General features: G+C 40.6%; 1 protein-coding gene across 1 annotated transcript; it reads left to right on the forward strand.

Moving 5' to 3' along the window:
- Positions 1 to 6,606: 6,606 nt before the first annotated feature.
- Positions 6,607 to 121,082, forward strand: LOC131905584 (reelin). Its single transcript, XM_059256446.1, has 36 exons — positions 6,607 to 6,911; positions 7,565 to 7,726; positions 12,878 to 13,114; positions 31,900 to 32,092; positions 32,805 to 32,917; positions 38,813 to 38,950; positions 39,688 to 39,874; positions 45,688 to 45,893; positions 49,618 to 49,789; positions 50,225 to 50,425; positions 52,865 to 53,097; positions 57,923 to 58,080; positions 59,698 to 59,905; positions 60,913 to 60,989; positions 67,360 to 67,518; positions 67,714 to 67,902; positions 68,420 to 68,693; positions 71,006 to 71,146; positions 71,250 to 71,427; positions 74,696 to 74,780; positions 75,634 to 75,816; positions 77,284 to 77,455; positions 77,556 to 77,658; positions 79,407 to 79,636; positions 84,811 to 85,031; positions 87,001 to 87,148; positions 89,390 to 89,648; positions 90,480 to 90,729; positions 95,087 to 95,255; positions 105,017 to 105,157; positions 106,355 to 106,532; positions 108,449 to 108,642; positions 111,424 to 111,680; positions 115,423 to 115,577; positions 116,943 to 117,157; positions 120,851 to 121,082. Exons 1-36 carry the CDS (start codon positions 6,607 to 6,609, stop codon positions 121,080 to 121,082), a joined length of 6,723 nt encoding a protein of 2,240 aa, XP_059112429.1.
- The last annotated feature ends 1,271 nt before the right edge of the window (positions 121,083 to 122,353 follow it).

Genomic DNA, 122,353 nt, shown 5'->3' on the forward strand with positions numbered 1-122,353 from the left:
AGCACCATGTTTGAGTCTCATGGTTCGTGGCGGTGGCACAGTGAGGAAAGATTCCCTTCAGTCCTGCCCTGTGTGAACCTTTCCAAGAACAGGCTCTGGCCCCTGGCGTGTTCACAGGATAGGAAGAGGACCCACATGTCTCCCAGTAAGAACACCCTGCCATCTCTCCCATTTAACTATCAAACCCTAGAATTACATCAAGGAAATCTAGGGAAAATGTGGAGAATTGTGTCAAGGGAGATACATGGAGAAAAACATTAGCACAATGTCACAATTTTGTTGAGCACTTCAGAAATAATCCTGAAAATATTGACAAAATGGAAAATCCTAGGGTAGGCTATTTCTGTCTTATTTTTACTTCTCTATGTTGATGAAATAATGAAGTCAGGAGAGGATAATAATTGAGTATAATTTTACTGTCTTTGAAAGCCTTATGCTATTGATGATTTTGTTTCTATGAAGGCTCTTCAATCTATGATGTGGTATTGAGGCCCCAGGCAGCATCCAGACTAACTGCCTGTTCTGTCCCTCAGCACGTGGTGGTGGAAAGTGGAGCCCTCTGGACAACAGGGCAGGACAGTAGTGGTGGCTGTGGTGATTACAGCCACATGATGCAACACTTCCTGAACATGGCACAGCTACTCTTTTCTCTGAGAAAGGTCATCATTCCGCTTTACAGAATGGAGACAGTGAGGCTTAATCAGGATAAATCATTTACCCAAGGTTTTCCGGGCAAAGCTAGAATGTCAACCCATGATTAGCTGATACCTACAGCCAACACTTTTAACCAAACAGTGCACTATCTAATCACTTCTAAGTAGGCAGTTTCCTTCAGCAAGAGATTTTGTATTGCAACTCCTTAGATTTTTCTGCACATACTAATTGGGTACAGGGATTATGTGCTCCTGGGAGTTGAGGCCACAGCAAAGTTTATTTTAAAGTAAATTGTTGGAGTATTTTGATGTGACTATAGGACAGAAAAGAAAGTGATAATTTTTCATGCCGGAAACTGAGTATTGTAGACCCTTAGCCACTACTGCATCTCTGCTCCTAATTGGTTTTCTCCCATTATACTATTGGTTATTGATTATGCTCACTATAAAATTCTTATATCTTTATTTGTATTAAAGTCTTACTACCTCAGATGCAACCTTGTAGGCCTTTTCACTATGCAGATTATTAGACTTTGAGTCTATACTATCACATTGTCAGCCAATCCAGCATTTAGTGGGGAGACTATACATTATGGAGAAAGCTTTGCTCAACAACAGATTCTTTTTTGTTTGTTTGTTTTGGTTTTGGTTTTTGAGACAGGGTTTCTCTTGTAGTCTTGGTGTCTGTCCTGGATCTCACTCTGTAGACTAGCTGGCCTCGAACTCACAGAGATCTGCCTAGCTCTGCCTCCCGAGTGCTGGGATTAAAGGCGTGTGCCACCACCACCCAGCTCAACAATAGATTCTTAATGTTGTTCCATATTTCCAGGGAAGAAGAACTAATATTTAGAAATATATATAATGCTCATCCATGATATTGTATATTTTTTTCTCAGGTAAGAATAGAAATTATAGTTGTGGTCTCTCCACTTTGTGATGCATCAAATAGATCTTTTATTTCTCCCCGAAGGAGATACACATTACAGGACATCCAAAGCACAAGCACTAGCAATCTGTCTGTAATTGTTGGGGCAGAAGACATTGCAGTAAGGAATATAAATTACACAGTCCTGTTCCTGTGAGTACAAGCATTAAAATCTTCAAAGAATTATTTATGGAAATTAAAACAGATCCAGCATATTGTGACTAAGTGCTCACACTGCCTCCTGGCTCCCTGCATGTCACCTCGGATACACACAACAGGCCGTGTTTCATGGTCATTGCTTTCTAAAATTATATTGGTAATTATGTCACCACCTTTTACATGACTTCTTTCTCCCTATAGTTTATATAGGTCCATCGTGTCTCAAATTCTGTTCTGGCAGAGGACAATGCACTCGACATGGTTGCAAGTAAGCATTTAAAAATTATGTTTGATTGTTCCTTTATATATACACATTATGTATATATACATATATTGAGGACATGAGCCTTTAAATGTATTTAATATTCTTTTTTAGAATTTGCGTTATTCTTTAAAAACTAAAATCAGGTTACTCGATGTGGAATCACTCTGTGTGTGTGTGTGTGTGTGTGTGTGTGTGTGTGTGTGTGTGTGTGGTGTGTGTGTGTGTGTGTGGGTATGATGTATATGTAAGGTGTATGTGCATGTGTTGAGCAAGGGAGTATATGCAAAAGCAGGGGAAGATATAGAGTGTCCTCATTCTATTACTGTCTGTCTTATTCCTTTGAGACGGGGTCTCTCACTGAACCGAGGACTAGGCTAGCAGCCAGCGAGCCCCGGGGACCTTCTGTCTCTGCCTTCCACACCCCTGGATTGTAGTCACGCATGTGGCCACACCTGCTCCCTATATGTGCTCCAGCAATTGGACTCAGGACCTCATGCTTATACAACAGGCACGCTTACCCACCGGTCCATCTCCCCAATCCTCAAAATGAGATTTAAATGTAACAAGTACAATTTGGAAGTAAAGTTAATAAATTTATATTGGGCTAAGTTGTAAAAGCTGTAGTATCCCTCATGTAAATTTGTAACAAATCCAAATCCCTCATAGCTGGATTGTTAGCTTTTCTGTGCATTTTATAGAACAATGGTGCTGACTATGAAGTATGAAGTAATATACTAATAGGGTAATATCCAGTTGCCACCAGTGAGTTGTGTTATATTAATACCAAGAACAGATAGTCACATTTATTATGTCATTTCTGTATTAATATTTAATTCTAGATCTCTTGTAAATTCCTGAAGCCACAGGCCATCTTTGTCATAGAGATAAGTTCTCAACACCTCAAAAATAATTAATTGGGTAACTAATTAATGAATAGACAATTTACAAGAGAACTTTGAACCTGCATGTATAGAAATTATGAGACAATTGTAAACACTAGGATTAATGTGTCAGGTTAATTTCTAAAGCTGTATTTTATTGGATTCAATTAACAAAGAGATCACTCTGTACAATTAAATATTTTGTGAAGTATGTGAGGAATTGAAAAATTCTATTTATACTTTAAAACTAAATATGAACATCCAATGTTTTTATTGGAGGAGTCTTGTGTACACCCTGAGGTGTGTGAGTTTTCAACTCTGTGTATGTTTGCGTGCATGTGTGTAGAAGTCAGAGGACATATTGGGGTGTCATTCCTTAGGAACCATTCACCTTCATTTTCAAATCCAGGTGTCTCTCTCTCTCTCTCTCTCTCTCTCTCTCTCTCTCTCTCTCTCTCTCTCTCTATGTTTCTGTGTGTGTGTCTGTCTGTCACTCTGTGTCTCTGTCTCTCTAGTCTATGTGTATGTCTGTCTGTCTGTCTCTGTCTGTCTTTGTCTGTCTGACTCTGTCTCTCTGTGTCTGTCTGTCTGTGTGTGTTTGTCTCTCTCCGTCTCTGTCTCTCTCTGTCTCTCTCCCTCTTCCTCCCCCATCCTTGGGTTTGAGGCTTCCCAGCTAGGCTACACATGCAAGCCCCATGTGTATGGGGATCCTCCTGTCTCTGCCTCCCAAAGACTAGGATTTAAAATGAGCACCATGATGCCCAGTTTTTATGTGGGTGCTGGGACCACACTCAGGTTCTTGTGCTTGTGAAGTGCACGCTTTACCAAGGGAGCCATCTCTAACTTTTAAGATAAACTCCTGCCCCGAAGTTGCTCATTAACTCTTTGAAACACTAGCTGTTTTCCTCAAATTGCTCTTTTTTTCTGTTATCTATAACGAGGCCATCTTTTTTTAAATGCATTTCACGTGAAATTAACACAAGAGAAATTTAAATTGTAGGTCTATGCTTTTAGAAACTTTTTTACATCAAAAATTGTCAGGAATAAACATCTTCTCTTTCTAAAGTTTTACTGAGTAGTTTGACAATTGGAAAATTGCTTTTCTCCATATTCTGGTGATATTTTCCATAATAGTGATTACCTTAGTTCTTCTGTGGGTAGGCTAAATTTAACCATTGCCTCTTTTTCTATGAATATATGGTTTATTGAGTTAGAACAAAAATTACACAGAAAGAAATTTATATTCAATGTCACTTATTCTTTGGAAGCAAATCTTGAACTTGGAGCTTCCCCACTTAGCTCTAACCATCATTATCATTATTTTCTTCCCCACAACACTTTCTGGCTTGTGTTCACCTTGAGGCTGAATTTCTAAACTGAAGTTCACTTACCTAGTGAGTCCAACCCTGTTGCAGACCCTAGTGAGAAGGAACTGTGGGGACACCTCAGGAGTATTACCTGTGTGTCTCAACAGTGGGAGGTTTTTTCCTGACATACAGAGTGAACATGTGACCACGTTTGGAGGTAGGTAGATGAACCAATAGTGGTCATGTTAGGAGTCTGATAGTTTTCTGTCACTCCTAAGTTGCCAATGTGATTGTTGGATAGTAAAAAATCTGCTGTTTGTCTTTAAGCACAAATGGAGTCTCTGTTGGGATTCTGTCCCAATTAGACAATCTTTTCAAAAGTAGACTTTCAGAACTATGTTATGGGAAGAGACTCCAATGTGCTCTGCATCTAAATGGCCACCTTTCTCCCAATCTAGTTCGAAGAGAACATAGTTAAGATGCACAAAGGTGTATTTACCCTGAGATGCACTCTGCTAGACTTATTGGGAAACAAATTCCAGTTGCTTGCCATGGTAAATCACACTTACACTTCTTGTTCATCCAACTTAGCTGATGTTTTCTAGTCTCTTTGGAAATTGCTTGGTGACTCAGAGGATGAATGTATCCATGAAATAACATGTGTAGAAGCTGAGGCTCATTAACATGAGCAGTAGATAGGCATTTTCTGTCCTTCATTTTTCCCTAAAGCTGTTTGTGTTGCCAAGAAAACCGTTGAACTTCATGCTGTATTAGTTCTCAGCATTTTAGGGCTGAGCTTTTTTGTTACCTGACAAAAATTGTATACTTGCAGCACCAGAAAATACAATGTACATCAAATTTGGCTTTTTATTTCCACTTGATCTCACATTCCGTAGACCTCGTAGAAGGCCATTGTAGGCCTTGGTTTCAGAAACACTGCCAGAGAGCATTCTCTGAGTTGAGCCATAACATCTACAAATTAGGACACCACTGTGTGGGAAGGTTGTTTCAGATGTCAGGAAGTTTAAAGGCTTTAGTAAAAATGCACCTGCACCAAAGACACTGATTTCATTTTATAAGTCAAAATTATACTAAAGCTAACTAAAGTATAAAAAAGTTTCCTACATTCAAATAACAATTCAGCTATGATAAAGAAGTTTACTCATTGCTAATGGATGGAGAGGGTACAGCAGATGAGAGGGTCCCTGCAGGTGTCACACAAGGAAGCAAACCCCATAAAGAGATGAGAATGAAAACCCCGTGCAGATAGACTTTGTCAACCTGGATCAGACTTCAGGGAGTCTAATATCAGGGAATTCATTGTCAGCATCTTTAAAACACAGTACAATTTGGAAAAATGTTTCCAGGCAACAAACAATCCAATTTCAGGCGCACAATAATGGTTAAGGTGTGACTATGTAGAAACTCTTGTATAAAGTATGTGTGACCGTGAGGGTGGGTTCTGTAGCTAAAAGGCCTAAAATCTAGTGTGGTCTCTGACTGATAGCATAGAGGTCAGCAGGCCATAAAGTATGTGTGACATCTCCACTAAGGATGGGTAATGGTCTGGGGGGGAAGAGTCTGGGATAATCACTCTGGAAAATGTGGGTGAAGTGTGCCTCTATAGCAAAACGTGGGTGAGCAGATAGCAAGAAGGTCACCAGGTTGTTAACAAAATCCATCCCCCAACCCAGCCTTCTAGAAAACAGGTATTGTATCTCCTTCATTGAGAAGAGGCCCCTGTGTGTTTAACATTCCTGGTTTTCCTTGATGCTTCTCTGTGAGTGCAAGGACCTTTGTGCCCCCCAGCAGGCCACCTAACATAAACACAGCTCATTCTCACTGAGCAGTCAGGCATTGGAGAGACAAGTTGCACTTTCTTGAACCACTACTAAACTGGGAACCATTGAGAAGCAGCAGTTCTACTGAGGACTTGCATCTAGGTCAGAGGTGTGCGGTTTCCCTTTATAATGCCAGACTAGGTATGAGATGCTTAAGGAAATACTTGTTTTCAAAGCCTCAAAATATGTAAAATAATTCCTTTCATAATGTTGGAGGAAACTCATTCTAGATATTTTATAAGAAGTATTTTATGTTGTTTTATAAAGTTTATGAGCATTATGAATAAAATCATATGTGCTTACAAGGATTTTAAGTTGTCAATGTGTGCAGATTTGGGCTCATTTTAGATAAGTGCTAACATTGGTCAGAGGTAAATGCTGAATTGTTTTAATTGTAGCTTTTTACAATAGGGCCCTTCAGAGATTAAATTCTCCTAGAATATGTACAGTCAATTGGCCCCTATCAAATTTTCAGATTCAGTATTCTCAAAAGACCAGTGAGGCTCGTTTACCGTTCACTCAATCCCTGGTCTCTGGCTCCCAGACACACCAACAAGCTCAGGAATGTCCAAAGGATGGACTGTCAAACTCAACAGGCTCTGAAGGACCCACAGCTTAAGACTCACCTCCAGTTCATTTCTTTCAGGTGTGACCCAGGATTTTCTGGCCCAGCTTGTGAGATGGCATCCCAGACATTCCCGATGTTTATTTCTGAAAGCTTTGGCAGCTCCAGGCTTTCCTCTTACCATAACTTTTACTCTATCCGTGGTGCTGAAGTCAGCTTTGGTTGTGGTGTCTTAGCCAGTGGTAAGGCCCTGGTTTTCAACAAAGATGGGAGGCGGCAGCTAATCACATCCTTTCTGGACAGCTCACAGTCTCGGTGAGTGTGGGTGGGCTAGAATGTCTACAGAAAACATGTGGTTGAGTTTGGATTGATTTTCAGTTGTGCTTTTTTCTTTTACCAGGTGGATTTATCTTCTCATCTTTAAATAGGCTAGAAGGATGCTTAGTTTATTTAGAATTAATTTGCTCTAGTTTTTAATAAACTAGAAGATTCACCAGTGACTTTGAGCTACTAATGACTGACAGTTGTTTAAAAAATATGAGATGTTCACATCAAAACTGTGTTCTTAAGCCAAAGGCTGGTTAATTATTCATGTAGTTTATTTATTTGACAGCTTGCAGGGGCTGATTAGATTTACTCTACATTGTCCCTTCCCCCAACGCCTGATAAATAATGCAGAAAAGGAATGATTGGCATTTTAAGTGTGTGTACACAAGTACATAGTATACAAATAGGCAAGAACATGGATTTATTTTATGGATACATCTGTATATATAAAATACATACAAACCTCTTCACTTATTTTTACATCTCACAGTATAATCACTTATATTTTATAAATTAGTGACTATAAACCTACAGCTTTTGAGAAGTTCATTTAAATGTGTTTGAAATTCTTTGAAAACAAAACCTAAGTTTATCAATAAGAATGTTAATGTGCTGACTAATTATGAATGACTTCTGTCTAGGTTTCTCCAGTTCACACTGCGGCTGGGGAGCAGGTCTGTTCTGAGCACGTGCAGGGCACCTGACCAGCCTGGGGAAGGAGTTCTATTGCATTATTCTTATGACAATGGGATAACATGGAAACTTCTGGAGCACTATTCATATCTCAGCTATCATGAGCCCAGGTATGTCAGGATACATTGACAAAGATGGATAGTGTAGTATTTCCTTCCTGGGCTGTCACAATTCATTTTTACAATTTTGCAGATGACCAAATTGTATAAGACTGCATATTCTTCTGTTATAATGAACAATTGGTAAACCATATTTTTTAATCTATGTGTTCCAATGATTTTGATACTTCAAAGAAATGTGTTCTTATATTTTGAAATGTGCATCTGAGGAAACTACTTTGGTGTTTAGGAAAGAAATATGACCAGTACTGCTATGCTTAACTATAATGTAAGCTATTAAAAATAACTTTTATATGATACTTATTTACAATACTGTTAATATTTGATAACATTTTGTTATAATAAATTACACATAAACATTATGATAATTCATTAAATCTGATAACCAATGTGTTTTAAGTTTTTTACACAGTAAAATTAAGTAGTAAGCACAAGTAAATTTTTCTGGCATGTACTGAGTCCCCGCCAATGGCATGTATGATGATATAAATATTATCATTTCCTCCAGCCACTTTTATTTCCCTCTGCTTTTGTGTGTTTCATAGCTATATACACCTGAGAGGGTACCATCCTTCAGTCCTGACAGAATGGTACCCACAAATGTTTCAGAGATACTCCACCCTGCTAGAATACACATGAGCTTCGACATGAAAATCCTTTAGAAAGGACAAAGGGGGAGAAGGAAGGGAAGCCTCAAAATAAGGTGTCAGTGTGCATACCGTCAGAGGTGAGCCCTGTGTCTCACCCACAGTCATGGACAGAGAGCTCACACTGCTTCCTTTCCGGAAAGGACCTTTCTCCTGGGATATGAGGAGGCAGGCTTCGGTCCTCAGAGTTTGACCTGGCACCATGGACCGATAATACGTGCTACATGTTTTACAATTTTGCCAGGGGCCACTCCCAATTTTAATCATTTGCAAATAAGATGACACCTTTGTATATACAGTGAAGTAGTATGCAACAGAGACAATCACTCACTGTTTGTAACTGAAATGTTACACACTTTGACAAATTTTAAATGTCCCAGCTGTGTTGGATACTTTCTTCATACATGTAAAAATGTACAGCTAAACTCTCTTCATCCCTCAGAGATACACAAGTCCTATAGAAATGTCCCAGGGACTCTCCATAGTTAATATGAACCAATCAATTAAATAAGAAACAACATGATGAAATCATGAAGAAAACATTATCATCCGAAGTGAACTTGACCTAATGCCCAGCTTTTTTCAGACAAGGATGGACACCTTCAAAATTCAGTAATCAATCTATATAATGAAATTTCATTAATCTTTTTTGATACGAAAAATAATGACACATTCAATGTGCTACTGCAAAGGTGTGTTTAATTTTGCCCACCATTTGGCAGCAACCCCCTTCTTCTAAACAGAATCAAGGTGGCAACTGGTTTAGGGCCAGTTTAGGAATGGGTATAGTCTGAGAAACTGAGATCAGATGAAAGGTTTTCTTTTGCAGAAGAATGTACCAGTAAAACGCTCGTTTTCTACATATGAACATCTAACCGCAAGACTCCTTTTCCCCCTCTCTCTCCTTCACAAATATTAATAAAAGCTGACATGGCAGAAGTGGAATTTGATATATTCCAGGTGCTAAATTATATTCTTCATGATAAATAATACAAACCATGAAAATTTTTCATAAAATTAAATATATCTTGATGCCTTTAGCCATTTAGTCTGTTTTATTCAGTATAAATTGCTTCCTGTAAGGCGCTTTGAATTCTATATTATCTCTTAATGCCATAGTTGTTCAGAAATGAAAATGGGCCGTATGTTGATCTTCTAGCTGGCTCACCACTATTACTAAAGGAGTGTCTGTGATTCATTCAAAAATAAAGGAACTATCTGTTTATGTATAAAATCTGAAAGCTCATAATACATCTAATCTGAAATAATATCTTGTGAACTAATTGGTACTTTTATTAGTGTAAAATATTATAATTCTGTTAAACCTTAATTTTGTTTCACCTTTTTTCTTACTTACTTTTTTCTTAAAAAATCAAATCTTGGTCAATTTTTATGCCTTGATTATTTATTGTGTTTGATTCCTTATTTCAAGTTACCCAATTCTGTAATATATAATTATAATATATAATTATCAGACTTTAAAAAAATAATTTCATGGCCAGGCAGTGATAGTACATACGTTTAATCCTAGCTCTTGGGAGGCAGAGCTCTGAGTTTAGGGCCAGCCTGGTCTACAGAGGATAGCCAAAACTACACAGAGAAACCTTGTCTCAAAAAACAAATTCATGAAGGCTGGGGGAGGTGGCTCAGTGGATACAAGGTTGAATCCCCAAAACCCACATAAAAGCTGGTCAACTATGGCAGGTGAGTGCAGTTCCAGTGCTTGCAAGGCAAAGCTTGGATTGCCTGAGTCACACTGGCTAGCGAGACCAGCAGAACTCAACTCCAGGTTCAGCTAGAGACTGCCTCGACAAATAAAATGAGAACTGATCAATCAAGCAGGTCACCCAACATGAACTTCGGGCTTCCACACGCCTGTGCATTCATCTGCACACATATACAAACACACACACAGGCCAAAAAGAAAGAAAAATGATACAACACCACCCACATGAACAATTGAAGCAAAAGTTTAACTTAAGTCTCTGTATTCTCACTGAGTAATATTTTAATCCAAGTTTCCATAGCTATTCCAACCAGCTGCTCTAAGAGTCATTACATCGTTAAAATCCCTCAGCCTCTTGGCAGATGTGATGTGAAGTAGAAGACCAAGGATCAAGAACCAAGGTTTCCAGGTCTTCCAGCCATTTAGCTTCTGCTTAACCCCAAAAGGGCTGCTTGGCCTCCCTCTCCCTCTGTCAGTATTCACTGGGGATGTGCACCGTCACCATGTGTCAGCGACTGCTTTACATACTGACATGTAGATGAAAGATGGACAAAAAGGTTTCTAGCCCTGGCCATGATGTTTCTGTCCTAAAGTCGCATGTGCAGATGCTGAAACATGTAAGGCACATAAAGCAGCTTTCCCTCTGGTTGCGAGTAATCAGCCATTAGCTGACAGCACAGGACCCTGACCTGTGGTATTGTGGTCCCCAAAATATTGTGCATGCTAATAAACTTATCTGGGGTCAGAGACAGAACAGCCACAATATTAAACATAGAGGTTAGGCAGTGGTAGCATACGCCTTTAATCCTAGCATTCCAGAGGCAGAAATCCATGTGTTTAAGGATACAGCCAGGCATGGTGACTCACGCCTTTAATCCCAGAAAGCCAGCCTTTAATCCCAGGGAGTGATGGCAAAAACAGAAAGATATATAAGGTGTGGAGACCAGAAACTAGAAGCATTTGGCTGCTTAAGCATTCAAGCTTTTAGGTTTTGAGCAGCACAGTTCAGCTGAGAGCCATTTGGATATGAGGACACAGAGGCTTCCAGTCTGAGAAAACAAGATCAGCTGAGAAGTTGGCCAGGTGAGGTTAGCTGTGGCTTGTTCTGTCTCTCTGATCTTCCAGAATTCACACCAATACCTGGTCCAGGTTTGATCTTATTAATAAGAACTTTTAAGATTCCTGTTACACTGACCCAAGAGTCTAACTACAGACCAAGAATTGTAGCTCCTCGGTTATGAAAATATTGATCTCTTTGATTACTGTTACGTGCATATACATAAAATATTCTATTTTTAGCTATTTTTTAAACTCATTTCTGTTCATCAGTGAGCTTAAATGCATTTTAAATTATTAAAATAGAAAGAAATTATAATTTTCTAATAATATGATGCTAATCAAAATAAATTAAGCCAATGCCTGATATTTGCATTATTTCAACCAGTTGAAATATAGTTCAATTATTTAGTTTCATTATGCATATTATGAATAAATATTTGTGCCTATATAATAAATACTATTAGAAAAATAAAAGTGAAAACTATCAAAAATGCTTAACTTAGCTATCTACTTATATTAACTGTCATCTAATTAGTTCTATTAATAAGAAGGTTATCAGATTATGGAAACTTTTAAAACCATAAATGTATTTAGATATGTCTTTCTAGTTTAAGTTTTATAAATTTATTCTTCTGTGTTTCTATATTGATTTTCCATTACTTTTTTAAATGTGTTTTCTCGTGTTTTAGAAAACCCCACCCTGCTGTGACTGTCTGTATAACCAGTGGTGGCACTCATATTCTTCTCCTCATATATTTCTATACAAGCTGTTAAGGGAAAATAGATACTAATTTTCAGTAGATAAACCACACTTCCAAGCTATAGTTTTAACATTTTTTGCATGAAAAAAATGAGAAGCAGTCTCATTTCTCAGTAAAGCTAGCCTTGGACAATGAAATTTTAAATACTTCAAGTTATCTATATAGTCACTTGGCCTAAAAGTGAGTGAAGTTTTTCTTTCTCTTCACTCACTGAAAAAAAAACCTCCTCAGACCCTCCAGCATGCGGTCACTGCAAGCATCTCTCCTGGAGTTTAACTGCGTCGATGGAGACAAATGTTCCCTTTGCTGCTCCTTTCTCATCTCACCGGTGTGTGGGTGTGAGCAGCATGGTCCTGTGATTTATGGAGCTTTCAAGCCAATGTCATTGCAGAGGCAATTAAAAAAAAATTCTGCTGCTGTTACAATAATTGCTCCTTGAAATTAGATATTATTCTTAATTTTCACCACTTGTCAAATACAGGTTTGTTGTTACGATGTTGGGGCACAGCTACTGACCTATGTTCACAATGGTAAACTCAGGGGACCAAGAGAGCACCATGCTCCTGTCTGCCTCACAACTATAATGTGTAACAAGCTACTCATAATCAACACTTGGCCACTTTAACAACTACGTTTTAATGAGTTACTTTCTTTGAGCGCCCATGAATGAAAATGCAATCACATTTTTTGATATGTTTAGAAAAAATTGTTGGAGAGGTGCAGCAAACGAGACATCTCAGCAGAATGTATATGATAGAATCATTTTTCGTACCATACTTCAGGGGTCAACTTTCCTGACTAATTTTTTTAGTATATCCAATCTTGGAGATTGGAGTTTTAAATAATTCAGTTTATTCTACTACTGATTTGGCTTGGAAGTGAGGTTTGTAGTATAAATACTTATAATTTAAGACAGCAAGATATCTGAATTTTAACTTTTTCCCTTTAGAATAATCTCTGTAGAACTACCAGATGATGCGAGACAGTTTGGAATCCAGTTCAGATGGTGGCAGCCATACCATTCTTCCCAAGGAGAAGATGTGTGGGCTATTGATGAGATTGTCATGACCTCTGTCCTGTTCAACAGCATCAGTCTTGACTTTGCCAATCTTGTGGAAGTCACTCAGTCTCTGGGATTCTACCTTGGAAATGTTCAGCCATACTGTGGCCATGACTGGACACTTTGGTAAGGATTATTGTTACAATTTGCATTAGTAAGCAGAGCACATGGATGAACTTTTAGTTCATTCTGCACTTAGTCTGTTGAAAAATTTGACTGAACATGGTACATTAAAAAGTTAGTACTGGGGCTAGAGAGATGGCTCAGAGGTTAAGAGCACTGGCTGCTCTTCCAGAGGTCCTGAGTTCAATTCCCAGCAACCACATGGTGGCTCACAACCATCTATAATGGTACCCAATGCCCTCTTCTGCTGTGCAGATGTACATATAGACAGAGCACTCATATACATAAAATACATTAATAAATCTTTTTATTTAAAGTTGGTGCTATATTTATGTCTTCAAAATGAGGACAAAAACATAAAATTCACAGATTTGAATAAATATAACATTTCATATTAATTAATTTAAGATTTTTGTCTCCAAAAATTATATATAAAGACACTCTTCAAAAAATACTAATAATTAAAGTGATCACAATATTATTCCTTCATTGAGGACTATTATGATCATACTCTGTGTGATATTACATTAGTGACTGGTTTATTAAAATTTCTTACAAGAAGTTCTATTTTCATGCTGTCATATGAAAAGTTCCAGAAGCTTGTCAACCCTGATTTATTAACTTCCATGTTCCTTTTAATCCATTTTCTCATCTAGTTAATGACACCAGTGGAGGTTCAATATTGAGGGATATCCTAATTAAGATAGTCATTGTTTTTAGATTCTCCTTCCAATGGTCACTTACAGATTTAATTATATAACAAACAGTAAGTAAATAATTTTAAATATAATTAGTACTTCATTAACACCATGAAAGATAATCCAACAGTGACTAACAGTGTGAGTAGCTGGTGACTTGACAGGGAATCCCCACGGTCCCTCAGAAGAGACGACCGTAGAGCCTGTCAAAGCAGCGCATGACTGAAATCCTCGCATTTGAGAAGTGGGAGCATGGGGATCAAGTTCAAGATCATCCTCAGCTATACAGGGGGTTTCGGGCCAGCCTAGGCTACTTACATGAGATGGGGGCAGAGGGTTCAGAGACAGAGATTACCTTTGGGAATTTGAGAAGGTGGACATGATATATCTCACTGACTGGAAAGTTGAAAAACAAGGAAATTCCAGACATGTGGAAATCCACAGGAAGAGAAATCCAGCTATGAGAAATTCTGTGGAAAAGGGTGCTAAGACAAGAATTACTGAGGGCAGTGGTGGAGGAACCTACGTGTTGAGAAGATGAACATGTATCAAGAATGGAAGCCAAGATATGTTCAGAGACATTATAGTGTCTTCTAGACCCAAGAAATTCCCAGATTAAGACTTAGGTCTAGCCGGGCGGTGGTGGCGCACGCCTTTAATCCCAGCACTCGGGAGGCAGAGCCAGGCGGATCTCTGTGAGTTCGAGGCCGGCCTGGGCTACCAAGTGAGTTCCAGGAAAGGCGCAAAGCTACACGGAGAAACCCTGTCTCGAAAAACCAAAAAAAAAAAAAAAAGACTTAGGTCTAAATGATCCCACAGCCTTCGTCATTGCACCCACTGCCCCTCTCTAGATTCCTTTTAAACTGTAAGCATGACCAAGGAATCACTTCCTCAGAGACTTTTAATTTCTATTGAGTCACGATCAGGCCCATTTAATTTCCTCCACATGAGTCATGCTGAATGCTAATCATTGCTATTGCCTCCAGAGAGTGTATCATAAATGACCCATCAGGAACCTTATCATAATTAGAGGTAAATTTTACACACCAGTGCACAGAAAATTACCTTTGATTGGAACTGTGCATGTACAGTCACATCTGACACACAGCAGGCTAAAATTCTAGCATTGAAATGACAGCTAATGGAATGGAAATACAGCTGGTCACTTTTGCTACAAGCATGTCAGACTAGAACAATGAAATTTCTACTCAAACAACTAGAGATAGTTAAACCACATGTACCACATGTTCTATTTGATAGCCTCAGGTGCGTGCGTGCGTGCGTGCGTGCGTGCGTGCGTGCGTGTGTGTGTGTGTGTTTCTCATTTCTAAGCCTATAGTTCCAAAAACTCAAATAAAAGAGGAAAAGTTAACAAGAAGATATGAAATACAGACTAAAATGAAATGTAATAGAATTTGATGCTTCTGAAGTTTGAGTGGCCTGAATTAACAGTTAATCAGATTGGTCACGTATCATAAAATGTATGTCACAAGATTGTGTAGTAAGATTTTTTTTCAGCCCTTAGCTATAACAAAGAGTCATATCATGAATGCAAGTCCTGTATCATGTTTATTTTCATAAATAGTTAACATCTGCTCAAATAAACTCCAGAGTTGCTGAGCATTTTAACTTAACATTTGAGTTGAATGCAAGATAACCGCAGTTTAATTTTTGTGCTTTGATCAAATCCTGTGAACAATATCCTATCACACAAGTCTGATGAACATTCTTAACTCACCACTGCTTTCATTTGTGGAGACTCATTTACTTTATGAAAATACAATCATAGTAATTCCAGAAAGCCAGAAGAAAATATAAATAATTGTGCTATCCCTATGGACACCCTGGGCAGCACTGTAGGAGTTTTATTAACAGCAGCATGTGAGCAATCCGACTTGACTTTCTGATGCTCTCTAAAGCAAACCGGAGTTCTCTTGGTCGTGAGACATCAGAGGAGACACTCTGGCAGCGATAATGAGACTAGAGAAACACATTAACCATTTTTAAAAGGACATGAAAAACTGTTTACTGTTCATTAAATTGAAGCAACATGGAAGGTCTCAAACTGCTCCCATTTTCTTAGTCAATGAGTTAGAATAAAACTCTTTTTAATGACACTGTTTCTCTATTCTGCTGTTGAGAAAGACATTGTCTAAAATTGGATGCAAGCTTGTTTGGCACTGTTTTTCAGAAACACTTATTACAATATAGAAATTTGGGAGATGATATTGCAAACTATGTATTATTTTCCCCCAGTCCATAACAGTAGTGATCATTTTTTCATTTAGCATCTTTTGAGCGTGTTATCTTATTAAGTAAAAATTCTTTAAATGTATTTGTAAGCATAGCCTCTACCCTACAGTGACTTTGTTTCTCTCAAGGGAAATGTAGACACGGTCTGTACTGAAAGACTGGTGTTAAATTAATGATTGTTGGCTCTTCCCAGCTGTGTGTTCATTTGGTTCTCATTTTAGACTCGTGACTTTCCATGAGCATGGATTGTTGTTACCAAGGCTGTTCTCCAGGGAAAATGTGGACAATTGCTTTTTCATTAGAACTATAGTTAATATGCTGTAAATCACTTAGAGTACGCCATTCTAAACCACTTTTTTTCAGTAGGGAAAGAAATTGCTTTTAATTCTTGGCAATGCTTTCCTTCTATTCATTAAATCAGAATCTGTATCTGCTTTCGTTTTTTAAAATAATTTTGAAATCTCTTACAAATATTTTTTAAATCTTTTCAATTGAAATAGAATCACATCGCTCACCCTAACCTCTCTTCCTTCCAGCCCCTCCCAGCTACCCTCCCTCAAATGTTTCTCATGACCCCGTTGACAGCCTCTATTTCTTTGATTACTATTGTTACTTACATACATGTATGTATGTATGTGTACAAATATGTCAATATAAGCTGCTGGGTCCATTTTATTATATATTTATATATAATAAAAAATATAAAGGCTGACTCTCCTCCCTAGAGTCATTTTTTGCCTGGAGTTTTTGTTTAGGAGGGGACCCCATGAAAATTCCCACCTACCACACAGCATTTCCATTCCTAGGGGAGGCTGTTTCACAGCAAACTTCCTGGTGTTCTGGATCTTACAATCTTCCTGTCCCCTCTTCCATGATGTATCCTGGGCCACCATGCAGGAGCCATAGATGTATCTGTTGGAGCTGGGCTCCCCATGATCTGTTGATCTCTGCATCATGTGTAGTTGTGGTTCTCTGTGATGGTCTCCATATGCTGTGGTGGCTTCTCTGATGAGTGTTGATAGCTACACTTATCTGTGGGTGTGAGGATAGGATTTAGACAGAGAGGAATTATTCTGGTCACACAAAGTGGCAGTAGTAGTCTTTTCTACATTCCATGACTGCACTAGCCCCAAAAAGCTGGCTGGGTTTCTAGTCCCAGGCATGATTTCCCTCCTGTTGAGTGGATTTTAAGTCCAACTAGACAGCTGTTGATTGCCACTGACATTTGATTGGCACTTACTGCAATTTTATGTATATCTTGCCATCTGGTCCTTTCTGTGGTTCCTAGGTGTTGCAGCTGGGCAGAGCTGTTTCTTTCCATCCTTTTGCAGCTTGAATAGTACTTTCTGGAACCATGGGAGTTAGACCACAGAAAAGAGGCTTTCAGGTCGGTCAGATCCTGCTTGAGTCATAGGAAGCCTGTGTCACAGAGGCACACCCTCAACCCCTGAGAAGCAACCAAGGCCTACGTAGATAATCTATGCTGTTAGAGGAACTCATAAACTACACTGACCAACCATTTGAAGGGAGGTGGTTGCATGATGCTGGAGTTTTTGTTAGACTGTGGTTCTTGTGGGGAACACAATGTACACACACACACAAACACACTATATAAATATATACGTATATATCTATATATTTAGCTAAATACAAAATAATGATTCCTTAAAGCTTTATCAAATGGCCTTGATGTTATTTATTCCTTGTCCCCCACCTTTTCCTTCTGTACTGACCTCCCACTCCCCCTCCCCAGTTGGAACCCCTTCCACATCACTCCATATCCCACTTTATATCACCTGCACCCTACTATTCCCCTCCGAAGGCACCCCGAGCTATGGTCCCTTTATACTTGACTTTTTTCTGTGGTTATTCCCTGTAATATATTCATATCTAAGGATCTGGAGCTAGGAACCACAGATGGGAGAGACCATGCAGCCTTTGTCTTTCTGGGTCTGGGTTACCTCCATCAATATGCACATCTTAGGGTCACAGTGTAATTATCTGAGGTTTGCAAAGATTGCTCCTGACTGACACATTAGTGATAATATCAAAGGATATTATCATCCATTTGTCCCGGCTAACGAACTGGCTCCATATACTGGGTGCAAAGACGTTGTTCCCATACAGTTTTAGTTTAGCACATGTACAGTTGTGATTGAATGGTTGCTGTAGCATATAGGGGTTGGTATAGTAGAAGTAGAGGCTTTGAAGTTATACAAATGAGTTCAGATTCTGACACTGCTGCTTGAAAATTTGGAAACTCAAAGCAGGGAGGTTTTAATTAATGAGGAATTTTGAGAATCTATTTTGATTAAACATTGATTTAAGAAAGTTGCACTGAAGCAACTCATGAAAATTAGGAATACCAAAGTCTCATTATGAAATAATGTAAAAGCAGACATTTCTGACTTCTCACCTTATCTTTGCCCTGCAGCACATCCATATCCTAATGACTTCTAACCCCAGCCACTGACCTATCACCTGACCTCATTCCAGTAGGGGCCCTTAATAATGAGTTAGGAATCAAGCATACAGTGAGATCACCCATGGGCACATTCTACTGAACCTTCTAGAAGATGACATTTTAATTGTCTCGTTTATTTATTTTTTTATTAAGAAATATTTTTATTCATTTTCCATCCAATCACAGATCCCCTCTCTTCCCTCCTCCTACTCCCCCTCTATGTTCCCCCCCAACCCACCCCCTCACTCCCTCCTCCAAAAAGGTAAGGCCTCCCATGGGGAGTCAGCAAAGCCTGATACATTCTGTTAAGGGAGGTCCAAGCCCCTCCCCCTGCCTGCAGGCTGTGCAAGTTGTCTCACCATAGGTAGTGGGCTCCAAAAAGCCAGCTCATGCACCAGGGATGGATCCTGATCCTACTGACAGGGACCCCTTAAGCAAATCAAGCTACACAACTGCTCTAATTGCCTCATTTTATATCACCAAACATGATCCCCACATCAAAATAGTAACACCAGAAATTCCAAGACTATATTTAGTTTTTCTGAGCTTCAGGTTGTCAACTATAGAATGACAGCAATAATATCTGTGAAGATTAGGTGGGAGCACACATGGGAAGTCCATGCCACATTCTGTCTTTGTCTGTGTATTACCATTGTCTGACTGAATGGAGGAACCTGTCTGTATGCTGTGCTCATGTCCAGAGTGTAAGAAGCATTCTTGGATTTCAAAGATGAATAGACATAATTTTGCCTGGTTAATGTGAACAAGCATGTGTTTAAAGAGAGCAAAGTAAATGTTTTAAGTAAGATTTTACATATATAGACTAGATTAGATCTGAAAGGGGAGAGGTATATAAAAGAAAGGTTAGTGAGCATACTTAACATTCTCAGTATTTTTATATCAATCACCTATATCACTACCATGTGTGTTATCATAGACAAGATCCAAGGCGAGTGCTGAGTGGTTAGGTTACCAGGAACCCAGACTTATCCTCACTGTGACTAAAAAGAGGACATCTGCAGTGCAAAGATAGAGAAAGTACTGTGCCTGATAATAATTAAAGCAAAAATTAACACGAGATAAGAAAATCTGTCATTTGCCAATCATTAGTGGTACTTAAAGAAAAGTAGATTTAATTAAAATAAGAATTAAGACTATTCGTGACTTACAGAAATGTTTATAGGCTTTAAAGATCCAGGGAACTCATTCTTCTTCACTGTGACTAATGTTACTTTATTTATTTTTAATTGAACCTTTCTTTTTCTTTATGTAAGTAAATCATGAACTCTTGTCATCTTAGGTTTATGTTTTAGAAAGAGAAATGTTTTAAAGTTTGACATGAAAATAAAAAGGGAAAATGAAGAGCAATGTGAAGGAATTAAAATTAGGTAGGAATGACAAAAGATACCAAGGAGAAGTGGGTAGACAGGATATATGTTGGTATGAGAGGACACCCTTTGAAACTCAGCAGCTTTCCCATGAGCACCTGGTAGCACAGTCAGCCCTGGGAACTAGAGATCTAGGGAGAACAGCTACAGAGTGGGTAGGCAGCACAACTCAAAACCATATATTCAGGACATTCAAAACTTCGTGTTAATATCTCATGGGAGGTCAAGAAAAACAGTATGGACAAGAGAACAGTGTTTGCTTGTATACTTTATGGAAAGCAGGAGCTACATGGGCAAAACTCCAGGGCTAAAGAGGATGCTAAATGCCTGTTTATCCCAAATAAATGAAATGAGATTCATTTAGTCAGACTTAGGAGTGTGCATTTGTATACCAAGACACTTAGCAGGTTGAGGTAGGAAAATTGCTTGAGGCCATGAATTCTGGCAAGGCTGGGCAAAATAGTGAAACCTGACCTCAGAAGAATAAAAGAGACTAGAGATATGGTTCAGAGGTTAAAAGCACTTGCTGATCTTCCAAAAGACCCAGATTCAGTTCTCAGCTCCCATGCTGGTGGCTCATTTCCTAGGGGATCTGACATCCTCTTCTGGTGGGGAGCCTACAAACACATGCACATACACAGAGACAGAGATACACATCAGTAAAAATAAAAATAAATATTTTAATAAAAAATAAGTAGGGCTGGGGATGTATAGCTCAGGAAAAGATCAGTTGCCTGACATGTGTAAGACCTGAGTTTAACCTCTAACTAATTACTACAATAAATATTTTTGCAGCACCTACAATGGATAAATAAAATAAATAAATAAAAATTCCTTTGCTATGACTACTAGCACAGAGAAAAGCCATGATCTTTTGTTATATAATAATCATGTACTAATAGAGCAGAACTGAGTAATAACTAAAATTTTCAGATATATATGTGAGAGACTGACTTACGGTTAAGGCATTTCTAGACTCTAAGAACCTTCTAGAAACAACAGTAACTTGAAACATTGGATGACTAGCAAGATTTTCCAGTGGACCTAGAAAGCTACCATCAGAACTGTTTATTAAAATTCCTAATGATTCTGTAGGAAACTCAGACACACACACACACACACACACACATACATACACATACATACACACACACATACACATACATACACACACACACACACACACACACACACACACACACACACATAGAGGGGGGAAGAAGGAGGGAGAAAGCATTGGACACACACCTTAGAAGTGTTAGATCATACTTTTTAAATGACATCTACATCTCATTTTATTACATTTTCATTATTTTTAAAATGTGTTTAGTGGAAGTTGAGTCTTTTCCACCAACAGATTTTCATTCCTTTATTCCATTGTATTGGTCTATATAAAACTTGCCAAAGAGGTGGCTTGACACTAATGTAGGGATTGTGTTGTTGGTAAATATGGGCAAAGGAGAGGTCACATTAGTACTTAGGTGAAACTTTAGACATCTCTAATTCCTTAGGGTATATAGATTTATTATTATAAAATATTGTAAGTTATATAAGATAAAATTATTACTGAGAGTCCTTTGTAAAATTAAATGATCTATAAAATGAGAATAATAGCCAAGTAAAATTCTTTAGGATTTTTCTTTAATTAAACATCAACCTATAATTTATATAGAAATTTCATTATTCAGTATTTTTAAGCAAGTGTAGACTCTTTCTACAAAGTCTATTAAAAAGAGCATCAAATCAGCTAAAACTGCTGATGAAGGAAGACAGTCAGACGAGGCAGCTCCAGGAAGCTGCGTGGACCACTGCTTCACTGTAAATGATTAGTCTAGGAATCATAATGCATGGACAGGTAAACACACAGAAGGTCACTTCCTGTTACTCTCAACAGCAATGAAGAATGTTCTCAGTACCTCTAAAAATTGTTAATATAATTGAGTATGACCCTAATAGATTTATAGGTGATTTCCCTAAACTGCAGCCTATTTATTAAGCTTTTTCACTCTAAAGGTTTCATTATATGAAGTTTTTCATTTATTGATAGACTAATTTTATACATTGAACTATTTATTGATGGCATCATGGCACGGTTAATACGGAAAGTGTAGCAGTCAGTATTGATGATGAAGATAGATAGAAAAGCCCTTTGCTTGTGTAGCTCACATTCTAAGGGAAATGGCCACAGTGAACAAACACCCATAAGAATGTTCTAGATGGTAAGGCTGAGAAGGAAAGGGGGTGGAGTTCTGGATTACAGGAGAGGAAAGCGGGGCTGTTTAGAATGACAGTGAGGAGAGCCCTCTGGGGAGGCAGTGTTCAGAGTAGTGCAAGAGACCAAGGAATCTGGAAGAATAGGGGGTCAGAGGGACTCACAGAGAAAGACTATGGGACAAGCAAGGAGCTTGGTTGTGTTGTGGCCCTGAAGAGCAATGTAGAATACTGGGATTGTTCTACCAGCTATCAAAGTCCAGCAAATAGTTTGGAGCAGAGATGTAACATGGTCTTACTTAGACTGTTAAAAGTCATGGTGGCTGAGGTGTTGAAAGTGGCCAACAAAGGCGACAGGAGAAGCAGCAGGAGTTCAGGCAGGTCACCAGCACCATCTGCATGTGCTGTGGTGTGATGTGCTGTGGTGCTGTGCTGTGCTGTGATGTGATGTAGTGTACTGTTCTGTGGTCTGATGTGCTGTGGTGCTGTGCTGTGCTGTGATGTGCTGTGGTGTGCTGTGGTCTGCTGTGCTGTGCTGTGATGGTGGCACTGGACAAAGGGACTCCTTCATCTATTTTGGAGGACATGTTGATGATCAGGACCTGCCTAGGAGCAGATATGATAGCTGTTTCCCAAGATTCAGGTCCTGTTGATGTCAGGGAGATAGGTTTTTCAAAATCATTCATTTCTCCAAACTTAGATTGTCCTAAATATCTTCCTTTGTACTGAGAACCTAAGGACAGTTTCCACTCAAGGAGGTAACCACAAACCAAGTTAATGGGTTGAAAAACTTACATTTGATGGGTCGGGTCTGTGGTTATGCCTGGCTTGTTGAAATGGAAATTCGGTAAGCTGATACAATTTTTTTCTGCATACATTGATTTACAACATCCCTCGGTAGACCTTGGGTCATGTGGCTGGTCAGGTTCTGCAGCCTCCAGCTCTGCTGGCCACCTCTCACTCAGTCAGTCCATTACCTCTTCAGCATGCCAAGCTCTTTCCTCCCTCAACACATCACCATGGCCCAGTCTGGGCCCAGTGCCAGGCCACCAGGCTTTGTCCGAGTCTGGAAAACGTCTGTCACCTCTAAAACAGGGCAAGAAAATTGCAAGAGTGAAATGTCTATAAACACATTTTGCCAACCTCATTAATTGCTGAACTTAATAAGATTTTGTGATACTGGAAATAACATTAAAGAATGGATTCCTGAATATGCTGAGAAATTACAGCCAAATGTCTACTAAATTACCTGTAGCCAAAGAAAATTCAAAAGCAAAATTACAGAAATAAATCTGAAGATGCTTTGCAACTAAAGGTATTTATTTAATGTAAGATGTGTGTATTTTAACCTCTCTGCTATGATGTGGGATGGAGTTGCCACAGTTAAAGGTCTCAGAGTCTCTCATACATGTGTTGAAAGTCTCTGCTTTAGTTTTCTCTGAACAGTGCATGTGGCCATACATAGTTAAGAACAGAGAATTTCAGTGCTCTTTCCTGTGTTTTCTCCTCTCTCCATGCTACACCCTCACCCGGGGCAGACAGTGCGTTCCTTTCTGAAGGGAAGTGCATGGAGACAGGACAGAGCTGGGAGAGTGTGTTGACAGAACAGTGGTGACAGAGGATTAGATATGGATCCAGCAAGTTCATGTCTAGGTGAATTGACTCTCAGATGCTGTGGATACAACAGTCAGAGGCTTCAGGCCGGCCAGAAGCTGGAGAGGAGCTGGAGTTGTGTGCAGAAGCTGAAGGAGCTGGAATAGCCAAAGTTTCTAGGTCACTTGAATTCATCAAAATGGCAGGGAATTACAGCAGCTGAAAGAGATCTCTGACAACTGTTACACACACACACACACACACACACACACACACTCATACACACTCACACACACTCACTCTCTCTCACATACACACCCATACATACTCACTTTCTCTCACACACACTCATATATATTCTCTCTCCTCTCTCTCTCTCTCTCTCTCTCTGTCTGTCTCTCTCTCTCTCTTTCCCGCCCTCCCTCCCTCTCCCTCTCCCTTACACACACACACACACACACACACACAGAGGTTCATTGAGGGTTAGAAGAAGCTACCCCCCCCCCGCCTCCATCCATCAGACATCTCCTCTCTGGGAACACAACCTGTCACCCCAAGGAGTGTTGTCTTTTTCTGCCACAGTTTACTCCAACTGCTGAACATTTCCTTCAGAAAATGCTGAGATGTGAAGGGGGGAAAAAAAAGCCTCACAAACTAAAACTTGACCAAGGATTTCAAAACCATTTTATACCAACAAGTGTTTGTGGCTTTTAAGGTGCCTAAGATTATCTCCTGGTATCTAGAAGTTGGGTGAATTGTCCTCAGGCCCCAGGAGACACGGGAGGGTGAGTGGGGCTGCAAATGGAACTCCAACACGTGAAACAAGGCAGGAAGAGCCGCTCCCTCTGGATCCCATCAGCCCTCCCTTACCTGTACGTCCTACAGTACCTGCTGTAAGTCCACATAACCTGGTTAGAAAGAGAGTGCTCATGTGACCATAGCCACTGTTTACACAACGGACAGCCTCTCTCTCTGGAGTCCCGTCACTCTCCCTTCTGTCTTCTGTAAGCTGAAGTTATCCAGTCCTTCCGGGGAAGGGGGTGACTGCTAAATTTTATGCTCCGTTTTTTTCAAAGAGAAGTCCTTCTCCATAAAAGCTCAATAAACAGCAGCCAAGTAGCTGGAACTATATAGAAATTTCTACACTGAGAGAATGAGCATAGGAATGAAGAAACTGTAGAATAGAAACTTCACTTACTTCCTTTTGGAATAGTAAAGATAAGAAAAGAAAAGCAGATGGTAAGGACAAAACACCTAAAAGCAGCCTGAAGCAGGTGCTAAGAACACATGCACCCCAAAATAGCTTTAATTGCCAGCATAACCCTGAAATATCAACTAGACAAACAAGAAGGAGAGGTAGCCACTTAAAATCCCACAGACTTTGCAAATGGCCCATTGAATAAATACATGACAAGATGCATTATGCAAAGAAATTCCGAGGTTGTTCTAATGAAATCAGCTTTTTAAGATGTCAAAAATAAATATGATATTCAGAAATACCCTGCTTAGATAACAAGCCCAGGTGAGAAACTGGTTGAGAGACTGTTTGAAGAAACCAGAAGTAGTAACAAACCAGTTAACTGTGTGAATATGGCATCTTTTTTTTTTTTTTTTTTTTTTTTTTTTTTTTTTTTTTTTTGGTTTTTCGAGACAGGGTTTCTCTGTGTAGCTTTGCGCCTCTCCTGGAACTCACTTGGTAGCCCAGGCTGGCCTCGAACTCACAGAGATCCGCCTCGCTCTACCTCCCGAGTGCTGGGATTAAAGGCAGCTAACGTGTTTAACACTGGCTGGTGTAAGCACCATAGCAGAAAGTGCCACACCACTTTGGGGGCCTTAAACTTGAATGAGCTGTGAACTTCTCAAGGAAATGATGTGTTGATTACAGCCGAGAGAGCAGAACCTTTGCACCCTTACGCCATGGCCTCCCTAGAGGCCAGAGAGCAGAAATGAAGCACCTCGGTGAGAAGGGGAAGGTCAAAACAGAAAGGGCCGCTGCACACCATGGACCACAGACAGGTGGCCCTAGTTCAAAACTTGTCAGAGTTACAAAGGAAATTTACAATTGCCACATTCCAGTGTGGTTTTAACACCAATGTTTTGCTTTCACACTCAAAGTCACAAAAAAAGAAAAATAAAAAGAAAGAAATAGATAAATATAAAGAGGTAATGAACGGGCAGTTTTTGAAAGCTGTATTGTACAAATAAAAAGTATGGCTCTTTCAAATGGTCATTGGGCATTTGTAAAGGCTGATTATGAACTGAGATCAGAGGCCATCTCAACAGATACCAATAATGCATGACACCAGATGGAGGGACTGTAGGGTCAAATGTTCTGCAGCTTAAAGTATTTACAACTGTGATTACAGGAGAAAAAACAAAAGCTGCAAATAAAAATTAATAATAGCCAAGCTAGGAGCAAAGTGGTACTGCTAATATAGCTGACATGTCATACATCCTCAATGTGTGGAGAACTCTTCAAATCAACAAGGAAAAGATTAACTCTACTTCTGAAACATGGGGAAATACACAAAAACTACTGTGCTCCCCACACAAATACAGATATCTTTTCAATATCCCTACTAATCAAAACTTCAGATAGACAACAGACATAAAGGAGCTATAATGAAAGTTTCTGCCAGTCTGTGACGCCACACTCACCACCAGTCACTACTAATAGAGTACAGCCTGGTAGTGGGAGTTGCTTTAGTAAGCAATTCTTATTCTAGGAATTTATCCCAGCTACCTATGGATAAGTACCCAAAGACCCACACAAATGCATATTATATAAGCATTGGTTATAAAGGCAAAAAGTGGAAATACTTCCTCAAAATTCCATACATAGATACTGGCTGCCTTCACTGACAATTACAATGCCTTGCCGTATTTTTTTCAATATAGGAAGATGATAATAAAATCATTGTAAAAAGGAAAAGGCAAATCTATCCAAAAAAAGTGCATGTGCATGCGTGTGTGTGTGTGTGTGTGTGTGTGTGTGTGTGTGTGTGTGTAAGTCTAAGGCAAAAAAAATGTCTGGAAATATGTATGTCAAAATATAAATAATCTCCTCCCCACCACAGAATTGCAGCCACTAAAACATGAGTACATCTGCTTTGCGATATAATAATGTAAAAATGACAGCTGAGGTCAAATGCCACCTTTAATCCCACAATATCAACAAGGTTTTCTGTCAAATCTTTAATTATAAGAACAGAACCAAAAGGATGGATGGTACCCAAGATTAACTGACTGACATCTCCTGCAATGGACTGAAATATCTGACAAGAATCCAAAAAAAAGAACATGTGGCACTCTATCACTTCTCTGCAAGAGAATTCTGCAGAGCTCTTCCTTCCTGTGAAACTATTAAGGAAAAATATCAGAATATTGTCTATGTTTCTAAGAAATTTAAATAATGCTGCCATCTTCCTCAATGATATAGTAATGGAAATTCATCCATATTAACTTTCTTAAAAAAAAAAAATGTTGTCCAAAGTGGCTCAGTCCATGGGTGACTCAGCTACTCCATGTACATTTGCTTCTCCCTTACTTTGGCTGAGTCCACATTTCAGATACAGAAGTCTCTCCCACCCCCCAGAGATGAAAAACATACTCTGAAAATAAACAAAGTGACTTTACTCAAAAGTCACCAAAACCTTGTCTGAGTTGGTTGCGAATTTAATAACTAGTTTTATAAAGCTTTCCTGTTCCCTCATTCAAAGTCCTCATTCCCATACCAACGAGCCGTAGTGGAAAGGGCTTAGCGTGGATGGGCTTCCTATAATACTTCTGCTGGCTTCTTATCAGCTGTGTAGCCCTGGGACAACTCAACCTCTCAGTTTTTCCCAGTTAAGGCTCCCAGATGGTCTTGACTCAAAGGTCAAATGAGATCATCTACCTCTTAGAAACCCAAAGCGTCCCACACAGGTTGCTTTTTGAGATTCTAGCAGAGCTCTGCATCTTAGGGGCTGCTTAGGGGAGTGAGATATGAGCTCCTTCCTCCCCTGTGAAAAAGACTTCCAATCTGATCCTGAAGACAGGTTCCCTGCTATTCACAAGAGGCAAAGTGGAGAGAGGCAGAGGGAGCTCTGCCACAAAGTAAGTGTTGACCTGTGGCAATCAAGTTACATTGCTGTGTTATCCATTTGGCAAGTGTTACAGAGCACCTGCAAGTCTTCCTGGGTACGAAAATGCAGAGAGATAATCCTGTCCAGTGGAAAGAGATATCCCTAGTCTCTCATTAAATCTTGTAAGTAGATGCAGTCACTTTTAAAAGGTGTTTCTTTGAGACACCCTTGCAACCTCATGAATGAAGCCAAGCATCCTGATTCCCAGTGCATTCTGTCCCCAGAATTTCTCTCCAAAATGCTGACGTGGGCTATTCTTTACATTTCAGCGCTTGCTACAGAAGCAGTTCAGTTCATTTCTGCCTTTATAAACAAATCTTGACTTGGGCATGCAGCAAAGAGAACAGTTCTGTAAATGAAAGGACTCAGCCCATCAAATTCTCTTCTTCTGAAATCCCAGCTGAATAAGAACCCTGGGAGATGCCGGGCGGTGGTGGCGCACGCCTTTAATCCCAGCACTCGGGAGGCAGAGCCAGGCGGATCTCTGTGAGTTCGAGGCCAGCCTGGGCTACCAAGTGAGTCCCAGGAAAGGCGCAAAGCTACACAGAGAAACCCTGTCTCGAAAAATAAAAATAATAATAATTAAAAAAAAGAACCCTGGGAGGGAACAGCAGGCCCTTGGCACTGATCTTGCATAAGTCAGAAACAGTCATGTGACCATGAATGGGCTAGCGTTTAAAGTGTGGATATCTGTACTTTTCTCCTGTTGTTTTGTTTCAGATTGAGGCATCAGGATAGATATCATTCCGTACTGTGAAATGTGGCAGACACATAGGTTAGAAATGCATTCGGTTCTAAGTTAGAACAAAAACAAGACTGTCTCATAAACAAAAGTAAAGACACTGATTTGTTCTTTACAATGAGCAGTACTGGGATAGACAGCCCAGGGTGGAGAGCATGGGCAGTCCACAAGACTACCAGAGTCAGGCACTCTCTACCTCTGTGTGGTACAGTCTCAGCTGGAAGGACTCCATCCACAGGATGGCCTCATGGTTTCCACCAGATGAGAGCTGCCAGGCTAGAGAGGTAGTCTGTGGGAGCAACAGGCAAAGGGTATGGCAGCCCATTCCATCTCCGGGGTTGGGGAAGGGAAAACCATGATCAGAACATATTGTACAAAAAAAAAAATTATTTTCAACTTTAAAAAAAAGCTTGAGGTAGATCTACCCTAGAATCTTCCAGTTGCCTCTGACTGATGAGGATGTGTGGTGCACACAGTGTGACCATCACTGAAAGGTGATTTTCCACTTGCATCTAACTGATGAGAACACAGTGGTGCACACAGTGTGGCTGGCTAAAAGGTAGGGGAGAGAAAGGAAACTGGCTGGCACTGCATCCACCTGCCCACAAAGATCTGCCACAAACAACTCAGGACACCTACTTAACAGCTGATAGATGTAGGTGTTAAGCAAGAATTTTGTTGTCAATGCTTAATTATATACTTTTTAATTTGTCTCTTTCTTGGTATCCTAGCAACTTCAAAATCTCTCTCAGGTGTTTTTACTCTCTCGCCAAGTTCATGGTTACCTTTGTAACAGTGCAAAGAGGAGGTACAGTGTTTGTAAATCACACCATTCCTTCTATTTCTGCATGAAATGAAGACACTGGTACTTCTCAGCAAGGAAGTTGTGGAAATGGTCTGAACTGTTCTCAGATGCTTGGTCAGGAAGTGTTGACCTGGCAGAAGTGAGAGCCCAGTGGCTGTCACCTGCAGACCCTTGGGGTCCTGTGTGGCATTGCACATGGGTTTTCTCTGAAGATGTCCAGGAGACAGACACAAAACAATTTAAACAATTTTAACATAAAAACAATTTAAACAAAGCCTTGTTGTCTGTCTAATAACCTCCATCCTAAATAATAATACAAAACAACTGTTAAAGCTAAAACAGCACTTAATTTTCACAGGAGAAAAAAAATGTTTTAAAGGTGGAAAAACTTTCTGCCTACTAAAACATAGGTTCAAACCTATATGGCTCATTACTGTTTTTGTTATGTCTTTTCTTTTGCCAATATTACTAAAAACTTAATTCTAACATTTTACACTTTCAAGCTTACATGTTATATTTTATGACATGTAAAGAAGCCATGGCTTTGTATTTTTACAACACAAGATCACTGTATAATAACTGAAAGCTCATGGTTTATAAAATGGCTGTAAAAGAACTTATTTCAAACTGTAATACTTCCCTCAATCTTAGAATAATTGAAAAGCAGGGGCTTTGGAGCCCAGCAATGCTGACTTCTGATTGAGACTTTATCAATTACTACCATTTACCATTTACCCTATTTCCTTATCCATTGAAAGAAATAATTGTTCCCACTATACAGCATTACTGTAAGCCTGAATCTAAGGAAGATAATGTGGGCATTGTGCACAGCCCAGTCTCAGGACTTGGCTGAGACTCAACAAGTGATAAGCACTATTGTTAATGATGAGCAAGTTGTAGCATTTTCTATTTCTTAGCTACATTTAAAAGCCATCAGTAGTTAATATGACTTCTCTTGAACATTCTACTAAACTAGAAATTGAGCCTTTCTGTTTTCTTTCCATATTCATCGTTCAAGTGGAAAGTCTTAGTTTAAAACTGATAAACAGTAATTATTAATTGTTGGAGAAAGTTTTTATTTTATAACCTTGATTATAAACTTCTAAGTCCATTATGAACTTACTGCAGATGGGCAATAGTCCAATTATTAAATAATGCCTTTGGAGGAGGTGGTTGCATACTCATGTGTGCATGTGTAGATGGAAGGCAGAGGTAAACCTGAGCTGTAATTCTTCCAGAGCCATCCACCTTGATTTCTGAGACAAGGTTTCTCTGAGATCTGAGCCCACTGATTTGGCTAGGATGGATAGGTGATGAACCTGAAATCTACCTGTCTCCACCTCCATAGCACACCACCACATCTTGCTTTGTACGTGGGGGCTGGAGATCACACTTAAGTTCTCAAGCTTGTGGAGCAAGCACTTTGCCCTAAGTGATCACCCCAGCCCCCCATTTTTAAATAACATTTTAATCTCTAATAGGATCAAGTCACAATAGTTACTCCACATTTCTTGGATTCCACCAAAGATTATGAAGTATATTAAATGAATCAAATATTTCACAGAACATTACATTAATTCCTTTGGACACATCAACTATGCCTGTCACTACTTGAGAGAATTATTGAATGGTACTGGGTCTGCTACAGAATGGAAGACACAAGTGTGCTGGTGGCTAATCTGAGTGCAGTTGACCTAGGGTAGCTTACATTGACCCATGTAACTAAAGTTAAAATGTGTCCATAGTTTAATCCTGGATAGATTACAAATCCCTTGAGGATTTTTCCTAAAAATGGTAATGCTTTTGTCTGCCTTTAGACATCTTGCCACTATAGGTACAGAGTGCTCACTTGAAAACCAAAACAAGAATTTGACTGACTTTGGACACAAAGATTTAAAATGTGTACAACATTTTCAATATTGAATTCATGAGCATTAAAAATATTTTGAAAATAAGCAAAACAAAAAATTAGTAAATTGTCAAATTTTCCACCACCACAAACATTCTAGTCAATGCCTTTATGTGGTATTTATTGAAACCTAATCATGATGTGCATTTTAATATATTTGTATCATCTTCATCAATATTTGAAATATAGAGGGTATTCTGCCAAGTGCCCATTCCAGGTTACTTAAACTTTCCAATTTCCCTCTAATTAGGCTCTGAGATAACTACCAATTAGTAATAAAAGTAACCATTTAATATTCACCATGTTTGTATAAAATTGTCTTTGCATTTAGAATTATTTCATTGAGATAGATTCCAGCTGCCAAATGAGAGTAACATATGAGTTCTCAGTTCAGATACATTTGACAAACTATGCGTATTAACATTCATAAAGGTCTTCTTTGTTATCAATTTAATTTGTTAGATTTACTGAAATCTATTCTACAACTTGGCAAAGTTTAAATAAGTAAAATGAAACTGTGTGGGCATACAAAATGACAACTCAATCTTTCTCTAATATATCGCTCTGTAGAAGTATCCAATTTCCACCTTGTTTCTTTCAGTTTTACGGGAGATTCTAAACTTGCCTCAAGCATGCGCTATGTGGAAACACAGTCAATGCAGATCGGAGCATCCTATATGATTCAGTTCAGCCTGGTGATGGGATGTGGCCAGAAATACACTCCTCACATGGACAACCAGGTGAAGCTGGAGTATTCAGCCAACCACGGCCTTACATGGCACCTTGTACAAGAAGTACGTGTTTTCTCTAATGCTTGCAATTGCTATCTTCTTCCTTTAGTTAAAAAAAAAAAAGCCTCGTTATACAGCCTAGAATTGACATCAAGTTAGAACCATCACAAAGAGACATGCCCCCCACCCAAGTATCAGATACCAAAGAGCAATTGGAAATAAAATAAATAAGCATAGCCCAACTGGATACTCTTGGATAGTGTTTTGAGTATTATTTCTCTAGCTCTTTTCCTCAGAAAACATTACTCTTCTTCCCCTATGGCATGTTTTAATCTCTTCTTTTCCCAACCATGGGGAATATGGTGCCTTCTGACCTTAGAAACAAACAAATAAGAACTATAATCTAATTTTGGTAATAAATTTACTTTACATATTATACACATACCCCAATAATCTGACAGTGCCATAAATGCAAAAATATTTTAACACATAGGATAGATTTTACAAATGCTAATGTTAATAGGTCGAAATTAATCCTCATCCATTTCTATTTGTGGTGAGAACTGAAAGATGTTTAATTCTGTGATGAAATCTCAGTTGTAATTCCTTCCCAAATGTTTTAAATGTCACAGAAGGAAAATCATGAATTTGGTCCCTACTGCCAATAGCTAAGGTTATGGCTTTCGCTTTCTCTGAGTTCTTTTTCTCTTGCAGTAGGAGATGAAACATCTCCAGCAGGCAAAGGGAGGATGACTTTAACTTTTGCCTCTTTCAGGAATGCCTTCCCAGTATGCCAAGTTGCCAGGAATTTACATCTGCCAGCATTTACCATGCCAGTGAGTTCACACAGTGGAGGAGAGTCATTGTTCTTCTTCCCCAGAAGACCTGGTGAGCAATGATGTCCTAAACATGGCTGTTACTTCCATTTCTATTCTGTTATCATGATCTGAGTGTGAAGATAAGCTCAACAGAATAGTAAGACTATTTTCTCTCCATTCAGAAGCCCAATCTTGCTTTTATACTCAGGTTTTTATAAAATGGAGCTAATGAGAAATATGAAAATTTGTTTATCCCAGTGTTTCTGGCCTCTCTTCTTGCCCAAAAATTTTGCTTTTGCAGAAAAGTCATTGAGCCTACTTCTTTACATTTAACATTCAAAATGAAATGATACAAGGGATCTAGAAATCCAAGCAGTTCGGATTGCAAATTTATTTTCTCATTGCAAAGTCCAGCATTTTACAACAAAAGCTTAGCACACATTCTTTTTCTAGTCACATTTTTTTAGTAACAATAGAAATCATCCCTTGGGAAGAAGAGGCCTCAGTAAACAAGGAAGAAAGAACAATCAAGAAGGGGGAAGAAAAAAATCATAATAGTTTTTTGCAGACATTACATTTTTTCATCTTAGTCTGGTCAGTCAAAACACTGCAATATTAGTGCCTTTTTTTTCATTCAGTGCTATGGATAATATTAAAGTCTTTTGTCAGCATAAGCTTGTTCAAAGAAAAAGCCTTGGGCTGCAAATTGGGTCTGAATTCTCAATAGAGCTCCACCAGTGATCAACCAGCCACATGATCCTGACTGTTACTACCTACCTCTTCAAAGGGGAACCCTGTGACTGTATGGACTGTTTTAATTAGTTTATCTTAAAGGTTCCTCACCACCCTGGACTTCTAGGATTCTGGTATATGTGTAAAAGAAAAAGCATAAACAAGGAAGCATTGTATTTTCCTGTGGCATATACCTTCAGTGCACTTTTTATGAAGAGAAAATGACTAAACAAATCTTTCTCTGATTGCTTTCTATATAAAAGTTAGGTACCTCACAAAGGCAATGGGCAGGTGACAACCCAGAATTGCTTTATAACTTCTGTTGAAGACTGAATGGCGGTACTGTGTAGGAACGGCTCCTTGGTTGTTTATAGAGTACATCATTATGTCAGTTGGAATAAAATGCTTGAAATTTGATTTCCACAGGTTTTTTTTTTTTGTCCCACTGTGAGCCATTTCCAAGATACTCTATTGATGCTTTGTATAATAAGCCCTTGCTTTCTTTAATATTCTACTCTTTTGTGTCTACTGCTGGGAATGTAATCAAGATTTTTATTTAATTTCAATGATATTCCAAGCATGTATTTCAATGACAGCATATGTAAAACAACACCTCAAACAATTGAAACACTGATCACTCTGAGTGCAAACTTCTGAGGGCTTTCGGTCTTCATTGCTGCATAATTAAATTTATTTCTCTCATTATTAAGAAAAACACCAAGTGATTTTACTCATGAGCATATGTGGTTCAATTTCAAAATGACAATCTTAAGATAGTATCAATAGTGTGTTACAGAGAGTCTTTTTATCCCCAGAAACATTCTAAACTATCGTTATTTTTTAAAATTTTATATGTTTGAGTGTTCGGGCTGTATGTCTGTCTTTGTGACACCTGTGTGACTGGTGCCCTCAGAGGCCAGATGTCATTAGGTCTCTTGGACCTGGGGTTATTGACAATGGGTCCTGGGAATCAAACCCAGGTCCTCTGGAACAGCAGCAAGTGTTCTTAACCACTGAACCGTCTCACTAGGTCTGAGTCACACTTGAAGGGAAATGTGGTGACCCTTAAACTCTGTACATTCATTAGAGTGCCTGTGCTATAGTAGATGTCTTTATGGAATGTTAGAAAATTAAATAGAATTTTGATTCAAAGTGCATCAATGTACTAAAAAGATGGTTGCTGTACAACATGTATGTACATCTACAGCACAGAAACAGAAGGGAACCTATTTGGGGTCAGGAAGAGGTCTAGCAGGAGGGAGAGAGGGAAAAAGAAAGCAGTAGATGGCAAAGATGAGTAAAATGTAGTGACAGTGTATGTATGTGAAAATGCCATAAAGAAACTTACTTTGTATGCCAATTAAACTTTTTAAATATATTATTTTCAAACAAAAAGAAATATTACTCTTGTTGCCATGTGCCTTTAAGCACATGTACTCTATAACCAAATTCTGCTTTTTCAATTTCCTTTAGACTCCTTGGGAGGGAAAAGTGAAATATTATTTTAAAAACAAACAGCCCAGGATAGTATTTATTTTAGTATTCCCTTTGACTCATAGTTAATCTAAATATTATTGCTACATGAAAAAAGTTTTAAGTTGGTTATTGCCATTGTTTCTGAGTATATAATGATTAAAGTCTCTACCATAAGGTTAAACTTATTTAGTCTCCTCAGCATCCTTGGTAATTTTTTTTATTAAGCTTATTTTAAGTTTTCACAAACAGCATTCCACTGGGGAAAGAAACAGTTTGGTTTGAAGCAGTGTTATTTCTCTGACCAAATCATTGTTCTGCTGTTTTGACTCAAACATGGATGCAAATATAAACTGAATACATTAAAGCAAGCATGGTCCTTGCATTATCCTAGGTGTGTCAACTTTGTAAAATGTGCTTGATTAGATAACTGTCCATTGGATAGAGCTACTGGATGCACTTGCTCAGAGAAATTACACTATATACGAACTGAACATTTGTTACCCAATGAAAATTAATTTCATTTTTATGAGGGACATTTACATAAGAACAGGCCCTAATGAGGCCCAAACAGCTGTCAGTTGCTGACTTCATAAACAAATCAACACCTAACGACTGAATGAGTTTCAGAATAATTGGACAAATGCAATTACAGGAACTCTAAAGGTGGAAAATACAATTTAGTAAGCCTTCATTTACCTTGATTCTTCAGGTTACATAAGCATGGAGAAATGAGTGGATGCCAGTATACTTTTGTCTGGAAGTTTATGGGAAGAGGGGGTATACCTCAAGTTTTGTTGCTTTTAGAAATACATAGAATTTGAAGTTTGGATTTTAAATGCAAGTCAGTGTTATTGCATGACGTCTTCAGAGATGATGGATGGATGGATGGATGGATGGATGGATGGATGGATGGATGGGTGGATGGACACCAAACACACAGATAGGTGGTAGAATGGATTGGCAAATGAAGTATTTGTGTTGAGGACAGCATTGAACAATGATGAACCTGTGAATCAGTGTGATCACACCTCATCTTCCCTCATGTGATTAGCTGGAGATGGCTTACACAATTAATTTTTTTCCTCACTAAAAACTAATCCATTATTCAACCTCTTTTTCCTGGCTTTCCTCTTAACTGACATCAATATGTGGAGTATATATAAGTGAAATAACCTTAAGCTTTCTATGGTTAGGACATACCTCTTCAAGCATTCATGAGCATAAGGATCAGTTCCTTAGGGAAAAAACTTAGATGCACATGTGGCCGTAAGAATATAAGCTGTAAACCTAAGAAGGGTTTCTCAACACCCCTACCCCATTTTACTACTGAAAGTAGAAAGCCTCAAAATAATAATTTTCATCAATGCTGTAAAGGCATCTAACTGTGAAGATAATGAACTACCACTTCAAGGGATCCTAAAAATCAATTTGTCCACAGTGAGGAACAGAAAGCTCTGACCGTTTGGATTTCTCACTAAACATCACATGGCTGCTGAGCTGCAGAGCTGGAGTCAAGGGCGTCTCATCCTGACTCCTGTGCATTCTTCAGTCTTTTGCTTTTAGAAGTTAGAAACGCACTCCTCTTCTAGCCTGTTTGACTAATTTTTAGCACACTATTTTTTGAGCACCTAATTTATTCTGTCCCTGTACAAACTATTTCGATGAGTACTGTGCTTGTCTCCAGAAGGCCATGGACCAGCCAGCTGGGACTCTGGATATGACTCAGATTATAATCAGTTTTAAAAGAATAGAGCATCTCTCCTTTTCATGATGAGAGTGGTCCATGACTTTTGTTTGGTTCAATTCTATAGGGCACTATGTTTGTCTTAGTCAGCGTTCACAGCAACTCTTATAAAAGAAAACATTTAATTGGGGCTTCCTTACAGTTTCAGAGGTTTAGCCCATTATCATCATCGTGGCAAACATGGTGCCATGCAGGCAGAGATGGTGCTGGAGAAGTAGCTAAGAGTTACATCTGGATCCATAGGCAGCAGGAAGAGAGAGGCTCTGGGCCAGGTATGGGCTTTTAAAACCTCAAAGCCCATCCCCAGTGACATAGGGCCACACTTCCTATTCCTTCTCAAGTAATACCACTCCCTGATGGCAAATACCTGAGCCTGTGGAAGCCATTCCTATTCAAACCACCAGGGTACTCTAATGGAGTCTACATTTTTTGTAGGCTTTTCTAAAAGCCAGTTACTAACAGAACTATGAAAGTCAGGAAGACTGTTAAATTGCAAACATGAGCCTACCACCATAGAGATGCCCCGTCTTGTGTCCCATGATGGGTACTGATATGCAAATAAGCCCCTGTCTACTGGAGGCCCTCATTGAGCCCTGGAACTATCCTGCTGCAAATGAAAACACAAGCTATTAGCAACAGATCATAAACAGACAAAGTAAAAGCTTAGTCTGGATTTTAGCAGGCTGTTGCATACTTGTAGTGTGATTAATATGTGTGATCACTATGGATTATTATGGATCATTCTGAGACAGAGCAAGTGTGTCTGTAGAGTGTGCTAGGGAGTGCTGTAATCACCAGAGCTAAGCACTCACAAGAATTCTGTGAATTCTTCATTGCTGGTGCTGCTGTTTATTGTGGCTGTTTTAGCACTTTGACTAAAAAGAATTCATCGCAGATCTCTGAAAATTCCTACAGGTGAAATTTTTCTGTAATTTTTTTATTCATTTTTATGTTTTTATTTTTATTAAGTATTTTTTTATTCATTTTACATGCTAATCACAGATCCCCCTCTCTTCCCTCCTCCTCCCCCCCCCGCCTTTCCTCCCAAACCACCCCCTATTCCCTCATCCGACAAGGTAAGTCCTCCCATGGGGAGTCAGCAGAGCCTGGCACATTCACCTGAGGCAGGTCCAAGCTCCTTCCCCTGCATCAAGGCTATGAACTAGGCCCTCTGCATAATCTAGACAGTTGTGTAGCTTGATCTGCTTAAGGAACTCCAGGCAGTAAGATCAGGATCCATCCCTGGTGAATGAGCTGGCTTTTTGGAGCTCACTACCTATGGTGGGACACCTTGCACAGTCTCTGTAATTTTTTAAAAAATGTTTTCAAGTGGTCACTGATTTTGAGCCTTTTTTGTATGAATCTCAAAATATCGTCTTTAGACTCTGATGTCAATGAACTGCAAATATCTGTGTTTAACTTTTTATCTCTATTTAAAGTCCACTGGCCCATGAGACACAAGCAAGTTTGTGTTTCAGAAATCAGCACATCCTCACATGCAGATAATCTTCTTTCTAAATAGAACTTTTCAGTGTCTTCTCAACCCCAAAATTGCACTCTAAAGTTTTTGTTTTATATTCTGAACCAAATCAAAGTCTGCCAATAATGACTGGTGTGCTTGTTCTGAGAAATTGTATTACTTGGGGTAAAATATTTCATATTCTCATCTGTGAAGGACATGTTTTGTTTAGTAGGTAGCTTTTACTTTCGAATGTTACTTTTTTTTATTTCTAGAATCAAATTTTCGAGTAACAACAGAAATTCTGGCCCTCTATTTTTCTTTAAAATGCTTCAACTAAATTAAGATTAAAGCACAATATAGGCAGGCTCTTTTTCAACTTTCTTTCATAATAGAATTGTTGAATTGCAAAATAATTGAGTGGAAATTAAACCAAAAAATATCGGGAGCCTAAATAGAAGTTCTGGAGGCTTTGTTATCAGAAAGGTGCTGAACTCTGGTGTTCTTAGTGAGAAACATCGTAGTTCAACTGATACTGCCTGCTTTGCTCCTAGGTCCAGTGCCACCCGCTTCCGCTGGAGCCAGAGCTATTACACAGCCCCGGATGAGTGGGCGTTAGACAGCATTTACATCGGGCAGCAGTGCCCCAACATGTGCAGTGGGCATGGCTCGTGCGACCATGGCTTGTGCAGGTATGTGCTCCTCAGAGTATGACCCACTCCCGAGTCTCAGGGTTGTTGTCTGTGGGTTCATCCCAGCGGTTATTTTCCCAGTCAGTGCAAAGACTCATAAATCACAAAATAGCCAAAAGAAAGTGAGTTTTACATGTAAAAGACACTGTTACATTCATGTGAAGCCATATGTATTCTAAACCTCTACATCTAAACTCCAGACAAGGTCTGCTGGTTTAATTTGAAGGCCTTGCTGTTATTTCCTGCCCATCCTTTATCATCTTCAATTAGTCAAACACTGCAGAACTCTCTCCTACAGGGCTTCACCCAGAGCTCAAGGTTGTGCACATGGGAAGAAAGTAACTGCACTTGAATACTACAAGACCCCAAAATATGTGATTTAATCAGAACTATGAAACATCACCAGAGTGGCATGTTAACTAAATGAATGAGCCTACATAGATGACAGTGTTAAAGCAATGGGAAATCCCAGTCTCTCTTGCACAAACATAAACCCATGTGTCATTCATTACTTCTTAATCTTAAATTCCACAGTTTTTACATAATATCTGTAACTAGAGATTCTGACCATTTTGAGGAATGTGAAAACTGAAGATAGTACCATATCATATATACATTAACGCTATAGAGAAATCTAGTGTAAGGGTGAGACCTAGGGGAACATGACATGTGGGGACAGCTTCAATAGGAGAACCATTGTGTTTCTGATGACTTGGTTACTTTCACTGTTCTCATAGGTGTGACCAGGGATACCAAGGAACTGAATGCTACCCAGAAGCTGCACTTCCTTCCACAATTATGTCAGATTTTGAGAACCCAAACGGTTGGGAATCTGACTGGCAAGAAGTTATTGGGGGAGAAATTGTAAAGCCAGAGCAAGGCTGTGGGGTCATTTCTTCTGGATCTTCCCTATACTTCAGCAAGGTATGCTGGGGGGTTGGAATGAGCCATTAGGGCAGTGGCTGGTTTGACATGAGACTTGTTCACAGGCATGCTGAACTCCACAGGTACAAATATGAAGTTGTTTTACTGTCCATCATGCCCTTGCTTGTGACTGGGCTATTGTGACATTGGGAAACCCGTTCTATTATTGATCTGAGTTACTGCAAATACAGGTTGAGCCAGTTTAGAGTTCCTACTGTGCTCATTCTGTTCTGTGCAATTCTAGAGACCGAACTGTCAGCTCTGGCATAGTACGCAAGCATCTACCTCTGAGTGACAACCCGGACCCCTCACCCGCCAAGGCTCTGGCACTTCATTTAAATCCCAGCTTCTCTATGCTCCAGTGCTGTGGGGCTTATGTCTTGAGGGCTGTAGACTAGAGCAGGCTTTTAATCTGTACTCACTCTGCCCTTTTAGACTATGTGAGAGGGCAAGACTAGGGCGAAAGATGCACTGGGCTAGGGATGGAAGAGCCCGGAGGTTAGGGAAGCAATTGTGTGTGTATGACTCAGTCTGATTCTGCCACTTCTAGCTATGTGGCTTTAGGAACATTACTTAATCCTCTCTTCACTTAGCCTCCTCATCCATAAAGTGGGCACAATGGAAGAGTCCACTTCATTAGAGTTCTCGTGTAGATGGAGTTAGGGTCAACTGTGTAGAATTTGTGTTTATTGAATTTGTCATCCCATGTATCTTAGGACTGTGGTTGAAGGAAGTAAGAGTGACTGTAGGAAGGAAGTGTTCCTGTGGGGAGGGGGCTGAGCAGCTACTGTATTGAGCAAACATCTTAGGGGCTGTTCTGTCTTAGTTTAGAGGCTGCTGGTAGATTCTACTGATGTGTAGAATGCTTCATAAAGCTTGTTCACGAAATGTTCAGCTTCCCTAGTTACGGCACCCAGTTAGGCATTCAAATTAGTAAATATCAACAAGGGACTCAGATGCCAGGCACAGGCAGAACTGGAACAACTACTTCTCTTTGAACACCCCCAATCCACATGGATTTGCTAAGGGCAAGAGCGGAACCTCCCTCCTTTCCCCGTATGCGACAGTCCAGGCAGACCATTCTTTTCCAGTCTGCTATGAATGGTCTCCAGTAAAAAGAAAAAAAAAAAAGAGAGAAGACATGGAGCAGGCTCCAACCTGAGCGGCATGTCTAGCCCTAATTATTGACAGCTGTTTTTAGGATGTTCAGCGCTTAATACCATTACTTTATAGAAGAAATTATCGTCACCAATTCTGGAACAATTAGAAATGTCTCCCTATTTACATCCTATAGCAAGTAGACAGGTTTGGACGATATACTACAGGGCTGATACAGTGCAGAATTTGTTTTGGCAGAAACTCAAGAAAAATTAATTCATGCAAGTGCAAAAATAGGTTCAGGTTTTGTTTTGGTGCAGGTGCAAAACAAAGAATCTGCAAGAAAACAAGACAGAGAAGGATAGAAACCAGGATGGGTCCACTCAACATCGCCTGGCCATTGACACTGAAAATCCTACCATCACTGTCTTTAGAAATAATAGTCAATAAGTGACCAATACTCAGTAGAAACATGGATCTGAAGAATGGGAGGCTGTGCTTGCTATCAGCATCTGTTTTAAAATCAGATTATAAATATTTCACTGGCAAATGTGTGTGTACATGCATACATGGACATTTTAAACATAAAATGTCCTGAGTTACAGATTAGTATTCCATCCACTTAGTTCAAACTTGTCTTTTCTAAAGTCAGACTGTCTTGGTATGCTGCATTCCAGAGCTCATGTGCTGGCTCCCCTTGTGGAGTTTTTCCTCTGCATTTCAGTAATCTTATCTGTAAAGCCGACTGTTGGGGGTAGTAAGTGAGTGCAGATAAAGAACAAAGAGTCACGTTGGGCACAATAAGTATTAGTCATCACTGTTATTGTTATGAAAGTAAATTATGAAATGGGATCATTGAATTTCCCCACATATATGCCCTTCTACTTAAAAATCATCATTTCAAAAGTAAAAATGTTCCCTTCATCTCTCAATCCAGCCTTCCCCTCTGGACTTCTGTAAAAATATCTCAGGACCTTTTATTTTTATTTTCCCTTTTTTCTCTAGGAACATCTACCTGTTTAGAATTCTAAGTGGAAAATTTATCTTAAACTGAAAGAGTAGAAAATCAGGTCCATGCACTCAAACCAAGGAAAACTTAGGAGGGTCTGTCCTCAGGGATGGCAGTTGCTCATGTACTCACAGGCTATTTTTCTATTCCTATGTCAGATTGACTGTCACTCATTCCAAAGGGAAAGCAGGCAAGGTTTCCAGTTGGCTGCTCACTGTCCCGGGAGGGTGGTGTAGAGAGCTGCCTGCAATGACCAGGCTGTATGCTCACTAGTTTGGGAGAGATGAAGCCAGTAGTTGGACATTGTAGAGCATTTTCAAATGATGAACATGCGGAAGAGTTGTAGGCCATGTACCACCCCCTAAATTAATGCTTCTAAACCCCTCCATCCTCTCCCTCGTTAGCCACAAGCGTCCAAGTTACTCTCCAACCTGCCTTCCCCACCTGCGTCACTAGTATTTGTTTCCAGCTGGGAAACTTCCATGGCCAAAGGCTGTGTCTGGTTCCCTGCCTTTGCTCTGATATACTGCCCTGTCTTCCACCGACTGTGCATTCACATAAGCTGTGCCATGTCCTGCTGAAAGGTTGCTGCTGCCATGCAGCCTGCAGGAGCCAGGGCAGCTATACCAGGCCCTGTGTTCTTAAGAGTCTCTCTGACTTGATAAGTAACTGGTGTGCTCTTCCTGCCTTTCTCACAGGGCTGGGCAGAATGCAGTCACAATAGCGGAGCTGAGCTTTGGATAAAGTGACCAGCTCCAAAATGCATGTCATGGTCTAGGTTTATGTATCAATAAACACTCAAAGGTCTAAGTAGGTCTGGAATTGTTAAATGCCCATGTGACCTAAGGGGACTCAGCAAGTGATCAGTTGGTCTGCAACCACAACTGTCATATTGTCTCTGCCACAAGTATATGACTTCTTTTCGTGGTGTTTTGTGTAACACAGTTATTATAGAATTAATAGATTCAACTAAAAGTAGAAATTCTAAAGAAATGGTTACTTTTAAGTAAATACAAGTTTGTCTCTCATGGCATTTTGAATAAAGGAAACTAGTGAGACACAAAAGGTTTAAATTCACTGCTTTTTAGAGGCTTTGTTGTGAGTTCTGTTCTCTCTTATCTGATAAGATTTGATTTATTCTAGCTGAACGCTTAAAGTAGGAAGCCATTTAACCCCGGTTTGTTTTTCTTCTACAAACCATTCCTCCTGTACAGACTCACGTATGAAAATACTAGAATGTCTGAGGTGTTTCTCACAGTATTTCAAATCAACTGGAGGATAATTTTCCCACTCTGGGAATGAAAACATGCACAGCCTGTTACTCCAACACAGGTACACAGGCACACATCACATGTGCTTATGTGCATATATGTGTATGAATCCATAGATCAGAGAAAAGTAGGAAAACTTCAAAGCAATAATTAACTACATCGTATTCTATATTCTGACAAAAATTTTGTCATGAACCTTTTTTCTCTTAATTCCTTTGAAACAATGTTCAACATTTCAGGTCCCTCAACAAAAGAAATGATATGTGCTATTTCTCTATGAAAACATATTTTCAGTGCCAAACAAAACATTTGTGTAATATTTCCCACCATTTCTAAAAGTCTTACAAAAGCAGTTTCCAAATCCCTATGGACTAACCGTCACCTGGAAGAAGAAGCCTGTGCTGTGGGTTCACAACAGACCCTGTTCCAGACAGCTAATTGTGATAATTGGATTTGTAGAATTCTCACCTTAGAGCCGTTTCCTTCTGGCTCATTTCCACATGCTGTGTTTTTCATCGATTTTTGCTAGATTGAAATTAACCTGCTAACTCTTGGAGTTTTTCTCCTCCTGGGGTGGTCCTGGGGCATGAAAGAACTAGGTGTTTCTCATTTACCGTATCTCAAACAGTTTAAAGCAATACAAAGCACATACAACAAGAGTTCCTCAAATTCACACTGGAAATTGAAAGGTTTAAAGAATGAGCCCCTGCCCTGGAGTCCACTCCAGTCGTCATTTGTAGGCAAGCATCCCGGTTTCTCTTGGACTCTTAATTGGCTTCAGAGCTCTCGATGGCAGTAAGCTCTCTTAATTATTCCACAGATATTCACCCCTGCCAGTTCCTGGGACAGAAGAACTCTCCCTCAGTGAACTAAGGAGATGAAACTAGGGCTCAGTGTGGGCGTGAGGGGTTCCACACTAGTCTGTATGTATCATCTCAGTTTTCCTTCCCAACATCTAGTTGAACTCCCATGTGCCCCGCCTGACCAGAAAAGTCTAATGATTAATTAACTTTGGCAAAACCTAGGTAGGCAGGAGACTCTCATGATCAGCCTTTTTGTACCACCTTAGCTTGAAGCCATTACACAGGAGTGACAACCTCTTGTCAACCTGTGTCTGACCCTCCCAGCATGCTGATGTACAGGGACATACAGCAAGAGGAGGAAGTGAGCTATTGGATTTCAGGAAAGTTTTAACACTTTAAGACATAAGGGACTGTTGAATGGTTTAGAAGCTTACTTAAATGGCACCTCCCAGTGCCTCTACTTGAGGATGAGCAAAGCCGATGGAGAAGGAAGGTTCTGTCTTGCCCACTTCACTGTGACTTGCTCTGGAGATAAGGGCTGTGAGCAGGTCTCTGGGAAAAATATACCTTCAGGAGTGCATGTAGTGTACCAACACAATGCACATGCTGCTTAATCCAATTGTCACAACTCTATAAGGAAGGTATTATTACCTTTGAAGAGAATAGGGGCTCAGAAAGGCCACAGGTTCCTAAACAGAATGAGTCAAATTCTGAGAGTCAAACCCAGCTCCAGTTGATTTACAAGTGAATCATAGTATCAGGCTCAGCCAGGGACCTGGGTTCAATCCCCAAAACCCACATGAAAAATAAAGTTCAACACAAGCCTCCCAGCATTCAGGAGGTGGAGGCAGGTTGAAGTCACCATGGTCTACATACCGAGTTCCAGGACAGCCAATTCTGCATAGTGATACTATGTTTCAAAATTTAATAATAATAAAATAAATGATAAAGTTAATTAATTAAAATAAGAGCAGACAGGATGACATCTACTTGTACTCTCAGCACTGGGAAGGTAGAGACAGGCATATCCTTAGAGCTCACTGGCCAACCAGCCTAGCCTAGTTGGCAAGTTCCAAGCCAATTAGAGACCCTGACTAAAACTAAACTAAACAAACAAACAAATAAAACAAACATGGTGTTGCCTAAGTGTTGATACCCAGGGTTCTCTTCAGGCCTTTGATTTCATAAGCACACTTGTGCACCAAGTCCATGGTCTTTCTTCTCCATTACTCTGGCATTAGAAAACTCATAAAGCAAGGATGTGTTTTGAGTAATTTTGCTCTATTTTTTAGTACTCTTTGGCATAGTAGGAAATTCTCAAGAGTCTCACAGCTGGGTCTGGGTATCAGTGATGGAGATATGAAGCGAGTATATCCAGGAGCAGAAACCACAGCTACAGGGTCTCACACCAGGGTCTGGGGATCAGTGATGGAGACATGAAGCAAGTGTATCCAGAAGCAAGAACCACAGCCACAGAAGAGAAAAGAGAAGACCAGAGCTCACTCTTCTCACATTAATTGGGACCAAAACTGTCTTCTGTAGTGCAGGGTGCTCCTGTGGACTTGAAAACAAGCTGTAAAATGCCAGAGAATTCCCAAATCACTGACTAGGGTTTTTCTGTCCTTTGGAAAGGCTGGGAAAAGACAGCTGGTGAGCTGGGATCTGGACACGTCTTGGGTGGACTTTGTCCAGTTCTACATCCAGATAGGCGACGAGAGTGCTTCATGCAACAAGCCTGACAGCAGAGAGGAGGGCGTCCTCCTCCAGTACAGCAACAATGGGGGCATCCAGTGGCACCTGCTGGCAGAGATGTACTTCTCGGACTTCAGCAAACCCAGGTAACCTCCCACTGGTGGGCCTTCCAGTGTGTTCCAGGCATGGTGGATGCTCAATTGTTATTGAAATGTCTCTAAAATGTGATAGTTCCCAAAACAGAAAAACTCATAAAGACTTGACAGGAAAGCCAAGTGTAGAAAACTTTCATCTAAGATATTAAACAAAAACCACTTGTGCTCACATTCAGTTTTTTAGAGTTGTTAGTCGGATATGGTGGAACAAGCCGGTAACCAAAGCACTTCTGAAGGTAAGGCAGGAGGAGCTTCCTGAGTTCCAAAAACAGCCAAGACTCCTGTGAGGTCTTTTCTCAAAAACAAAACCCCTTTTTAAATGTTCTTAGAGATTTGGGGAAATTTTTGACTACAAGAAAATGACTAACCATTGCTACCAAGGACATTCTGGGCTATAGCAAAGCTCCACACTACTTTGCCTTTGGGAATTTCACTTTCACTCTGTGCACACACAAAATATGCTCATCTGTTACAATTAAGCAAGATGGAGATCTTTTTTTTGTTCTGAGTTTTCACACGACTGTCCCCTGGGATGGTCCTGGACAGTGTGTGACCAGGTCTTTAGAGTTCAGATTTTTAAAGTTTCCTATTTACCTATCCAGGCTTTGATTTTGATAACTGGAGAATATATAGGCAACATCTGTTTATGAGTTTGGGACAATAATTCATAATTAACAGTAATGCCTATGCCAGGCAATCAGCATATTTATATATATTTAAACTTGGTGCTTTTGTGATTATGTAGTATTTGAAATTCTGTTTAATTTTATGTTTCATGTGAACATAACATAAAACTACTCAAGAATACCATTTTTAGAGTATATACTTCTATAATCTCTTATTTCTACTTTAATATAGACATAAAGTCTTCTTTATATACTAACCACCAATCAGTATTAACTTATTTTAATGTCCTGTTTTACATATTATAACTAAGTTTTGTGTTGAAAAATATTGAAGAAAATGCATATCTAATTCTTACAAATCAAATGTGTTTTGCTGCCTAAAATTTACATATTTTGTAGATTGAGAATTTATAAGTTTAGTGTTTTAAAAAATTGGGCTTCTTCTTAAAGGTGACATAACTTTCCACAGAATTCTACCCCAAATATTATCTTAGTCACTGTTATGTTACTGTGGAGAGACACCATGGCCATGGCAACTCTTATAAAGGAAAGCATTTAATTGGGGCTGGCTCACAGTTTCAGAGGTTCAGTCCATTGTCATCATGGCAGGAAGCATGGACACATGCAGGAGACATGGTAGCTTAGAGTTCTGCATCCCAGTTCCCAGGCAGCAGGAGAAGAGGGAGACTCTGGGCTTGGCATGTGTTTCTGAAACTTCAAAGCACACCCCCAGTGACACACTTCCTCCAACAAGGCCACATCTCTTAATCCTTTCACATAGTGCCACTCCCTGGTGACCAAGCATTCAAATCTGTGAGCCTGTGGAGGACATTCTTATTCAAACCACCACATATACTATGCAAAATCTTTCATCTCATCAGGCATGGTGGCATACCATATAAATCCTAGTATTGGGAAGGCTGAGGTGTAAGATGAATTGCTAAACAATCTTATTAATAAAAAACTTGGAGCCAGATATTAGGGTGAAAACTGAGAGATCAGAGGAATAGAACAAGCCACAACCAACCTCACCTCACCAACTCCTCATCTTCCAAAGAGAGCTACTTCCTGTATACCCACACCTATATGCCTTTCTGTTCTGCATCTCACTTCCTCTCTCTGCCCAGCTACATCATTTCCTCTTTCTGCCAGGCTCTGTCACTTCTTGTCTGTCTGTACAGACCTCCAGACCTTTATGATTAACTAATTCTGGGAATAAAGGCATGTGCCATCATGCCTGGCTCTGTTCCCAGTGTGACCTTGAAATCACAGAGATCCGAACAGATCTCTGCCTCCCAAATGCTAGGATTAAAGGTGTGGGCTACCATTGCCTGACTTCTATCTCTAATACAGTGACTGGCTTTTTCCTCTGATCCTCAGATAGGCTTTATTGGGGTGCACAATATGTTGGGGGACACAATATATCACCATACTGAGGCAAAAGGATCATGATTTGGATCATATATAATAAGTATAAAAAAATTGCTGAGGACTGGGTGGTTTGTGAGCACCCCAGGAACCACAAGAAAAGCAAGGAATAGTGGTTACACTCGTGACCCAGTGGTGGCAAGATGGAAGGCAGGGACAGGAGGCCCAAGAGTTCAGTGACGAGGCAGCCTATCAATTAGCAAAATCCCAGGCCAGCAGAAGACCCTGTCTCAAACAAAAGATGGAATGTTCCCAGAACTAATACCTGAAGCTGTCCTCCACATGCATACACACACACACACACACACACACACACACACACACACACACACACATATACACACTCAGTGATCACACACCAGTGCAGAGACACACCTGCACACACATACACATATATACATACCCAGTAATCACACACCAGTGCACAGAGACACACCTGCACACACATATACATATACACTCAGTGATCACACACCAGTGCACAGAGACACACCTGCACACACATATATACATACTCAGGGATTACACACTAGTGCACAGAGGCACACCTGCACACACATACACATATATACACACTCAGTGATCATACACCAGTGCACAGAGACACACATGAACACACATATGGCATACACACACCAATGCACAGAGATGCACATGCACACATACATGGTGTACACACACCAATGCACAGAGACACGTGAACATATAAATAGTGTGCACACACCAATGCACAGAGACACATGAACACATAAATGGTGTGCACACACCAATGCACAGAGACACATGAACACATAAATGGTATGCATACACCAATGCACAGAGACACACATGCATTCACAAACAAAAAGAAAAAGAAAAAAATATTTGTGGAAATTTTTATGGAAGGCTAAAAAAATTTAACCAGATTCAGATTTCAAATGGCACTAAACTGATTAAGAAACTTTGAGCCAGAAGCTATGAGGAAAGACATGGCAGCAAACAAACAAGGAAATTAGGAAACGGTTTTAATGGACAATTCTGAATCTATCTGTGAAAAAAAATGACAAAATGCAAATGTCCTCCTGATAGTAAAAGACAACAGTAAATGGGAAGCAGTAGAGAATCCATGAAGAGGAAAACTGAAAATCACAGCCACACTATTTGTCACCATGTATTTAACTATTTAAACACACTGACAGTTATCCTGATATCTAGACTTCACAGTCTTTCTCACATTTGAACAGTCTGTGAACTAGCAGCCCAGGACTGAACTTTCTTACTACAGAAGTCACAGCAGCAACAGAAAAGCACAGAAACGTTAAGGCCACATACTGTCGCCTGCTTATACGTGCACACACACGCACACGGCACACTCACACACATGCAGGCAAAACGCCCATAAACATAAAATAAAATAACAACAGATCTTTTAAAAGCTGTGACCTAATGCTGAGAAGCCAGTGAGTCGGTCTGTTGAAACACAGAAATGAAATGGACAGAATAAGGACTAAGCTTTCTTACGGCGTAGGCCTCCTGTGTGGTCTGTCCACACTCGGAGACTTCTGGAGCACCAAGGGATCAATAACTAAACCTCCTCTCGTTTCTGCCTTAGTCACTTCAGCAGCTTTTAAGAACAGCGCAGCTTTTGCTTTCCCAGCCATGAAGGATTTGTTTTTATGCAGGTTTGTCTATCTGGAGCTCCCAGCAGCTGCGAAGACCCCCTGCACCAGGTTTCGCTGGTGGCAGCCTGTGTTCTCGGGGGAGGACTATGACCAGTGGGCAGTCGACGACATCATCATCCTGTCAGAGAAGCAGAAGCAGGTTATCCCAGTGGTCAACCCAACTTTGCCCCAGGTATGTCTCATATCAGAACACCAAGATGCAGAGGATTGGCACAGTGGATCAGAGAAAGAGCGACTGACTTCCTTAAGGACCTGGGGTTGACGGGGATTGGGTCACATGAATCTGACTGGTTTTCTGTTGCTGCTGTGACTTCTGTAGTAAGAAAGTTCAGTCCTGGGCTGCTAGTTCACAGACTGTTCAAATGTGAGAAAGACTGTGAAGTCTAGATATCAGGATAACTGTCAGTGTGTTTAAAATAGTTAAATACATGGTGGCAAAATAGTTTTGATTGTTAAATCATCAAGAGGAAATGTTAGTGTGTTTTTAAGTTAGTTTAGTGAGAAACGTGAATGGTACATGGTCCATGTGTCATGAACTGAACATGTCTTCCTTGTTCTCAGAGATATCAAACTGTCTTCCTGGTTTTTTTTGTATTGTTCCTATTAGAACTTTTATGAGAAGCCAGCTTTTGATTACCCTATGAATCAAATGAGTGTGTGGTTGATGTTGGCCAACGAAGGGATGGCTAAAAACGATAGTTTCTGTGCTGCTACACCTTCAGCCATGGTGTTTGGAAAGTCAGATGGAGACCGATTTGCAGTTACGCGAGATCTGACCCTGAAACCTGGATATGTGCTCCAGTTCAAGGTATTTATGCAATAGGGCTCTTTCTAGCATGGTAAAGGAGTGAAAGTTCTCCCACCTTTATATGCAAAGCTCTCAGAGAACACAAATTTTCATATTCTATTGAAGAGGGGACACACTTGAGTAAAGGCCCCACAGTCTTAGGGTGGTAAATCTCTTCAGCTCTACCCATGAGGGAAACAGTTGGCTAGTTTTCAAAGAGTCGCAGAAGTTGTACCTACAGCATTATGTTGTTCATGCAACTCATCCATAATTGAAAATAAAATTGACTGTTTCAATCTGAGAGTGATGTAATGAACCCCTTACTTTCAAATCATTCTAGGTAAGTCTTGTCTGTCTCACTAGTGGTTTGGGGCTTTTGTTTTTATTGTGTATTGGTGATCAAGCCTAGGACCTTGCACATATTAACCGAGCTCCAACCCTAGCCTGTACCATATGCATTTACTATAGCATTTTCTATTTCCCTTCCTGTAATTTGGTGAATTTTCACTCTGCTTTTCATTACTTTCCTTAAAGCACATTGTTTTTCATGCTGGATAACATATCAACAAAAATAGTGAGAATTTACCTTGACAAGCTCTTGTCTCAGAACTTAATCAAAATTTCATTGTGTTTATTTATAATAAAATCCCATTGGTGAATTCTGGAGTCAAAAGCAATGCAGTTTTAATGAACTAGCACAACTACATGTTCCTTATGTTACAACAGGATACAGACACTAAATAATGTACAAGAGGAATTATTAAAGAGATCAGATGTTTGTGGGGGGCTCTTCAATATAACTTCCACAGACCTATACACAAGTTAGTTAGTCATAAACAGGAACAATTTATTTCCTAACAACAATTAGGAAATGATAATCTGCCTTTGTTCATGTTTTGATATTAAACTGCAATGGAAAAACATCAATAACAGTACATGTGTTTATATGCATGTGTTGGTGACACTTGATATTAATATAAAATCATAATATAGATTTTAAGGAGTACTATACCATCTCTCATCTGATACCTCTTCCATTTAATTAGCCCCAAACACATTAGATTCTGCATGGGGAGAACTGTGCACCCTTTGCAGTGTATCATGTAATAATAAAACAGTCTGAAATAGGGACTGGGAGAGAACTTCTTTTTTTCTTTTAATTTTTACTGATTCTTTGTGGATTTCACATTATGCATCCCAATTCCACCCAATTTCCCATCCCCCCACCGCCCATGCACATTTGCCCTCTGCCCTTGCAAGCTCCCACAAAACAAAGCAAAATTTAAAAGAAAAACCAAAATTTAAACCAAAAAAAGCCAAGAAGCTCACTGTGGAAGCTGTGGTGTGGCCCGTGAGTCCCGCAGTTCACCCTTTGTCTCCACTTGCAAGTGTTCTGGTCTGGTTCGAGGCCTCTGGTTTCTGCTGCACTGTTGATAATGAGCTCTCACTGGGGCTCCTCTTGGACATCCTGTTGTTGTCCTGTGTTGTGGGGACCTTTGGATCTGTAGGTTTGTCCCCTTCACATGCTCCAGCAGTTCATAGATGAGGTGGATGTTAGGATGGGCCAACTCATAGGCCTGGTTCTGGGCCTGGGTGGTAGTTGGGCTGGTCAGCCCACCAGCTTTTCCAGAGGGAACTTCTTAATACATCATCATTTCAGCTATATAACCAGAATACATACCTCTAAATAAATGGCAGAAAACAAAAGAATAGCTGTGCTAAGGCAGTGGCTATTGCATGTTTTACAGTTTTTAAACAATGTCACTTTATGTTTATAGTCATCTGACTTGGGCAGAACATCTCAGCATCGAGTTACTTAATTGATGCTATAACAGAAACTCCGCTCTTTCTTGACACTGGATTTTTTATTTTGGTTTTTTTTTTTTTTAAGATTTATTTATTTATTATGTACACTGAAGAGGGCACCAGATCTCATTACAGATGGCTGTGAGCCACCATGTGGGTGCTGGGAATTGAACTCAGGACCTCTGGAAGAGCAGTCGGTACTCTTAACCTCTGAGCATCTATCTCTCCAGCCCCTGGATTTTTTTTTAACTGATCTTGGACAAAACAAACAAATAAATAAATAAGTGAATGAATGAATGAATGAATGAGCATAACTCTTGTTTCACAGCAAGCAGAGGTAGCCCTCGCTCTGGGCAGCCATGTTCTGAAGGACAGCTGCTTCTCAGGCTTCCTACCTATTTGTTCCCTCTGGGAATGAGAATGAGAACACTACCTGAGTCTAGAAACACATAGGGCAAGAGCTTGCCTACCTCTCTGCTGAAATGAAACCTTCCAGAATTTACAGAGGGTTTAGGTTGAGTCTTAACTGTATCCTTCTTATCACTTAAATGTCATGCCGACTCGGTAGCAGGGGCCCGGGCTGCCGTCGCTCCTGAGGTGATGAGCAGTGTCTTTGAATGAAAACCTGTCTCACCCTGCCCTTCTCTCTAACAGTTGAACATAGGGTGTGCCAGCCAGTTCAGCAGCACTGCCCCAGTTCTCCTTCAATACTCACACGATGCTGGCATGTCCTGGTTTCTGGTGAAGGAAGGATGTTTTCCAGCTTCAGTAGGCAAAGGATGTGAAGGGAACTCCCGAGAATTGAGTGAGCCCACCGTCTATTATACTGGGGACTTTGAAGAATGGACAAGAATCACCATTGCTATTCCAAGGTCCCTTGCATCCAGGTAAAGCAACCTCTCTCATTGTGTGCCATTGTGTCATACAGTCTGGCTGTTCCTACCCAAGTAGTGACCTGAGGCAAAAAGTCAAGAACTGAAATAGAATTGCCAAAATAGCATAAGTAGATGGTGAAACCTGTTTACTCACCCGCCTATTAATTCATTCAATAAATGTTTGTTTATCACCTATGCCAAATGCGATTCTGGGCACTGGTATATAGCAGTGAACAAAAGATATTAAGGGTTAAAAGAACCACATGGCCTTACATCAAACTTTTGCCATTCATAGATTTTTATTTATTTAATGCTCCTTACATAGAAAAGTTGAAGTATTTGCAGTGTAAATGGTCACTCTAAATAGATTACTAAAACAAATAGTAACAGAAAATTAAAAATGCAGTGATGGAGGATAAGATAAATGGACTAAAACTTTGAAGTGAATCCGTTTCAATAAAGGGGGAACTAATTTAGCTCTCAGCCTCCTGGCAGCTGAGAAACAGTATTGTTTCATCCCCATTGGCAAGTAAAAATAAATAAATAAATAAAAGAAGAAGAAGAAGAAGAAGAAGAAGAAGAAGAAGAAGAAGAAGAAGAAGAAAAGCAGATACGTTCTGATTTTTTGTAAAGACATGTTTTTCAAGGTCCAATATTCTAGAATAAATTTCATAGCATTTTCTATCAGATATAGTAGGTAAAAGAGAGGGATCACTATTTTTCACTCTATCATTTTAGAAAAGATAAATATTCTTCAAGTAGACACTTCTTAATTAAATTCTGGAGTGTAACATGAAGTGTGCCTCAGTCAAGGCCTTTGACTTCAGAACTGAAATGGTGGAAGACACTGTTTACACTGCTTCTTGATAGTGTACAAAACATTGTTTACATTGCTTCTTGATAGTGTAGCATAGAGAGCTGGGATACGCACTGGTGTCATTCAGCAATACTCCAAGAGTCTTATTTCCTGGAATAAGATAGGCTTATGCCCACATTCTTCAAAATTTGACAGATGGCCTAATTTGAAAAATGACCTAATAAAATGTGAACGGATGAAGCACTTGGCTTTCTAGAACCAGATGCATTCCCCATGTTTTATGCAGTGAGCTAAAGCATGCACCCGCCTCAGGCCGGAGTCTAAGAGCAGATTCTTTGCTAACCTATGCTGGACACATTAAGTAAGAAACAAACTTGTGTTGGACTAATTCACGGGGTTTGGAGTTGTTGGTTGCCAAGGGTAACCTGTCCTGCACTCTGCTATGGCGGTGATGAAAGTAGCATATTCACAAAGCTGCTGAGCACTGTTCTTTCTGTAACATTTTTCACCTAATTGATCACAGATTTACTGAGCACGATCTAGCTACTCAAGCTAATTGTATTGTCTGTCTCCATCATTAGTTAAGTGTGTAACCCCAAGAACAGGCACTACAGCTGTTGGTGGGCGAATGTCTGGGATGCTTGTTTGATCAAAGACATAAAATTCTGTGTGAGTCGAACATTGAAGCATAATCTTTCAAAAACCAGCCACTAAACTGTTTCAATCATCAGATCCATGTCAAGTTACACGTAACTTGTCTTAAATGTCAGTGTTATTTTGTAGTTCAGCCGAGAAAAACAAAGTGGAGAACAAGAAGAACTGGGAAGTGCATGGCAGTCAGTTACCTGGCCCATAGGAAGACTGAACATCACCACAAAGCTGTTAATTCACTCTCCTTTTGCCAAGAGCAGTGTCTAGGACAAGAGTTTCCTTCTCTAAGGCAGTTCTCCCTGAGAGCAATTCTCCTGTCCATTGCTCTCGGCTCCTGGTTTCTGCCCTGTATGCCTCCATCTCTGAAGGATCAGCCTATGTAATGTTTACCTGCTGGGATAGCCATGTTGCCTTGCCTCCCATGAAGCTGTCTCTATCGGAGCAGCTCTGATTTTGTTTGTTTGTTTGTTCCCCACCTCAACCACTCCCTTAAATGATTTCTGAAACCATGGCCCCCAAACAGCTCTTCCAAATACATAAGCATCAAGTGGACCACTTTGCTGCAATAACTGGAGTATCAGGGTAATGAAAAACATCACTATGAAAACAGAAAGTGTCATCAAGAGTCAAAGAACACAAATCCAATGTTGATTTCTGAAAAATGTAGCTAAATCTGTAAATTACAGTTTCTTCACTAGTGAGTAGAATAGCCCAGTTGGTAAAACCACATATGAGATATTAGGAAAGCCTGGCCTTTATAGCAGGAATCTTAGTTTAATAAAAAACAAACCTGGAGCCAGGTATTGGAGTGAACGCTGGAAGATCAGAGAAACAGAACAAGCCACAGCCACCTCATCTTGCCAATTCCTCAGCTGATCCTGTTTCCTCAGACTGGAAGCCTCTGAGTCCTTATCCAGATGGATCTCAGCTGAACTGCTTCTTGAAAGTCTGAAAGCTTAACCAGGCTCTAGTTCCTTGTCCTCACACCTTAAATACCTTTCTGCTTCCTGCCATCACTTCCTGGGATTAAATGCCTAGCTGTTTCTAGTGTGGCTTGGAACTCACAGAGATCCAAATGGATCTCTACCTCTGGAATGCTAGGATTAAAGGTGTGTGTGCCACCATTTTCTTACCTCTATATCTAGTGGTTGTTCTGTTCTCTGACCCCAGATAAGTTTATTAGGGTGTACAATATTTTGGGGAACACAATATCACCACAGGCCTTCACATCATTAAGTAGGCCAGCATTTTGAGGTTCTCAGTATTTGAGTATTTTCTTGGATTTTAGTTTTTGGAAAAAGAAAAATCTTCACCATTATAATCCACCTTGCTGATTAATTTGGATTCTACCCAGGTTACTGATGGATGGCATTTGTGGTGAAGAGCCTTTTGCAAAAAGTAGTAAAAATGCGTGTACTTATCCCAAGTAAATGAGCTATTGGTTTAATTTTTGCGATATGTTAAGCTCATGAAACTCCAAAGCACAGTATTCAAAAGCCAAGAGTGCAAGTGTTCAAACATGGGGCTATTTTGCCAGGAAGCAGCATGCTTACAATAGTTACTAGAACGCTGCTCTTTCAGAATAACTCTAAGAGGATTTTTCAAAGGAGCAATTTGCACTCCTATGAGCCACCCAGTTCTTGCCTATGAAGACAGACACTGTCAGTGGTAAATGTATGTTGGTATATATGCCGCTCCCAACTCTCAGAGGCAGCCCCACTGGGACACAAGAAACCTGCAAACAAGTTATTGCAAAGGCTGTATCTCCTACATATTAATGTGAAATCTATACATTATTTTTGGCTAAGCTTTGTCTTATTTCCTTCTTCCTTTGGGTGGTCTGACAAGTTCTTTATCATCATTATCATCATCACCATCATTGTTATAATAAACGTTTTTAATTATTTCTTTTATTTTTGAAATTGTAATATAATTACATTATTTTCCTCTTCCCTTTCCTTCCTCCAAATCTTCCCATATACCCCTCCTTACTCTTTTTCAAATGCATGGCCTCTTTCCTCATTCATTGCTGGTGTGAGCGTAGCTGTGTGGGTGTGTGGGTGTGTGTGTATTCCTAAATACATAGGTACAACCTGCTTAGTCAGTATAATGTTACTTCTATGTATGTTTTGGATAAGCATTTTGTATGCTCTTCCTTGGAGAAGACTATTTTTCCCACTTGGCACTCCTTAGTAGCCTGCAGTGCTTTGTGTAGAGTTGAGCTTTTCCCTGTGCGAGTTAGTATGTCTGTTGGCCTTGTTCAGTTCCTGTTTAGGTAGACATGTTGGTGAACTTTATGGATGTAGATTCTCACATTCCTAAGAGACACAGTCTCACAGCAACCTCCCTGTTCCTCTGGCTCTTAAACTCTTTCAGCCATGATCCCTGAGCCTTGGGTACAGGAGTTGGGTTTTAGAGGTGATCGGTTGGGAATGGGCTCCATATTTCTGCATTTTGATTATTTGTGGTTTTCTGTCATTGTCTCTGTTGCAGCTTTGAAGGTACCAACTTTCTTGTGTTCAAACCCAGTGTTGCATCACTGAGAGCAGGAGCAGGCATGAGGTCTGGGTGCAACGTAGAGAAATGTAAACAAGTGCATAGCAGTGGAGCCTTGGTCAGTTTGACACTCCCAACTCAAGGCAGGAAGGGCAATTTTTCTTTGTGCATTCACAGTTAGCAGTGCTAAGAGGCATCCCATCTGGTCACTAGAAAATCACAGAATAAGCATCTTAGAGATTTAAAGATGAAGTCAGGTGGAAAGGGGGAGTGACAGGTTCCAGTAGAATTGTCTATACAAGCTCTTGCCTTCCCTTGTCAATACCAAATAGCCAGAGTCCCTTCACATGTCCCAACAAAAAACAACCTATTTGATGACCCCAAGAACCTGCCAAATAATTGTTGGAAAGAAGGGGTCCAGAGAGAGCATCATGGCCAGTAAGCATAATCAAAATACATTATATACAAGCATGAAATTGTCAAATTATAAATAAATTACATTTTTTCAAATAGCTTCTCAAATACTATCCATAAAATTAACACGATGGAAGGGTGAAGACTGACTAGAAAGGATAACCTCTGGTTATTCCTAAAAGAGCATGGGGTGAGAAAATATGTGAACAAAAACTTATGATAGATCTGGCACAAAGGTCCTCTGTAGAAAAAATGTAAGACTGTTGTGTCTAATCCCTTCTGGGCATTAAACTATTGATGCTGAAGAAGAAATCAGGCAGTTTGAGAAAGATTTGAGAGATATGAAAGGTCGGTGTGCATCACACGGCATGCCACTCAGGGAGTGCGACTCTCCTGAATCATTCTGGGCCTTTCTGCATTTCTTTGTCTGCTGAGATGTGGCTGTGTTTCTCCCAACAGCAAGACCAGATTCCGATGGATCCAAGAGAGCAGCTCTCAGAAGAACGTGCCTCCCTTCGGCTTGGATGGAGTGTACATATCTGAACCTTGCCCCAGCTCCTGCAGTGGCCACGGAGACTGCATCTCGGGTGTGTGTTTCTGTGACCTGGGATACACAGGTAAGGCCAATATGTGTCTCTGACAATTTGCTTGTGAAAGTGCATTCTTACAAAGAAAACATATTCTAGGTTTATCATTTTCTGTGTCTAAGAATCCTAGAACTGGGCCATCCAGGCACTGAGCTGCCCAGTGTTCTGTAGTTTCAAACCACCAAGCAAGAAAACCTGCTAAGTTCCACTCCCCAGAGAGGACCTGTTTGTTAATAACAGCAATCATAACGAACATTGCTTAGGACCCTACATCATGCCAAACTTTATAGTAAATACCTTTTACTTTATCTCATTTGATTGTAAGAAAAGTTGTTCCATAGTACTGCTGACCATGTCTACATTTGAGGAAACTGAGGCAAGAGAGTGGATTTTTTTAACAATTCTTCTTGGGTCCCATAGCTGGGCATTGCTAGAGATGGGCCCTGTGCTTACACGGTTGCTCTCTAAAACCCAAACCACGTTCTTAACGAGATACCTTCAGGGTCCTCTGCGCTGTCTCTCTCTCTCTCTCTCTCTCTCTCTCTCTCTCTCTCTCTCTCTCTCTCTCTCTCTCTCTCTCACACACACACACACACACACACACACACACACACTCTCTCTCTCTCTCTCTCTCTCTCTCTCTCTCTCTCTCACACACACACACACACACACACACACACACACGAAATATACTTCTCTATACTTAACTACGATATAAAATAAGCCCAAGACTGTCAAATGACAGCTTTATAAGAGAAGTTTAGAGTTTTTGTTTTGTTGTTTTTTTATAACATCCACCTTTGGGTGTTGCCATAGCAAAAGTTTTGAGAGAGCTGAGATTAAAGCATAAAATTGGAGAAAATATCTTAAGCTACAAAATCTGCTTCTAAAGTTTTCCTAGCAGCAACATGAAAGGCCCCTTCCCAGCTGGTTGATACTCAGTCCTTCATCTGGCCAGAAACCAGAAACAGACTGGCTTGCTCTTGCAAGCCTTCTGTGTCACATATAGTTTTGAGGACAGCATTTTTTAATTCTTTATCATGGATAGGATCTCACACAAGCCCCCAGGTAGGAGCACCCATGGAGATCCAATATTCCCAGTATTGGCCTCCTTTAAAAATAAGTGAATTGCAAGGGCTGGAAAGATGACTCCATCTTGCAGGGACCTGAGTTTAATTCCCAACACCTACATCGGGTGGCTCACCACCACCTCTGTCTGTAACTCTGGGAAATCTAATGCCTCCAGCCTCCACAAGCCCCTCACTTGCTTGTACAGACACATATACATGCAAGGAAACACACAAACATATGATTTTTTAATTAAAAAGTATTTTTAAAATGTTAAAAATGGCAAATTTCATTGATTTTTGTTATCTTTGTAAGGAGGTCTCATGTAGCCCAGACTGACTTTGAACTCACTAGGTGGCCAAGGATAGCCTTGAACTTCTGATTCTACTGCGTCTGTCTCCCAGCTGCTGGGATTCCGGGCACACAGCACATGCCTAGCAACAATTTTTATTTTTAGTAATAATGGCTGTCTTTAGGCAGACAGTTGCACAGTGTGGACTCTTCCTTGCCCATGTATCAAGTGTGTCTTTTAATCCTTAGTGATCCCAACAAAACTTCTCCATGTTTCTTTTCCTGAAGCTGCACAAGGAACCTGTGTATCAGACATCCCTAACCACAGTGAGATGTTCGATCGGTTTGAAGGGAAGCTAAGCCCGCTGTGGTACAAGATAACAGGAGGTCAGGTTGGGACTGGCTGTGGGACACTCAATGATGGCAGGTCCCTCTACTTCAATGGCCTAGGGAAACGGGAAGCCAGGACTGTCCCACTGGACACCAGGAATATCAGGCAAGTTGTTGATTGGAACATTTCTTCTGTATAATACTTCTACCTATGGATTATAATATGTAAAAAAAATGAAGCTTAACTTAAGCTGTATAATAAAATATAGGGGTAATGCAAAAAAATCACACCAGAGTTTGTTAATCAACACACACTTAGCGTCAAGCCTCTATGTCAAGTATATATTCACCTTAGTTTACAAAATTCTATGTTAATCTGTAAACTCTCACATGTCCTTAATGTAAACTGATGGAGTAAATCATTTCTACTTTGAATTTGATGTCCAAAAATGATTCCTCCATGTACTTAGGTGGTCCATTTGTGGTCACTTACTGAAACTGCCCCCCCCCAATTTAAATGCCTACCCTGCCACCTACCGGTGAAACCAAGAACTGTTTGGCTCTAAGGTCAAATGAAATATTAGCACACCTAAAATGAAACTGTGCTTTTTACATCAATTAAGTTATGTAGAAACTAGAAGGAAGAAAATGAGAAAAAAATAAGTTTTAGGCATGGTCTTTACTAAAACTCTGGTGTTGCCTTTCATATTTTTTCTGCTGTTAGTCTGTTCCATATTCTTTCAGCATCCTGTCCTCAAAGGTCTGCGTGCCCAGCAGGATTCATTGGTTGTTAGCCAGCTCACTCCAAGTCAATGTTGGACAAGTGACTGTCTGCCCTTCTAAACTGTTAATATCTTGGGGGGAAATACTCTTTCCCTCATCTTGAGTTTCCAAGATTACTTTATCTAGATTTTTTAAAAAATTGTCATGAAATTACATCAGCTGTCACAATGAAATAGGGTTCAATTGTTTTATTTTCTTTACATAAAGTCATTGTTCATATCACTTAACTTTTTAAGTGTTGCCGAATTAACTTACCATTATCTATATCTTCCTGCCCATCATCTGTCCCTCTGACTTTAGAAGTGGTACTTGAGAATGATAGAGGGTTTTTTTTTTCCTTTTGATTGTAAGAAAACTAAAGTTTGTATGTTTGTTTGTTTTTTCTCCCAGACTTGTTCAGTTTTATATACAAATTGGAAGTAAAACATCAGGTATTACGTGTATCAAACCACGGGCTAGAAATGAGGGTAAGCTGAAATATTTCTTAAATTTCTGTAAATTAGTTTTAGTTTTTTATGTGTAGAGGTGTCTATGCATGTATATCTGTGTAACATGTGTGTGCCTGGTACTTTGAAGGCCAGATCCCCTGGAACTGAAGTTACAGACAGTTGTGAACCGCCATGTGGGTCTGGGAATTGAACTGAGGTCCTCTGGAAGAGCAGCCAGTGAATTCTTAAGTGCTAAACCATACCCACAGCTCCAAGCTATATGTTTCTATAGAAATTATAGCAACTTTGGCTAATTAGCCTTTTTTCCTCCCAAAGTCTGGTGTGGATTTTACAAGATCATTCCTGCCCTCTGTTCTGCTTCATGGAAAGAGTTGCTGTGTGGACCGGGAACCCCGCAGCTTCTCCTGGAGTTCCTTAAGCCTGAAACCATGGCTGCCCTGGGTCTAGCAGAATCAAATGACATTTGTTTTAGTGAATTCTACTTCCTTATAACTCTCCACAGAGAGGGAAAAACAATAAGAGAGAATTTTGCATTCAGTGTAAGGGCTAAACTTGTTTACATAGAGAATTAGTGAATTGTATATCAATATCTACTTCTGTCCATGGGCATTCTGGAGGGGACAGAATCCTTGTATATTAGTTCTTGGTAGCATTAAATGTTGACTTTTCTGAGTACCTATTTGCCATAGATACTGTCTTAGAACTATCTAACAGGTGTGGAGAGTGAGGCAGAGTGGCCCAGGAACTTGTGCACAATCATATGGATAGCAAGTAGACAAACAAGGATCGGAACGGCCAACTCCAGGATGTATGCCTTTGGCAACATGTGACCCTCCCTTCTCTTGACCCATGCTCCATTCTCACTAGGCTCCCACTGTTTCTGCCCCAAGTTACAAGGTGTTGAAAGAAACACAACACCCTTAACATGTAAATGGCTCCAGCAGCCATGTGGATATACGGGGATTCTTTCTGGAACCCAGCATGTGACGAGTTCTTAGCACAAAAGCCACAGGCTTCTCTGGTGTATCTTCCTCCAACTTTAATCTTAAAAATTAAAAATCTTTAATCTCGGGTTTTACAGCTTTACCATCTAAGTTTGTTACTATGTCAGACTGTGGCTATATATGGTGCACTGGACAAACAGTACCTGCTAGTCAACAGACAGACTGGAGAGAGCTCTGGTCAGCACTCTCCATACCATCATAATCATCTCCATACCATCCCTGTCTGAAGGTTTAGATGGTTTCCTGTGACTGTCTTAATACTCTTGCTAGTAATTATTCAAATCATCCTTTTGCTGAGGAAGAAGTCTAGAAACTTCCATAGGCTATGTTGCATTCCTTAATCTCTTCTAAAGATGTATATGGAGTCAGATATTGTTGTGGGTCCTGCAGATGTAATATCACTACAATGTCACCACAGATACATCAGTCATAATGAGCTAGGTTATGCTGCAGTAACATATAATCCCTTAAAAATAAGAACAAAATGTTTTCTCCACTGTGCTACATTTCCTTCATGGATTCAGCACTCAAAATACCGAAGGTCTGCTCGGTGGGAGCTGGGTGTTGCCAGCCATGTGGCAGAGAAAAAAAAAAAGAAGAAGAAGAAAGTGTCCTGAAGCTGACAGGAGACACAAGGCTGCATGTGTAGGATGGGAAACAGCCAGGATAGCAGGAATGTCCACCTAACAGGCAGCTCTAGTGAAAGAAGTCAAGTCATAAACAATAAGGAAAAAAATAAAGAAGTTTAGGTTGCAAGAGGAAGACAAAAGCAAATCAGATGCTTTTGTTGCTGATTTTACTAGAACAGGCCGGCTACCAGCCAACCAAGCAGATGACAGTTGATAAATTTAATGCAACAGAAGCTTCCATGCCTGACTCTTTTGAAAAATCCGTATTTGTACCCCTATTTGTATATAAGGTTTAAAAAGACTTTGTGGGAAGCAGACACTTACATTGACACGAGGCTCACTCTATACTTGTTACAGATGTAATTCGCACTGTGGGGCTAGTTCCCCTGAACAAGCAATTTGTTCTCAACTAGTCTTGAACCATCGTGTTGTACATATAATTCACATCCCATAGGCATTTCTCATCCTTTTATTGAAGACTGGTTGTTAACATGTAAATCTGACTAAATCCTTGAACAAATCTCTCCCAGTGATGAAAGTGAGAATTTCTTACCTACTCAAGCTGAAGCACCAATTTACATATTTGGAATTAAACTCTAAATTAGGCTGTCTTCAATAAAACTAGGCAGGATGCAGATGGAGTTGTGGTTTAAACAGAGAAATGTCTTACATGCTTTAAACATTCAGTAGATGACTAAAATGACTTGGCTTATTCAAATGTACAAAGTGTTAGATGACACAGTAATGAGGCTTAGCAACTGGCATAAACTGGGTGCTGCCGCTTTCCTCCTGACATTGCTCCGCTCTCTACTTGTCTGGGAGGCCCTTCCTCACCATACTTTGGAATTAAGGCTTCATCTCTGCAGACCTCATTGCTGCACATAGGTAGACATGACTCCTGAAAAGGCTAATGAGAGGAAAGGCAGCCAACAGGCACCAAATTGAGGTCACAGCTCCTGAGCCTTGCCACTCGGTTTTGATGAACACCTCGGATCTTTCAGAATCTGCATTGCTAACATGCAAGTTCTGATTGAGCAGGAGTGGGATGGTATGCTGCATAGGGAGTTATCATGAAGAGCAGGTGGCTGAAAGCAGCACATGTGTTATCCTATGGTTTCTGCAAGGCAGGAAGGCAGGAGCAGACACTGTTGAGTGGAAGGGCTCTGGGTCGGGATCTCTCAGGACAGACAGGGGACAGAGGTTAGGAGACTCTGCTGGGGGCTGGATGATCTGTTTCATGAACAGGCCAAAGGTTTTGGCCGCAACAGCTTCTCTCCATCCAGACCTGTCCACAGACTGCAGGGCAACAGATCTAAGAGAGCAAGGAGGAACCCCCAAAGCCTTCCATTTTTCTTTTTCTTCCATTTTTCTTTTTCTTCCATTTTTCTTTTTTGTAGTGCTAAGAAGGGCTCACATATTGTTTAGCAACACTGTACTACTGAGCATCACTCCAGGCTCAATTATAATCCCTTTAAAGGCCTAATTTCAAAAACCACCTTGACTCCTACCAATTTCTATTAGAAGCAAGTTACTAAATCCTTCTGAACTCAGAGAGAAGAGAGTTAAGTCCTACTTTTTAAAGAGAGAAGCATCGAGGAATTTGTGAGCATACTTTTAAAGCTGTCACAGATCATTTTCAGATGATGCAGGATACTGGTCTTGGACTATAGTTTGAAGAAACTAGAATGGACCAGGAGATTTTTATTCTCATGGTGTTTCATCTCTAACACTTCACCTTCTAACATGTCCGCCACTAGTCAACTACCTCCCACCTCTTCTCTCCTTTTCCCTTCCTCTTCAGTCTCTTTTCCATTACTTATCTAATTGAGTATAAATTACATTAATTCAAATTAATAGCCACAAAAAAAGAAAGTTTTGAAGTGTCTACACTCTCAGACATCCAACATTACTCTAGAAAAGTAATAAGACATATTTTGAATAAATATTGAGTTACTGAGTATTGCTTTGGTCAAAGAGCCCCCAGTTTGACTCAGATGAAGGCTAGAACCCCTAGAATCCATTTTCTTCATGAAGTTGTGTGGCTGTCAGCTCTCCTGACATGCAGGTGTCCCCTCAATCAATGGCACCTCTAACTCTTCATCCCTGCCTCTGTGTGCAACACACTGAGCACGGAGAGGCTCTGTTCTCTGAGTATCTTTTACTCTCGTTGTAAACAGATGAGACTGAATTCTCTGCAGACCTCCAGCTTCTAACGTCTTTGTCATTACCGCTCCTGGCATCGCCACGTGTCAGATGCAGCGCCTGAAATTTTAAGTACTGTCAATTTTCACTGAACAGCTTTCTCTTTTATCATAATATTTCTCAAAACTTTATGCTAATCAACTCTTTATTATCTAATATTACAATGGATTGAAGAGTTCTAGTTAGTCAATAGGTATATTTTAAGTCATATATACCATAAATGATTCATATTTTTTTCAAGAGTTAATATATAATTTAAAAATATAACAGAACTTTACTGAGTATAATTTCTTTTTTCTTTTTTTTTTTTCCCTTTGGTTTTTCGAGACAGGGTTTCTCTGTGTAGCTTTGCGCCTTTTCCTGGAACTCACTTGGTAGCCCAGGCTGGCCTCGAACTCACACAGATCCGCCTGGCTCTGCCTCCCGAGTGCTGGGATTAAAGGCGTGCGCCACCACCGCTCAGCTGAGTATAATTTCTATAAATGCTTAAGAAGTAGACTGGTGTCTCCAACTATTATTATGAATATTCAGTACCAATTTTTCCCAATTAACTTTTTATTGATTCTTTGTGGATTTCACATCATGCATCTCAATACCACTCATCTCCCAGTCCTTTCCCATCTGCCCTCTGCCCTTGCAACCCACCTCCAAAATAAAAATAAATAAAATTTAAAAGAAAAGAGAATAGAAAAGAAAAGAAAAGAAAAGAAAAGAAAAGAAAAGAAAAGAAAAGGAAAAGAAAAGAAAAGAAAAATCTCATTGTGGAAGCTCCAGTGATGCAGTGAGCCACACAGTTTACCCTTTAGTCCATATATCATTACTTGTTATTGTTCATTGCAATGAGACATTGGTCTGGTTGGAGGCCTCTGGTTTTTGCTACATCATAAATACTGGGCCCTCACTGGGGCTCCTCTTGGAGATCCTGTTGTTGTTATGAAGATCTTGCAACTTTGGGTCTGCAAGATTGGCCCCTTCATGTGCTCCAGCAGATCATAGATGGGGTGGATGATGGAATGGGCCAACTCTTAGCCCTAGATCTGGGTCTGGGTGGTTGCTGGGTTGGTCAGCCCACCAGCTCTCCCTCATCCTCAATATCAGAGTGAGCTCTCCAGCCCCGGCTAGTTCACCCTATGTAGTAAGCAGCAAGGGGCGGAGCTTATGTCCTCCGGGCTGGCTCACCCACACCTACACCACCAGGGCCAGCTCTACTGTGTTGCCCAGGGGAGGTGCAGGGGCCACTAGGCCCAGTGCTGCAGCTGGTGGAAAGCATGACCTCAGAGTCGGCTCTCCCACCTGCCACAGGCCTCAAGGGCCATAAGGAGGTGTGGAGGGGTTCTCTCCCTTGCCCACTCCACCATATGGCAGATGAAGGGCAGACCAGATCTCTCACACTCACATTCTCAGGGCAGCTCACTCCTGTCCCCATCAACAGTGTCAGCTGTTGCCTAGGCGAGGGTTAAGGCCCATTCTCCCGAGGCGAAGGGGAGGGGCATCTTTCCCTCACCCTCACTACCACATGGCAGACGAGAGGTGCAGGGCCAGCTCTCCCACTCTCACAACTTCAGGGCAGGCTCACCCACACCCTGCCAACAGGGTCAGCACTACTGTGGTGCCCAGGCAAGGTGCAGGGAGGGCTTGTTCTCCTGAGTGCTGTAGCCTCAGTACCAGGTTTATGAATAATTATGGAATAAGCCATTAGATACATACCCTCTGCTTTCTCCCACAGATATATTTCCTATGACTAGAACTGATTTATATCCATATATATTTTGTGTGTGTGTGTATATATATATACATGTAGTCCCACAACCCTACTCATAGCGGTTTTCTCCTGCTGATCATGACCTGCCCCTGTGTCCCCTTTTAAATAACAGTGTTTCTTGAGAAGTAGCAGGGAAGCACATGAGGCCCGTGGTCCTCTAGTGTGTAGCTCCCATATCCTGTCAGCCTGTGGCAGGTGGAGGATGGGCAAATAGGATGAACACAAGGAGACGTGGCTCAGAGAACAGGACAGAGAACTGGCGTGGGGAGCATGAGTCTTGCTGCTGTACTTGTGAATAGTCTGGCCTCACTCAGGCTCACTGACCAAGGTCTGTCAGGATATGGAGTGCTGGCTGAAGGCTGTTCTGCCTAACAGGCTTCCCGACCGACTGCCCAGCACTTCAGCAGCAAGGAGTGCAACTCATCTTCCGCCAGGGAAGTCAAGACACTTCTTATGAGTATGTGATGATGACCTGAGACTCTGTAATGCTAAATTTTAAGTACATGATCTGGAGTGGGTTGTTCTGTTTCCCTAACCAGCCCACTCATCACTCATACAAAGCTGAGTGGTCTTTAAAGGAGCTGATATATTTCTTGTCTCCATTTACTGGGAGTTAGTGCATTAGGAACTGTCAGGAAATTGATGGGCCTGTGAATCCTCTAATTCATGCCTTGGAAGTTAGATGGATGAGCATCCCTTCTCTGAGACACAAGATGGAGTTGCTGCAGTTTTGCTGTTTAAAAAAATACCGTTCCTTACCTCTAAGAAGCTGTCCTATGTCTTTACTGCAGGGCTTGTTGTTCAGTATTCAAATGACAATGGGATAATCTGGCATTTGCTGCGGGAGTTGGATTTCATGTCGTTTCTGGAGCCACAGATCATTTCCATTGACCTGCCACGAGAAGCGAAGACACCTGCCACAGCTTTCCGGTGGTGGCAGCCGCAGCACGGTGAGTCACTGCCCTCTCCAACTTCGCTGGTGGCTTCTTTTTTAATCACACAGCACCCATGTCCAACTTGTAATGTATATGTTTGTTAATTTACTGTCAATTTCCAGACAATTTGATTTAAAATCATGGTCACAAAGATACTCATATTGTTGTGTAATGAACCTTCTCCAACTGCTGCTGTTTATCTGATTGCAGGGAAGCATTCAGCCCAGTGGGCTTTGGATGATGTCCTTATAGGAGTGAATGACAGCTCTCAAACTGGATTCCAAGATAAATTTGATGGCTCTATAGACTTGCAAGCCAATTGGTATCGAATCCAAGGAGGCCAAGTTGATATTGACTGTCTCTCTATGGACACTGCCCTGATATTCACTGAAAACATAGGTATATATTGCTACCACATAACAGAAGGATATTTGATTAACTACAGGAGTAAATTAACTAAAACTCAAAAGGAATTTTCTGTTATAAAATTAGGTGCTTAACTTCCTTTGCTGTGGAGGGCAGGGTATGCAATGTCCTCTAGAATAGCCTGGGAACCTGTGCCTGTTGGAACTTTGTTTCACGGAACATGGTAAGGAAGAAGATGACTTAAAGGCAGAAAAATATCTATCAGAGGACATTCCTATATTTTGCAATTTGCAAAAATTGAGAGTTTATGACTCTGTGAGTCCTCTTAAGATAGTAAAGGTCTATTGACAGCCTGCCATGTTTCCAATTCTGTGGTAACTCTATAAAACAGCAAGTGTGAGAAGAAAAGCCCATGCAAATCTGAGGCACTGACCACAAACCATTATCTGGGTTTGCTGTAGGAAATGTTGGTAGCAAGCATTATAGAAGAAGTGAACATCACTCTATGCTGCCATCAAACCTTTGCTGTTGTTGTTGTTGTCTTTGGTAGGAAAACCTCGGTATGCTGAGACCTGGGATTTTCATGTGTCACCATCAAGCTTCTTACAGTTTGAAATGAGCATGGGCTGCAGCAAGCCCTTCAGCAGCACCCACAGTATACAGCTCCAGTATTCTCTGAACAACGGCAAGGACTGGCATCTTGTCACCGAAGAGTGTGTCCCTCCAACCATTGGCTGTCTGCACTACACAGAAAGTTCAATTTACACCTCAGAAAGATTCCAGAACTGGAGGCGGGTCACAGTCTACCTCCCACTCTCCACCAAGTGAGACTTGTCATTTGGCTATGTGTTAGGTTTCTGTCACCTAATTTGAAGATAATAGTGATTCCACTCTGGAATAGTGCTCTGGAACAGCTTAGGAAGAAGCATAGTACGGGGTGTCTAAATATAACTAGAGAGTTCCAGAAGTTGTGGTAACTTCTTTCCACAATGATTTCCTCATTGGATTCTCAGCTCTGTTACTCACTGTGCATCCAGTATCCTGCATTAAGAATTTTCTGTGTTAAATACATACAGAGGTGTCTATTTTCCTGCTCAATTCAGATAAGACATGCAGTTGAAGGATGGGAGAAAGCATAAGACACTGCAGTGTGTCAATATTTGGTCTGAAATAGTTTTCCATGGACTTCCAAAGCTTAAAACAGTGCCTGCCTATAGTTCATTTGCTCCTTTTTGACACAACATCTGTTGAATACCTAATTGTATTTTTTGTACTCTGGTACCTAATGAATAAACTGATGCTAGGACCCCACTACATTATTTAGGATAACACAGCTAATCATCTGTTTATCATGCGAAATGATAACAGAGATGCTGCACAAGATCCTAGACAATCAGCCTAGAGGTGTGGGGGAGGTTCCCAGAGGAGCTAATATCTCTGCTGAGTAACACTGACTAGGGCTTATCCGGGAGGACAGGAACATGGGAGATCATACCTGCTGCTATAAAGCGGAACCAAATTTAGAGGCCAGAGAAAGCAAGAGTGGATGGGGAAAGTCAAGGATTTGGTGATGCCGAATCCTAATTGTGAGGCGAGCCATAGAAACAGATAGACTGGCACTGAAGAAGAGGGCAGGCGGTGGAAGGCCGCATTCATTCGGTGGCTTGGTCTTGACAGTGCACAGCACAGCAGCGTTAAGCAGAGCAGTAACAGATTTCTATCTTAAAGCCACCACGCTAGTCCCTGCCTCAGACTGAGGAGAACCTGTATTGAGAAAGAAACAGTGGTACTTGGAACGGCACTACCAAGAGTCAACCTTCAGTGGAACGTGTTCTGTATTCCAAATACCAAGTCTTTTTCCATGCAGCCTGTTCCTTGGCAGTGGCTGTTCCTGTGTGGTAGGGCTGCCTCTGCTTCTGGAGAAAGTGCTCTCATGATCCAGTGTGGTGCTTACCTTTCTCATGGCTGTGCCAAGACACCTGCAGAAGCAGTTTAAGGAAGGCAGCATTTATTCTGAGCCCCAGTTCCAAGGTAAAGTCCATCCTGACAGGGAGTTACAGCAGCAGGGGTGTGAGGCCTCTGCTCACACTGCAGCCACAGTCAATTGCCAGCAGAAATGAACGCCTCCGCTCTGCTCTCTCCTTACTCAGGCCTTCCCCACCCATGGCCCTGCCCATGTTCACACCTCCACTCTGCTCTCTCCTCATTCAGGCCCTTCTCCACCCATGGCCCTGCCCATGTTCACACCTCTGCTCTGCTCTCTCCTCATTCAGGCCCTTCCCCACCCATGGCCCTGCCCATGTTCACACCTCCACTCTGCTCTCTCCTCATTCAGGCCCTCCCCACCCATGGTCCTGCCCATGTTCACACGTCCACTCTGCTCTCTCCTTACTCAGGCCTTCCCCACCCATGGCCCTGCCCATGTTCACACCTCCGCTCTGCTCTCTCCTCATTCAGGGTGGGGCTTCCTTCTTCAGTTAAATCCCCCTGGATGCACCCTCATAAATTTACGCAGAGGTGTGTTCCAGGGCGATTTTAAATCCAGTGAAGTTGACAATGAAGATTATCCATCACGCTTAATATATTCCAAATAGCAGACTATAAACATGATAGAAAATAGGGAGCTGTATCCATTTCTTGGCTTTAGAAACAGCATGTTAAGAAACAACATAGAAAACATAAGTATGATAGGACCCTGTATACACTGAGAAACCGTTAGGGTCAGTGGAATGGGGTCCTCACTGCCAAAACGATGTAAGTCCCCGGTTTCTTTGTTGAGCCTTTGATCTTTCCCTAGTGCTGAGTAACAGTAGGAGCCCGAAAGCAAAGACTGAAATTCTCTGTGAATTTCAGAAACATAAATCAAGATTTCCAGATAACTTTCCTATGTCACAGAGAATTGGTGAAATGTTTGGGTCGCATGCATTCTGCTCTCTTCTTTATGGGTCAAGAGGAAAGATCATTTAGTACTTATTATGAAAACAAGTGTCTCAGGGACAGAAAACTGCACTGTGGAAGAGGGTGCTCATGGAAAAGGGAAATAGAATAGCTGTCCATGCTCCATGCTTTCAAAATTGCCTATCAAACCAACAGTGTTTTGTTTGTTTGATTGTTTTTATTTTGTTTTGTTTTTTAGTTCTCCCAGGACACGGTTCAGATGGATTCAGGCCAACTACACCACAGGAGCAGATTCCTGGACTATTGATAATGTTGTACTGGCCTCAGGGTGTCCTTGGATGTGCTCAGGACGAGGGATTTGTGATGCTGGACGCTGTGTGTAAGTTAATAAAATGCAGTTTCCTTCTTTGTGGTGGCATAATGAAACTGGCGTGTTGAAGTCATAATAAAGGCTACTGCCTCTCCTCTCGTTTCCTGGGCAGATGTGACCGGGGCTTTGGTGGGCCCTATTGTGTTCCTGTCGCTCCCCTCCCCTCCATTCTGAAAGACGACTTCAATGGGAACTTGCACCCTGACCTTTGGCCTGAAGTGTATGGTGCAGAGAGGGGGAACCTGAATGGTGAGACCATCAAATCCGGAACATCTCTGATTTTTAAAGGGGTGAGTGAAGTTCTGTGTGTTCCTCTATCATCCCTGAGCCGCACTGCCCCACACAAATGCATTCTGGGTCTCTCCAGCATCTGTTATCTCATACACAGTTGCCGCCTTCTAGTGCACACCCTGGTTTTTTTTTTTCCTCCCTTGCCTCCCCACTTGCATCTTGTCTCTGAGGTAAGGTCTTGCTGTGTCTACTACATTCATTTTTGTGGTCCTTTGGACACAGCGTTGTTCCTCTCTTTGGAGATCAAATTCTTCTAACTTTCTGCTGGAATACCTAAGAATACATGTGTGCATAATCGTTAGAATTTGGTTACTAGGAGGTAGCATTTCACATTATTGAATTTTTATCTCATAGTATTTTAAATGATTTTATGAAATCTTTCCCTTTGTTCTTTTTTAAGACCATCTTCCTGCCAGCAGTCTAACCTTCCTTACAGGTGACTAGAAGAAGACAGGGCTGTTAAGTCATGTTAACTGGCACTCTCAGACCTTGTTAATGTTCTTTTGTCTTCCACCCTAGATGTCTAGTTAGAGAAATGCTAAGCAGCAGAATGAAACTCAGCTCAGCTGGCACCTCTGCATGTGTGAATGCATGCCACATCTCATCCCTCTCAGCAAGGAGAAATTGACTAATCTGGGTGTGCAAATGAAGTCCTTGACAAAAGTCTGCATGTGTTTCTGTACAACCTTAATGAGTCATACCGAGCACCAAGAAAATTAGACACCCTGGAACTTTTCAATTATAGCTAATAGATGCCAGTTAGCATACTTGCTTGAATCCAAATTCCTCTCAAGTTTTGCATGGATAGAGAGAAATACTTATTGACCTGAGAGATGTATAAGTCCCCAAGAGTGCTAATGGACCAGAGACATTGAGACAGCACATCCATGATAGAAACTCCTGGTATCTTCAGTCTCATCTAAGGATGTAGAACCCATTACCTCCAACTGACTTCTGCCCCATTCCAAGCAGCTCACTAAACCAAAGAAGAGAAGCCCTGCAACTTTCCATGCTTCAGAGATCTGCCTGATAAATTTTCAAGCACTAGAATTAACCTAGTCCTTAAGACTTACGCGTAAGAAAGGCATGTAGGCTGTTTTCCCTTCAGCCATCCAAATGCAAGAGCAGCCAAGCATTATGCCTTACATGTATTATCCATCAGCTCTGCAAGATGTAGACAGCTCAGTGTATGCCATTCAGCAGGTTGCGGTTTGACCTACAAAGGCATTCTTTCATGAAAGAGGAAATGATCGTCTTTCTTGCTATAGATTTAGGAGTGCTCTCTACTACTAAAACAGCTTGTTGAATACAAAAGAATTTTTTATATTCGGTACAGATGGATCTGAACCTGGTGAAAGAATGAAAGGAAACCAGTATGAACCAGAATCTACAGCACTGAGGGTTGACAGTTCCACCACATAAAAGTCACTGTCATCCAGTAGTGGTGCACTCCTTTAATCCCAGCACTCAGGAGGCAGAGGCAGGTGAATCTCTGTGAGTTCAAGGCCAGCCTGGTCTACAGAGCTAGTTCTAAGACAGCCAAGGCTACACAAAGAAACCCTGTCTCAGAAAAAAAAAGAAAGGGAGGAAGGAAGGAAGGAAGGAAGGAAGGTAGGTAGGTCAGTATCAAGTGCCGAGCTAGACTATTGCCAGCATGCAAGGAGCCTTTACACTTACAAGTCAAGCCCACAGTCTCCTAGAAAAAGCAGTGTAACATGGGTCCTTGCGCAGTGGCTAGGCTTGCCCTTGGGAACAGCTTCGTATTTACATTCCATAACCAAGGGGGGGGGGAGTAATAATCCTGTATCTTAGTGTCAGCAAAGGATATTATTATCAGAATCTCCGAGCTGTCTGAGGATGCCACCTTTGTCCACATCCCAGTTTCCTTGTGACCCTGAGCTGGAAAAGAACTCACAGCACTGTGCTTGCAGATGCCAAAGGGAGAGGGCTTGAGGGACAGGCATTGATTAGGCGCTGTGACAAGGCCATGAATTGTTAGACATGAAAGAAAAACAAAAATCATTGGTACATCCTGGAAGTTTATGATTATGGTGTGTAAAGAGGTGGGAATAAATGAGGTGGCATTTTTCATTATACTACCCAAATACCTCTTAGATTCTAAATTCAAAATTATATGGTTTCTTTTTTCTATCCAAATCAATAGATGAGTTAATAGACTAAACATTGTGTTCTCTCTCTCTCTCTCTCTCTCTCTCTCTCTCTCTCTCTCTCTCTCTCTCTCTCTCTCATTTGCAACATGAGGATAATCTTTCTCTTAAGAATACTTAATCAGTAAAGTGTCTATTAAAACCCAGCATGTTTTAGGCACTCAATATATGTTTGCTGTTTCAGCTATTAGTGACAGTAGTCTGTATAAACATGAAGTAGAGGGGGAAAAGTTACTTTTCCTCGCTAATACAGCATTTAGCCTTTGTTAGTTGATAATTAGGAAATCAGTTGGTACTGTCCCAGCCACAGGCTACTGAAAAGTCACTTCACTCAGCAGGCTCAGCTGAGAAACTAAAAGCTTGTCTGGACCTTGGGATCTTTGCATAGTGAAATGTACCGGCTGTCATCACAAGCCCCTATGTACATGATCAAAACAACCTGAAATGTCCATCTCAGGCCACCAGAAATAGTTAATTAGCAGAAAAAATTACTAAAGCTAATGTGATCGTTTTCCTCGTTGTGTGGTTTCTCTGCATGAGTGGTTGCAGTCTGGGCATGGGGACCTGCCTTCGCTCTGCCTTATTTAACTCGGCCAACTGGGGCGTTGTGTCAGCCTGAATGAGAACCTCCTGGGGCTGGCAGAGCAGGCAAAGCAGTAGTGAGTTCCCAAGACTCCTTGGAGCCCTGCAAAAGTCAGCTATTAGTTCTTGGCCTCCAGCAGGAGCACTCGGCACATTTTTTATCTTTTTCTCCTTGCTTCTTCCACAACATGCTGTGATCAAAAGAGACTATTTTTTAAATGCCCGTAGTGGACAGTGCTATCATTTTTGCACCACTTTTAATAATAGCCATAAAAAAGCATGAACTAGAGGTGGGGTAATGAAATTGTGTTCCTTAAACACTGAGAATAAGGGCAGTAAGAGAAGGAGAAGATCTCTTCCTTTTGTCCTTTGAAGCTAGACAAAAATGTTACTGCTCATCATATGTAACTACCATTACATCTAACTATGTAACTATCACTTAATTAATGCAAGGTAAGTATATAAAATACAAGTAATTCTGCAAATGACATAAGGTTCTTTTCTCTTTTATTTTCAGGAGGGACTAAGAATGCTTATTTCAAGAGACCTAGATTGCACCAATACTATGTATGTCCAGTTTTCACTCAGATTTATAGCAAAAGGTAAGCTATTCCCATGGTATGTGTCATTTTCCTTCTAGAAAATTGTCCTGTGCTCAATCTCTCCCCTACAAAAAGCCCCGTTAAGGGCCCTTAAACTTCCCTGTTCACAAATGATCTTTACACAAGTTCCTCCTACCATAGGGGTGCAATAACTGCTGTCCTAAACTGTTTAATACAGATGTGGTTACTGTGCTAGCCGGTAAACTTGCCAGCATGTCCTTGAATCCCTCCATCACTGCTTTCTAGCTATCAGAATTTTAAATTAAAAATTATTAAATTATGAACATTTGGGGTTTATTTTACAGATGTGAATCCTCCCAAAGTACTACTTAGTTTCTCTGACTTTTCATATTTAATTGAATATTTTTCTTTAAAAATAGTCACTATAGATATAACATTTTCAAGTGATTTTTGTTTATATTCCCTTGACTTAAATGTTTTAACATTTGCAAAATTGTGATGTCAGCAGAATTAATAAGTTTTAATTTGGTATCTCCTAGATATAGGAGAGAGAAAAAAAAAAAGGAAGGAAGGAAGGAAGGAAGGAAGGAAGGAAGGAAGGAAGGAAGGAAGGAAGGCAGGAAGGAAAGAGAGAAGGAGAGTGCAGGCACCCGTGTGCATGTATGTCATGCACATATCTAAGAGAAAGGATGTCTACATTTGGTGTACTTTTAAAATATATTCATTTACAAGCTCTGCCTACAATCACTTTCAGTTGCCACTTAAGTATTTGGAGCAGAAAGTCTCTATATAAAAATATAAACAGGCTCATGCACTGATGCCCCAAGAGTCAGCTTGGAGCAGACTATGTCCTCCTCACAGTGTGCTCTATCCCTGTGTTGTCTCCTCCTAGGTACTCCAGAGAGGTCTCACTCCATCCTGTTACAGTTCTCTGTCAATGGAGGAATCACCTGGCACCTGATGGATGAGTTCTACTTCCCTCAGACGACCAGTACACTTTTCATTAATGTTCCCTTGCCGTATAGCGCCCAGACCAACGCTACAAGATTCAGACTCTGGCAACCATATAGCAATGGTAAAAATGCATGCATTCTGTTTTGATCAAAACTGACGGCCATGTGTTAATGTTCTTGTTCCTAAGACGTGGAGAAAAGATTCCCTGAGAGGCACACTGGCTGTGCATACCACTCACATTTTACATGCTTCCCTTTTGACCATTCTCATTGAAAATTCAACTTTATGTATCCTTGTCACCTTGTCATAATTGACTGATAAATTCTTGTTTTAGTTTCTCTTCATTTGGTTTTAACTGAAACATCTTCCCCTTTACGCACAGGCTGGCCCAAAACTCATTATATATCTCAGAACAGTTTTGAACTCAAGATCCTCTTGCCTCAGCCTCCAAGCTGCTGGGATACAGCGTGAGCCACAGAATCTTAGTGTTTTGTTTGCTTTGTTTTTTTAATAATCCATCATTACCATTAGTTGCTCTCCAGTAGCAGCTGTTTTGTTGAATTCCTTTAGGAATGTTCCATTCTTCTGAATGGCATTTCCTTAGGGAAACAGGTTATTGTAGAACCCAAGAAAAAGCAAGAGGAACTTAAACCAAGCAGGCGGTGTCCTACATCCCCTTCACAGCCCCTGGCTTCAGTGTTACACCAAACAAATACAGCATTTAACAGCATTTCACGTTTACAGAAGATTTTTCCAACTTCTAACTTTGACTCTTATAGTTCTTATAACTCTTATAGTTCTATTGGTATTGAATCTAAGGGGCCGATTTTGCCAAAACATACATCTAACTGCCTATATAAGTACAATTACACCATATTAAGCAGAAGTAACAGGAACAGGTAGGAAAAATATACTTCTGTCTCCAAAATTTAACCTGTATATTTCTTTTATAACTACTAAATAAAAAAGTGAAATAAAATTTCAACATGTTGTAAGATAAAATCATGGTAGATTTCTAAGTGGATTTATGAGATGATATAAAGTACATATGAAATTATATAAAGTGTACATGTTATAAAATATAACATATATATTTTACCTGATATTTTATATGCATGAATCTTACTTAAAGATCAAACAAAATTGAAAAAGAAATACACCCAGTTTAAAAATCCAGAAGATGATGGGCCTCATGTTATATCTGAAATAAATATTTATTTTGTATTCATCACTTTCAAACCAAGAAAATGAAAGCAAGCTACTGGAATTAGGGCCATGATAGGTGTGAAGGGAGACAGAGGTGGAGTGGTTCATTTAAGAATCAGGCTATTGCCTCAGGCCCATGGAACTCGGCCGCCTAGGACAGTGCGCATGCGCGAACTGCTCATCGGCCCTCCCTCCGCGCGCTGTTTTCTACTATGGTTGCAAGCTTGTTTTCCTCACATTGGATCGCTGTGAATGCGCTGCCATGTGGCTTGTGAGTTTCATCTGGAAAGCATATGCTGAAGCTGTTGTCACTGAGTTTCTTTCAATGAGCAAATCTGATTTTCTTCTTCGGAAAAATTTTGTTTATCCAAAACTGTCTCAGGTAAGAAAGAGGAAATCTGGATTGTTGATGACTTCATTGTTGATGGAAATAATTTGAACAACCCTGTGATGCTTCTGGATACGTTCGACTTTGGGCCCAGAGAAGACAACTGGTTTTTCTACCCGGGTGGTAACATCGGTCTTTACTGTCCGTATTCTTCAAAGGGAGCTCCGTAAGTATTGAGTTGAAAAGCTAAAAGTAAAGCCATTGCGCCATCCAAATCAGGAGGAATTTTTGCCTAAACTGTTTCCTTTTGCTTCTTTGATAACCAGTGAGGAAGATTCAGCCATGGTGTTTGTTTCCAATGAAGTTGGTGAGCACTCCATTACCACCCGTGACCTAAGTGTAAATGAGAACACCATCATTCAGTTTGAGGTATTGACTGTTCTATTAGAAATACTTTAAATTGTATCTTGAACAAGGCCTCAGCAAGAAGAGGGAAGTCTTAGATAATTTCATCCACTGTGATTTTCTGGTTTTGTGCAAGGCCATAAAAGGCTTGTGTGTCAAAACTTACTTTTAATATCAGACCAATTTATTATACTAAAGTCTGTTTCAGAAATAGTGTTACTTGTAACGGAGATTCCCTCCCAACTACTAGAATAAGTTTTGAAATTAATTACTTTAAAATTATAAAAATGTGTAAGAATGCTATTGTGGTCTTGTTATTTTTCACAGATCTTATATAAAATTAAAATTTCTCAGGACTTAAGTCAATCTAACTATAGTCTATAATGTACCAACATACTCATAGAATGTTATCACGCTACTATGAATTTTTCATTTAAAACAGTGTCACACTGTTTTTACAGTGTTAAATATACTTATGTGTAGTTGACATTTCATGCATTCCTTGTATTTGTCAAGAAAGTAAATCCATAATTAAAACATTTGCATATTAAAACACTTGAGTAAAATCAACAGAATAAAAGGTTTGTTGTGTTCTAGGTGGTGAGTGGCATTACTCTGATATCTATGGGTTAAATGCTAAGAAAAAGTAACACTTTTGTCCAAAGTTCAACAAGCCTCAGTTGTTTGTCCGTCAGAAGATAAAGGGACAGTCACACCCTCCTTCTCTGTGTTCGTCCCCTCCACGCCCACTCACTGCATATTAACAATCAGTTACTATAATGGCATGATAATAAGAACATGTTCATCTACATTGGAAAGGTCAAAGGTTACAAGTTTGCCATTAGATTTGAAGAAGAATGTAGTACCAATGTCCAACATGTGGGTTAGACTTTTAGGTACTGTGTTACATACTGGAAATTACAAAGCAGATTTAACATGTCGGATAGAGTTTAAGATACTATGTTACATACTAGAAATTACAAAGCAGATTTTAGGTTCCCTTACCACACACCAGGCACATGTATGTACAAGAATACATGCACAAAGTAACTACAGAAATAAGTAGATTGATTTTCTTAACTGTAATTGTCATTTCACCACATACACTATCTCAAAATGCTGTCCATCTTGAATATTTACAATTTTTGAAAATCTTTATTGGTGTCAACAAAAAATAGCAATGATTGTGTTCTATTTTGTTTTTGTATTGAATGCGTGTTGAAGTTCAAAACTTTTGGAATTATTTATAAGGTGTCATAAGAAAGAAAATAGAAGGTTACTGCCTAGTAAACTGATAAGGAAGCTAATAGTTCAGAAAGAAACACTGTTTTCATTATTATTTTCTTGACTTGATGGTGATTTTAAAAAAAAACGAGCCAAAGGTAAAATTTGGAGTTAGCTCAGCCTTTCCCTTGTCCATTTTCTATTTCTTATAACATGAGAGAAAATTTTTTTATGGGACCTTTCTAGGCTCCTTATGAAGAAAATGTAATTTAAAGATAATATATAATATTACTTGTTCAAAATAGATCTTCCGGAGTTACATATTTCATTAAGACACTTCCCAGGGTTAAAGGTGCTCCAGGAAAGATGGCTGCTGTCAGGTCTTGTTGCTCTGAGGTAATCTGTGTCCCTTTTTGTCAGGGCTTGTTGCTCTGAGGTAATCTGTGTCCCTTTTTGTCAGGTCTTGTTGCTCTGAGGTAATCTGTGTCCCTTTTTGTCAAGGCTTGTTGCTCTGAGGTAATCTGTGTCACTTTTTCTTCCCTCCCAAGATCAATGTTGGATGCTCCACGGATAGCTCATCTGCTGATTCAGTCAGACTGGAGTTTTCAAGGGACTTCGGAGCCACCTGGCACCTGCTGCTACCCCTCTGCTACCACAGCAGCAGCCATGTCAGCTCCTTGTGCTCCACGGAGCACCACCCTAGCAGCACCTACTACGCAGGGACCACCCAGGGCTGGAGGAGGGAGGTCGTGCACTTCGGGAAGCTGCATCTTTGCGGGTGAGGGTCTGACATTTCCAGTTGTCATTCACCTGCTGCCATCAGGAAGAAAGTTCCGCTTTGTATTTCTTTTCAGCTCTCACTTGAAACAAATCAATAGACATTTAAAGCAGGAAAAGGGATAGTGTAACTACTCATGCATAGTTTGAGGATAGACTGAAAGGCGTGCTGTGGATTGCATAGCTTGAGATCCATTTCCCAGGCATCTTTAACAAATCAAAAGGAAGCAAGATAATACATTTTTCTCATTATCTTGACCCTCTCTCCACGGCTCTCACCTCACACTATAAATACAGTAAAAATCAGTGCATTCATACACATCCCTATGGGCATGTATGGAAGCCCACAGCCAATCCCTGATGTCTCATAAAAGGCATCAGCACTTTTCTCCTTGGGCATTTTTACTTTTTCAACCTCTCTCAGCCTTCTTGTAACATTATACTGTCTCTTCTGTTGAAAGCTTTTGGAGATAAAGGACTTCAACTCTCAGAGAGAGGAAATAAAGGTGATGGTTTTAAGAAATAAACCTTATAACATAAAGAAGGGAACAGAGAGAGGGCGTCAACAAAGCAACCAGCATATGAGTGTATTTCTTGTCTTTTAGAACAGTGGTTCTCAACCTTCCTAATGCTATGACCCTTTAATATAGTTCCTCATGTTGTGGTGACCCCCAACCATAAAACTATTTCATTGCTACTTCTTAACATTGACATTTCTGTGAGTTATGAGTTTATAGTGCAAGTATCTGTGGTTTTCCAATGGTCTTAGGCCACCCCTGTGAAAGGGTTGTTCCACCCTTTCCACCCAAAGGGGGCATGACCCACAGGTTGGGAATGCCTGCTTTAGAATAATACTCATTCTTTCAGTGTATGTCAAAAAGAAGAAAGTACTACTATCATACTTTTGAGATGGAAATAGATGTTTAATCCTTGTGTGCAACTAGGCATAATTAGACCTCTTCTGTCTATAAGCAAAACTAATACTTGGTACTCTTCCAAAAGAGTTAAAGTGCATTTTCAAAAGTTAGCATCATCTTGGAGCATAATCCACCTACCCCTCATTACTTCTGTTGTTGACTATGTCACTTGTTACAGTATGAAAGCAGTATACATCTAAACACTCAGTGTTATCTTCACATGCAAGCATCACTAAACAGAATGGCCTCTAGACTCTGGGGTGAAAGTCAGAGGGGGCAAGGAGAATCTCTGGAGCTCACAGACATTTAGACCATCACCCAGGTTGGTGCTGAGCTCCATTGATTAACGGAGCTGCTCATAGAAGAGACAGACAGGGGACAGTGTCTCAGCAAAAAGCAAGAAAGATCTGTCTGAAATCAGTAATTTTTCTCTTAGAACATGGAAGAATTTATTGCAAAGACACCAGAGATTTTTGTGATGCTTGTTTTTATTATCTTGCCATCAACATCAAGTAGATCATGCTTCTTGTTCCCTGGAACTCTTGATTCCAAATTTCCTAAAAAGAACATCTGAACACTCACTTAGGCCAGAAGTTCAGAGAGCACTCCTGGACAGACTGGGCATAGGAAGGCCTGGGGATCAACCATGTGGGCTCTCTTATGGTCTGAGTGTGGTGTTGCCCCAAAATTCACATGGTGAAATCCCAGCCCTTAAGGTCATATTATTAGGAAGTGTGGCCTAGGGGAGGTCATTAGGCCATAAATGGGATTACAGCTCTCAAAAGGGTGGTCCCAGAAAACCCCTTTGCCTCTTGTACCATGTCAAGACACAACTCAGCTAGAGGGCACCAAGTGTGGGCTGTAAAGCAAGTCCTTAGCAGGCCCTTAGCTAGCTCCTTGGCCTTGGACTTCAGCTTCTACAGTGATTTAAAAAATAAATGTCTTCATTTATAAGCTGCCAGATTCATGTTATATTGTTATAGCCATTGAAGCAGAGTGAAACAGACACTTTTGACCAAAGTAGTCCTTCACCTCCATCACGTGGATCCTGAGAAGTGCCCAGCCTCTTCTTCGTTGGACTTCTACTCTTCTCTGACTTCCTAGTTAAGAAAGGACCCAAGGATAGGTTGTGGCCATGATTGTGGTGTGCCACTTAAGACATTCAGCAAGTTTCCACAAGCAAATAATCTTACCTAAAGTATTTGAAGTAAGCCTGTGGATGGAAGGCAGAGCAGAGCTGCCCACATCAAGAAGCCCAAGCTGTAGGGCCATACCTCACTGAGGTGGCATCCTCTGGGCCAGGCTCACATGTAAAGCATAGCAGCCTATCTAGGAAATGTGAGCAAGGGAAATACAGACAACTCTATTTCACCCACTGGAGGAAATCCATTTAAAAAAAAAGGACCTTCATAATACAAAAAATTGAGACTGGTGTGTTTATATATTCATGTCATTTTATTTCTACAAAAAGGAATTAAACTGGTTAGGAGTCACGCCCATACTCAGAATTGTCTCAACCCAAACTATTTTTAACCTTATCTGTGGAGGGAAGAATTTGTCTTCATAAGACTGCCTCATCCTTGTCTCAAGAAAAGAATTGGTCCTGTTCTTAAACCCCACACAAGCATGAATTGCTAGAGGGCAAACGTGACATTTTCTCCAACTCAGTGAACCATTCCTTGGTTGTATTCAACATGGGATATAATAATACCACAAATGCTAGCTGCAAAGTGTGTGTGCATGTGTGTGTGTGTGCATGTGTGTATCTGTGTGTATGTGTGTGAAAATTACCATTTTCTGTGACTTAATAGACACTGATACACACGTGGTCACTCACATACACAATTAAATATATACTGCTTTGTTTTCAGTGTCATGTTTACAAATTTTACATTTTAATTAAAATATATTTGTATCACTTGCCCCTTCCTTCTCCTCCCTCCAGCCCCTCCTATGTCCCCTCCCTCCAACTCTGTCCATGTCCCTACTCTCAAATCAACAGCCCCTACATACTGTTGACATCCAGAATGTAAGTGTTGAATTCCACCTAATTCTCTTCACATCACTGCCGTGTCCTTCCACTCTAGAGTCTCTTTGTCTTGAAAATGTCTTCACTGTTTCTGCTTTATGCAGTTTCATAATGAGTCAACCCAAGTCCCTACTGATGGAGACACTGCGATGTGCTCAAAATTCTAAGTGTATATTTTAAAAAGCAGACTTTGAACAGGTGCCGCCTTGAGAGCAGGCCGACATTTACAAGGAGGATGGCGGTGAGAATTTTTCAGAGTAAGATTTCAGCCGAAGGGAACCACAGCAGAACCAGGCTCTTTAGCTCATTTGTCATAGCGTTTGCAGTTTCTGTGCCAAGGTGGGTGAACACTAATAAATGCCCAACCAAGGTGGTTCATCTGTATTCAGGACATTTGAATAAATAAGTTAAAAAAAATCCATGTAGGCTTTCATTAAAGGAAAGCTCCAACCATTTCCTCAGCTCAGCAGTCTGACAGTTCAAAAGGTAAGGAGTGCTTTTGCCAAGACTAAACTTTGACAAGCACAGGAGAATGTGGCTTAATTACGTACTGGCATTTCGGGGGCAGTTTTGGGTTCTTGATAAAACAATGAACCTATATATGAGGACTTGACTCCATCTGCCTCATTCTCTGCTACACTGCAGAAGCTAATAAACTTTCTTTTCCTCACCCATTCCCAACCCTAGTGTTCACTTCTAATTTGTTCCTCAAATTAAAAACTAGTGTGATAACTAGAAGATGGATAAATTTATGGGGCACAAAAATAAGTGCCCATGACCTATTTAATGCCTGTTCTCTCTAAAACAATCCCATCTTCTTTGAACTGAGTTTTATACATGTTTTTAAAAATATGCTATTTCTGGACTTCCAGTCAAATATATAGATGATTTCCAGTGACATTATTATCAACAGTGACATGATGAAATAATTCACTTGCTAATTTTGGTGATGGTGATGATTTGGGGGAAGTGGGGGCGGGGCCGTGATTGATTGATTGGTTGGTTAAGTTAGTTTAGGGGTTTTTGTATTTTATAAAAACAGAATCAATGCTGGCCTAGAACTCTCTGTATATCCAGGCTGGCCTCAAACTCATGGGAGTCCTTCTGTCTGCATCTTTCAGGTGCTGAGAAAACCAGGCATATTTGCTTATTTCTTTTATTTAAAACAAAAACAAAAACGGAAAAGGGGGGCCATAAGAACCAGCAAACCAAAAACAAATCTGATTTTCTTACATTTTTCTCTTAAAATTTGCTGAACAACTACTGTCTCAGAAACACTATACTGGGCACCATGAAAGGGTGTAGTAAAGGATTAGCTGCTACGAGCTCGCTGCTAACCAAGGAAACTGGTGTGTTTTAAGTAATTCCAGCTGTAGTACTGTAATAATGGAAATGCCGTCGCAATTGTGGAAAAGCCTGACCATGTACCCTAAGACCCAGAAATTCCACTACCATCCTGCCCAGAACTGAAAATAGGTACTTAAACAAATACCCTACTCCGTATGTTCACAACAGCCCTGTTCTCAATAGCCAAAAGGTTGTAACAATCAAACCAAGAATAAGGAAAGCTGGTAAAGCCCCGTAAATCCCCGGGATGGAGCATTAACAGGAAGGCAAGTCTGGTACTTGCTAGAAGTGAATGGACCTTGAAAACATTAATGCTGAATGAATATAGCTGAACACAAACCATATGTTGCATGGTTTCATTGCTGTGGCATACTCAGAATGGGTAAATCCACAGAGACAGAAAGGGGGTCGGCAGTTGCCAGGGAAGAGTACATGGGGAAGGGCTGCTGGCGTTAATTCTCAATGCCTTGGAACTAGATAAAGGTAGACAGCATTGTTGGTGTATAAATGTCACAGAATTCTGCATTTTAAGTGGCTTGTGGTTGGTTTTATGTTTCATGGGTTTTACATCAGGTTTTTAGGAGATTAGTTATGCAAAGTGTTGACAGTAGAGAGAAGTCTTCACCAAGAGTTGGAAGGGTAGGAAGAGCGGGTCCACTGTTCACTAACTGGTGAAATTCAGAAGATTCTAGAGAAACAGTGACCCTACTGTCAAAAGAAGAATGGTATTTTCCTGAAATGATGAATCTCATTTTCTTTAACCATGTTTTCTTCCTCTTGAGTTAATACATACGTAGTAATTTCCCATTGTTTATGGACCAAATGTGCTAAAGATGTATTGTTCTGTTGAATAACTTTGAGACCTTTGAACCTTGTTTCCAGATCTGTGCGTTTCCGATGGTACCAGGGCTTTTATCCTGCCGGCTCGCAGCCAGTCACGTGGGCCATCGATAATGTCTACATTGGTCCCCAGTGTGAAGACATGTGCAGCGGGCATGGGAGCTGCATCAATGGAACCAGGTGCATCTGTGACCCAGGCTACTCTGGTCCCACCTGTAAAATAAGCACCAAAAATCCTGATTTTCTCAAAGATGATTTTGAAGGTAAGCTTCTCTCATAAATTCTGTGTCATTTTTGGAAGAATTTACATGTAAGCATAATCTGTGATGGTGAATTAACCACTCGTGGATATTCTAATAGTTATTGTTATGACTACAAATACACAAAAGTCCATTTCTTTTTGAATTTTATAGGGTTACACTTTCAAACAGTGGTGAGTGAGGGAAAATAAGACTTTAATTGATAAATTAAGGGTTATTTTCACCACTTTTTATAAAGTTTATTTTATTTTCAGTGTATAGGTTGGATCATTAATATCCTGAGACTAATGATGGAATAAGTTATACACATGTGAATCTATAAGAAAAATCAAACATATTTCTTTAATTAATTATATTTAACTTTTAAAATATAATTTATTAGCTCTTTGAGAGTTTTGTACAGTGTATTTTGATCATATTCACCCTCCCTCCTCCAGCTCTTTCTATATCCCTTCCCACCCAGTTTTGAGTCCTTCTTGTTTCCAAGTTTCTACTGCCCAAACATTCTCGGATGTGGGGCTTTCCCCTGGGGAGAGGTCTTACCAGGGGCTACACTCTTAGAGAAACCTGCTTCTCCCTCTCTCAACAGTTGACAACTGCCAGGGGCCCCTTGACTGGGGTGGGCGTTCATGCCCAGCTTCTTTCTTCATTCTGGAACTCGGTTTGCTGGCACATTCAGGTCCTGTGCACCCTGTCACAACTACCATATTTGGACCACTTTCTACACTACATCTAATTTCTGACAAATGTCAATTGAGGAAACATTTCTAAAGGATAAGCTTGGATATAAGAAACAATTTTTCAGAAATCGAGTTCCATCAGCTCTTCAGGCAGCATCTCCTCCTTTTTCACACCTTCATTTTATACGCAGAATTTGACATCACCACATGTGATGATAATGTTACAACAGAGAAAAATGTATATTATAAACTAATGATTGGGGGGAGCATCTAAATTGTAGATGCACTATTATCAAAAGTTGGATTAAACATCTTTATATGGTGGTTGAATAATACAGTCAGACCAAAAGACTGTTTTCTTCCAATTTCTATAAGACTTTTAATATATTCATGGTTTTATAATATATTTTAAAACTAGATTTAGGTACAAACATATGATGAGACATTACACTGCCATAAGACATTTGAACTATTGATATATGCTACAATCTAGATGAACCTTAGAAATAATACAATAAATTTTTTAAAAGACAAAAAACCCATCCATTGTTTATGCTGTTTATGTGAAACATCCCAAGTAAGCCAATCTTTGGAGGTAGACTAGTGGTGCCAGGGATGCAGGAGAGAAGGAAGTGAATGACTTATCGACACAGGCTGCTTCTTGGGGGATGAAAACCTTAAAGTAGTTACTACTGAAAGTTTTACATCAGGAATATACTACATGCCATTGGATAATTCGCTTTTAAATTGTTAATACGGTAAACATGTTTTGTGTGTTGTACCAAAAACCAAAAAACAAACTAAGGTGCATATCTCAGTAGATTTGAGAACTGGCTTTGAAAGGTATTTAACAGCAACTATTAAATTATATTTAAATTTCATTGATTAAAAAAAGTCCATTTTCTAAAGCTACTATGTTATTCCTCCCTGACGCTGCCCTCACATTAGAAGGGCACAGTGAGGACACTGGGGGTGGGTGCGCATCCCCCCAGGCTCTCTCCTGGCCTTGTTCAGTTCCTTACTAATGAGTTCTCTTTCTCTTGGAGAAGCTTACCTGGGTAAACAACAGATACTTGAGAAAAGACCCTCCTCTGACATGTGAACCTGTATATTAGTCAAGGCCAAAAACTTTGAAGAAGTTCACATTATAAAGAATCCTTTTATCCCAAAATGAACTTCAATGTTTATGGCTTTGCATTTTAAAACTATACAGCATGTTGGTCATGTTTCTTTGAAAATATAATGCAACTACACTTATGGTCATAGGTAAAGCACATTTTCCACTTTCTCAGGTCAACTGGAATCTGATAGATTCTTATTAATGAGTGGTGGGAAGCCTTCTCGGAAGTGTGGGATACTTTCCAGTGGGAACAACCTCTTTTTCAACGAAGATGGCTTGCGCATGCTGGTGACTCGGGACCTGGATTTATCACATGCTAGGTAACTGTATTGTACAGCTGTGGACACAATCCAAGCAGAAGCAGGGAGCTCTCCAGGACAATGCCTTCCATGCTGGTGTTAGACTTCTCTCTGCTCAAAGCCTCCAGAAGACACAGTTCACATAATTTCTAGTTAAAAACAGACATTTGTTCAATACCTACATCAGATGTGAAACACAGCTTAAAAAAAAACAAAAAACAAAAACCACAGTATCTGTTACTGTATAATCTTGAGGCTAGAAAATGACAATTTTTAATTTACTCTAACTTCAAGAAAATAATATTGCATCTTCTTTATCCATCTTCTACTGACTACTTTTTTCACTAGCTCCTGAACCCTGGAAAAAATATGTACATTTATTATACCATCTTAATAAGAAGGTCAGTTGAAATGTGATACATCCTCAAGTTATTCATGATTAATTTTATCTCCATTAGCAAATTTAGTTGAGCATATTTGAAGTGCAGTCTTAGTATGCATAAGCCCAATGCTTCACAAATGTAAGAAGTCATTTTCTAAATTGAGCATAGTCACTCAGGAAAACACATTTTAAACTGGCTCAGAGGATTATGCCCTGTCACAATGTATATCCCTTGATCATTTGATAGCCAAAACCTTAACAGCAAAATATAAGATACAGATTAACATGTGTAAAATGCAACCCTGACCTATTTTTAAAGGAACAGGAAATTGTGTTTATTTTTAAAACATTTTAAAACACTTCATGGTACTTTAAAAATCAGTCCTAACATTCCCTCCTTCATGGTACTTTAAAGATCAGTCCTAACATTCTCTCCTTCTCCTGACTCTCAACTATTGATTATAAATAATATAATTCACAGAAAATACAATTCCATCTAAAATAATTTTATAGTTACTAAAAACAAAATTTTATTCTTTCCCATTCTAATGCACGTAGTTTTAATTTGAAATTCTTTATGTCAGATTCTTCAACAGTATCCAAGTCCTCTAATTTAGAAGTTAAGTTTTTCTAAATAAGTAATTCTGATATAATTTCTAAGTAGTAATTTGGTGTTTCTATCACTAAATTAATATAAACATCTTTCTAATTCAAGTAGATAATATACCTCGTTTTTCCTCAGTAAATACTATTCTGATTCATGCAAACATACTGGGCACTAGTGATGCACGTTTTCATCAATCAGATGTTAAAAGCTGCATTATATAGCTCATCCAGTTGCATGCTGTGTGGGATTTGCATATATTGACCTTAAAATGTTCAGTGTAAGATCTCAGTGTTTTCAGAGCCATGACATAAATAAATAGAAGTTGGTAAAATTGTGAGGAATGAATGGCTCTGTGTATGATACTGATAGCGTTTACTATCAGTCCTGTTCTATTATTGAGTATATGTGTTGAATTTGACATGAAATTTATTCTGCTTTACCAGTTAGGATAGTGGCCAGACCAGGCACCAGCAGCTTGCCTGCCAAAGATAACATGTGAACCAGTTTTCATTGGCACCCCAGCTGCTTGCTGCCACTCTGTCCACCTCCCTGCCAGCTAGGAAAGCTGCCACTGGCTGCCTGCCACGGTTCTCAGTGGCCAGTATCATCCATACCCAGACCCAGCAACAGTCAGAGTCTGGCACAACCCACTGCAACCAACAACCCACACTCACACTTCCCTTTCCCTTGGCACAAAAGACAGAAAGAGGCCCAGGCTTAACACAGCTCTTCCAAAGGTGGCCCAATCTCTTGAAAGAGGAGCTACCACTGCTGAATTTAAATGTATTAAACCAGTGACAGGAGATCTGCAAAGCTACCAGTAAACGTGAGAATGGGTGATTTTGCTGGTAACATGGTATCTGTATTCTGTATATTCTTCTAGTTTCAAATACTGACGACTGAAATCCAGTTGTCTTCACTAGACAACAATACACCCTCAGACTTGAACAGCCTTTGGATCTCTCCCAACATCGTATAAAGTAGCCAAGGGATGCAATGACACTCAACTCACTTTCCTCGGGCTCCCTGGAAAAGAGATTCAAGATACAAATATGAGCCAGAGTTTCCATTTTTCACACTTCACATTTAATTAACTCCCATTCACATTAGAAGGGAAAAATTAAGCTTCAAAGTGATTGCTTTGGACACTCATTAAGTCATCATGTTTATTAAAGCCATCCATTGCCCTCTACTGCTCTGGGTGCTTGCCTTTTGTTAGTGATGCAGATTTCTGTTTGAAGTCCAAGTCTACAGTAAAGTCTTCTGGTGTCAGATTTGTGCAGTTCTTCGTGAGACTGGGATGTGGTAAAGGTGTTCCAGACCCCAGGAGCCAGCCAGTGCTTCTGCAGTATTCTCTCAATGGTGGCCTCTCCTGGAGTCTTCTTCAAGAGTTCCTTTTCAGCAACTCCAGCAATGTGGGCAGGTACATTGCCCTGGAAATGCCCCTGAAAGCCCGTTCTGGTTCTACACGCCTCCGCTGGTGGCAGCCATCTGAAAATGGACACTTCTATAGCCCCTGGGTGATCGACCAGGTCAGTCTCTTCAGAACTCTCTACTTTAACTTTTATGACCTTAGAAAGTGTGTTAGTCCAACTCCATGCTGGTAGAAGCCCAGACAGTTGAATGACTTGCCCAAGGGCACATAGCTAGATTAGATATGGTGTTTAGCTTTCCTTTCACTCTCTATCCCCCAATTGCCTGTGCCTATAAAAATAAACGGCACAACAGAAGGCCTAGGTCATGCTCAGAGAGGATGCTGCCATATGGGTAAGGGGACTTTATCAAGCGTGATACAAGGTTATAATTCTCTGAAAAGGGAAGCATGCAAATTAGCATTGGTGCCACATGCAGTTGTGCTCAAATCCTCTCCTCCGGCCTTTGATGGAAATAAATAAATAAACCTCCCCCAACATCTTTTTGGACTGCTGTAAAGGATCTTCATACATAATACAGCATATCAAACAGAATTCAGAGAACCTGTTCATAAACAGTAGCGCTCATGCAAGGAATTGCAACTGAAATGCCTCTGGGCACGAGTGTCCTTAAATAGAAGTTTTACATGGAAAATAACCACAGGCAAGCCAAGCTTGGCTCTCCCAGCTTGGGGACATGTGCTTTCCAAAGGCACAATTTGGCCCACGAATGGCTGTGAATGGTTTTGTCAGTCCTTTGATTTGTTTTCTGCAGCTCCTTGCCAGATGGGCAAGCAGACCACAGAAACAAGAGCATTCTGAAAGGCCGCGACACGTTGCTAGTCATACAGCACCAGTGCCGAGGCGGCTGACAGAGCAAAACAAACAAACCAACTGAACTCTGCTGTACATTAAAACCAAAATCTGGGGTGTTTTAAAAATGCATTTCAGATTCTTATTGGAGGAAATATCTCTGGTAATACAGTCTTAGAAGATGATTTCTCAACTCTGGACAGCAGAAAGTGGCTGCTTCATCCAGGAGGCACCAAGATGCCTGTGTGCGGCTCCACAGGCGACGCCCTGGTCTTCATTGAAAAGGCCAGCACCCGCTATGTGGTCACCACAGACATTGCTGTGAACGAAGACTCATTCCTACAGCTAGATTTTGCTGCCTCCTGCTCAGTCACAGACTCTTGCTATGGTAAGTATTCCACATCCAGAGGGACAGAAGCCTGAGTACCTGTGACATTCAGAACCTCTGTCACGGGGTTAAGAAGATGTCTCAGTAACGTGCTTTCTGAGTAAGCATGGGGATCTGAGGTCAGCTTCCCAGCACCCACAAAGGGCCAAGCGTGGTTGTATATTCCTGTAATTCTACACTGGGGAGGAGAGCAAAGACAGGCAGGTCCCAGGAGCTCACTGGCCAGCCAGTTTGATTCATCAGTGAACTCCAGGCTCAGTGACAGTCCCCATCTCAAACAGTAAGTTGGAGAAGTAATTAAGGAAAACAGTGTCAACCTCCAGCTTACACACACACACACACACACACACACACACACACACACACACACACACATGAATATACATACACACACAGTTAAGTACCCAAGTGATAGTGTTAAGAACACAAATGATCATAGAACATTTTAAGTTCTTGGGGTATTCTTGAAACTTTCATTTTTCTGGACAACATGATGTTGTAAATAGAGTATATTTTTGAAAACATTGTGTATAGATTGTGCTTTAGAAACTTATTTTCTACCTGGGGCTGTAGCTTAGTTGGAAGACTGCTTGCCTAGCACCCATGAAGCCCTGAGTTCCCTCCCCAGCACTGTATAAACTGTGCATGGTAGCACATGCCTTTCATCTGAGCACTCAGGAGACTACCAACTGCCATCATTGTACGATTTGGACCCTTCACCTGAATTTACAGACCCCTGGGCTTACTGAGGAACCACAGACCCATGCCACCTTACGGGATGCTTCTAAGATGATGTGAGCCCTTGTTCTTTCTTAGATCCGAGGGAGTGGAAATTTGAGGAGCTTGGTTTCTTTCAAGTTTCTGTGTAACCAGATTTCCACATTCTTATGATTTTGAACTTGGGAAGAATCCCAGAAGTACTCTTTGTTCTTCAAACATAGTTAACACTAGTTGGGGGTGGAACTTGTGAAAACAAAGATGGACAAGCAAAAGGTGCATACTCTGCATCCAGTGGGTGCATTCTGTGTGGATGACTGAAGGGGCGTGCTCTATGGGATGACACTGGTAAGATGTAACGCAAACTCAGGGCAGGGAGACATGACGAGTGGCTGTCCCTTCCACTGGACCTTTATGGCTGGGCTGGGTTCAGTGGCAGATAGATTGGAGAAGCCATCTCAAACTGGGTCAGCTAGATGTTAGCTTATGTAGAGAAGCAGTAAAGAAAGCTCCTGGCCCACAGGAAAGCTGTGGGAGAGCAAAGCATACTGGCCCTACAAGCAGACATATAGCTGATATTCCAGAGTCCCAACCCTCCAGTAACTGAAGGAGCCAATAAAGATAACAGAGGAAGCTAAGGCAGCACCAGGACGGGATCTGGCCCACATCAGCCAGTTGAGTTAGCCTCCAGCCCATGTGCACCCGGCCTCCTGGGAGAGGTGCAGTGAGGAAGGAAAAGAGAGGACAAAGTGACGGAGTAGAGGTGGCCACAAATTCTGGAGGACCTTAGGGAGCAGGTTCAGAAACTTGTGCTTGACACAGCCAAAGACAGTAGACAACAAGTACAGAGGGCATCATCCTCATTTCGGCTCTGCTGCTGCGACAGCACACCCCAACAAAAGTCAGCTGAGGGGAGAACACAGTCCCAGGTTACAGCCCATCGTTGTGGGGAAGACAAGACAGGAACATCAAGTAGCCACATCACAACTGTAGTCCAGAGCATAGAGAAACGAACACATATGTGCTCATTTGATGTTTGCTTGATCAGTGCTGTTCACCACTCTCGTACAGTTCAAGACCCGGCCTAGGGAGTGGTACTGCCCACAGTTGTCCTGCCTAGGGAGTGGTACTGCCCACAGTTGTCCTGCCTAGGGAGTGGCACTGCCCACAGTTGTCCTGTCTAGGGAGTGGCACTGCCCACAGTTGTCCTGTCTAGGGAGTGGTACTGCCCACAGTTGTCCTGTCTAGGGAGTGGCACTGTCCACAGTTGTCCTGTCTAGGGAGTGGTACTGTCCACAGTTGTCCTGTCTAGGGAGTGGCACTGCCCACAGTTGTCCTGTCTAGGGAGTGGCACTGTCCACAGTTGTCCTGTCTAGGGAGTGGTACTGCCCACAGTTGTCGTGTCTAGGGAGTGGCACTGCCCACAGTTGTCTGGCCCTTCCTCTATCAACCATTTTAAGACAATCCCCACAAGCCAACCTATTGCAGACAGTTTCTCATTGAGACTTTTTTACAAGGTGATTCTAGCTCATCATGTTGGCAATGAAAGCTAATCATCACAGGAATTGTGATGTGTTTTAGGGGAGATTAACTCTGTGAAGTACGTAGAAAGGAATCCTAGTAAATATTGTATAGCAGTGATCTCCAATGGGGGTGTGGGGGAGGACAGTGATGAGTGCAGTGTGGTATGAAGAGAAGTAGAAAGGAAGGAGGCAATATGAGACAATGAAAACAACCAAAAAGCAACAGTTTCCAGGACGAGGGAATAGGCTCAACACGGGGAACACAAGAGAGAGGAGTCAACTTTTGGAAATGATGTCTAAATTTTAAACCCAGAGAACTAGTGTCAAAATATCATCCCTGATGAAATTTAGTGATTAATAACATTTGTTTGTTTATGGGAGGAAGTGGTGTGGTTTTCTTGGTTCTGGTGATAGGATTTCTTGGACCTGTAAGGAGGACCTGTCTAGATTGTTCTTCACAATGTATTCAGTATCCAGGGCAGTGCCAGAATCAGCAAGCACTGGCTGAATGAGTAAAATCAGTTTTGAGACATGAAACTGGTAGGTATAGTTGCAGCCTTAGTATGTATGTGTGGAATAGGAGCCCAGAAAGATGTCTGGAAGAATGCACAAAGCTTCCCTAGTACGCAAATGAGTCAGAGTGAAAACAAGATAGGAGGGCTGGAATAGTGATCTCAGATAAAAGAATCAGAGAGCAATCAATAATGTCTGAGACATAAGGAGGACACACATGATGAAGGCTGAGCCATTGTCCATACCTAGAAAGCTTACAGAAGCAGATGGGTTCATGCTGGCCACACAGAATCACCTGGGGTGCTTCAGAGCTTCTGATCCCAGGACCAGGGTCCAGAAGACTTGGGGAGGAGACTCTGGCCATGAAATGCAAGCGCCAAGAGTTTCTCAAGGTTCCCAGGGAGTTTCAGTGTGCAGCCAAGACTGGAAACCGTTAACCTTAGAGAAAGCAATTCAGCGGGGAGGTGGGAAAGGAGGCAGCTTACAAAAGCATCCGGTAGCCAGAGGCAGAGCCGTGAAGATGGGGAGAGAGTGAATGTTTAGAGGAAGAAAGGGAAAAGAAGGAAATAGCTTTCTGTAGACCCCAGTCTGACGGCTTGCGTTAACACAAGTCCCTTGACTTTCAGAGATCTCTTCTTCTGATTCCCCAGTGTGTTCCTTTGTACATAAGAGTGAAAGACATAAGAAAAGAGATTGTTTGATTTCTAAGAAGTGTCATTTATAACGAGAGCAAAACTGACATAATTGGCCAGAATTTTTGTAGGGTGGTCAAAATTTAAAAGACTGGAGCTAGAGAGATGGCTTAGTGGTTAAGAGAACTTGCTGTTCTTATAGAGGACTGGGGTTTGTTTCCCAACACCCACACTGGGTGGCTCACAACTGCCTGTACCTCAAAAGAGGATGGAATGCCCTCTATGGGCCTCTATGGGTACCCACCCAAACACACAAATAAGAAATAATTCTGTGTTAAAAATTTGAAAAGACTGCTCAAATTTTTTACACATTTAAAAGGGGTTTAAATCATTAAATATATCATTGACAAAAAAGGACATGAAATTGAGGGGACTTGTTGGAGGGTTTCAGTGGGAGTAGGGGATGAGACAGGGTATTGAGTGAACAGGACTGAAGTTCATCATGTATGTTATAAAGTACACTACTGCTCATATACTCATAGCAGTATATGAAGCAATGACTTTGTCGTAATGTTTCTAAAAGGTTCTCATTATAATGAGTAATTCAGGAAAAGTAACTTTATTTCACTTCTCCTTAAAAGGAGTGTAGTTCAATATTATTTATTAAAATTTGCAATAATGGCCAGGCATTGTGGCCCACGTCTTTAATCCCAGCATTCAGATCTCTGTGAGTTTGAGGCCAGTCTGGTCTACATAATGAGTTCCAGGACTGTGTGAGAGACCCTGTCTCAAAAAAAAAAATGGCAATAATGAAGAGAGAGAAAACCAAACTGGCAATCATTTTGAAGTCAGAAACATGAACACAGGAAGGTCGAACTATTTCATGACATTTAAAACATACGGTATTCACAGTAAATTCCCATGGTTGGTGCAGACATGTGCTTACATTGAGAACACCACTTCCCGTTTCAGCTATCGAACTAGAGTACTCGGTGGATCTCGGGCTGTCGTGGCACCCGCTGGTGAGGGACTGCCTGCCCACCAACGTTGAGTGCAGCCGCTATCACCTACAGCGGATCCTGGTGTCAGATACTTTCAACAAATGGACCAGAATCACTCTGCCCCTCCCTCCTTATACCAGGTATTGCCGCTTCTGCATGTATCACTCAAAAGTGATCGGCTTGGGTATGTCAGGTTTTAGCCAGACAAAGTTTAAATGAGATGCATGAGAATTTGTTACTTATTTGAATATAAATTAAGGCTAACTTAAGAAAAGTGGAAGTGGGTTTTTATGGGTAAGTTGTTGTTTTCCCTAAATCCAGGCTTTTCCTGACTTTTAATGCTAATAATTTTTTTGAATAATGGCTTATACAAAAAAGCACTGGCTGCAACATAACAGCTTCTCCAACTTAATTTAGAGATGCCAAGAACCAGCCATTTAAAGTAAGACCATTGGATGCAAAATAGATTTAAATGGAATCTGCCATTTAAACCACTGTTAATACAGTGGTTACTGATTTCCTATAAATGGAAATAGCAAATAAATGTGTCCTACCATTAGCCTCTGCTTTTCAAATATTATTTTGGTTATTACTTTGGAATTTATCACCTGCAGAAATGTCTTCTATGAAAAGCAAACTACTTCAACCACTGCACCAGTGGGAAATTATTTGGTTTGAGAAAAGTGCCTGGTAAATGCTAGTGAGGAATCTGAATTATGTGTGCACTTATACTCTGGTGTGAGGAAAGTGGAGGGTTGACTTTTCCCAGGGGAATAGTCTTCTATGATTCCTTCACCATCTAAGGTGGGTGCTAAGCGTAGGAAAGCTTTACGATCGTGATTGGCACTCCTGTTCCCTCTGGGGAAAACTGGTCACCTGCTGCCGTTGACAGAGGACAAAAGCAACCAGCACAGCGTGGAACGAGAGTTATAGTTCAGCTCATTATTGTCCTGTCACCCCCCTACAAATGAAGAATGAATAAATCCTCCTGGCAAACGACCATAAAATGCAACCATTCATCCTGGACGTAACTTTTCCTGGGATTATCATAAATGGAGTGGCTCTGCCTCTAACAGCCTAGGGCTGCTTTACAATTGCAGGCTGAGAGGCAGGGGACTATAGTAACTGTGAGACTGCTGCCACGCTTAAATGAGATACGTGAGATTTTGTTGCTCGTTAAAGGTATTGCTGTACATGAATTATTAAGGTGATCTTAATAAGTAACAGGAAAAAAACTCCATTAAGGCATCTGTCTTTTAAGTCTTTATGAATTCTATGAATTATTACCCAGCTACTTGGCAGCATTTTGCAAATAAGTGACATTATAAGATTTACTTCAGCTAGTCATTATACCCTTGAGATGTCTACTGAAGAAAAGTAATTATTCCTCATATTTTAATCTGTCTTTTAATTGTCTCTTGCACGTACTCACAAGAATTTTGACCCTTTCAAATGATACATGAAAAATTGGATAATCATCTATTTCCCCCTGTTACCATATTGAAAATGCACAGTTTGTTTCCTATATTACCCTCAGGGCTCATTGGTGTACAATGGTCTTAAAGGTGACAACACACCCTCTGAGTAATTCAGGAAGAATGTGTGTAGATGAAGCCCAAGCTAGATCACTTCTTTGCATGTTTTGCCATATGCCAAAGAAACACATGAACATCTCAGAGTACTGCCCCAAACACATGCAAATCTCTCTCCCGCCTCCACTCTCAGCCCTGTGACTTTTTAAATGTACTTTTCCTTGTTTTAAATTAAACTGACTTGGTGGTAGAACACCTGTGTTTACCATACATGGGGCCCTTGGTTTGATCTCCAGCACAGATAGGCGGGTAGCTAGGTAGGTAAGCAGGTAGGCAGGCACACAGGTAGACAAGAAGTTAAACTAACTGACTGCCTAAGAGTCTGGGAATGTAGTGAAGAAGTGTTTATGCGATCTGCCAGACCTGAGTTTGTAGCTCTTTGCTATAAACAAGATGGTATTGACAGCTTACAGACACATGCTAAGTAAGGGTTAGCCCTAGCCATGACCACAAGACAATTGGAACTTTTCTACTATCTTATGATATGGCTATAAAGAGGATCTAAGTACTGCTGGTAATGGGAATAAATGGAAAATGATCGCCCACAAATTGTCATCAAACATGCTGAAATAGCCAGTGGTCACCAATAGCAACTGTTCATCCATTCAGTCATATTTTTAAAAAAATGTCTTTAAGTACGTACCTCAAAGAGTTTTCAGTTCAGTAGAAGACAGAGGCATTCACCAGAGATAACCTGAACTCAGAACTAACTATAGAATCCAGTTGTGATATGATGGAATACTGGAAGACAGTGTTGTAAGACTGGCTGTCACAGGGAAATAGGACTTGGTCAGGAACACAGAGAATACTCTCTTGAGAAAGGAATAACTTAAACAAGGTGAACTGGGTAAGGAGAAAGGGCAAGAATGCTCCAGGCAAGGAGAATGCCCTGGCGTAGCTGCAAGTTGGTATGTGTGTGTTCAGACAGAGAGAAGGGAGGAAAGTGAGATATGAAGAGCAGGGTGTATTAAATATGGGGCTTTCTTATAGGAATGCTTCATCCATTAAAGTGTGCAGGAATAAGGAGGCATGGTGAGACTTGGATTCAGAAAAGCTTATTCTAACTGGAGAACCAATTAGGGAGGTGAGAGCCTGGGAAGGGCAGACTGAGAGTGGTAGGATGGTTAAAGTGTTCTGGGGACACTTTAGAGAGGAATGCAGACAGCACATGAGTGAGCCTGATGATGAAGAGGACATTGTACATTGAGGGAAAGGGCAGCGTTGAAGATACTCCTGCTCTCGGACAGACAGTGTCAAATGGGTGCAGATGCTTCCTCCTGACAAGGAATACTGAGACTAAACACAAGCTATATCATACTCTGCTGCAGGCATTGCTGTGTTAAAACCTAAGAAAGAACCCGGCATCATTTTTGCCTTCATTCTTTGCCATATGCAGTGATAAAGTTAGTGGTAAACCATCCCTAAAATCAAAATGAATGAAAAAGCATTACCAGAGTAATGGTACAACACTTTCTTAACCTCTCTTCCTACAGAGATGTAACCTGTAGGAAGAACTGAAAATGATTCGTGCTATCTGTAACTTAAAGCTTTGCTGGAACAGTCTAAAATGCCACAGATGTTGAAAACTAGGATATTGTGTTCAAAGTGAGAGTTAGAGAGGGTTTGTGTAGAGATCGGCCCTGGCTTTGAAGAATTCATTGAGTAAGGGGAGAGCATTCTAAACCCGGGGATCCAGGTGAAAAAGACAGGGACACTTGGGCCTGAGCCTTAAGAGTTACTGTTTAAGCAGGAAAAACGTGTGTGTGTGGGGGGGGGGGGGGTTGACTAGTGGAGTTGGGTTTACTTACAAAAAGTGTTGAAGCAAGGCAAAAGAATAAGACTCAGGAAAATGGAGCTGTGGAGATAATTCAGCTGGCAAAGTTTCCTGCTGTGCAGTCATGAGGACCTGAGTTTGAGCCTCAGAACTGAGGAAAAGAAGCCAGGAACGGTGGCACAGAATTGGAATCTCAGCACTGGAGTGAGACGAGCAGATTTGGACTTCTGGATTCACTGGACAGTCGCCCTAGCCAGCTTAGCAAGCTCCAGGCTGAGGAGAGACCCTGTCTCAAAAACAAGCTTGAGAACTCCTAAGGAACGGCACCAAAGTTGTTCTGTGGCCTTCACACATACACCCATACACACACACACACACACTCACACACACATGCGCGCGCGCGTGCACACGCGCGCACACACACACACACGCACACGCGCGCCCACACACGCACACGTACCTACGTGAATGTACACACATACTGCTATAATATATTATGTATACGCTTGAATACATTAAAGACTTGGAAAATGAATTATGGGATGTTCTGAGCTTGGAACATTCATCTAAGAAAAACTTGCAAAACCGACTCGAAGGTGGCAAACGTGCTGTGAAGACAAATTCGGGCTGCGATTGAGAGACAGGAGTGAAGCCCTTAGTGCAGGAGATTTCAAAGGAACAGTCAAAACACACTCACCAAAGTCTCCATCGCATGTGAGAGAAGACTCCCAGCTTGGAAGCTGGAAATCTAGTGATGGTGATGTAACTGCGTCCGCTCTCCACAGAGAACAGATGAGTGGGCACGGCTCACAAAGGAAGCAAGAAGATGCATGAGTCAGAGCTGCGTGCCATCTGCAAGCCAAGCAGACGTGATTGCCATGCAGGAAAAGATCAGGGACTTGGCCACAGAAAAGAAGAAAAAGGTGTGCAAAAATTTTAGGTTTTTTTTTTTTTTTTTTTTTCAATTTTTAGTGTCTTCGAAAGACTAGGTTTAGAGCTACTGAAAATAGTGGTCTGGGCCAAGAGTGGAGTGAACCCTGTGTCACTGCACCTTTACCGATTGCCTATCGTTGTGCTGCTAGGAGAATGGAGGAGAATGATGCTATGAGTTATTGAGAAAGACTGGAGGAAAGATAGGATGATGTCAAAAATCAGTTTCCTACCCCCAATCTGAATCTGCCTTCCTCTCCATTACTAACCAGACTTAAAAATAGCAGGTAGTTTAGGTGGCATGGGTTCTTGAGATGTCAGCTGAGAAGCAGCTGAGTCACTGGGAGGGCAGGTAACTCAAATCCACTGAGAAAGGGCAAAAGGGAGTGGCCACAGTAGGTTCAGGTGAGACTTGGCTATTTTAAGGCAAGTTGAAAATGACCCACTCCTAGTGGCCCCAATCAATGACCCAGCCAGCATCATCCTCCTTAAAGATTAACTGCAACACATTGGAAGCCGGGTGCTTCAGGCAGAGAGGGGAAGCGATTAAAAATCTGTAGGAAGTTAAAAGAAAAAGCAAGAAGTTCAAGAAAGGCAAGTGTGTGGAAGGGCAGGGTGGTGGTGACGAGGACGGAAGTGAAGCAGCTTTAGAAGGGAAGGCTGCTTTTCTAGGACATCCCCACATACAACTCTGAGTAAAGAAAACAGACCCAACCAGTAAGTAACATTTACTATGTTCTTCAAATGTCCAAGAGAGTCGTGAGTTTGTTTTGTTAAAGAGATCCATTACAGCTGCCTCGATACTCCTTATTTCTGTCTGCTGTTATTCCAGGACAACGGTGTGTTTTGAAAGGCTTCATTTGCAAGCATTCATATAACTGAACAGCATTCAAAATGTTAAAACTAGCCGGAGAAATACTTTACCAGTCTTGAATGCCATCATCTCCTGTCATTTGATGAGCATTTATGAGCATTGCTGCTATGCTTCTACCAACTGTTTGTTGGTGTTTGGGGTTCACAAAACTGTAATTTTTGTATAGGCCGTAGTACCACTGAATCCCTCATATGGAATATGTTGCTATATTGGCATTCATGTTAATAGGTTAAACCTATGTCCATTTATTCTATAACAGAGACACAGCTGCCTTTGAGCCATATGAAGTGCCAACTTATTGCCAAGTTTTTATTGGAGAATTTTATATTTGACCGGTGCCATACATATATGTAAATCATCAAGATTGCTTTCCCAGCTAAATATAAACCATCCCCACAGAGAAGATATGTTTAAACTATAGAAAATCTCTTGTATTTGGTGATTAGTCCACTTTTCGGACTAATATTGAGGCTCTCAGTGGGTTTATTCAGAATATTATAATTTTTATTATTGCTTTCTTTAATTTTTTTTAGCACAATTGATTTTAAAAGTTATTTTGCTAAAAGATAAGAACCATTCCTTTTTATTCTAATTCTGAAATAAAAAATTTCCTGTTGGCTTACATTTTTATTTATTTAAAAGGCAAATGTACAAAGTTAAAGAGAATCATGTACTAGACCCCATGTACTTATTAGTTTGAATGTACTACCCACATTGAGTAGCTCCACCGCCTCCTAATGCCCTGCTATTTTGAAGTAAATTCTAGACATCATAGCATTTCGACTACAGATATTTCAGTGCACATTACTGGAAGAGAAGAACATTTTAGACCACAGCTAAAGATGGCAATTTCTTGTTTAGAACTTCAATACTCATTTCTCAGATTTCCTTATCTCACAAAGTATGTCATGAAGTTTTTGCAAGTTGGTGTACAACTCAGGATACTTGCTGAAATATCTCCTAAGCCTCCTTAGCTTCTAGCTCTCTTCCTCTTGTTGTAGACAGGCTGGACAGAGTGAGTCCATTTTCTTTTCCCATATCACACAGGCAGTGGTTGGACCTAGATACAACAAAGTTCACTGTTTCCTCTCAAGAGAAAGAAAAGCCTAGTGGTGTGGTTCATACAAAGTCTCCTTTTGCTAACCTATTTTTTATGAATTGTGATAAAGTTTTAAAAGATTACTTGATAGAACTTCAAAATATTCCTAGAGGCTGGATAAATGCTATATAATAACACTTATTATAAGTCAAGTGATCCTTGTCTCTTTGCACTGCTTTGTTAGTGAATTGGTATGTGACTGAGGTCACTGGGTCTCGCCATCTCCATGAGCAGAGTGAGGGCTAGCCTGAGTTCCTTGTGTGTCTCTTTGAGAGTAAAGGTAACATCAGTAAGTGTGGAGAGGCTGAGATGACTGGCCGCAGCTTCTTTCAGATCAGTCCTTCTCACCGTGATGATGACAGGAAGTCTTCCTAGGTGAATGGAGTCATCCTACAGAAGTTAAGAGGATGAAATATGTCCTGACACCTGTTAAATGGTGTGGCCACATCATGGGGGAGATGCATGGAATGAGCATATAGAGAAACTGTTGTCTTCAGTAACATGTTAACTGTATAGCGGTGGACAGTTACTAACCTACATTTTTTGAAGCACTTTCAATGTGTTGATGGGGAGAAAGTGGAATAAATTTAAAAAATAACCAAAAGGAGAGATTTCAAGGGTATGTGAAAATAAGAAATTTGCTATGGGGCCATTTTTCCTCCAACTCCAAGAAGCAGCAGCTGGTAGCGGCCATCATTCTAAGGGACCTTCAGGATAAGCAATGACACCTGCCAAGGGATGTGCCAAAGCACTCGTAGGTCTTGGTAAACATGAACTAATTAATTTTCACAACACCCTTGTGAGTCAGGAAGCAGCATTCTCTTAGCTCTACAGATGGGAAAGTGTCAGCATGTAGACCTAAGTGATTTGGCCCCTCTCACAGTGAGGCTAGGCAGGGCTGGGAATAAGTTGTTTTATTGGAAAGGCTTAGAGGTTGAATTCACCTCCAGTATTCTCATTCTGAACTGTTATCACACTTCTTCCCTTTAATTAAAGTACTCCTTCTTCCTGCAAAATAATAATGATGATGATGCAGGCACCTCTGCCTATGAGTGTGTGATGACTAGATATTGCTATTCCTAACAATATAAAACCCTTGCATTTCAAAAGTGGGTCTCAGAAATTGTCAAATTTGCCCTCCTTGTTGTGTCTAAACATTTACTTGCTCACCATGAACATAGAACTCATGGTGCCAGAATACAAATTAGAGCACTCACTTATCCTTAGACCTGTTGGCCAGCTCCAGTTTTAGTACAGTCTTCACATGTCTCCTACTGATTCCTTTTCTGTAGAACTCCAGAGAGTGGCATAGACTGGAAAAGGTGGGGTTCGAAGTCTGTACAAAGGCTGTCACCTCCAGCAGTTCGTCTGGCTCTTAAATCCTCTCCTCAGTCTTTGTGTTCAGAGGCTGTCCAGCCTGTGACTGAACAAAACCGGTGATCAGAAAGCCCCCCCTACTAGGCAGCCTGTGCTGCCTCTCTGCTCTTCTCCTCCCACAGTCATCAAACTGCTGCTCCACACAGCTAACCCCAGTTCCTCCCCTCCACCCTGCAAGCTGGCTTTTATTTGCTTTTTCCAGAAATCTTTATTGCGATTGACTTAATATTCTTTCAGTAGATGTTTATGAAATCCCATTTGTAAGTGTCACAGACAATGAAATGATAACTAGGAGGGTAATCTAACAAAAGAAACTGCTTTAAAATATAAGGTGGCAAAGGCTTTAGTGAAACATGTTTATGATATTAAGAGAACAGGGAAAGTGTATTACTTATTATTATCTATAAGCACTGAGGAAAGACAGCAATATCCCCTGCCTTTCAGAAAACTTGTAGTCAAAAACAAAAGACAGAATAAATAGGTGCATGGTAGCTACATATCAGAATGCATGGTTATGAGCTATGAAAATGTGATGCTCCACTGTGTCACAGGATGTTGCTGTATAGAAACAGAAATAGTAATGAATTCAGTCATTTAAAAGAGCCACTGAGTTGCACAACACTGGTGGGGGTGGGCGTCAATACAACACTGTTCCCTGTGAAAACAGTGGCCCCTGAATATCAGCTCCCTGTCCCATGGAACACTACTCAGTAGTGAGCAAAAGGGATCTGCCCCAAGAGCTGCCTTACGAGTTAATGTTCCAGGAAGGAACTGTGTCCCCCTGAAACATATTCACATGCATGCATGATGGTGCTAAATTGTGTTAAATACCACATAAAGAACAGATTGCAGAGAGTCGGATGAGACGAATGCCATTTTTAAAAGGGTCAGGAAGAAAATGTCTCTGTGAGGACTAACACTTCCAGTGAGACCCTGGAGGACCATAGGGGGAGACCAAGCAGAAAGAGAACCCACTGGGGAAACTTCCATGCGGAAGGGTAGGGATGACTTTGGTGTGCTGTAGAAACTGAGGTGAGTGATACTTTCTGATGATGGCCAGAAGAAGGGAAGAGAGGCCCCCACTCAGGCCCAACCCCATGGGCCAAGGGCTTAATTTCAGTGCAACAAGAAGTGATAGGAAAGATCTGAGTTGAGATGCTTCTGATGCGGGTGTGGGAACTAGAGAGCAAGAACTGGAGAAATCAGTTTGTGTCAAGATTCTCAGGACACAGGTCGGACTGAGCTGTTTCCCAGGATGAAAAATCTTAGTTCTACTCTGTTGTTCTTTTTTGATTATTTACTAAACTTTATGTAAGTGTTTCCCTTAGAAAGTATAAGACTCTTGCTGTTACTTTATCTTTTTCCCTTCCAAAAACAAATACTCTCCAATCAAAATATTAAGTCTTTTAGCATAAAACATGCATAACTCAAAAAACACAAATTATTTCCTCCACAAGTCTTTAACGTTTGCATGAGCCCTGGGCATTGTTTGGATTTTACTGCCATCTAGTGCCTCAGAACACACGTATGTTTGTGTTGCTGAACAAGATGCTCTCCAAAAGTGAAGGAGGAAGTACATTTCTGCTTCTGGAATGGAGATTGTCTGGGTTACTTTTATTTATTTCACTTTTTAATCAACATAAAATAAGCCTAGTCTTACTTATTACCCCCTCTCTTCTCTACATGCAATTACCTGGGGTTCCATTGATCTGTCTGTTTTATGTTCATCCCATGCCCTAAGGCTTCTATTAGGAGAATTCCTCAGGGATGCTGAGTGGGGGGGATGCATGTGCCCATTGCACAAAAGTATCTTGCCCTGGAGAGCAGGGGAGAGCATGAAGCCCAGCCCACATTCTGTTCTAAAGTTAAAGGCAGAAGGTTACAGCTGCTCAAGGACAGGCATCTTTCTCCCAGTTTGATAACACAACAACAGCCCTGGTGTCTGTACAATGGCTGCCATGCAAAAGGCAGACCTTTATCCTTCCCTTGGGGCTTCTAGTTTTAGGATTGGATTTCGCCTCTGATGTAGTCTTCTTTTACAAGACCCAGAAAGACCCCTGGGGCAAAATGCATGCTGAACCTATTTGTTTGGCTTAGTTTTGTTAACTAGAGGTTTGCATAGGCTATTGCAATAATGAATGTTCTTTTCAAAACAGGAATGGGAATGTGTGCTTTTGTGTTGCCCTCTTCAAGCTTACTAGAATACATTTTCTTTCTCACTGCATTCTTCATTGTAAATCTCTTCTTCTTCCAAGGTCTCAAGCCACTCGTTTCCGCTGGCACCAACCAGCACCTTTCGACAAGCAGCAGACATGGGCAATAGATAATGTCTATATTGGGGACGGCTGTCTAGACATGTGCAGTGGCCATGGGAGGTGCATCCAGGGAAGCTGTGTGTAAGTTGGAATGTTTCTTCTGTCTAAATATCTTGATTTGTATTCCACCCAGAAAGTTTCTAAAACTGGGTTTTTCATCACTGCCAAGTTACCTTAGCTTTTGAGTTTACCTGAAATATAATATTGAGCTAACGGTAGAATTGATGGCTATTATAACTACATTCTTACTTAGTGATTAGCACCTGAACAACAGCTACATTGTCAAGAGAGAGCTGAATTATAATTGACTATGTTACTTTTTCTTCTATTTCTGCGATATATTTGAAGCTTGAAAAAGATGATAGAAAACTTTAGGAGTTCATTATATTCTCACCAAAAATGATATTAAGTCCAGATAGAGGTAAGGACATGCATTTGCTGAGGTTTAGTTGAAATTTCTCATGTCATTTGCATAATAAAATATAAACCTGGTCAGTTGTTGGGCATATTTCACAGAGCCCACTCTATCACTCTCCTAGATCTTTGGCATCTTTGGGAGAATCTACTTTTAAAGCATTTGGATGGATGTGTATGCATGTACACACATGTGTGCACTACAGCCTTTTGTGCTTCGTTTTCTAAGCTTGTGCTGTTTGGTTGTTAGTGTAGAGAAGCTCATAGAGAATTCATATGCTCTTCTCTGCTAATCTTCATATACATAGGAAATCCAGCCCATGATTAATGATTGTATCCCATATCCAGGATGGCTCTGAAGAGCCCTGGGCAGCCTTCCAGTCCTGTCCTGAACAGAGAACTGAGAACTCTGTTACAGGGATGGCGGTGATTATCCGAAGCATCGTCTGCTTTTAGCACACAGCCACTTGGTTCTTAAATGGCTGGAAGCTTCTGTTTAAAGACCGATTTCATATATTATTATCACCCAGCAATTTGGTTTGGCAGCTGCGGTCCTATGGGCTATCCAGTGCTGTTTCACATGAGATAGGACTTCAGAACGTTTGTTTAAAGTTGATTCTTCCTTCCACCTGCAACAACTAGTCACTCACTACTTTTGGAAAGGCTGAAGGAGGTTAATTCACAGCCTGTCTCTAGCCTCTGGCTTGTTAAGGAAAGCAGGTGATCTTTGGCAAGCTTTGTGACTCTGTGAAGAGCAGCTACCTTTCATCATCCTGGCCTAGGAAAAAGTTGGCTTCAGTAATGTGCAAATTCTCACAGGGGCTGTGTTTGATGTTGACTCTGCCTTTCTCTTTTTCCATCCAGCTGTGATGAGCAGTGGGGAGGCCTGTACTGTGATGAGCCTGAGACCTCCCTCCCAATCCAGCTCAAAGACAACTTCAATCGAGCTCCCTCCAGCCAGAACTGGCTGACTGTGAACGGTGGGAAACTGAGCACTGTGTGTGGAGCTGTGGCTTCGGGACTGGCTCTGCATTTCAGTGGGGTAAGAGTTCGGCTGAGGTTTGCTCAGCTCCTCTCTCTCTCTGCTGAGTCCCTGAGTCACTTTTGAAGCTTAACAGGCAAATCAAGATGCAGTAACCCTTAATGCCTAGTCAGGATCTGAAGTTTCAACAGCGCTGAGCATTTCCAGAATGTACCTACCCAAACCTTTGTGTTGCTGTCAGCACAGGGAAGATTTAAGAACACATCTTTAAAGGACTTGCATAGGTTTCCCTGCTGAGAAAGGGGCACCTATACAGTGTGTGTGCTGGGGGGGGGGGGGCGGGGGGTGCTCCATCTGGATGAAGCCATAACCGAAAACTCTTGAGTTCACAATACGTTTGAGATTAAAGAGTCAAAAACCTGGGAAATGAGCTTCAAAGTTTCTTGAGTGTATTAACAACTAATTGTTTATAAGTCACCCCAGAGAGAGTAGCTTGTCGGTAATTACTGAACGTTTGCATTTATAGCATATTATTTTGTGAGTGGCAGAAGCAATGTTGGAAAGTTTTCCTTTGAAAAAAGTTATTATCATTCTATTTTGCTGCCAAATTTTAACTTTTTAAATGTATAATTCCTCTAATATCATGACTAATAGGTAAATTAATTTTAAAAAATAACCAATTCACATTTAACTCTTTTTTTGCTGTACTCTATCATAGAGTTTATATTGTATTTATATATTATTTATATCCACTTTTTACACAGAAGTAACAAAAGTATATATATATATATATCATCTTAATTTTTCATAATCGACAACACTAAGAATGTTTATTCAAGACACTCTTCTGCCTCAAGTAGAAGTGGGAACGGCCAGGATTTCCACATATGTTCAACTAACAAATATCTACCTATCAAGATTAATATATTGATAATTGATAAATAAATGGCATTTGGTGCTGGGGAGAGATGGCTCAGTCAGCAAGTGCTTGCTTTGAATAAAGACTTGGATTCCCAACATCCATGTAAAAATCAGGCATGGTAGCCTATGTAAACCTAGTGTGGGAGGTGGGGAGGGGGGTGAAGGTGGGAGGTGGAAACAGCCCGCTCCTCAGAGCTCATTGGCCAGCAAGTCTAGCCAGTCGGAGAACTCCAAGTTCAGTGAGAAACCCTTTTCCAACTGGAGAGTGATGGAGAAAGATAGCCAACATCAACCTCTGGCCTCTACATGCACGTGAACATGTGTGAACATGCACACATGTGAACGTGTAACCCATGCACCCATGTGCACATATACTCACACAAAACAACCACAGACATATACACAAATTTAAATAAATAAATTTTAAAACATTTTAAAGGGCATTGCAACTATCTCATTATAATTAAATTATATAATTGTTTCAGTTGTAGTCATTTTAAAATTACCCATTAAAAATAGTTACCTAAGGGGGCTGGAGAAACGGCTTAGGGGTTAAGAGCACTTGCTGCTTTTCCAGAGGACTGTGTTCGAGTCCCAGCACCCACATGGTGGCCACAGCTGTCAGTAACTGCAGTTCCGGGGAATTCAACACTTATACTCACATAGACACTCTTACACACATGTAAATGAAATTTTAAAAATAGTTATATCAAAATGTTCCTTCGTTAGTAACTGGTGCTTTTTAGCAAATGCTAACTAATAATTGAAAATAAATTAATAAAAGCTTTGAATAGTTACTTTAATTCCAACATTTGCTTTGCCTATAAAAATATGTTAAAAGGAAACCTCCTTAGAATATATGACATTTGGTTAAGTAAGTCTTGAATACTGAAATTTGAAAGTCCAACAAACATGAGCTGGGCACCATGCTAGAAGCTAGTGTAAGAGATATAATAACATAATCAAAGGGACAAAATCAGAGAGAAGCTGTGCTCTGCGGTCTGCAATCAAGACTCCTTATTGCTGCTTTTCCCTCTTCTGTTCCTTTTTCTTAGGGCTGTAGCCGATTGCTGGTCACTGTGGATCTAAACCTCACTAGTGCCGAGTTTATCCAGTTCTACTTCATGTATGGATGCCTCATTACACCAAGCAACCGTAACCAAGGGGTCCTCTTGGAATACTCCGTCAATGGGGGCATCACCTGGAACTTGCTGATGGAGATTTTCTATGATCAGTACAGCAAGCCTGGGTTTGTATCTGTCTCAACTGCAATAACTAGGCTATCCAGCTTGGGAAGGCTCCCAGTAACCAGTTGTCACGGACTGAGGGGACCTCCAATTTACTCATCAGTAAAGGACACCTCAGAGACAGTCAGGGAGGCTTTCTGGGGTACGTAATAGCTAACTAGGGCTTTTGTTTTAAGAACAAAAGCTTTCCCATCCCAGAATAAGATTAATTACTAGATTGTAATACCAACAGTAAATAAACAGTGCAAAAAAACATGGAGACTGAATATATGATGATTTCATAAACATCTGGAGAAACAAACATTTGTTTACAAAGTATCTTCCCAGTATATATAAGACAGTAAGATGGCAGTATCCTTAAGATGCCTAGAACCTGTGTCATCTTTCTTTAAAGACCCTGAACAGCCATCATACATGGACCTTTAAAAATATTCTAGAAAGACCAAAAGCAGTCAATGTAGCCAATTAGACAAGCCAAAGAGGGGCCGTATGTGGGGCTGCCTTGCTGTGGTCTCAGTGACTCTGTTGGCTGAGGGAGGAGGATCAATGGAGGTTACACACTGAAGACCAGGCTGGACAACATAGTGAGACCCCACCTCAACAACAGAAGGGAGAAGAAAAGGGAAATGAAATAAAAGAAAGATGTTGAATCAGGAGTAAAACTCCTCCCCTCAAGGCTCAGCAATCCGTCCCAGAGGTAGTGCGTGACTTCAAGGATATTGAACACACTCCAGGGCAGGCCCTATGACCTACTGGTCAGCCAATAGAGTCTGCATGGACTCTTTTAATAGGGAAAGAGAACAGAATGTGGAATTGGGTCAGGAGGGAGGTGGGAAAGGATCTGGGAAGAGTTGGAGGAAGAGGATGAATATGATCAAAATATATCATGTGAAATTTTCGAAGAATAAAAAAAAAAAGGAAAAGAGTATTGAATTGAAGTATTCCTGTTTCAAGGGAATGAGACAGAGAATGAGAGAACAGGACACCTACCATTGTCCTCTGGCCTCCATGCATGCATGGACAGGAACGCTCACACACTCACACATGCACACACACCACATACTATAGTACTAATTAAAAAGAGGAGATGGGCAGAGGGGCTTTAAAACCAAGAGACGTGAGGAAATAAAATTTGGAGAGGCCTGCCTCAAAGCTGCTGGTCTCCAAGCATCCAGTAACCACATAATTGAGGGAGTGGGATTCACAGACTACATTTTCCTGCCCTAATGTCAACACTCACTAGTTCTTCAGGGTCCAAAGAATGCACAGACTGAAGTGTTAGAAGCCGATTACGCACATCCTAGTTGGTCCCCATTCAGAACACTATCTACTATGCTAGGCACTCAAAAGAGCAGCAGGAAGGCAGAGCAGGTAGCTCAGGAGTAGAGTGCTTGTCTAGCATGTGCAAGGCCCTCGACACCAAAAAATAAAAAAAATCAATAAGGAAATACCATGTCAACAAAAGGAAAATAATTAAACCTCTTCAATGTGAAAGTCAAAGACTTGAGTGACTATTAATACAGCCCTCAGTTTTAGGATCCAGCCAAGATTAACTTATAGGAATTTCAATGCTAAGAGGCTGCACTTGAAAGACAGGTAGATCAACAGATAAAAAGACCATGCTCTCTGCACAGATAGAAAACTAGTCTTGTGAACTCTGAATATAAATCAAATCTGTGGTTCTATTGCTGGCTTTCAATGAACATGTTTAATTGTAATTGTAAATGTAAGCCTCGTTTCTATATAACGAGGCTTGTATTGGAGCATTGAGCTATGTGTCCTTGGTGACTAAGTCAGAAGACATGCCTAGTTCTCCTTCAGTATTTCTTTCCCTGCTCTCACTGAAGCATGTTAGCAAAGCATTGTCTGTATCACAGGCAATTAAGACCTGATTACTTTCAGGCTGAGGCTCCAGCATCCTCCTACCACAACTAGTGTCCATATTCCAAGCCTGTTGCTGGCATTGAGCAGATTAAAGTAGAAACCAGCCCTTATGTGACAGGAAAACTGAGGTCAATATTGGTTGTATCTCCCAAAGTATGTGTCCTGTAGACCTGCAGTTACCTTCCCAGAGATGCAAAGGTCCAAGGTCCACAGGCAGCACAGAGAAATCTGGGGCCCTCACATTGTTTACATTCTGTTTCTCTAGTTTAATGACTAGTAAAACAGCCAGTTAATCAGGGTCCACACACAGGAATCGATGGATTGTTTTAAAAGGAAGAGTAGGGAGATGGAAGTGTATCTGGGAGGAGCTGAGGAGAAGTTGAGGATGAGTATGATCAAAATACATTGTATGAAATTCTCAAAGATTTAATAAAATTATGTTTAATTTGTTTCAGGGACTAGGAAGATGACTAAGTTGCAAGCACATTAGGAACTAAATTGAATCCCTGCTATCCATTTAAAAGCCAGGTCAGGTGGTGCCCACCTGTAATCCCAACACAGGGGAGGTATATAGGACTCCTGGGGTTCTCCAGCCAGCCAGCCAATCAGAGAGCTGCAAGGACAGTGAGAGACTGTCTCAAAAACTAAAGTGGAGAGCAATTGAAGAAGACACTCAGCATCCACCTCTGCCCTCCACTTGCCAACACACGTATTTGCATGTGCAACTGTGTACACACACACACACACACACACACACACACACACACACACACACACAGAGTTTTAGGTAATGTCCTCACTTCACTGCCCTGGGACATCCAATATCTTACTGCTGTTTCAGATCTCCTCATATGAAATATTTAACCAACATTTTCCCCACCCTCATCATTTTCTGTTAGATTCGTGAATATCCTTCTCCCTCCTGATGCTAAAGAGATTGCTACTCGCTTCCGTTGGTGGCAGCCACGACATGATGGCCTAGACCAGAATGACTGGGCCATTGACAATGTCCTCATCTCAGGCTCTGCGGACCAGAGGACAGTCATGCTGGACACATTCAGCAGTGCCCCAGTGCCCCAGCATGAGCGCTCCCCTGCAGATGCTGGCCCTGTTGGGAGAATTGCTTTTGACATGTTCATGGAGGACAAAACTTCAGGTGATTTCTTCACTAATGCTGGACGAAAGTACATTGAAATGCAACTGTATGTTTGGGGTGGGGCGGGTGGTAATCACAAGTGAAGTCAGGCCCTTTCCGGGGTTCAGCTGAGGTGCAGAGACCAGAGCATCATTCTTCTCTCCTCCTGTTTAACACTGTGTCTCATCTGTACTGTCATTCTAAGCCAGATACATGTTTTAATAAATATCAGTTCATTGATAGGGTAATTGCGGGGCGGGGGGGCAGTATTTTCATTTCTGTTTCCTATTTTTGACTTTGGATGGAAAAAAAAAACATTTCCTGGCCTATTGTGGCTGTCAGTGGTGGTGGTGTTTGGGTCAGGGCCTTACTCTAGTTCAAGCTGTCCTAGAACTCACCATGAAGCTCATGCTGACTTCAAACTCACCATGATCCTCCTGCCTCATCCTCCTGGTTCCTTTATTGACACCTAAGGGCAGAATGTTGTATTTTCTGAGTCAGGCACATTTGCAATGGCATTTCATGTTTCAGATCATGTCTCGGGTTCCACTGCTGTAGGTCTTGCTTCTCATCCTTCATCCTCAGCAGGGACCATTTAGTGATGCTGGCACCCTGCGGGAACTGCACACCATTCTCATCTGAATGCTTGTCATTGTATAACACTATAGTAAGTTTAAGGTGGTGTCTTATCTTAAGTCTGTGATTTTGCTACCCCATTTGCGTTGGTTGTACTACATAAAACGCAGTGTGGTCAGATACATGGGTGATGTTTGAGGGTCTGTCTCCACCTCACACTGTAAGTCTACCCAAAGTTGCAACAGCCAGTTAGACAGTAAGGCATGGTGTCTCATCCTGCATAGCTCTACCATCTTGCACAAAAAAAATATCATATGGCCAATTTTACCATAATTAGAACTTTCCAGAGAAATGGCATACCTTGAGGAAAATTTAATTTAGGAAAATTTAATAACTTAAAATACTGAATTAGCAATATTTTATTGTAAAAGCAATAAATTGTGTTCAAGTCATGAAATTGAGAAAACACTTGAAAACCATGGGGATGAAAATTAGACTCACTGGCAGATAACAATATCAGTAATTTTAATATTCTCTTAACGTTCTGCATTCCTTTAACAAACATTTTAACAAAGCTAGGGTCTCAAATGTGATCCTATATGTGTTTTGTAGCTTGCTGTTTTTTCTTTGAAGTTGAATCCTGTGATTTTTATTGTTGTTGTTGTTGTTGTTTGGGGTTTTTTGTGGGTTTTCTTTTTCTTTTTTGAGTCCTTATTGCCTTAGAAGATAAATTTCTACTAGTTTTAAATGTCATTATGCTTTATAATTTGCTATTGGTGACTATTTAGGCTAACTAATTTTATTTCACTTATTAGGATATCATGTGACACTAGTATATCATGCCATGTGACAGCTGCAAATAATGACCAAATCCACCCTGGCAAATGGAAAAGGCTTGAACTGTCCTCGACTCTACCAAGTGTTCCTATTCCCTGAAGTGGCTAAGGCTTTAGCTGGGCTGGGGTACACACCTGTAATCCCTCCCTAAGGAGGCTGGGGCAGGAAGGGTGTGCTTTGAGAAGCTGTGCCTCAAAAACGAAACAACAGAAAAGGAGTGGGAGGGCAATGGAGGAGGAGAAGGGGAAGGAGGAGGACGAAGGGGAGAGGAGGGAGAAGGGGAGGGGAAGGAAGGGGAGGAAAAGGAAGTTGTCACTGAGACTCGCTATGTAAGCAAGATCTGGTTCAGAACTTTGCCAAGTTACTCATCAGTTTTTCCCTGTGTAATAATTTACATAAGTAAGTTTACAGTCAGAATAATTTAAACATTACTTCTGTATTAACAAAAGCCAGTATAAAGCAATTTTAAGTACCTAATATATATGCTTGTTTAGTGTGGCCCCGACTAGTAAAGAAACATGTTTCCTGGTGCCTGCCCATGTTGCAGGAAATGTTTGTAGCAACTGGAACATCTGCTCCCAAAGCAGCTTCTGACAGTGTGGAGGAGGCCGGTGGGTTTGCTGATGAACCTTCCATCAGAACTCCAGCACCACAGCATCAAACAAGAGGCACCTCATAGAGAAACCAGCTCTGAATCTCTCTGGCATTGGAATGCTGGGTCCCATTGATTCTGCGCCCTATGTCTGTGACTCCAAATCCCTCAGAATGAAGACACAGATAATAGTATGGTGCCCTTAAGCCATGTGAATCCCAGCAATATGTTGTTCTGTAGATACATGTGCTCAGACCAGAATCAGACTCACTCTGGGTGAAGCCTGAATTACAGGAGGATTGCTTGGTCTTTGGATCTCTGGGGCCGTCCACCTCTGCTGCTTCCAGGCCTGCCCCCAGCCTCCAATTGTCTCCACCATAGATATGGGGCTGAATAAGACACTTAGAAAGTTGTTTTGTATTTCTTTTTCATTTCTAACTTGATTAGCTAGCAAATATAATATAAAATAAAGTCACTTCTTTCCACTAGGCATAATGACAAAAGCAACCAACAACAAGAGTCTTCCAAATTTATCCCATCTTTAGATTTTTATTTTCTCAGTACGTTTTCTCAAAGAGTCACTGTTGATCTGGTTTAGAAAGGCTGAAAATTATTTTTAAAATACTTTTCCAGAATACTTAAATATACATACCTAAACATTCAAGTATAAAGAACATTAGTGCGGTAAACAGCGTTTTAGAGATAGTCAGAGCTCCTTTCTTGCTGATATTTTTCTGTATTGTTGAAACCATCTTATGTAGTCCAAGCTCCTCAAACTTGCTATGTAGCTGAGGCTAGCCTTAACCTCATGATCCCCCTGCCTCAACCTCCAAGGTGCTGGGGTTACAGGTATACATGACCATGCCCATCTTAATCTGAGTTTCTTAAATAATCTCTATTTTCTCAGGTTGAGTATAACTTAACAATTAGGATTCAAACATAGTCTCTATGACAACTACACAATGCAAAGCTCAATTTTTCTCAAATACTGTCTGGGCCTCCAAGATTATTTGTTCATCTAATTAGGGTGGTTTCCAGGATCTAGCAAAGAAGGAAACAGGGAATCGCTTGCAATAGTTCTGTTATGTGTGTGGAATCAATTCTAATGATCCTTTGATAACACAGTACCTGTAGTTAACCATAGAACATTAAGCTGGACATGGTGGTTTCTGCCTGTAATCTCAACACTCAGGAGGCAGAGACAGGAGGCTCACCATTAGTTTGAGGCTACCCTGGGCTACGTAGTTCATTCCAGGACAGACTGGACTGTAGAATGAAACCCTGTCTCCAAAAAAAAACAATAGGTTAGGTAGAGTGGATAGATGGATGGATGGATGGATGGATGGATGGATGGATGGATGGATGGATGGATGGATAGATGGGTAGATGGGTAGGTGAATGGGTAGATGGGTAGGTGGATGGATGGATACACATTTTATTTCAAAATAAATTGAGGAGCTAGGCATGGTAGTACATTCTTGTGATATATAACACTCAAGAGACTGAAATACGAGGATCAATCCTGAGTTTGAAGCCAGCCTGAGCTATACAGTGAGACCTTGTCTTAACCATCCCACCTCTCAAAAAATGCACTACATATCTGTCAGTTATTCTAATACCCATGGTTATAAAATGATGTTTATATTAGTGTTTGTGTGACATATTATATGTAAAAGAGATTTCTAAGATTTGGTTAAAGTGAATGTTTAAGTCCTTGCTAAATCTGTCATCCATTTTTTTTTGTCTTTTTTTTTTAAGTGAATGAGAATTGGCTATTCCATGATGACTGTACAGTGGAAAGATTTTGTGACTCCCCTGATGGAGTCATGATTTGTGGCAGCCATGATGGACGAGAAGTGTATGCAGTGACCCATGACCTGACTCCCACTGAAGACTGGATCATGCAATTCAAGGTGAAATTATCATGCTCTCAATTACATAAATAACCATACACTAGCAATCTAACTAATCAGAAACATCATAAAGATAAAGATCATCTAATGTTTCATTGACTTAATATGTACTTTGAAAAATAAAATTTGTTGTTAAGGTAACATACAGCTCATCTAAATAATGCTTAATGATTAAAAAAATCGTACTTCTATACTATTTCAAGGTAAAATTTCAGACTTTACATAAAAGCAAATATTTACAATCAGGATTATATGCTTATAGAACAAAAATATTGGTTTAAAAAATTCAAGATACTGATTGCAACTTATTAAGTTAAATCACTATATATAAAAAATTAGTTGGCTGGAGAGATAGCTCAGAGGTTAAAAGCACTGGCTGCTCTTCCAGAGTGCAATTCCCAGCAACCACATGGTGACTCACAACCATCTATAATGAGATCTGATGCCATCTTCTGTCATGCAGGCATACATGCAAATAGAGCACTCATATACATAAAATACATGAATAAATGAATATTTTTTAAAGTATGTTGGCTTGTTGTGGTGGTGCCCAACTATAATCCAGGCGCTTGGGAGACAGAGGCAGGTGGATCTCTGTAAATTCAAGGCTAGCCTGGTCTATATAGTGGAGTTCCAGGTCAGCTAGGGCTAAATAGTGAAACCCTATCTCAAAAAAAAAGGTAAATTGTTTCTGTATGAGACTAAAGCTATAATTGTTATTTCTACTCTTCCTAGAAGCTATTAGGATGCTTCTGTAGAACAAAAAATTATAGACTATAGCAGCATGATTAGAATTCGTGCCAAGAGCAGCTTTGGATCGCATTTTAGCCAGCATTTCTTCTGTGTGTTCTGCCTACCTGAGTCGCTCTGTGTTTGCAGAGCTGACACACTGTCGCTGTTGCCATGTTAGAGGCATTGTGCTTCTCTTATCGCTTCACTGCATCTTGCTTGCAGGTGAAAGTGATTTATTGAGAGTTATAAATCGTATGACAAAATAGTAAAATTGGTAAGGCTGTTAGCAATCCTTCTTGGTCAGGTATTCTACCAGATGCAAGTGCCAGGCCATTAACAAAACAATTTGCAAGTGTGGGCACAGGCCTTCCCAGGAAACCAGCCAGCATGGCAGAGGCACAGGTTTCAGCTTCTCTCCCAAATCCCTACACAATGTACTTGGCACTCTCTACACTTTGTCACCTTGGGCAACCATGCCAATGTCCCCTGTCCATCAACAAAGCAAATAATGAATTTGAAAATACAGGGTGGGGGATATCATGGGATCTGTGCCTTTTTTGCTGCCAATTCTTTGGAGATGAAATATGTAATATGGTTTTAATGCCTTGACAATCTTCATTTTCTGTTTATTAGATCTCTGTTGGATGTAAAGTGCCTGAAAAAATTGCCCAGAATCAAATTCATGTGCAGTATTCTACTGACTTTGGTGTGAGCTGGAACTATCTCGTCCCTCAGTGCTTACCTGCTGATCCAAAATGCTCTGGAAGTGTTTCACAGCCATCTGTGTTCTTTCCAACTAAAGGGTGGAAAAGGATCACCTACCCACTTCCTGAAAGCTTAGTGGGAAAGTAAGTCAAAAATTAGAATAAAGCATGGCTGCAAGCATGCAGGAGGTAAACCTGGGGACTGCTGTCCAGTCTCAAATTCTGTGTCATCATGGGTAAAGTGTTCTCTTCTGCCCTAATGATGAACAAACTTCATGTTGTAATCCTCAGACTTGAAGATTTGGTCCTCAGTAAAGAGCCCTGTCACGTCCTCTCTTCTAAACCCCAGTGCCATCAATGATTGCCTTGGAGCCAGATGCAAAGATGCATATTAGCTATTTTACTGGCCTTGTAGACTGTAGTTCAACATAAAGATGTTTTCCAAATCCTTGATAGAGCAGGGAGCAAATCCCAACTCACGGTAGTTGCACAGCTCCTAGCTTCAGGCCACTTGTATAAGATAGCTCATGGGTTTTTTTTTTTTCTCTTATCACAAAGCATTATGTTCTGCACCTGCAGTGAAACATAATTAGCCTGGATCAGTGGTGACCATGGAGATTAAACCATGCTCTGGAAAGTCTGTAGATAAGTTAATTTAAGGAGATTCCCAAGATTCCCCATCTACTGTAAAATTAAGAAAAGAGATGCATTAAGCAAAATGACAGGCGTGCTTCTACTGAATTAATCATAGAGTTTGGCTAAGTCAAAAGGCTTCTGATGAAACAGATCATGATTTATGAGCAAGACCGAGCTCTGAACAGGGCAGGTATGCACAGCCTGTCCAGTCCTTTTGACAACATCATCAGTGTCCTGGAATGGATCAGAAGAGCTCAGGCAGTTAAGATGCTAGGAGGTGAAACTGTGATGCTTTCAGCAGCAGGTTACAAACTCTGAAGGATACTTTATCCTGGTGCTTGAGACCTGAGTTTGGTTCCCAGGACCCACACTGGTTGGCTCACAACCGCCTGTAGCTCCAGGTACAGAGGATCTGATGCCTTCTTCTAGCCTCCACTGACACACTGCACTCATGTGACAAGCTCCACACACAAATATATGCTTCTACACATAATGAAAATTCAAACTCTTTCTAAAATACATTATAGCTATAACAAAAAATGTAAAGATGAGTAGACTCTAGGACTGGTTGATTTGCATATTTAATAATGGCTTTAAGGACCCTTTCTGCCAAACCTGAGGACCAGAATTAGATTCCTCACATACATATATATCCATACCCTGGCATACATGCTTGTACATGCACGTGCACAATCACACATATACACAAATAAATACAATAATAATGGACAGTGTATCTTTAAATGACTTCCAGGAACCATTGTCTTGCTCTCTCATCCCTCTGACAGTGGCATTGGTGTTGTTCTCAGCTTGAATAGGGTCCCCCTGTTGAATATAAGATGGCTGCCAGAATACTGGACCAGATGCTTCCTTACCTGTGTCCAGTGGGAGAGAGAGGGGGTTGTATTTTCTTTCTCAGAGAACCAGAACAACAACCTCCTTGAATCCCATTGGTACAAATTAGCCCATTCCTAAACCACTTAGTAATTTGTGGAATTATATTAAGATGATCATCTCTCAGTGAGTCATCTGGGGTGAAATGCATGCTGGGGAACTACCACCACAGACTCACTTATACCTTCCATGTGCTCTCTCTCATAGACATCTCTGTCTCTCTGTGTGTCTCATATGTGTGTGTTATCATATGTACATACACTCTGTATATAATTTACATAGTGTACATACACAGCACTTGTTCCGATGAAGGATTTTGCTGTTGTGTAACCCATGTACCTACCACATAAAATGAGATGCAGAACATTTGCATTGCCCCAGAAAGTTCTTTAATACACTTTGTTTTAATATAAGGTTAATTAGAGCCTTGTTTTTTTACCCAGAAGACAGAGAAGAACAATGATGAAATTAAAAATCTCTGGGAAATTGTCCTTTAATATAACCCTTTCAAAATTGTTTTCTAATTATCACAGTTACCTTGAGAATATTGATAATCTTCAAGGAATTTAGAAGTTACTGTTTCCTGAATGCCTGAAGGCTGAATGCATGCTAACAAGACTGTCATAGGCTTCATTCACCTTCTGTACAGCTTCAGAAATGTAATTAGTCAATCTAAATGCTCCACAACCACTGAAGTTCACTTATTTTGTTCTTCCAGTCAATAAATGGGCCAATGAATTGAATAGATAATTCTCAAAAGAAGAACACAAACACAAATGGCCAATGAATATTTGAAAAAATGTTCAATATCCTTAGCCATCAGGAAAATGTAAATTAAGACTGCTTTGAGACTCCATGTCACCCCAGTCAAAATAGCATTGAGACAGCAAATGAGAATAGGGAAGGTGGCTCAGTGGGTAATGCCCTTGCCACCAAGCCTGAGGGTCAGACTCTCATCCTGGGACCCCACTTGCACACTGTGACACACATACACACACCAGATAGATGATAGATGGATGGATGGATAGATAGATAGATAGACAGACAGACAGACAGACAGACAGATAGATAGATAGATAGGTAGATGTAAAAAGATTTTTAAACAATGACATCAAATGCTGGTGAAGTTATGGATAGCTATGAAGTTATGAAGAATTAATATTCATTGCTGTTGGGGATATAAACTTCCACAACCGTGATGGAAATCAATATTCAGACTCCTCAAAACATTGGAAACTACCATGTGACCCAACTATACCACTCTAGGGAATATAATAAAAGGATGCTACAACAACATACCACAGAGATCCTTGCAAATCCTTGTTTATAGATGCCTTATTCATAATAACCAAGAAACAGAACCAAGAAAGATATGGTACAGGGCTGGAGAGATGGCTCAACAGTTAAGAATGAATGCTGGGTGCTCTTCCAGAAGACCAAGGTTCGATTCCCAGCACCACATATGTCCAGTGTCCTCTTCTAGTCTCTGCAGGCAGTGCATACACATAGTGCACAGATAAACGGGCATGTAGAACATCTATACATATAAAACGAAAAACAAATATTTTAATGCAGTACAGACACATGATGAAATTTTATGCAGCTACAAAGAAAATGAAATCATGACATTTGCAGGAAAGTGATGCAACTGGAAATCATTATGATATGCAGAGTAAGCCGAACAGTGTGGGTTTTCTTTCACCTGCACAACCTAGATTTAAAACTTTGGTGTATGCACTATGGGGGAAGGCCACAAAGCTAGAAAGGAGATCGTGGGGGGTCGGGGCAGTTCCAAGGAAAGTGTGGGATGTTGAAGATAGTGGGATACATAGAATAATAAATCTGAAGTTGGAAGTAACTAGAAGAAGAAAAGGAACTAGCCAGAGGAGGGAGAGGGAGTGGGGGAGGGGCTGAGGAGGAAGATGAGTGAGAACCAAGTGTAATGGTGCATAGGTATGAAGGTGCCATGATGAGATGCTTTACTTTGTATACAAACTCTAAAATTTCATTTTAAAAACAAGAAAAAGGAATCTGGGTTATGACTATAGATGACACTGTAAAATAATCCTTGGCTTAAAAGTCCCTACTGGTTTTTATTTGTTTTGCAAGTTTGTACAGAATTGAGTTGAAAGTAGCTTCACAGTCCTGTTATAGAAGTTGGAAGTGGTTAGGAAACATTTTTATTACTCATTTTGTCCATCAAGAATACCCTAAGTGTTTTTTCTCCTGAGCACTGAGTGTATGTGTAGTAAAATAGCTCTGACTACAGTTAACTTTTGTTCTTTGTTCCTTTGCTTCTGCCAATAGCCCTGTAAGATTTAGGTTCTACCAAAAGTACTCAGATGTGCAGTGGGCAATTGACAATTTCTACCTTGGCCCTGGATGCTTGGACAACTGCCGAGGCCATGGAGACTGCCTAAAGGAACAGTGCGTCTGTGACCCAGGGTACTCAGGGCCAAACTGCTACTTAACTCACACGCTGAAGGTACTGCTGGACCCTTCGCTTACAGGCTGCCTTATGACCAGTTTTCATACATGAAACTAGTAATCTGTAGCAAGGGTGTGTGTCCCTGTTTGTCTGTCTCTGCCCTCCCCGCTCCCCTCACACCTCGCTTGTCTGCCTCACTACTTCGCCCTGGCTGGCCTAAACTGGCTGTGGACCAGGCTGACCTCAAACTCACAGAGATCTGCAAGTGTAAGGATTAAAGGCATGTGCAACTATGCCCAGCTTTTTTCTTTAAAAAATCAAAAACAATGGTTGGGGATTTAGCTCAGTGGTAGAGCGCTTGCCTAGCAAGCACAAGGCCCTGGCTTCGATCCCCAGCTCTTAAAAAAAAAAAAAAAAAAAAAAAAAAAAAAAAAAACACTCAGTTTAAAGTCAGTATTTAACTTTTTTTAAAGATCCTACTTTAAGCAAATATAGATAGCCCCACAGACCAAATTTTCAAGCATGCTTAAACAGTGATCGAACTTTTTTCCAGAAAGTTCTATGGTCTAATTTATTAACTACTGAAATATGGCTGCATATTAACAATAGGATTATCATTTTTGACACAATTGCTGTTATATTCAGTATATTCAATATGTAAAGTAAATAGTTTCTGAACACGGTTGCCACATGTGTTTTATTTCTGTAAATAAATCCAGCACATACATCATTTAATAACAGAAAAATGCCTCAGCTAAGACAGTACAATTGCCAGAGACAGTGGCCTCCAACTGTAATCCTGGACTACACAGTGAGTTCCAGGCCAGCCTGAGTTATAGTAGGAGTTCCTATCTCAAAAAAAAAAAAAAGTACACATCATTGAACCCTAGTAAATATTGAAAATAAAATTTGAGGACATTGCTTATTTATGTCTAAAGAAAAGCCTAAGACGTCATGTGAACATTTAAATTTCATTAGTATCTCTCAGATAAGAAATCATACTGAACTCCAGTTCAATCCTCTAATGAGAGCATGTGTGGCTAGCTGTGCATTTCTAGCTCATGTTCTTACATATTAACATTCATTTATAAAAATTGTGCTCATTTTCTCACCATTAGTGAAGTAAAGTGAGACGGGCTTGTGTTTGCATGCTTTAATTATAGGGTTGATTGTTCTATGTTTGAGAAAATGAGACTTTATTTGAATCATTTATCTGCACAAAATACAGCTCTCCTAAAGAACTGGAGAACTGTAGATAGAGATGCATATAGATCTGCACAAAATACAGCTCTCCTAAAGAACTGGAGAACTGTAGATAGAGATGCATATAGATCTGCACAAAATACAGCTCTCCTAAAGAACTGGAGAACTGTAGATAGAGA

The sequence above is a fragment of the Peromyscus eremicus genome, chromosome 3 (genome assembly GCF_949786415.1).
Source record: "Peromyscus eremicus chromosome 3, PerEre_H2_v1, whole genome shotgun sequence".
In the NCBI taxonomy this organism is placed as follows: Eukaryota; Metazoa; Chordata; class Mammalia; order Rodentia; family Cricetidae; genus Peromyscus; species Peromyscus eremicus.

Bases quoted from the DNA above. Each gene is read 5' to 3' on its own strand.
- LOC131905584 (XM_059256446.1), top strand. From the start codon at position 6,607: ATGGACTGTCAAACTCAACAGGCTCTGAAGGACCCACAGCTTAAGACT. The intron at 38,951-39,687 runs GTATGTGCTCCT...CTGTTCTCATAG, and splicing joins TGCGACCATGGCTTGTGCAG to GTGTGACCAGGGATACCAAG. The intron at 53,098-57,922 runs GTAAAGCAACCT...TTCTCCCAACAG, and splicing joins CCAAGGTCCCTTGCATCCAG to CAAGACCAGATTCCGATGGA.